General features: G+C 43.7%; 3 protein-coding genes across 4 annotated transcripts; 2 read left to right on the forward strand and 1 right to left on the reverse strand.

Moving 5' to 3' along the window:
- The first annotated feature begins 507 nt into the window (after positions 1-507).
- On the forward strand, positions 508-56,278 carry SH3BGRL (SH3 domain binding glutamate rich protein like). Its single transcript, XM_075007693.1, has 4 exons — positions 508-647; positions 37,181-37,366; positions 44,946-45,026; positions 51,203-56,278. Exons 1-4 carry the CDS (start codon positions 603-605, stop codon positions 51,233-51,235), a joined length of 345 nt encoding a protein of 114 aa, XP_074863794.1. The 5' UTR covers positions 508-602; the 3' UTR covers positions 51,236-56,278.
- A 12,542-nt stretch (positions 56,279-68,820) lies between these two features.
- On the reverse strand, positions 68,821-72,126 carry LOC142020197 (SH3 domain-binding glutamic acid-rich-like protein 3). The gene is made up of 3 exons (XM_075007865.1): positions 72,010-72,126; positions 70,695-70,862; positions 68,821-69,272 (listed from the first exon to the last, which is right to left on the reverse strand). The coding sequence occupies exons 1-3, from the start codon at positions 72,055-72,057 to the stop codon at positions 69,171-69,173; spliced, it is 318 nt and encodes a 105-aa protein (XP_074863966.1). The 5' UTR covers positions 72,058-72,126; the 3' UTR covers positions 68,821-69,170.
- Positions 71,975-89,091, forward strand: LOC142020196 (TLR adapter interacting with SLC15A4 on the lysosome-like). Of its 2 annotated transcripts, none has more exons than XM_075007864.1 (2): positions 71,975-72,104; positions 88,033-89,091. In XM_075007864.1, the coding sequence occupies exon 2, from the start codon at positions 88,079-88,081 to the stop codon at positions 89,003-89,005; it is 927 nt and encodes a 308-aa protein (XP_074863965.1). In that variant the 5' UTR covers positions 71,975-72,104; positions 88,033-88,078; the 3' UTR covers positions 89,006-89,091. The 2 variants fall into 2 exon arrangements, with proteins under 2 accessions (XP_074863965.1, XP_074863964.1); XM_075007863.1 differs by lacking the exon at positions 71,975-72,104 and adding an exon at positions 87,102-87,215.
- Positions 89,092-108,903: the final 19,812 nt, after the last annotated feature.

Here is a 108,903-nt window from a genome sequence, read left to right on the forward strand (position 1 = left end):
GCCCTCAGCCACGCTTGCGCCCGACACGCGGCCTCTGACGGGAACGTGTGAGCCATTTCGCCGGCTCGCCTGCCGCCGCCGCAGCAGGGTAGAGCGGAGCGAGGCGCTGGCCGACTAGCCGCCGTGAGCCCGGCCGCGTCGGAGCAGGCCCCCGACAGGGAAAATAAAACAGCCCTTCTGCCCCGCACCCATTATTGCCAACGCGGCAGGGGCCTATTCCGCTGGGTGCTGCGCTCACCAGACCCTTGTACCGGGGCTGCGCCCGCTGCCTCCACCTGTCAGCGCCCAGCCCCCCACCCATCCGCCCTCGGCTGTCCCGCGCTGAGACCTGCCCACCCCAACGAGTTCGAAGGAAGGGCAGAGTGAGGGCAGCTGCTTCAGCAGTTGTTACTGAGCATGCCCAGTTGAGCGAGCATGCTCAGTACACATTAAGTGGGGCGGGCGGACGGGGCTCGGTTGTAACGTCACGCCGGCAGGCGGAGCTAAGGGGCCCCGCCCCCTGCTGCCCGGAGGGGCGGGGTTAATTGCTCAGTGCCAGCTCAGGCTGCTCCTCCAGCGCATACCCAGCACGAGGCGCCTGCGTTGTTGCTGCTCCCCTCAGGATGGTGATCCGCGTGTACATCGCCTCCTCCTCCGGCTCCACGGCGGTAAGGGCTGCCAGCGCCTCGTCCCGTCCCCTCCCTCTCCGCCCTGTCCTGCCCGCTCGCTGGGGGCTTGGCCGGGGGGCGGCGGAGCCGGGGAGAAGTTGCCGGTGTTCCTCCAGCAATCCCCCCTCGCTCCCGGAGCAGGGGCGGCGGAGTGAAGGGACGGGGGGCGCTTTCGCAGCTGGGGGGGCCCGGGCGGTGCACCTGTCCCCAGGCGTGGGGAGGAGAGGGCTGTACCTCTGTCCGCGGGGGGATGGAGCTGCACATCTGTGCCATTGGGGGGAGTAGGAGCGGGGAGGGCTGCACATCTGCACGGGGTGGCTGGAACGAGGCGTACAGGGGCTGGGGTTGTCCCGAGAGCACTTGAACCAAACGGTAAAGCCTGTATGTTATGGAAACCGCTTCCAGCCAGGGGCAGGAGCGCCCCTGGTTCCGGCACTTACACACCTGCGTGCGGGCTGGAGGGGAGAAAGGGTGACATGAGCGCCTGCGGGCTGCACGGCAAGAGGAGAGGCTCACGTGTGGCTGCATAGAGGAGAGGAGGAGAAAGGGTTACACGAGTTTGCTGGCTGGCGGGGAGCGAGGGCTACTATCTGGTTGAGGGAAGGAGAAGATGATGACGTGTTCGCGGGCTGCATTTCTGGTTAGGGGAGGAAAGGAGATTCTGTCTGCAAGCTGGAGTTGGTGAGGAGACTTTATTTGAGACTGGGGCCAAACTGTGAGAAACTCAGAGCAAAACTCCTGTTGGCTTCAGAGGGAGTAGGGTTTCGCTTTTGTGGGCAGGGGATTTGCAGAACTTCTGCTGCTGGAGGTGGCTGTGTCTCTGCTACCTGAGTTGTTTTCTCTCTTGTTTGCTCTGAGCCGTTCCCTTTACAAGAGAAATCTGAAGACTTGCGGTCTATATGTGTGAGTGAAAGAGGAAACAATTGCACAGGTGGCTGGCTGGAGGGGGAGCTGTTTAAAGTGCTCTGGGTATTTTAATAGGTACTACCAGCTACTTCAAGCTGGTTATCTGGAAACATGATAAAGTGGGTGAAACCTGAATGATGGCTGTGATAAATGTGTGGTGTTGTTCTCACAGGCCTCAGGCAGTTTGGGGAAAACTAAGGTCTGATAAGAGTAAATATCTACTTCCCAGTTTCTTTGTACACTCCCAGTCATCCACCCATGTTTACTTCCTCACCTAACTGCGCATTTCCTTATGAGCCCCACACCCAGTGCCATGTTTTAAATGTTTTAAACCTGAAAAAAAGCTTACGAATGAGGTTGATATCTGTCTTCTGAAAGTGCTGCGACTTCCTAAACTTAAATCCTTTTCACCTAAAAGAGAGAGCTTTTTCTACCCCCCCCCCCCCGATTTGCTCTCCATAAATCTAAAGGATTAATGGTCTTTTACTTCTTCCTTAAAGAGAGAAAATTATGCACCTTTAACAATGTTTTCCCCTTTCCTTCTCTCATTCTCTCTAGAAAATCTAAATATTTGCTGCTTAGTTCAGCAGCAGTTTTGCATTGTTGAAATTCTTGTAATGTAATTGTAGCAGTACTTTTAATTCCTTTTATGTATTTATAATAAACTCTCATTGAGGGGAGAGATGGGAATCAGTCAGTTATTCTGGCCATAAAACATAATGTTTCTTTCCTCTTTTCTGCCACATTTCAAGTTCACCTCTTAGCACAAACCCAGTTACTTATAAGTAGGTAAACTGCGTGTAGGCAGATCTCCTTCCCAGCAAGAGTCGCCTCATTCCCTGCTATGGAATGCTTGATTGATTGAAGAAAAATTAGCAGATCAGTCCCATCACTAGTCATTATCCTAAATGGAAGGAGCAGCCTGTTCATGAAAGTGTCCTGTTTACTGGAGCTGGCTACAGAAAATAAAGCTTTATTGCCTTTGTGATGTAGGAATTTGCTTCATCACTTTAATCTGACCTTCCCTCACTGACTCCCAAATACTGTTCTTAAAGAATTTCAGTGGAATTGCACATTTTCACAGGCAGCCTACTGCTGCTGGAATGTTCAGACAAACCAGTGTTCATTCATAAAGCTACAGACAGTTGATTGTGTCAGTGTTCTGTTTCAATTACTTAATTTCTGTTATGCCAAGTCATTAGTAAAGATGTTGGAAATGTCCTAGCTGCTGATGTAGTGGTTAGAGTTTATTACTGTACTACTATGAAAACATTGAATTTCACACACTGAAACTTGTTTTATTTTTTGATCAATTGCAAAGAAAAATACTCTTTGTGCTTAGGGATGGGTCGTTCAAATCTTCATCAGGCTGGTAGTGACCTCTGCTTTGATTCTCTGTTAAAGATGGTCAGTCTCAGTCTAGAGCGTAGTGGACTTCAGAAAAATCACCAGCATACTTACACTATACCAGCAAAATGCTCCTACTGTGGATTTAGTTTATACAGTCAAACGTGTGCTTTTGCTGGTATGGCTTCTTCCAGCTCCCACCCATTCCCACCCAGCCAAGCAAAAGTACAAGATAAAAATGCACCTACATAAAGGGTCTAAGTGACTTTTGCAGTCCAATAATTGAGGCCAAAAGGCAAGGAGACTAAACTAATACATTTCTGTGTACAAGAACAGTGGTTCTCAACTTGGTACACAAGCCTTCTGGGGTGCATTAATTCATCTAGATACTTTTCAGTATATAGGATATGGAGCAGTATAAACAAATCATTGTCCATACAAAATTTTAGTTTGTACTGGCTTTGCTTCTCTTTTTTTAGCCTGTTGTAAAACTAGAAAGTAAGTACAATATTTATATTCTAGTTGATTTATTTTATAATTACATTGTACACGTGCAAAAATAAGCTTGATATTTTTCAGTGATAGTGTGCTGTGATACTTGTGTATTTTTGTCTGATTTGTAACCAAGTAGCTCTTAAGTGAGGTGAAACTTGGGGGTGCGCAAGCCAAATCGGACTCCTCAAAGGGATGCAGTGGCTGGGATGGTTGAGAACCATTGACCTAGTGTGCTTGACATTAAATGAGGCTATTGATACAACAGGCATCATGGAAACTGGCAATGAGAATGTTCAGTGGGACATAGTAATACCAGAGTGCAAAATAGATAGTGGGTCTGGACAAATTTACTGACCCTCTGAGTCCCACATAAAAATCTTCAGCAGTCTGAGAGCCAAGGTGCGCTTGCCAGGGATTGGGGCATCTGCCCTGAGGGAAGAACCCGGTGGCTGGGGGTTCTGCCCCCTTCTGCTAAAGCCCTGAACTGCAGGACACCATAGGCCTGAAGCCCTGAAAATCCTCTGCCTGTTGGGCACTCTCCACTGCAAGGCAGAGGGCTGGAGTCCCCTTCCTCCCCTAAAGTCAGGTAGGTGGATAATGGGAGAGGGCATGGGTATGGGTCTCTGTGAGCCTTACTTGAACTGTAAAAGAGTTGACTGGCTTCCAAGCCACAGTTTAGCCATTCCTGATGAGGAGAAATGACACAGTAGGGTGAGCTGGTTGGGGATTGGCACTGTTTGTTATCCAGCATAGATTCAAATAAGGTGAAAATCTTAAATGAATAAAACTGTTTTGTGTAGATGAAAATAGTGTTTGAATAAAGAGTACTGTCATAAGAGTATGCTATTGAACCCTCAAGTACTTAGAAATGGTAAAGGATGATTACTGAAATCATCTATTAGGGCATTTCTCTGTCTTCCTGTTGACTGGTGAATATAATCTCAAGGCATGCTACACAGATTAAAAAAAAATTCTAGATCCCATAAATCCCTGATTTTTTTGTAGTTCTGGAATGCACAGGGAAGAGGCAGTGCTTGAGCGGAACACAGGATCTGGTCCAAAAGGGACTTACAGTTGAAGCACTTGTTAATAGTGACAATAATGTAATGAAAGGTAGCATCTGTGCAAGGGGGAGGAAACTAAAAAATTCCATCACAGTATAATTTTAATTCAGAGATGAAAGTGGGTTGGTGCAGCACTCTGAAAAGAACCAGCCACCAGCCCAGCCTACAGATGGCTGACTTTTTGTTCCCAACATCCTTGTAAAATTTGTAAGTAAATGCTCATGTGGCGTATAGGAAAACACACAAACTCTGTCAAGTAAAATGTAACAGTATAATAAGGCAGGTCAGTAAAGAATTTGGGAAGCAACTTGCTAAAGGTGTGTGTAGGGGGGAATCAGCAGTAAAGTATCTTTAAGCACATCAGAAGCAAAGGAGCTTTCCAAACAGGTAGGTGAAATACCAGATGACAATGGTATTAAAGGAGCACTGTAGGCAGATAAGAGCATTCTGGAGAAGGTAAATAAATTAATTGGTCCTTATTAATAGTAGAGGGTGGAGAGGAGGCCCTGACTGTAGTAGGGGGTGACTGGAAGATACCCACAGTAGGTCTAGTCTTTTGATTGACACACATGAAGTACAGTCCTAAATTTGTGCTTCAGTAGAAGAGGTTTTAGTGCCAACTGATAGAGTTGTGAGTTACGAGGACTACGTGGTATTCATGCAGGAGTTCTGAAGGAATTAAAATATAAAATTGTAGACTTGCAAACTGTACCATGTAACCTATGACTAAAATTTGGCCTCTGTCCTTTCTGACTGGAAGGTAGAGATGTTAATGGTTAACCGGTAAGTCTCATCCTAATCAGATAAGTCTTCTGGTTAGGGTTCAGTGGTGCGGGGTGGTCCAGCATGCCTGGAGTAGCACCTGTCTGTGACAGCCTGTGGGGGAGAGGGCAGACTGCTGGAGTAGCCCCCTTGCCGCAGATGGGGGCAGCTCTGGCTTGGCTGGGGTTCTCCCGCCTGCCGTGTGCCTGGAGTGGTGGCAACTGAGGCAGCTCCAGCTGTGCTGAAGTGCCTTCCACTTGGAGCACTGTGGGCAGGAAGTTTCAGCTGGGCCAGAGCAGTCCGGGTGCCTGGCATGCTGCAGTCAAGGGCACTCCAGCCTAGCTAGAGCAGCCCCAGTCCTTAGTGAGCTGTGGGCAGTGGGGTGGAGCCGCCTCTCCCCTCCTTTAATTGGTTAACTCGAGTCGGCAACCTGCAGCTCTAGAGCCGCATGCAGCTCTTTAAGGAGCCACTTGGGGCGCCAGATGCTGCCTCTGCTGACTCCTCTTGTGGCTCCTTGCCCTGCCGCAGCTGAAATAATAGAACTAGATTTAATGGGTTTAATTCCCAGAAGGGAACTGGCTGTTAAATCAATTAAATTGAGTTCCCTTATTTTGGCATGGCAGGGCAGGGAGCCGCTTGTGCTGCAGGTGGGAGAAGTGAACAGGAGAGCTGAGAGGAGGGAGGTCAGACTCTGCCCTTGCTGGAGCTGTGCAGCTCCACTGAGAAGGTGTGGGAGAGAGGTGGCACTGCAGAGGAGCAACGACTGTGCACAGAGCTCACCATCTGAGGCAGATTAATCCTGGGTATAGGGGGAGGTGGTCTGGGGCTCAGAAGGGTTAAGCCAAGGGGGAAGTTTGGGACTGAGGTGGGTAAAGCCTTGGGATGAGCAGGACTTCATTTTCTAACTGGTACAAATAATTGTGTGTGCGCTGTTCTTAAAATAGGGGTGACAAAAAGTATGGTTTAACGTTATTTATTAAGGAATGTCTTGTATTCATATGCATTGTGGCTCTTGAAGTATTGGTTTTTGCAACTGAATTTGGAGGGGGAAAAAAAACTTCTCGCTATTTTGGTTGCAGAGCCCTGGGTTAACTGGTTAAACAGTAGGTTAGCCCACTGTTTGACCGGTTAATTAATGAAGTAGGAGCTCACATCCCTCCTGGCAGGCAGCTAATGTAATGCCAATTTTCAAAAAGTGCTCCAGAGGAGAGCCTGGCAATTACAGGTCAAACAACTTAACTTCAGAACTGGGCACTTTTCTAGAACAGAATTGTCAGACACCTAGATACGTGAGGAGTCAGCTCAGCTCAGTCTGTTAGCATGCTTTGAGGTAGTCAAGAACCATGTGCGTAAAGGTGAGTCAGTGCATATGGTGCATTTGGTGAATAATCAGAGAGGTAGCTGTATTAGTCTGTATCTTCACAAAACAAAAAAGTAGTCCTGTAGTACTTTAAAAACTAATAAAATAATTTGTTAGATGATGTGCTTTGGTGGGACAAACCGACGAAAGCTCATGACATAACAAATTATTGTCACTCTTGAACGTGCTAGAGGACTACTTTTTTGTTTTATAGTGCACTTGGATTTTCAGAAAGCCTTTTGACAAGGTACTTCACCTAAGAGTCTTGTAGAAACTAAGTATCTATGGGGTAAGTGGGAATGTCCTCTCAGTTCTAAATTGGCTATTAACTTAGGAAGTGTTACAAACTTCAAAAGATGGTACTGAACAAAGTACCATGCAAGAATGGACTTTTGGAACAGACAGCATCAAGCCATTTGCCTGGAGGCTCTCTAGGGACACTCCAAAGGCAACTAAATGTAAATTTCCCCTCACGCCTTTGTTATGCAAAAATCCAGCCTCTGTAACCACAGTATAACCTCTATGAAGTTTGAAGGACTGACTCTGGCCAGAGCCCTTGCTGGAAGTAGGAGGTGATTTCTGGTAAACTTAATCGAGTATTTATAGATTATTTTGTTGTTTTTCAACATGTTTTCTATGTAAGGCTTTCACCTTAAGAGTACGTGTGCTCGTTTAGGAAGAACTGTGATATGCTTTATAATTTCTGGCAGGCACGTTGCTCATAGACTTCAAAGAGAAAGCAAAGTACAGACCCTGGCCAAAGCTGTCTGGCTTGCTGAGAGCATACCAGTTTAGATAGGGAACTGGGTAGCCTGGAAAAACTTCAGTCAGGTATGAGAGAAACATGGTTTCTACTCGAGAGGTTATGGCAGAAGAATTGTGGGTCATGTACACGAGTGCCGTCTGACCATGTACGTGCCCCACTCCTGGTGTGAGGCGCCAGTGGCAGCTCTGGCGGGTGGAAGCGAGAGCCCCTCCAGCCATAGTAGCAGTAAGTCAAAATACTTACTTTTGGGGGGGGCGGGTGGGAAGGGGGATATTTTAGGATTTTTTGGGCCCCAGTTAAGTGGGACTTCAGGAGCAACTGGGGGAGGCAAGGCTGGCAGATGTTTGTCACTTACTTCAAGTTCCTGAAGTCTGCAAATCCAGGGTCCATAAAATCAAAGGTTTACTGTAATTGCACAGTTCCTGTTAACAAAACCTTTGTCTTCAGTACAGGCTGAATCGGAACACTCTCGTCAGGCAACATCCATAATCCAGCATAATTTTAATTAGCCAGATGACCACTTATTATGGCTGTGGCCAAGTTTTCTGCAATCCCATAAAGTTTGTTTACAGCCATCAGCCCAGGCTCTGTGTTCTGTCCCGTTACTGAGCTGTAATTTCCTCCTAAATGTCTTCTAAGAGCCCAGTAAGCAGTGGAAGTGTTGGTAATGGTGCTAGATCCAGTGTTTCTCAGTGCATGGTGCCGGGGGCTACGTGCTCTGGAGATGTATGCAGCTCTTTGAGCAATAAAATGCTCGGAGCCACGAGAGCACTGTGCACCACTCTGTGCATGTGTTGTTCCCTGGTGCTTTGAGGGAGAAGCTTGTAGCAACAGCGGCTCTGAGTCACTGGCGTTGGATTACACTGGAGTGGAGGGTGTGCCTGGCTCTGGATGAGGGGGAATTGGGTTAAAGTGGGGTGGGCTGGGGCTGCATTGGCTGTAGAGGAGGGAAAGGGGGATTAGGTTAAAGTAGGGAGTGGAGGTGCCTCACTCTGGAATATTACTCTTGTTGTTTGAAGTAAGTGACAAAATTGCTCTTGGTACAATTTTAGTTTTGTATTTATAATTACGCTTGAAAGAGTTTAAAATGGACCGATTCCTTGTGGAAACAAAGAATAAAACTGCAAATTTGGAAGAAGGCAGTACACAGGAAACCATATCAGAAACATTGATTTAATTGTGGCCCTCAGCAGTTTGAAACCAAGGTTTGAACATGTTATTTCATCCAAACATGGTCAAATTTTGCATTAAATTATTTTTCTGAAATTTCATTGATTACTGTTCATTCATGTTGGCATAAAAATATATACATCTGTACGAATAAACAATCGGACTTTATTTTATGTTCATCTAATTTTTTTTATTTATCCTCTTTACACAGTTATAAATATGAAGCCAAGTTTATTGCAGATAGGCGATTTCTTCCAACCAACCAGTTACAATTAAGTTGTTGAAACAAATGTGATGCAGTGGTAGAAAAAAGTTGTCTGAAAATTGTGGGTACTTGAGGGTACTTTATTTTTAAAAAAGGTTAAACACTGTGCTAGACAATATTGACCTCCCACAGTCCAGCAAATTCCGTCAATCTGCACGAGTCAGGTCCCAAGGGTGCGGATTAGAGATTCAGCCTATACTGAACTGCACTGTTGCAACTTGGATGTGAATGTCCGACTTGAGGTGAAAAGACTGGGGTGCATTGATAGTGCACTAAGTGCTCCCAGGACACTGCTTACTAGCACTGCAGGACATACGGATTCATTGCCTCTACCCTGCAATATCCAGCAGAGCTCCCCCCCAGGTCAGGCACTGTTTTGCAGCAGATGTGGATAAAAACTTATTGTCATCCTGGGCACCAAGTAGAGTTGCCAGCTTTCTAATTGCAGTAAACCAAGTACCCTGTCCCTGCTCCCACTCTTTCTCTGCCCTGCTGACGCCATCCCACTTCCTTCTATCTCTCACTCTCCTCCAGTTCTTGCCGCATCACTTGTTTTCCCCTGGTAGGGTTGAGGTGCAGGCTCTCGGTGTGGGCTTTAGCTTGGGACCAGAAATGAGGGGTGCAGCTGGGGGTGCCATGCTGGAGTGGGGGGGTTGGAATACTGGGTGGGGGGGACTCTGGGGTGCGGTTAGGGATGAGAAGTTTGGAGCATGGTAGGGACTCGGGGCTGAGGCATACAGTTAGGGGAGAGTGGGGTTCTGGGCTGGGATGCTCCTTCAGTATAGGGCCAGAAATGAGGGGGCCGTGGGTGAGGGATTCAGGGTACAGGTAAGGGCTATGTCTGGGCATGTGGGCTCGGGCTGGAGCCAGGCTGATGTGTCCAGGTAGCAGGACAGGGCTCTAGGCTGGGACAGGGGGTGGTGTTTGGGAGAAGGTATGGACTGTAGGGGGGGAGCCAGCACTGAGGGGTTCAGGGTGGGGCAGGGACTTGCGGGGTGAGAGGTGTGGGCTCTGAGCCGCACTTGTGTCAAGTGGCTCCTTGGAAGTGTCTGGCATGTCTCTTTGGTTCCTGGGGGAGGAGCCACCATGGGGGCTTTGCACACGGACCTCACCCGCAGACACTGACCTGACAGCTCCTATTGGCCCTGGTTCCCAGCCAATGGGAGCTGCAGAGCTGGCACTTGGAGTGGGGGCAGGGTGTGGAGATTAGGCACTGGAGGGACATGTCATTGTTTCCTGGGAGCTGGGTATGGAGTCTGCCAGTTTCTCTGTGCCGCCAACCAGATGTTTGATGGGCCTTCTGCTTGGAAAGCGGTAATGTAGCAACCCTAGCACCAGGAGCATATGGGCTCCCTGCACCCCACTTGCCGCAGGCACTTGGCCAGGCCAGAAATGGGTTGGGCCATGGTTTTAGCTGCCTGGAGAGTCTGGGCCATTATGTGAAGCCGTGAACCCTCTACCTGCCCTGGGCAGCATGCACCATTTGGTGGGGACATGGGCCGAGCTGCCCATATGTTAATCTGCCACTAGGTAGCACAGCTTTCCCCTTCTTCACGTTTTCTGTTTGTTCCGATGGATGCTTGGAATGGTTCTCTTGCAGGATGATGCACTTGTTATGGCCTTGTGCTTCCAGTGATGATTCCATCATAGAAAATGGCACACATTTGCCAGTGCCAGACGGATTCTGTGCTGGCATATCTGGCCATTAGGAAGAGCCCCATTGCCGTTTTGGGGATGGATCTCATGGAGGTGAGGACTTAGATTTAATTATTTTTCACTTACATATTCAGGCCTGTTTTGGTTTTATTTTGCTGCTCCTTTTGGTTTGTAGTGGAACTGACTGTTTCCTCCTTTCCCCTTAGGAACCAGTCCTGGTCTGGAGGGAGGACATCTCTAGTGAGTAACCCCATTTCTCTTCTCCCACATAATGAAGTGGAGTCCATAGGGGAATGTATAGCTTTTTGGTGATGGCTGGAGGAAGAGCACAGCAGCAGTTGAGTCACGGAGCATCACAGAGTGGCAAGTGGATTCCCTTTGGGACAAGGGGCACGAGACCTAAGGGTGGGTAGCTGTGCTGTGATTCCTGTAACCCATGATCCTGTTTTGTATTCTCTTTTCTGCATTTTAGGATTGTGGGCGAGACTGATGAGGTAGCCCCCAGACTGTTAGAGCAATCCCAGTAAAGTAAGCTCATTGGTGGAGTTAGTGTGACTGCCAAGTGACCATGATTATTGTGTTTTGTGTTTTGCAATAAACTTTTCGAGGACATCCTTCTGTTCGAGCCCATCCTCCAAAATTAGAAAATGTTAGCTTAAAAGAAATAAATAAAGTTTGGTTTTTTTGGTTGTCATTCTATTTGTGTGTTCTCCTGTATTCCTGGGAGGTCTCAGTGAAGATGAGTGTTTCTGTCTGTGCAGGAAATGGAGAGTGATACACCAGGCAGTGACATGGTGCTTAGCTGTGCTGAGCAAATTCAATTACAATGAGAAAATGACTTGTGCTCAGGAAGAAACATTTTTGTCTTTGGCTGTACTGTGTAGTGTTTGTTGGCATCCTTTGAGATGCAGTGGTGAATGCACCACCAGAATGCACTGATGTGGACAAAGCTGAATAGCATTCACTGACTCTTGTAATTCCAAAAGCCTTAAATAAATGAAACATCCTTATCGGAATAGTAACAGAGAGAGAAAGCTGTGCTAGTCTATATACTGTCAAAACAAAAAAAGCAGTAAAGTAGCACTTTAACAAAATAATTTATTAGGTGAGCTTTCCTGGGACAGACCCACTTCTTCAGACCAAGAAGTGGCTGTGGCTCGGGCTAGGTCTGCGCTGGCAACAGAAGGTTGAATGGTTAGATTTGATCTTTCAAGGCGCCGTGTTGCGGTCAGTCATCCCCAGAACTCCTTGTGAGCGGCAAGGATTAAGGAATGTCAGTGAGAGGATCACTCCTGTCAACATTCTGCAGTGAAGATAGGGACCAGTGTCAACAGCTGCAAGATTGATTTTTAGGTACGCAACTGGTGTTCCTAAAATTGCATAGCCTCCGTCGACATTCCCAGTAAGTGTAGATGTAACCTCAGGCTTATCTGAGTGACTCCAGAAAAATACCACATTCAAGCTGGATTCCAGCATCAGGTGGCATGATGACATGTCTCTGTAGGACCAACTGCAGTTTAGGTTTACAGGAAAAACAAAAGCGTTTACAGATCATTGTCATGAGCATCACGTCATTTAAGGTCCTTAATTACCACCTTTGGCTCTCACTGGAATATCTAGATTAATAAAACTGTTTTGCACTAAATATTTCTAATCTCGCATACAAGAATGTGCATAAAAATGGAATACACACACTTGGGAGGTGTCAGGCTCTTGAATGACAGGCTACTTTCATATTCACATTATGCATATTCATATTAAAAACCTATTTGTATAAAAACATTGGGACGTAGCTTCATGTAGGCATTGTACTATTCTTATGTAGAAATGTTTTACTAAATAAGTAATATATACACAGATGTGGGAAATCATATTCCAGAATGAAGATTGAAAAGGGTTTTCTGTTTAACAGTATTTGTATACTGTCTGTATAATAATAAGTACCTGCTTCATGGGGTGTGTTGCGATTATTTCATGTTTTCTAATGCAAGGAAATGAGTAGACTCCACTCACTTTGACTTTGGTTAAAAGTAGACACTCAGCTCTTTGCAAGCGCTGACCCATACACTGGCATGTAAATGCTAAATATTTACTACTTTTATTAATAAATATTTGAAGAGTGACGCAAAAACATTTTTCCATGAGGCATCTGAATTCTGATAGAAGTTAGTTGAGGTGCACATATGAATGAGGGTGCTGAAAACAGGGTTGCATACAAGATTAATCTAGCAATTTATTATAGTGCACGTTTCAGTTTCTTTTTTCTTTTAGGGGTGATCTAATGATTGAGACCAGCACTGTAAGGAAAACACAGTGTTAGCATAAATGTCTCCCTGTATTTTTGATGGGAGATTCCAGGCTGTGACTCTAATTATAGAAAGGATATTTATTGCTTTTAACACACTTTCTGAGTTTACTGCTCTTTTTCCAGGTGCAGGTAGTTTTTCCATAGATTCTGAAGCCAGAAGGGGCCATTGTGATCTTTTAGCCTGACCTTCTATAATAGCACAGTCAAGAGCTTCCTACAAATAATTAAAATGCAATTTTAAAATCAAGTTTGGAAGTGATGGAGAATCCAGCATAACCCTTGGTAAATTGTTCCAGTGGTAATTTCTCTCACTGTTTTTAAAAAAAAAAAAAAAAAAAAAATTCTTTTTTCCAGTCAGTATTTATGTAGCTTCAACTCTCAGCCAGTGTTGCTTTCCTAGTTGACTGTGCAAGCCAGTGAGCTGGAAAATTAAATTATCTTTAGAACCTACAGAACTAGTACGTTATTTAAAAATGCTGTTTCTTAAACATGAGGATGCATTCTCAAGAGCATTGATTGCAGCCCTGGATATAGTCCTGTTCGTGCTGTGCCCACTAATATTTTGGGCAAAGACTGGAACATCTAAAAGGAAAGTGTTAAAGGCTGTAGGATTCAGCTGAAAGTGTTCGAAGGACACCAACAATGAAGACAAAAATAAAATTGTTTGTATCAAGAAGTCTTTGGTTATACCTGTGATAGGTTACTCCCCACTCCATAATGCTGCCTGGTGTGTTGGAGTACCACTGAGTCCACCTGTTCAACCACTCAGAATTCCTTTCCATTGCTCTGCTGAGTCAACCGCTCAGCAGAAGGACAGAGACAGTAAGATCAAGTTTGCATGGGAAGAGCCAGCTAGGAACCTGTGTAGTCCTTGCGTGCATACCCTTTCTCGAACCCAAAGTTGTATTGTCTTGTGATGTGCAGAGAACTGTAGTGTACACATTGAAATTTGTCTCCTCCTTCAAGGTGGGGAAGAGAGAGACAGCTTCCCCTCTGCCCTTGCCTCCTGAGTTTTATGAATTCCCTGAAGTGGTTTAGAGAAAGTAATAAACTTAGGTTAACTACCAAAGGTGATACAGGCAGTACATCATACCCTTTCCAATGATGTCTCACGTGATCCCTCTTGCATGAAATGCTTATGCCATATTTATATAATAACGGTCCCTATGAAAAGTAGGGGGTGTCATGTCACAACACCAAAGGCACCTCAGCCCTGATGCAAGAAAGGTCCTAAGCGTGTGCATAATGCCATCCGTGTTCAGGACTGCTGCTTCAGAGCAGGCCTGGGCTCTTGGATTTTGGTTGCATCTCAGCGTGTTTCTTTTTGAATTAGATCTGCAGTGCTGGAAGAGTTAAAGGTCTGTCAGCATTACCATTAGAAACAGTTTTTTCTAGCATGTTAGGGCAACTGGTGAGGAAGAACATGAGATACTGGCACATAACATCCCCTTCTCCTGTGACTCCTTCCTGTGCCACCACCAGTAGTGATTATATTCTGGAATCATCTTTCTTCCCTATGTCGCAGATATGCAAGCAGTCTGGGGCCATAAATTCATATATAGTCTCTGTACTTGATTCTTTCTTCCTTGTCTCTGTTTCCTTTTATCTTGGTAGCTTATTGGGAGTTAGCAGACAGATGTCTGTGAACTACACACAGAGGACTGAGGTTTGTATGTGGACCTGCTGTGTGAAGATAAAAAAAAAAACTCTGTGAAGCCGTTGCAGTGTACTTTTCTTCTAGCAAGTCAAAGCTGTGTAAATGGAGAAGGGATTGTACTGGATGCATATTAAGGCATCCTGTATCAAAACAAATTATGTTCTTGGGTTGTCATTAGCAGCAAGTAAAGTCCTTAGATAGCCAGCAGTTGCTGCTAACGGTAGAGTCATGCAGCGCGGTGAGACTTGAGAACAGAGGAGAGAGGGGCAGGGCTTTCTTGGCTACTAGCTCATGACTGTAGCGCTTGCTTCTACAACATGGAAGTGTATCTGTACGTCACAAGAGCAAAACAGAGAACTCACTTATGTGGCATAGCTTATGCACATGAAGTCCATAATTTTTAAACTGTGGGAGTAATAAAATAAAATCAAATACTCAAATGGTGAAGAGCACAGTCTAAAAGTATGGAAGAGATGGAAAGGTAGCTTTAGAAGTGACCCTCAGGTTGCTGTACTGTATTGTTCTCAATCTTGTTTGTGGTTTGAGTCGTGGGATACCATGATGGCCCCACTCCAGAGCCCACAGCCCCTGTTGGAACTCTTATTCCTTCATTACCCCAACTGCTAGCCCCAGCTTGGGGCTCCTCCCACACAGAGTGCCCACATTTGGAGCCCTCATCCCACAGCTCTTGCCCCCACCAGTGAAAATGAGGGTGGGAAGAGTGAGCTACTGAGGAATGGGGAATGTAGAGGGTTCCTAAAGTCATGCTGTTTCATAATACTTTGTTTTCTACCTCACATGGTTCTAAAGAAAAGCTTGAAACGTGAGCTGAATGTAACCCATAGCTTCAACATCCAGAAAACAAATTAAAAAAATCCAGGATTTTTGAAAGCCCACGGCTCACTGTAATGGATTTGAAGTTTGATCCACACTGATTGTCCTGAATGACTTCTTTGTATTCATGGCTGTCTGTTCAAACCATTTACTGCTTACATCAAGCTAGTCCTGTATCTTCATTTTAAAAAAAAAAATAAAAAGTAGGGTTTTTTCCCTGGATATTTATGGAGAAAAATGGCTTAATATAGGTTCATGTTGGTGATTTTTCACTACTGAAGAGATTAAGTCCTATAAATTCTGAATGCTTTGAAGATGGAAAGTGACAGATCAGCAAGTTTGTGTTTCATGAGGCCCTTATAGGTTTAAATTATAATTTTCCTCAAAGGAGATTTAAAGATGAGTTAAATATAAATATGATCAGTAAAGCAAAAAATTAGTATGGTAAACTGCAGATCTTTCGGTCTTACTGGAACATTTATTCTGTGTGTTTACTGACTAAAAATATCCTTTCTTACAAACTGCAAGGGTTGTGTAAGAACCATGACTACATTTTTTTAACTTCCTTGTTAACCAGAGCAAAGTTTTTCTTTCGTCTCATTCCCCTTCCCCCACCAGATCAGTCCTAAGCCCTTTTTTTTCTGCTCTGTGCCTCTCTATCCAAAGCTCATCATCCCTGCAAAGTCACATACCCTAGCAAATATCACATGCTTTGCAGCTGTTTCCAATAAATAAATCTAAACTTTAGCCTTCTACTGAGCATCTGTTTATCGAGACTTCTGATTTAGGGTTGACTGCTCCAGCTGCTTTTCAGGGAAGTGATAGCCATCTCTGGGCAAGCTGTGGTAACTGAAATTTCAGTGGAGTGAATCTGACCCATGCCTTTGTTTTTACTGCATCTCCAACATTATGCCAGTTAGTCCTCTCCCAGATTTTCATCTGCTCCCAATTTTTTATAGGCTCAGGTTCCATTTAAGAGCCTACTTGGAGTCCCTTGCAGAATGTAAATGTATGGAAAGAGAGAATATCTTGGCTGTCACAGTTAGACTCCCTGAAAACCATGATTTTGAAACATACTTGACTGCTACAATCTGGTCCCAATTTCCAGAAGTTTGATTCCTACTCGGGCATACAAATAAAGTGGAGAAAGTAATTAACTTTTGCCCTGGCTGGATACCAAGTCACTAGATGAAAGCCAGTGTTAGAACTCACAACCTCCTGACCATCAGCATTTATCCCTCCAGGGTCATGACAGTTCCCTTGGAAGAATAATCAGAACTATTTTAATATTGAATTAAAGTGCGAAATGCTATAGAAGGGCTCGGAGCTGAGAAGTGTAGTGCAACTCCCTGATCCAGGTTTTAAGGTAGAGTAACAGATGGTGATGTCTGGTAACCAAAGAATGAAAACTGAGAAGAGGTTGTTGTAAGGGAAACTTTGTGCATCTGGCTACAGTGCTTTTGTGAGTTGCTTTACATCCTGTGCTAGCAGTTAAGACTGGCTAGGGTGTCCTTCCAGCTAGTAGCTGGAACTGAGCTCTCGGTGTTTGTGGCACAACTGTTTCCAGCCTGGGCCCCTGACTTGCGTGCTTGTTCTCCTTGGCAGTCTGGTAGCTTCAGGAGCGTGGCAGTCCTCGAAGTGTAATGACGTGTTTATTTCTTTTATTAAACGTATGTGGTGTTCCCAGCATTTGGATGGCTTCATGCCTTCTGACTCATAGCAAATGTTAGTTTTGCGCTACTTATTGCAGGGAGTTGGCATAATTTGTTCTTAATTTAACGTGATGTGGCAGGGGTGGCCACCCAGTTAAGGCCTAGCAGCTGTGCATAGAGTGGAAAGAGCCACGTATTATATATTTTCATCTATCTAGATATAATGTATATTGATAGATGAAAATAAATATGTAATACATGGCTGAATACCCTTCCCTCCTCCAGAGCCACCCCCAGCTCCCCACTATAACCCAGGCTCCTACCCCAGAGCCAGAGCTTCCCCCACTCCCTGGAACTCAATGCCCTTCCTCTGCCCCAGAGCCTGGCACCCCCAGCTACCTACTGTAACCCAATCCTCCACCCCTCCCCAAGAGCCAGGCACCCCCAGTCCCCCCACTCTAACTTGATGCCGAAGACTCACCAGAACCGCCGCCTCTGCCACACACTTCTCCCACCAAGTAGTGGGCCATATGTGCAAAGCTGCCCAGCATGCAGCTCTGAAGAAGAGCCGCATTTAACGGCTCAAAGAGACACAGGTTAGTCACCCTATTATATAATATTTAGGTGCAGTGATGAGGTGTGTTAAAAATAGTACATAAAATATGCCTAGCTAAAATGGAAGTAAGCGTAGGGGTTGTCACAGGAATAGCTGTAATTGTTCATATACTTCTACTGGCTGTGGGCGTAAACGGATAACTAAGATAAGAGCCTATAGTTGGTCAATGGGGATGTTGTCTCTGTGTTAGTTTTGGAGGCAGTTTATAGGCTTGTAAAAGTTATGCAGTCACTGGATTTATGAAAGTGCCAGGGGATAGGCTCTTTCATACTGTAAGGAAGTAATTTATGTTTATGACCATGACAAGTATGGGTGCTGGTCTGCTTTGGCAAAAAGCAGAACACACGCTGGAAGGCATGATTTGGCAATCTGACAGAATTTGAATTCTGGTCCTAAATGACATTGTCAGAGTTTTAGACCTGGAAGTTTGGTTATTAAAATGTAAGTATAGCTGTATAAAAACAAATAGGAATAGAACCCTTTTCTGTAATTGAAACACAAAGGGATGTTTTGTTTGTATTTTAGTATCCCCCCCTGCAGAGCTAACCCACAAGGCAGTGTGAGGAAAAGAACACAAATTGGAGAATTGACTCCATGTAGCAGAGGAAGAGTGACACTGTTTCTGTACAAAGCAATGCCAAATGCTCAAAATAAACAGTGGAAGGAGAAAGTAACTTTAATGTGTTGATTTCAGGAATTACTTTTAATAATAAAAGGGTAAACATATTCACACTGGAGTGTTCGTTTTTTTTTTTTTAAAGGTGAGCACCATCCCTTTAACACAAGCAGTACAGAAACGCAGTAGCATAACGACTTCACCAAAGCCTGTGGACCATTCCAAAGGTGATCTTCCCCTCTGACGAGGATTCCGTGTGCAAAGGGGGAGGAAATAAGCAGGGGTTAGCCGTTCTGCACTCTTAATCGCAGGACCAGTTAGATTTCATTACTTCATGTGGATATTTGCAGTTTGGAAACACTCGGGCTTCTCAAATAATCATCTTTGATTGGTACTGAGAGACAATAAGTTATACTGAGGTATAGAGTTCAGGGTAATCAAAAATACAAAGTGCAGGCTAACTAAACAAATGTCCTGCTGATATTGTTTGCGGGACTCGCAAAAAGAGGAGTGTGGAAGGAAGAGCTAATGCTGTCAGGCTCTGAGTATCCTCTTGTGATATGAGACTGATTCCTCACAATGATAAACACAGCACAGAATGCATAGCTTGTGTTTTTTTTTTTTTATGTAAAAAGTTTTTAGATGGGTGTACGTTGCACAGAAAGGCATCTCCAGCAGTTGGTTGTCCCTCTTTCTGTGCACTGCTTGGATTGTATACTGCTGAATTGAAATTATGATCTACTTAATTTGTGCAAACAACACTTTGAATTAATTCTGAAGTCATTCTCTCTGGCTAGGAAAAGGAAAAGCATTAGCTATATAACCCCAAAGGGAAGGTACAGTTAATCTGAAAGATATATTTTGTTCTTTAACAAGCAAAAATTGGAGTAAGGTCTGTGCAACTTAGTGAATTGTTTTACAGTACCCTGTCACTTTCACTCTTCAGCTTACCCTCCAACAAAATATGTGAGCTGAAGTCAGTAGACTTAAGGAGAATACCAAAGAGTGAAATTTGAGTCTTTTTAACATCCATGATCATGCGGTCTCTCATCCTCTACCCCACTGCCCATTACAACCTTTAAAAGATCACATCTGTTTAAATTATACTGCTAATGTGAAATATGTGTAATAAAATACTTGTCATGCACAGATCCTGACTTGAAAGACAGGGCAAATGTGAGTCCAGCAGCAATCAGCAGTCAAGAGGGTAGATGTCCCAATACACTGGAGGTTGAAGTGTTTAGTTGCATTTTTTTTGGTTTTGTCCTCAAACATATTTAGATTTTTGTGTGTGTGTGTGTGTGTGTGTGTGTGTGTGTGTGTATGCGTGCGCACACCCGTGCATGCAATAATAGTTACTGACAAGTCTGAGACAGTAGCCACATAAGTCTACATCTGCAAAACCAACAAGGTGCCACAGGACACCTTGAAGACTAATAGATGCATTTGACCACCAAAGCTTGTGCTCAAATAAATCTGTTAGTCTTTAAGGTGTCACAAGGCTCCTTGTGATATTTAGTATTATCTCTCGTAACACTGGTATTAACGTACCTTATGTTTGTATATTTAGGTCTTAGTTATGGCTTCTGATAGGGTTCTAACTTGTCAGTTTCTCACATTTGCATGGGTATGAGGTCAATGAGGGGTCAAATGTACAGTAAACTCTCGAAATGCATGATTTTGAGTTAAGCGCAACTCAGAATCTCACCACCCCCACACATGGTTCATGCTCACCACCCCTGTGCTCCAGCTCACCCCTCCCCCCACTCCTGGTTCAACCCCCCTGTGGCTTTGCTCACCACCCCCATGTGTGGCTCTGGCTCAAACCCCTGTCCCTGGTTCTACTCCCTCACATCTCTGGTTCAGCTCCATTTTCCCCCCCCGCCCCTCTCCCACAGCCCCAACCCCTATCAGGCTTAACAGTCCCCAGTGGTGCCCTCCCCCTCCCCACCCCAGGGCTTACCTTTCAAAAGGAGCTCCAGGTGCTCCTACTGCTTCCCCGGCTACAGAACATGCGTTTGACTGCGGAAAAAGCCGCCTCCCAACGTACGTGAAATTTCAGTTATGCGAGGGTGTGTGGGAACGCAACCCTCACATAACTCTAGGGACTACTGTATTGTGTGTTCTAAAATAAATGCATAGGAGGACTGGGTGAGCTACCACCCTGAGACCAAATTTCTGTGTCATAAACCAAAAATATTTTACAGAGGGTTTTTGGACTTAGGAGACAAATGGTACCCGACAATTATCTTAAGTCAAAATCTCATGACTTGGAATGGCAATTCACTCCATTGTGGGAGCAGGCTTCGTAAAGTCAGAACCAGTGTCATAAGTTGAGTTACGGTGTCAATTCAGAAACATTTTATGTGCTGTCCTCCTTAAGTCGAGCATTTCTCATATTTAAAAATAATATTTAAAGATCTGCATTTAGATCCCTGAAAAGAAATTTTGACATCTAGACCTAACTATAACAGTCGCATCAGGCACTGCTGTCTTCATGCGAATGACAAAAAGTTTCTCTTCTTGATACATGAAAGGAATATATGTTTAAAGCTGTGACTGATGAGCCCCAGGTGCACTGTCCATCAACTACTGCAGTAAAGTGTGCTGGCATATTGAAGTACCGGGAACATCAATGTGTAGAAATCCTAATTATTTAAAATTGGTGCACTTATGGTCTAAACCACACACCGGGAATATTTCTTCATATTCAAACAGTTCTGGGATTATTTGTTGCCTTGTAGTGATTACTATCTGCTGTTTCCCAACCTAGAGCCTGTAGGTTGGATTCCATTTAAAAACAGTTTAACATGGAAAAATGCAGGCTTTTCTGTCAATGAGGATTTGACACTGCAAGATTTTGAGTATTCCTGTGGAGTATGGAATATCCTCCTTGCAGGATTGACCCTTTTAGTTAAGAACCCTGGAAGCACACCTCGGAGAGCCCCATGGGGATCTTCACTGCTGATGTCTTTCCTTTTACAGTTGTTTCAATTCATTTGATTTTTTTGAGGCAGGACTCCCTCGTCCACGCCATGTACACCTATCACGTTACTCTTTCTGCAATGTCTGTTTTGGCTTCTAAAATTACTTTTACCCCAGCTAGCCTTGGGGGCTTGAGTCCTTGTGTGTTGAATGTTCATGAAGCTAGAAACTTGTCAGCTGGGAGTCTCAGCTGACATCTTTGCCTCCCTAAGAAAACTAGCTGCTCTTTTTTTTACCTTTCAGTTGGTCAGCAGAAAAGGAGCAGTGTTTTGGTCGGTGGTTGATAAACTAAATGGGGTGTCTACTCCTCCACCTCACCCCTCGGCTAGAAGAACAAATAATGCTTGAATGTTAAATAATTTGTTCATTATAATTAACAACTTTGTTGTGAAGGCCTCCTTGTTTAGTTTAGTAATGTTGAACAGTGTTCATAAGCGCAGAGCCAAGAATAGCTTGAATATAATGAACAGAGTGTTTATCCAGACCACCACCCACATTAATCTCTTCTTGGGCCTCAGGCTGTTGAGGAATTCGGCTCTTTCCTACAAAGTAATCTGACCATATTACCTCTCAGCCCTCGAGCACTGGAAGCATAGGGAAGCCATTCTTTTTTGTAGCCTGGGCTCTTGGAGAAATGTGTCTTGTAAAGATAGTGAGTCTTTTGCCTGTTTAGCTTATAAAACCCTGAAATAAAAGCAGCGCTTTTGTTGTCTTTAATTAATGTTATGGCACTTAGAGTTGCTACCAAGAGGAGGAGTGTGTAGTAATTAGAAAACACACTGAATAAACTTTACTAGTGTTTTGCTGTGTCAGACACAGAAGGAGAGCGAGATCCATCCAGAATGTTACATTATAAGTACAGGCTGTAGAAGTCTGGTTCTACACTCTTCTGTTGCCTCCTCAGATTTTGGCAGAGACTTGTTAATTTTTTTAGTTTGCAGATTTCTGTAGTGATGAAACAGGAGTTTACCTGAATAAATTCTCTCAGAAGAGAAGGCACCAGTGCTGTCATGCATAGCCTACAGCAGACAGCATCTAGTCTTGATGGCCATGGGTGTTGGTCTCATGGGTTTTGTGCACTAGCAGCCTAGGGAGTTTTGAGCAAATGGAGTGGAGAGTGGGAGTTGGCTCCAAGCTCCTGTAGGAGCGGCAGGCAAGGGGATGGGAAAAGGAGTAGATATGAACTTACTTCAGCAGGTGAAAAAGATTTCCCTCTTTTCCTGCAATTGGTGTAGGGCTGCAAGAGAGGGAGTAATTCAGACAGACAAACGTCTTCCCAAACTGGATTGTGTTGGGAAAGAACTTCCTGCTGTGTTGTGGTGGTGCATTTTTATGTTGTGTCAGAGTAACACCAGGAATTTACTGAACAGCTCCGTTGAATTGTCTGAAGCTCTGGTTATTGATGAAATATTTCTCCCTATGTTAAAAGCCCCATACCTGTGCAGTAGCCTTTTGAATGACTAATATCAAAGGACATATTATTCTCTCAGTTGAATTACTCCATCTCCCATTGACTTACTGGGGGTTTCCCACATGCATTTAAGGGTAAAATTTAGTCCAAGCTTTGTGTGTAAGGAACCTGAAAGAAGATGCTTTCATATTGAGTAGATTTAATGAAGATTAAAAATTAACTTAATTTTAATTATACAGGTGCTGCCACAATTAAAGTTCTGGTTTTGTACTTTAAGGGCCATGTAAATATTAGTACTGATCAGCCATAGTTACATACGAGTTTTCAGTTTGAAATTGTAAGAGTGGGAATATCTTTTTTTTTTTTTTTTAAATATGTAGCATAGGCATTATCTATGAATGCCTCCAAGAGGGTCTGTTTCTTTAGCCTTAAGGAAGTCCTGGGCGTCAATGGCAGCTACAGAACATTAGGCAGTGAGCCTTACTCCTGTGTATTCGTTAAGGGATACTCAAAGGAAGTAAGAGTAAATGCAGGTGAACATAATCAGAAATGAATTGTGCTGGAAAATGCTTCAAACGGGACAGAGGGAGACATGGAAACTTGTAGGGGTAAAGAGACTGTCCTAGATACAGATGACCCTGACCCACTGAAATCATTTTAGCTTATGTTCAAGTAATGGAATGGGTGGTAGGAGATTCAGTGGTGTGATGTGGTTTCAGTGTTGCATCTCTGTAAGGAGTTGGCGTGCCGCACAGGCATAAGCTGGAGCACGTTTGCTTCCATCTTAAATCCTGACCCAAACAAGTATGTGGCACTAGTACAGCATGGAGATGACAACGGTCACCATGGCAAGATCAACATCCAAAATATGTGATCCCGAAGAACATTGTCCTCTGCTAGTGAAGAAGCTGCTTTCAAAAGCAAGGTTCAACAAGGTTTTGTTAGTGCAATGTATGTGCAGGATACTCATCAGCATGTCTGAGAGTCCCAGAAGGGCCATAGAGGGAGAAAAGGGTGCAGGTGGTATCCGTCTGAACACTAGCTAACTTGCAAAAATAACAAATATATGCAGCTTCCACAGCTCTGTTGAGATGAGCTCTTCTCAGGGGTCAGCAACCAAAATAGCAAAAAAAGCTATTTTTTTTTCCGAATTTGGTAAAACCTCAGTCATTCAAGAGCTACAATGCATGTGAATATGAGTTGGTCTTTAATACATAATGTAAAGCCATACTTTTCGTGACCCACTATATTAAGAACAGTGTGCACACAATGATTTGTAATGAGATACTTGTTAACTGCAGGATGTTCACAAACCTTTTACATATTCTGGTGTGTGTGTGTGTGTGTGTGTACCACTGTCTTCCTGACCTTACCTCCTAAGCCTATTTTAATTATGCCAATTTCCCTTCATGTTTAAGTGTCTTAAAATGTGTTTTGCTCTTCACAGCAGGAATGCCACAAACACCCTTTTCCTTTTCAAAATCAAGACTTTTATTAGCAACATGATCAACACACACACTGTCTCATATCCCACAATACACTGCACATATTGAAGGGCGAGTTCCAATGTTTTGAGATGACATGTCATTTGTTATTTTAGATATTCACTGTTTATCAAAACTAATCAGGAGGGTTTTTTATACTTCACAATTAGAGCGTTGGGAGAAGTCCTTAAAGAGCCACAGGTTGCAGACCGCTGGCTTTTCTAATCTCCCCAGCACTTATTTTAGTTCACAAACTTTGTTTCGTGTTGACATAGCTGTGGTTGCCCAGAATGTTGTACCAAATAGCAGTGAAACCAAGCTTTAGAGGAGATAAGGGTGACATTGGTATGGGTGATCTTGTCTTAAAATAACCAGCCCAAAGAAGTAGTTGTAAGTCTTGTAATCATAATTGGCTAGTTCTAAAAATAGCTGTGTGTTCTATTAGACACTAAAATGAGATAGGGAGAATTACAGAATGTTGAGAGAGATTTCCAGGGGCCAGTTCTGCAAAGTTATGAGCTCCTGCTTGGGGACCAGTGAGTCGTGCTACTACACTGCTTTCAGTGAAATTTTTGAAGGGTGAGGGTGAACAGCATCTGCAAAACTGGGGTCCTCACTCTGGAGAGCTACATTGTGAGTATTTCCTGGTATAGGTCATAGATGTTGTATATACAAGTTGTTTCCTTGAGTATTATAGAAATCAAGTGGAGAAAATTCTAATGCAGGTGAGGAATGGATTCTGCTTACAAATATTCCTTCCCATGTGGGAGTCTTGGAGGTATGTTGTTAGTAGTGGTGGACAGACTTTATGGTGCCATAGGAATCCATGACATTTAATTCTTCTTTCAGCTGCCATGCTTCATAACTCTCACACTTGTGATGTACTTGGAGACAAAATTATAAACTTTCATAAGTCTTCTTCTCTGTAACTGATCTGCGAGTATTAGCTTCTGCTTTAGCAACCTGAATGATAGGCCTATCAGAAATAGGATGCAAAGTGCAAAAAAGCAGATTATTTTTCCTATCAAAATATGGGTTTGAGCAGTAACTTTAACTAATTAAAGCAGCATTAACTGTGCAGCAAAGGCAGCCAAATCTGACAAATTGTCACCAGTGCCACTAGAAAATCAGTATAAACTTTTTTGTAAGAATGTTTGGCTTTATGTCCATGCAGGTCAGCTACTTTGACTGCTCAGTGCTGCCCTTGTTTAGCACTGAAGTAGGACTGAAGCACAACAATTCTCAGCTGGAGAGTTTGCAGTTTGTATTATTGACTTGGATCTGTGAGTACATTTATAGTTTTCTTTGGAATGTTAGTCTAATACACAACACTGTTAAGACTTCAGACTGGCTGGATTCCCTGTGGCAGTTTAATTTGTCTTGGCACTGGTACAATATTTTTTGTCTCACCTTGTTCCTTGAAAAGGAAAATTATTTTTCAGTCTTATCTCAGTTGCAGTAATTGTAAGGGCAGTGCTGGAGTGCCCAGCATTTACTTGAAGATGTTTTCTTACAGCAATTTTCCATTCTGATACTTTGAAGTAAAAGGGCTCATTTATTTTATATTTAGAGATATAAAAATTTGAAGGATCAAGGGTTGTTCAGATCTGTTGAACTTTGTATAAATGTTAACTTCATCTGAGGATTTGGGGGCTTTCTTGAACTTGTGTAAAGCAGTTCTCATATTATTTAAAGCTTTAAAAAATGTTGTAAAATATTATCAAATCACACAGGCGTCATTCTTTCAAAATACGACACTGAGTGACATGTTTCAAATTACCAATGATGATGAAATTAAAATCAAATGTATTGCATTAAAGAGTCTTATATGTACTTATGGATGAACCTTTTTAAGATTTTGGAGTACACATGCTTCTGCAATTTTAGAAGCCTATTCAAGTCCCCGTGGTTCTGAAATCGGTCAAGAGAACGGTGTGAGTTCAGAGTAGTCTATCTAGTTCTGTATCCTCTGTTTCATGCTGCTGTCAGATGAGTAATGAAAGGTAGGATGCCCTAAAATGTATTGCAGAGAAGAAAAAGGAGATGTTCTAGGCCAGAATCTTACAACTTTGTAAATTCTTGGTTAGACACTGTATATTTGTGGACCGTTTTGGCAGATTCCATGTGGTTTCAAATTTGTTTGCAGAGTTCTACAGATCCTCATCTGGTGTGACCTGACAACGCGCCACTGGCTAATAATCTGGCACAGAAGTGGAAGGTTAATTTTCAGTGTTTTAATATAATTATATATATAATATGTAGTCTTTTTTTCTAATCAAATCCTCACACAAGGTGAGCCAGTTTTATCAATAGTTACAAATATGGTCTTGGCTCCCTTCACCATTCGATAATTCAGGAGCCACAATGCGTGTCAGTATGAGATGGTCCTTAATAAATAATGTCAAACAATACTTTTTGTAACCCTCTATTTTAAGAACGGTGCATATACAATGATTTACTTCAAGGCAGTCGCAAACATTTTACATATTTTATTTCCTTACACTTTGTGTGTGTTTGTACCACCGTCTTCCTGACTTTCACTCCTGAACCCACTTGAATTATGCCAATTTTACTTCATGTTTAAGTCCAGTTTTCTTTCTTAAAATGCATATTGCCCTTCACAGCAGGAATGTCGCAAGCTTCCTTTTCAAAATCAAGACTTTATTAGCAACATGATCAAAAGACAGATACAGTATAATATCCCACACTGCACTGCACATATTAAAGGGGGAGTTATCCAACGTTTCAAGATCATGTATTGTTTGCTATTTAGATGGGAGTTCATTATTGGGGTGTTAGACATTCATTGTTATTCGCTATTTAACTTGCCAATTATAGAGTTGGGGACCACAAAGAAGTCCTTAAATAGCCACATGTTGCAGACCCCTGCAAAGAGGAACATTATCATAAGTAGTCTCATTGAGTTATCCAAATCTGAGTTCAAAGGCACCAATCCATAAAATTACTGAAGATTTCATTGGTTTATGATTTGATTTCCAGAAAATGTACAGTGTGTGCTGTGAATTGCTTATAAACAGAGAAATAAGAGCACTTGGAAAAAAAGTGGAAATCTTATACAAAAAAGACTGTTCTTTCCATCATATTCTCTGGGTCTATAAAATCAAAGTCCTACTAGAGGTTACAGGAATCTTTCTGAAGCTCACTTCAATAAATGCTTTATTTCAGAAAGAGAAATAGAATATAAATCTTTTTTCTTGCAGCAGAATGGCCCTCCGTTCCAGAGAATGGAACTGGTTGTAGAATTTAATTCAGCATTTTTCAATTTGCTAAACAGAAATGTTCTGCAGAGTCATCCCTTTGCTATTCTGGGCCTCTGCTCCATCATAGTTATGGTTTTTCTGTGGCTTTGACAGCATCTGAACTGATGTAAAGCTGACCAGATGTAAACCATGTCAGACTGTAGTTGTTCCCCAGTTACTCACTGCTTCTCTCTACTGGCATATGCACCCCAGTTACATGGGTGTATCATAGGCTACATGAACCTCTTTTTAGGAGGCAAGTCTGCTGCTTTGTGCTTTTCCTTCAGAGGTGCTTCTCCAATGAACTGCAATACCTACTTCACTTGACAAATGGCTAATATGTAGATAAATATAGATGCAGAATTAAATTGCAAAATAAATTCATTTGCAAGATGGTCTTGTCACACTTTTTGCCTGCTGAAATCTAGGGTTCTCCTGCTTCAGTGAGATTGTCAGCTGTTGCAGAGTAAAACTCAATTATTAGGATAGGATCTTGCCAATAATCAAATGAGGGACTGGTATTTTCTTAATGAACAGTTCTAAAATGTAATGTTTCTGTGCATACGTTATGCTAGAAGTGTAATATCTCTTTGCTAGTTTTTAGCATGTATATAATTTTATTTGTGTGTATATTATTCATCATAAGAAGGAGATTATAGAAGCTTTATGGATTAGAGAACAGACTATTTAAACATCATCCTGGAACACAGTAATAAAGGGTCTTTGTGCTCCCAAAGCTCCCATTAACCTGAGTGAGGCTGAGTACACTGGCCCTTCCCTTTCGAAAGGGGCATGTTAATAAGGGAGTTCGGAAGATGCCAATGAGATGCTGACATGAATATGCAGTGCCTCATTAGCATAATGGCAACCATGTGCAATTAGAAAGTGCTGCTTTTGGAGAACACACCACCTGTGTAGACAGGGGCCTTTCAAAAGGACCCCCCCCCCCCCGACTTTGAAAGCCTCTTCTTCCTGAAACCAAGCAGGAAGAAATGGCTTTTGAAGTCAGAGGGTCCTTTCGAAAGGCCCCATCTACATGGGCAGCCTGTGTTCTGAAAGCAGCACTTTCAAATCGCACGCAGCCACCATTATGTTAGTGAGGTGCTACATATTCATGTCAGTGCCTCATTGGCATCTTCTGAACTCCCTCATTAACATACCCCTTTCGAAAGGGAGGGGCCAGTGTAGACACGAACTGTGTGTATGGACTAGGAATGGAGAATTGGGGCACTCTAGCTTGAAAGGTTCAATGCAGATTCTGTCTTTCAAAGGTTCTAGTTTCATGATATCAATAGTGTGCTTAACAGTGAACTATTTTTAAATAAGACCTAATGGAAGCATGGTGTCTTTATTAGGCTGGAGAATGAATGATTAGGTCAAACAGGGAAATAGAGTAATGTGGTTTAATTATTCCTTTCAACACTGTTTTAGGACCATGAGCAAGAGTAGGGTTTCCTCTAATATTTGTAATATTTTGCGGTACAAGTGACTCACTGAAAAGCAGAACCGGTGGTCTGTTTTCAGATGAGGGAACTATGTGTTTTAATGAGGAACAAAAATGAAATTCCTTAAATAGGAAATATTAAGGTGGGGGAATGGGCTTTTTGGAGAGCAATGTTTTCAGGAATCAAAAATTTTTGAGTATGGTTTAAAAGTAGAGACGAAAAAGCATAATCAGTTTTCACGCTGTTCTGCCTATTGACTATTAGGCAAAGATCTCTGCCTCCATTTTGTATGTGATCATTTTAATCTAACTATTAAATAAGCTTAAATGAGCACACCTAAATATAGGCCTTCCTCAAGGCTGTTCCTGATGAGGACTTCAAGTTACAAGAATTGTTCCTCTCTTCATCAGTCTTCTGTGTCATCCTGTCTACAGCATTCACTCTTCTCCACTTTTTCTTTTCCTTCCCTCCACCTTCGCATTCTCCTACTCTCCCCGTTATTGTGTCACAATCTTCTGTCCCTACCACCTTATATGTCACTTACCTTAACTATCTCCATGATCGCCTGTATACACTTCAGGCTCTGTGCTGACATTCACATTTATTTCTCCTCAGCGTCCCTCTCCTACTCAATGTTTTCACAACCACCCCATCCTCTTAGTACCTCTCTTCAGACTTTGTACTCTTTCATACATTTCTGGGTATCCTCTGGGCTGGGTGTGAACATCTCCTAGCACTTCTTGTAGACCAGGACAGTTGTGTGTAAAATCATTTGAGTAGGTTATGCTTAATCATTACATATATCATGATTTATAACATGGCAGATAAGGACTAGCCTAAACTTAACAATTTCAGAAGGGACTGGTGATTTTGGGTGCCTCAGTTTTTTGTGTGTCCAAGTTGAGACACGTGGAAAAAGATGATTTTCAGAGTTATGCAAGAACTGTGGTTGAAATGTTTGTTTTTAAGAACTGAGGAAAAAGGCGTTGACTGGTCTCATCAGACAGACTAAAATGAGCTGGGTCCTGAAGGTTTATTTTGTACACTAGCAACCCGCCAACCAGTCCAACTTTAAGCAGTGGGTTTTTTTGCTGGGACCTCTATGGTCAGCTGCCTTGGAAACAGAGCTGCTTCCCATCTCAAGAGGAACATAGATTGCTACCCTCTGACTTCATTCTCCACTACACCTGGCTTAGCCTCATAGACACACATGTACACCCTGCCCCCACCAGTAGTAATTTTTTAATCTTCATAGATACAGCATAAGAAATCAAGAGTACTTTTTTGTATTGCAATAACACCTGTAAGCCTCTGCCATGGACCAAGACGTGCTTGTGCTAGGTGCTGTACAAACACAGAATAAACAGATGGTCCTTGCACCAAAGAGTTTACAATCTAAGTACAAGACAATTGGGGATGAGGTGGTTACAGACAGACATAGGAGCACAGGGGAACACTGAGACAATAGACATGGAAGCAGACGTTTATCTCACAGGCACATAACATAAATAAAATCTTCCCCTTGTTTACTGGTAATGTCATCTTTAAGGGCTGGGCACTCATACCTCCCATTGACTTCAATGGCCAATTCATAGCTGGACTTTGAAGCCAGTGGAAGCTGCAGGCTTTCAGCACCTCTGCACGATGGTGCTGTCTGTGTGACTTATAGATCTGGTGGAGAGTACTGGATGCCTGGTACGTTATAAACAATGGCACTTCTGGACAGTTGGAGGGAATTTCATTATGTTGCATTTGCACCTTGCTGGCCCCAGGCAGGGATCAAGACCCCATTATGCTAGGTGCTATACAAAAGAGGTGAAGGCAGTTCCTACCCCACAGAGCTCAGTCTAGGACTGTGCTAGATACTAGCAGGGGTAAACAAAGTGGGAGGGTCTGTCGCAATCTTAAAAGCCTCCAGATGGCAGAGTTTTAGGGTCATTTGTGGCAGAAGTAGGTTTTAATAGAAGATTGGTAAGAGGGAAGGTGGTGGCTACGTGAGCTTTTATTGGGGGAGCGGGAACGATTAAGTTCTCTTCCTAGTTTGGGTCTATTGATATTTCTTGCTGAAGCTTAAGGAACTGAAGCTATTGGTAATTACTAGATCCGTTTTTGCAAATGGTTAATGGCTGAGTCTTTGTCGAATCTGGAGGAATCTGGTGGTTTTGGTTTTGTTAAAGTAAGGAAGTGCCCTTATCCATCCAGGCCAGTACCGCATGTGAGGTACTCTTCTCAGCATGCAGTTCGAAAACCCACTCTCCTGTTCCAGGCTGGCATTTGTCAGAGTTCTCTTTAGAACAGGGGTGGGCAAAATGCCACCTGTGGGCCGGATCTGAGCCATCAAACTCAAACTGTTGGATCTGGCCCATTGCCACCATCCTGTGGCCCAGCGGGAGCCTTGCACAGGTTGCTCCCTCTCTGCTGTACCATGTGTGCCACTCACAGTAGCCAGCTGTGAGGACCACATGCTCTGCATGCCAAGAGCCCTGAGGGCAGGCTTCACGTGCTGCCCCCACCCCCAGCATAATCTTGCAGTTCCCATTGGCCCTGACACTGGCCAATTGGAGTTGCCGGGGCCATGCTTGTGATGCTGGCAGCAGTCAGGCCCCTCTCCGCCTGGGTCTCATGGTGTGCAGTGCTCCCCTAGCCAGCCGCTGAGAGTGGCTTGTGGAGGTGTGGCAGGCAGTGAACCTGCAAAGAGGGTCCTGCTGGGCTATGGGCTGAAAGCCACCTAGATAAGTGCCTCCCAGACAGAGCCTACACCTGGCATCCCAGCCCCTCCCCCCAAAAGTCTGCTGCCCCTTCTGCCCTCCAGTCTCCCCTCCCCCAAAGTCAGAATCCTCGCCTTCACCCATCCTCATATCCCCTCCTGCCCCTTAGTCTCCTGCCACTGGTCACAACCCCCTCCTTCACCCAAACTGCTCTTACTCCACAACCCCTCCTGCACCTCAGTCGCCTGCCCTGAGCTCCGTTCTGCACCAGCCTGCATCCTAGACCTCACACATCCTCCATTAATATCACGGAAGAGTGAGTTCATTGATCACTTACCAAATTCTTGGAGTGGCTCCCCATCAAAAATTACTGCCCCCTCCTACATTAGCATATTTGTGGAGAGAATGGACCACTTAAAACCTTTTGGGGGGACTTTTGTAACTTAGCAGAGACAAAGCTCATCCCTGCTTAATTTTTTCCCTTTCTATTGCAAGCCTTGATAGTAGGAACAGTCCAAGAAGTCTCCTAGAGGCAAATATGAGCCTGTTGAAAAATGCTTTTGTATTTATTCTATAATGTGAACTGCTTCCGCTCAGTGGTATTAACTTGTCCATTTTATTTATTTTTAGCAGTGTCTTTTTTTGAGTAATGCACAGCACAGCAGCACTCTCCTTTTAATCTTCTCTATAAACTACTCCTCTGACTCAGTGTTCTGAGCCATAATTATTGCTTTGGATCTTGCAGTTTCCAGGCAAGCAGCTGTCCTGAGGAAGGCAAGGTGACAGTCTTACATTCTTTGGGACTACAGCAGTGGGCACCCTAGCACTAAGCCCTCCGATGATATTAAAGTACGTTTTGGTGGTATCTAGCTAACCATGGAAAAGCATCATATAAGATGGCTTGACATACCAGCAATTTTAATGGCTAGAAAGGAACCACTAAAATCTGAGTAAATAGATCAGTGGTTCACCAACTTTTCAGCGTTACACCTGCTTTTGCTTTCTGAGACCCTCATGGCCCCCCCACCTCTTCTTTACCATCCTCCAACCCCTCCCTTTAACAAAAGATTCAATTTGTAATTTAAAATAAACACAAAAACTTGATATAAAAATGTTATTTAAAATTAAAAACAAGCACAAAGTTTTTTCTTGGCCCAAAAATTTAATAAAATTGTAATTTAACATCAGAAACAGCAGAAACAAAATGAATTGAATGTGAAGGATGAGGCTGCGTTTTCTCCACAAATTGGGAAATCCTAGGTTTGAAAGATGAAAGTGTACAATGCAAATCATTTTTGACATCCAGTCGATTTCTTTCATTTTTAATGTGACTGAACTTGAAGAGCTTTTTTCAGATGTATGAAAGAATAATAGAGTGCTTTGATCCACTTTCAAGTACATTGGGAAATACTTGATCCAAAATTCCTCCAGGCTTGAGTTTTCAAAATTTATCTTTTGCGCATGAATCAAATTTTATTTCGAGCGCTTGTTCTTGCAATACTTCTGGCAATGTATCGACATCAGCACTGAATGGATTGTATGCTAATCGTTGAATGGGGTTGCCAGACAAGTTGTCTGGAAAATAGCAGAGAGCAGATTCAGTGGAGCTGTGCCACCACACCCCAAGCCACGTGCCAACCACAGAAGCCTTAGTGCCCTGCAGCCTTGGGGCCCCCTTACCTCCTGCTGGATCTTGACCACCACCTGCTGGGCCGACACCAGCCTAGCCATTGACTGCAAAAGCTGGTTTGTGGCACTGGCCCCATGAGCGCCAGCTCCGCCCTGAATGGGCTGCCGGCATGGCCCCAGAGCTGCAGAGACCAGCTGCAGCCCTGGCCGGGGTAGCAGACACTGTGCTGGCCCTGTCCCAGCCTGTAGGCTGACTACGGACTGGCCAGGCTAAGGGCCCAGCCCCCATCTTGTGGGTGCCTGGTGCAGCCCCAGCTGTCTGAGCCCCAAGCCAGCCGCCAGAGCTTCCCACACCATCCACCCACCCGTCTGAGCCCTTCACTGCCAGAGCTACCCTTCCAACCCCCAGACACCAGGGCCAGCTTCCTGAGTTGCCCACCCAAGCTGCGGGTCAGCCCCCTGAGCCCTGCAGTGCCAGGGTCAGCCACCCGAGCCCCTACCCTCCCCCAAAGCCAGACAACAGTGGCCCCCTGCTCTTATCCCCTCCCTTTCCTCTGAGCCAGGCTCCCCCAGGCCCCCATCTAACCCCATCATCCTTCTCCTCTCCCTCCCACAACCCACACTCCTTTGCAGGAGACAGCTAGCTCCACTTGGGCCTTTGCCATTGGTCTGCTTTTTGTAGCAGCTGCGCTACGTTGCCGTTGTGAAATGGCAGGGGCTGAGAGCTGGAAGCAAAGGCCGACTCTTTCTTGGAATGGGGGGGACAACTGGTGCTGGGTTGCCTCGTGCACCCCTGAAATTTCTTCCCCCCTCCCACCTAGGGGGGCATGCCCCTCAGTTTGGGAAACCATAAATAGGTGCTTTAGAATTGTCTAAGTGTGAATCTACACAGCTGAGTCCAGTGATGTGTATTATGTTTAGGTTTCTGTATGTTTTTTGTGGTAGCTATTTTCCCTTTAAATACATCAGAAACTCTCACACACCCCTACCAGGCTGAAAAGGTCCAACTTTTATTCTCCAAAACAAACTTTAAAATATACAAACTTTGCTCTAAAGTAAATGGTGTAATGGGCATTATGGTCTGATCTGAGATCTTACAGTGTGTGGCTGTTGCTTTGTTTTTAAACATCCTCTTGCAAGTAGTGGAGCTCAGCTACCATATTTGGACCTCATATGTCTGTCCACTGACCTCGTATCTGCTTGTTTGAGGGTTTGTGTGTTTTTTACTTGCCCATATATGGGAAGGCTGCTCAGGGCGTCTGGTATCTGACCCAAATTAAAAGTCAACGCATGTATGGGGCAGCTTTTGTCAGGATGAGTTAATTAAGCTAAATCTAAGACTTGAGCTTCCTTTTTGTGGGAAGGAGGCAGTATGAAGCAGATAAATGTGCTGTTAAATATTCTTTTTTTTAATTGTAACCATACCTATCCTTGCAAATGATCCCCTTCATCCTGATATAGTCATAAAGAAGCAAACCAGAGCATAAGTAGCAAGCCTCTCTCTCAGAAAACTAATATTTCCTGAATGACACTTCGGAGACCCAGCCTTTCCAGCTGCCGGAGTGTGGTGGGCAGGATCTCCCTGATCCTTCTGGGAAGATAGCACCTTCCCTTTCCCATGGAAGTCATATGAGGAGTCAAACTCAACTCTTGTTACAACAGGCAAGAGGCTTAGTCAGTCTTGCTGGGAAGCAACTGTTCACTGTGGGCAAAGATTGTTAGTGCAGAGTGATATATGTGATCGTTTTGTCTATATCTTGCCTCTCCAACTTTTGAATCATAGGGGGGGAAAAAAGTGGGGGGGTTATAATTTTCTGACCTTGTGGCCCTTTAAGAGTCTTGTTTGATTTACATTTTAGGACTCCTCCATGTCAGCTCAAGCATAGGATGTGTGTTGAATACAATAACAATATCCAGCATCCGGATTCAGCTCATTGGGAAATATTGGATTTTTCTGAGGGATTGTTCTGATTCCTGTCTGTAATCCCCTGAGTGTTTGTGACCCATTGCTTCTATGTCGAAGGGTTCGATTTATTTTCAAGAGAATTACAGGGAAATTCAAATACTCTACCTGGTTCTGAAGGATGGGGTTCTGACATACCTCTGCCTACAGATATAGCAGCATACTGCACATGTGCATCATTTACTTCTGAGGGAATTCTGCACCTAAATAAATGCACAGACTACTTTAAAATTGTGAAAAATGCTACAAATTTTATTTATCAACAAATACATGTGGCTTCAGCATGGCACTGGGGCTCATAGGCCACTGGTTGCATTCAGGGAAATCACACTGAAGCTACCTCCCCGGTATAGGACTCTGCAGTGAGACTGTGCAGGACCCTGATGAAGTGAAAGGACCTGGACCAGGTGTACCAGAAATGGCTGGGCAGGGTCTGGCCAGTGGAATCTGAGTGGGAGGGGGATGCAGGTGTGGGGTGAGACATTTCTCTGTGGGGCAGTCAATGCGGGCGACGGTGGGAGAGCTGGATAAATAATGGTTTGTTGCAGGGTTCTGGCTGCAGGGCCAATGGGACTTGGCAGGGGATCCAGGTGAAGTGATTGGAGCTCAGCAGCGAGATCTGGGTGTGGAGATATGGGACTTGGTGGAGTGGGTGTAGGTGTGGAGGGGTCAATGGGGAGGGTCCAGATGTTGGGGCAGTGAGGGTTGATGCAGCTGATAATCCAGGTGTAACTTGTTGGGGCTTAGTGGGGTGAGGGTCTGGATGTGGTGAGCTCATTGGGGGGCGGGGTCCATGTATATGAGAGTGAGAGTTCCATGGTCCTGCTTAACACCCAAAGGGGTGCTGCATTCCAGGCTCTCGCATCCCAATGTGATTCTCTTATCCCCCTTTCTCCCCCACCCACTCTTATGTCTCATCATCCCCCCCATCACTCCCTCATTCCCTTTCCCCTGCCCTATTCTACACACCTTTCCTTCCCCATTCCCTCTCGCCCTGCCGTGGGCACTCACCATTGCACAGGAGGTGAGAGAGCTCCCAGCACGCAGAAGGGGAGCCTGACTGGTGCTAGGACCAGGAGGCAGCGTTCAGCTGCAGAGTCCTTGGAGCCCAGAAGCAGCCCCCTTCAGCAGAGGAACTCTGCACTTAGACATGTAAGCCTAACCCATGTGCTCCCTCCCACTTTGCCTCTGTTCGGAGGGCAGTCTGACCCCTAGAATTCTCCCGCTGGTTGTGCCCACCCACAAATCCTGCAGGGATAGGGATGTAAAATCTTGTTCAGCTGGTTAACCAGTCAAATGCTCAGTTTAACCAGTTAACCAATTAAATGGGGGAAGGGCTGGCTCTCCAGGCTGCCTGGGCTGGAGCAGCCTGCCACAGACAGAGGCTACTCCGGCCACGTGGGAGCACACCTGCCCCTCGGCATGCTCAGGGCCGCCATGGACCGGGGCTGGTTTGGCCAAGCCAGAGCAGCCCTTCCTGCAGTGCTGCTGGGCCAGGCACGCAATGGATGAGGGCTGCTTCAGCCCCCGCTAGCTAACTGTAACCGGTAAGCCTCATCCATTTAGGGTGAGGCTTTTACTGGTTCCCAGGTTACATGTTAACATCCCTAGTGGGGGGAGCATGTTTCCCAATAATCTTTTCCATCCATATGCAGCATAAATTTTGTATGTGCTCTAAGGCCTGTGTGAATGTGTGCCACCCACAGAAACTAAAATCTGATTGTGGGTGCTCTGTTGATCAGATGGGTGGCAGCTGAATTTCTCATGATCATATTTGGTACATTTGCAGGCAGCCTCATCAAAGGAATTGTAGATTCAGTGGATCTGGAGACTAAACTTCTCTGCCTGCGCTAGCAGTAGCCCCTGTAATGCTGAGCACTAGGGAATGTTCGAGTAGCAGTTGCCCCATTTGTCTCTTCTGCTCAAGCTCTGGTGTCCACGGTTGTCATTGTGGCATTCTGCATTAATGCAGCCTAAAAAGAATGCTGGGGGGAGTGAGATGTGTACAGTGGAATATTTCTCTCAAAGGCAGTAGTCATGCCTAGAAAAATATTTTGTAGGAGCGCTGAGTGATCTGAACCTTTGGACTTGCACAGATTGTTCTGCCTTTGAGCTCCTGTTTGGTCACTGGCTGGTTTGATTGCTTCTCTCCACTTCTTCCCCTTTTATTTTAGATCAAAAAACAGCAGCAAGATGTGCTAGGCTTTTTGGAAGCCAACAAGATTGAATTTGAGGAAAAAGATATTGCAGCCAATGAGGAGAACCGGAAATGGATGAGAGAGAATGTCCCTGAAGAAAGCCGTCCAGCAAGTGGAAACCCATTGCCCCCTCGACTCTTCAATGATAGTCGATATCTTGGGGTAAGGAACCATTTTTAGCTTCTGTTCAGCCTCCTCATTCTGACTTTGCTAGACCTTATCTTGCTGCTAACCACAGTAGTGCTCTTATTGTTGCATATGCCAGATGTGGCAGAAAGGGCATACATCATAAATCATGTGATGAACAACACGAGAGGTGGCTTTTTGTCTGCAACGAGAATGGGAGTTTGCTTGTAACCAAGTCAAAATTTGAGTCAAAAGCTGAGCCAAAATTAAAACTTCAGTCCAGTACTTAAGCTTGCATATTAAACTGTTGTACCGCATGGCTCTCAAACATAACATGAAAAGCTTTCTACACTGTTGCATGGAATGATTAATAATTGAGCGACTGATGGCTGAAAAAGACGTGAAGAGTTTTACATGTCACGTATATGTGGATAATTGTGGTGTTGTAGAGCTCTCCTCTAACAGCGTTCATGTACGTTCAGTATCACCTTGTTTTCCAGAACTCATTCGTATACCTGCAGAGTCTCTATACAGAAGTCGTTTACCAGGGAAATACAAAGCCTGTACGTTACAGTGCAGTCAAATGAAGCATGGCAATGTTACACAGTGGTTTAGCACAGGGAGCGAAGAACGCCGTGTGCAGCTGTACTGATGGTGGATGCCTCTCTGCTATACATATTTCTAGGGCACCTAGGAGGATCACAGTTCCATAAACAGAATGAGTGTTGGCACAGAATGACAGAGTACAGGTTGGACCATTCTCATCCAGCATCATTTTAGATAGCTGGATGACTGCTTGTCACAGGTGTGGCCAAATTTTCCATAGTCTGAAGGAAATTTGCTTACAGCCACCAGTTCTGTTCTCTTATTTAGTTGTAATTTACCCTAAAGATCTTCTAAGACCCCAGTAAGCAGTGGAAGTGATGTTAATGCTGCTAGACAATATTGACCGCTTGTGGTCCGACAAATATCTTGTTTGGCACCAGTCATGTCCCAAGGGCGCTGGACTAGAGAGATTCAGCCTGTAGTTGGTAATAGACAGTTCTTTGCTTCACCCTAGTTTAGTTGGATTTGTTGGATACCGAGCATAGGTTTTTTTCAGGACAGCGAATCAGTCCTCAGCAAAAGACCAGCTGAGTATTCACTTCACTTTCCGGTAAACTGCCCATAGTTGGTTTGGATATACTACAGGTGTCTTTAGCTGCCAGAGCCTTGGATAGCAGGGCTTAAGGAAAGTGTAATGTGTAGCATGCAGAGAGCAAGAGCAATCCTGAAACAGGCTTTCAAGGTATTAAATGTAGCAGATCAAGAAGGAAGTTTGTGTGTTATCCAGAGAGACATTGCTGCATTTCTCAGAGCCTGTCAAACCTGTTTTTAGGGACAAAGGCAATGCTCTCTCTAATTTTTCCATCTGCGTACAGAATAAATTTTATGTGCACCAAGTGATGTGGAGATGTGCACCACCAGTAGAAACATATAATGCCTGTTGTGGGCACTCTGCGAACCAGATGGGCAGCATTTGATTCTCTCCTGAGCGACCATCCAAGTGCTCAGGTTACAGGGGACGCTGGACATAGGTCTGGCAGGGACCACCTGGGTCATTAAATCCAGTTCATTTCCTGTCGCAGGCAACACAGTCATATAAACACCTTCACAAATACAATGAGCTCCTTCTTAAAAGAAGGTTTGTTCTTTATCCCCACTATTCCCTTTGGAAGGCTGTTTCAGAACCTCACTACTTTGATGGCTACAAACCTTCTAATGTCCAGCCTAATCATAGAATCATAGAAGAGTAGGACTGGAAGGGACCTCGAGAGGCCGTTGAGTCCAGCCCCCTGCCCTCATGGCAGGACCAAGCACTTTCTAGACCATCCCTGAAAGCCATCTATCTAACCTCTTCTTAAATATCTCCAGTGATGGAGATTCTACCACCTCCCTTGGCAATTCATTCCAGTGTTTGATCACCCTGACAGTTAGGAACTTTTTCCTAATGTCCAACTTGAACCTCCCCTGCTGCAATTTCAGTCCATTGCCTCTTGCTCTATCCTCAGAGGCAAGGAAGAACAAGTTGCCTCCCTCTGCCTTATGACACCCTTTTAGATACCTGAAAACTGCTATCATGTCCCCCCTCAATCTTCTCTTTTCCGAACTAAACAAGACCAATTCTTTCAGCCTTTCTTCGTAGGTCATGTTCTCTAGACCTTTGATCATTCTCGTTGCTCTCCTCTGGACCCTCTCCAATTTCTCCACATCCTTCCTGAACTGCGGTGCCCAGAACTGGACACAATGCTCCAGCTGAGGCCTAACCAGCGCAGAGTAGAGCGGGAGGATGACTTCTCGTGTCTTGTTCACAACACACCTGTTAATGCATCCTAGAATCATGTTTGCTTTTTTCGTAACAGCATCACACTGTTGACTCATATTTAGCTTGTGGTCCACTATAACCCCCAGATCCCTTTCTGCTGTACTCATTCCTAGGCAGTCCTTTCCCATTCTGTATGTGTGACACTGATTGTTCCTTCCTAAGTGGAGCACTTTGCATTTGTCCTTATTAAACTTCATCCTGTTTACCTCAGCCCATTTCTCCAGTTTATCCAGATCCTTTTGAAATATGACCCTATCCTCCAAAGAAGTTGCAACCCCTCCCAGCTTGGTATCATCTGCAAACTTAGTAAGTGTACTTTCTATGTCAATATCTAAATCGTTAATGAAGATATTGAACAGAACCGGTCCTAAAACAGACCCCTGCGGAACCCCACTAGTTATACTTTTCCAGCAGGATTGAAAACCATTAATAACTACTCTTTGGGTACGGTTATCCAGCCAGTTGTTCACCCACCTTATAGTAGCCCCATCGAAGTTGTATTTGCGTAGTTTATTGATAAGTATGTTATGTGAGACCGTGTCAAATGCTTTACTGAAGTCTAGGTATACCACATCCACTGCTTCTCCCTTATCCACAAGACTCGTTATTCTATCAAGAAAGCTATTAGATTGGTTTGACATGATCTGTTTTTAACAAAACCATGCTGGCTGTTACCTAGCACCTTACCACCTTCCAATTGCTTGCAGATGATTTCTTTAATTACCTTCTCCATTATCTTTCCTGGCACTGAAGTTAGGCTGACTGGCCTGTAGTTTCCTGGGTTATCCTTGTTCCCCTTTTTATAAATGGGTACTATATTTGCCCTTTTCCAGTCTTCTGGAATCTCTCCCGTCTCCCACAATTTACCAAAAATGATTGCTAAAGGCTCAGATACCTCTTCTGTCAGCTCCTTGAGGATTCTAGGATGCATTTCATCAGGCCCTGGTGATTTGCAGACATCTAATTTCTCTTAGTAAATTTTAATTTGTTCTATTCTTCTTTCAACTTCTAAACCTACCCCTTTTTCACTAGCATTCTCTGGCAGGCATTCCTTCAGATTTCTCAGTGAAGACCGAAACAAAGAAATCATTAAACATCTCTGCCATTTCCAAATTCCCTGTTACTGTTCCTTCCTCCTCACTGACCAACGGCCCTACCCTCTCCTTCGTCTTCCTCTTGTTACCGATGCATTTGTAAAAAGCCTTCGTTTCCCTTTATGCTTGTAGCTAGTTTGAGCTCATTTTGTGCCTTGGCCTTTCTAATCTTGCTCCTGCATGCTCGTGTTGTTTGCCTATATTCATCCTTTGTAATTTGTCCTAGTTTCCATTTCTTATACGATTCCTTTTTTATTTTGAGATCATGCAAGATTTCCTGGTTAAGCCAAGGCAGTCTTTTGCCATGTTTTCTATCTTTCCTGATTGATTAATGGCTAGTTTATGCTTGTTTGTTCTCCTGCCAGTGTTGTCCTTTAGCCTAAATAAGCTCTTCTTCCCTAGTGTGTTAACCCCTCACCTCAGTGTATTTATAGGGATCCCTTGTTTCGCTCTCGGCCTTAATTTTGTTGGATCAAACAAGCCACGTTCTGTGTAGCCTCCTCTCGTAAGAGGCTTTCCGTTCTCCTTACTGTACTAGCAGCATTCTTTGCTCCTGTTCAGTTTTGAATTCATCTTTCTTGAACATGGGTGACCAGAACTGTAGATTGTTTTCTAGATGAGAGTTGTCAGTGACCTGTGCAGTGGCACTGATACTTCCCATTCACTACTAAAAACGGCTTGCCTGTAATATTCTAGGGCTACATCACATTGGTTATTTGTAGTCATCCTGCAGTCAGCAAATATACCCAGATCTTTCTCCTCCTCTGTTGTTTCCAACTGAAGAGCGCCCAGCTTATATTAGAAGTTATTAGACCCCCAGTGCATGGCCTTGCACTTTGTACTATCAGTTTTTATCCCATTGCTATTACTGTAGTGCTCAAAGTCCTCCAGGTCTAGGGGCTCTTTTTGCAAACTTGGCTTAATGTAATCATTGATTCCTCTCCCCCCCGCCCCGCCCCGCCCCGCCCCTGTACTCTCTGATTTGCTCACCTTGATCATTTTTTTTTCCGATTTGTCAACCTTGATTACTATTTTTGGTTTTCTGTGCCTTAAGTCTGTTCTGGTGTGGCTATGGTCTGAAGAAGTGGGTCTGTCCCACGAAAGCTCATCTAATAAATTATTTTGTTAGTCTTTAAAGTGCTGTTTTACTGATTTTTGTTTTGATAGGTCTTCATGAAGTGTTCTGATCCTTCTTTTTGTTGACAGCCCAACCCATCCAACTTTCTGTCATTCGCAAATTTCATTAGAAAGCTCTTTGTGCCATGATCATTACTCAGAATATTAAGTCCCAGGATTGACCCTTGAGGAGCTCCAGTAGTACTTTCTCCAACCCAATAGTTGTATCTTTAACAGAACCCATTTTTGTTTCCCATTTACTCAATTATTTAATCACTTTACAATCCTTGTACTAATCCCTAGCTTTTCTGGTTTAATTAATGATTTCCCACCTGGTACCATGTTCACTGAAGTTCAGCTAAGTAAGATCTGCTGCATTTCTCTTATCTCAGTGATTTAATAGATCAAGTGGCATGGGGCAGATTTTTCCTACCCATCATACTGGAGATTTCTGGTACTCTAATCTCCTGGTCTAGTGTATCATTCTGCTAGATTCTAATCCTACCTGGTGATGAGATCCCCGACTTCCACTGAAGTTAATCGGAGATGAAGGTGCTTGCTCAGGCCTGAATAGGCTGAGGTAGCTGTTTTGTTTCTTTTTATATGTAAATAGTCATTGGCTGGAGAGGGCATGCCGAGAGAGAAGCACACTGTTGCCGCAAAAATTCTCAGTTATTAAAAAAGATGCCATCAGTTTGGATAGCTGGATCCGGATCACAGGAATTCAGATTGCAGGAGTTTGAAATTATATGTGCACCCCTACTTTTCTGTTTCTCAGTTCCACTCTAAACATAAATTAGTATTTGGTACCTGCATATTTTACCTGGTGGTGTGATTATAAATTCTTCGCGTCAGTAAGTTGCTGTGTAAGGGTCACCCTTTTCTATAGCTGAAAGGATGGCTTTCTTAGTCATTGTGCTAGGAGTCTGGTTATTAACCTGTGCACAAGCAGGACAAACAAAACACGTCTTGTTGTTAGATAGCTCCAGCATGAATCAGGCACGGTAAGTCTAGGGGCTTGAAGGAATATTTAACCAATCTGTACATCTTATTTAACAAACTGAAACCTGAAAGGCAAATATTCAGATTTAACAACCCTTGAATGTCTCTGGTTTATGCAAACTCGCAGTTCATTGTTCTGTCCTCTCTTCCCTCCTGCCCCCAGCGTTCCCCTGCAGTCATTCTCCTTCAGCTCACTTCTGGTGCTTCTGCCTGTAGATGGCGGAACACGTGAAGCAGCCTGCCCTCAATGGCAGCTCCCTCACTGACTTCAACGCACTACTCACCATTCTCTGCATTACTGGCATGCCACAGCTAGATGGCTCATCCGGATTTTTGTATCCAAAGAATCCTCACTGGAAGCAGAGGAAGCCAGTATTACAGCTTCAGTGAAAACGCAGAAAAAAGCCTACGTTAGTCAGTAATGTGCCTTTGGAAATCAGAGCTTGGAGGGTGTGTGGTAATTGAAATGACGGCTGGCTTATGCAATTCTCCTCAGCATCGATTAGCCAGTGTTTAGCAACTGTGATTGCCAGAACTGGTTTCATTGTGTAGCTCTTTCCACAGTTCTCAAGCTGATGAGCATAGTCTCTGTGCCTCTGGCAGACTTCCATTCTTTGTGTCAGGGGAAAAAAGGAGTGGGCGGTGGTGCGTTTTTTCCCTCATTCTCCACCTCCCCTTATTTCCCTAGAAATGGCGGTGATGCAGTTCTCTAACTTTAATTGAACACCAAACATTGAGGCAGAGGCATCCAGGCCAGGTCTATGCAAGAGATAAAATCAATTTTAAATACACAAATCCAGCTACAAGAATTGCATAGCTGGAGTCAGCCTACCTAAAATTGATTTTTTGCTGCAATGCCCACAGTGGGAGGTCAATGGGAGAGACTCTCCCGTCGACTTGCCTTACTCCTTACAAGTGCAAGGAGTACTGGGGTCCATAGTGGCACTATGATAGTTCACTTTAGTGCAGCCCCACTAGGTGCGCTAAACTGAACCCTGCCGGCATGTCAGTCTTTGTCCAAGTGTAGATCTACCCAGAGTGTTTACTTGGGCTAGTGCATTAATTGAGCTTACCTCAAAGCAAGTTTAACTAACACACCTGCAGTATGTAAATACGGATCTTGGCCTGTCAAGTGCAGAGAACTATTTGCTTTTGTGCATTCACATACACAAAATGATTAATTTAAAACAATTCCAGTGTAACGGCAAGGCTGTGAGTTGAGGATTGATAACATAAAGGTGTGTAGTTTTGCATTTTCATACAAAAGGTTTGAATCTGTCTCAGACTACAGGTTGAACCTCTATCATCTGGCACCCTCAGGACCTGACCAATCCTGAATGACAGAATTTGCTGGACTATAGGAGGCTAATGTTGTCTAGCACATTACCAACACTTCCACTACTTACTGGGCTCTTAAGAGACATTTAGGGTTAAATTACAGCTCAATAACAGCAGAGAACACTGAGAGCCAGGACTGGTGTCTAAACAAACTTCATGGGGCCATGGGAAACCTGGCCACACCCATGGTAAGTGGTCATCAGGTTAACTAAAATCACGCTGGGGATTACAGATGTTGCTGGCTGAGGGAGTTCCGGATTAGAGAGGTTCAATCTGTAACAGCAAGACTTTGATATTTCCACTGCTGATACAGGAGACAGGGCTCAGCTTTGTGGAGGGGTGTCCATGTCCTAACATTTGCTGCCTGCATCTTGTGCAGTCGTCTGCAGTAACAGCAGACACAGCCAGGATTGAATTGCTAGGGATGCTGTGCTTCCCAGCTAGGGTTGAGGCACACTGGGGAAGCTTTCACTGCTGCTTCATTGAGTTTCCCTGTTGCTATCCTGGCATTTTTTTCAAGAACTAACTTGTAAATTTACAGATCTCAGAATTAATGCTCGAAATGTGAACTGACCCTCTGAATTGTGCTATAGAGCTGGAAAGGTTTGGTTTGTTCATTGTAAGCTTGGGAAAGCTGTATCAAACTAGTATTATCATATTTTGGATGGCTCAAAATCTTTTTTCTTTATTCCCCTTGAAGGATTATGAAGCTTTCTTCGAAGCGAGGGAGAATAATGCAGTGTATGCTTTCTTAGGCTTGACTGCTCCTCCTGGTTCAAAGGTGCGTAGTATACTATATTGTTTCAGACTAATGTATGACACTTCTGTTTACACTCTTGTAACAAGGTGGTTTGCTATTTACAGGCTGGAGGCCCTAGTTACTAAGTAGTCACACTTCAGGAGGCATGAGGTGATTCCCCTGCAGCAGCAGGAAGCTGCAGGCTGTGAGGATTGTTTGCTCTTGGGGGGGAAAAAAAGTTTGGGCCTGGAAGTCAGCAGGCGAGGAAGAGCAGATTGTAGAGAAGCATAGGAAGTTGCACCCAGCAATGAAGGGATGGGAGTGGCTTGCTGTAGCAGGGAAGTTCCCGAGACACCTGTGGAGGAGTGCTGTCCCAAAGCTCCCCAAGAGGGTCTGTATTCACCTTAAGACTCAGGGTAGACTTTTTGTGCGCTTATTTTTGAATCTTGCGCCCATAAAACCAGACCCCAAGGTGGGGTATTTTGGAACAGAGAGAATCCTTTCATGCATTAGTGTACAGGGGCCTGCAGGCCAAAGTGTGGGGCAAAGCCTGATCACAGCTCTCTTGTCCTTGTCCACTCACAATAAGTAATCCACGTTTTAGCTGTTAATGTGTCATAGTTGCTGTGTGTCCCTATTCCGGTGGATCACATCTTCACTATTCAAATACTTTTGCTTTGAACCTGGGCATTACTGCATGTACATGGGTATTATGGGTCCATTTATTTGGAGGATGCTGCATTCACCAAGAAGCTTGCCTTGCCCCTCCTCCCCCCTTAATGGTCCGTTAATCCACAGATGATATAATAGTTGACACTGGTTTTGTAACTTCATAATTGCCCCAATCCTGATCCCATGTAATAGATTGGCAACCTCCTGTTGGCTGAAATAGGCACTAGATCAGACCCTGTATAGTATTTGATGCCTCTTGACTCTGGACAATATCTCCTATACAAATAAATAGGCAGACCTGTTCCCTGCTCAAAGGAACTTCCATGCTAGTAAAATTCACTAGAAATCCTGGGGGAAAGAAATTGAAACAAAGGCAAAAAAATGAAATTCAAATAAACAAGCCGCTAAGATTTGCAATGGAACATGTCTTAAATATGGTGCTCCTTTTTTGCAACAGATTTGCCATAGGTAGGCCAATCTGAGAATATTCTTTTCTTCCACACCATACGTTATCCATACCTGTGCCTTTACCATTTACAAGGAGTTTGCTGTAATGCAGCAAACTGAATTCCTCCCTTGATTTTGATGTGATATGATATGAATATTTTATGCATTTTTCTGGATGGCATTAGGATCCCTGAATCGGTCAGTTTTCAACACCAGCCCTTTTCTTCACATGAATAAACTTTGTCTAAGAATTAGGAGGTGACTTGAAGGGCTCCATTCTGCATATATCATACAGTCACCTGAGATAAGATCATTTGGGAGAGGTGCAGTTTTAGGTAAGGCTGAGGTTCTAAATTCTGGGGACCAGATTCATCTCCGAAGTAACTCGGCTGATGCCAGTAGAGTTATGCTAGTGATGAATATAGCTCATTGTTTCTTTGTCTCAGATCTACAAAGTTCCAGATTAACAAAACACAGTGGTACATGCCCAGCTTAATATTTAATGGGTTTAAAAGCCCAATTGCACACAAGGCAATACTTATTTAAATTCCTTAGGGATGTTTTAAATGCACTCATGTCAGGGTTTGGGAACATCTGCAGAATATTGAGCACGCTCTGTACAAACTGGACAAATGCACAGAACTAGCCCCCATCACTCATATGCATTCATTGCCCATGCAAAAAAAATCTTTGGGGGCAAATCCCAATCCCAGCCCTCCAGGCATTGAGGTCCTTGCCTGCAGCACAACTGGTGCATTTCTGCTGTGTAAGAGTGCCTGGTTTGTAGAGCAGAGGTTTTTGGCTCTGTGAGCAATATCATTCCTAGAGCATTTGGGAGCAGGCCAGACCGGATAGATCCACCTGCCACTGTAGGAGTTTCTGCAATGTCAGGGCTGCAGGAGCAGCTGTGGAATAGCTCCATAACCTTAGAAAGAGAATTCCAGTGCGCCCTCATACACACCATGTGCTCTGAATTCTCTCCGCACCCAGCCTACCTACTGGGAATTTGCACTGGAGGCACCCCCGAAAAAGGTCAGTCCAGCTGAAAGACAAAACCACACTGGGCTACATTCTCTTCTGTTACAGCCATGCAGCTCCCCTGACGCCAGCGATTTGTATATGTATCAGTAGAAGAAGATTGCTCAATCTGAGCCTGATCCTAGAGGATGCTGAGCACTCTTCCTTCCCACTGAAATCATTGGGGTTCAATGGGATTTGTGGGCACTTAGCCCCTTTACATTATCCATCCTGCTGTCTCTGAAGTGCCTTATAGAAACATTACATCTGACATAGCCCACTTGGTTGAGTCTTTGACCGCAATAGCTGCAGAAGTAAAACACACGTCTCGTTGGCGGAGTTGTTTGTCAGCCTGGTATAGGTCTAGGATGACTGGAAGGAAACGGTCATTTTGAAAAAGGGAAATGAGTGAAACAGCAGTATTTATTTAATCTTTGTATTGTCTGCTAAGTTTTAGGGGATCATTTAGTAAATGGAGATAACCCAGTACTAAATGACTTAGTATGCACAGGGTTGCTATTACTTTTGCTGTGGGCCTGAATTTTGGCAAGTATGATGCCACTAAATGCTATAGCAGATCAGACTGATATGACTGTTGGTTGAAACAAGAAATTTACCCTACAGCTGGAGGAACCATGCGTGGCTACGTTATATAACAGCTATCCTCATATTCTTTTGAGCAGTGTTATATAACAGGTGAAAAGAGGTATTAGAGCAGCTGCATACCACGCATCTGGGAGAGATGAGCTTTGACAGCACACCTACTGCGTTCCATGAGAGATTCAGAGAATTTGCCAGCAGTACAGGGATGTTATGGAAAATGACGAACATTAGGACCAAGCCTCAGCAACATTATTAGAAGTACAAATAGCTGTTTATTGAATGTCAGTGATTTGTTCAGTGCTCTGCATGCTCAGGGAAATACGTGATCCTACAGATATTACATGAGATAGGGACAGCTTGGTACAGTAATTTGTCCAGCTGTCAGAGGATGCAAGTCTTGTGCATGCATGCCTGGCTTGGGGAATTGAAGCTTACAACTCCTTGTGAAGGACTGTGCTCATTGAACTGCATCATGGGACAAGTTAGCCTTCAAGAAAAATTTGAAAGGGAAGAGCTGGCAAACAGGGGATCTGCCCCTCAATCTCTGAGCCGTGTCTAAATATCTTATAGGATTGGGTTTGAGACAGGAGAGAATGTTGATTGACCTTTGAGAGAAACAGGGCTTTTGGGTGCACTCTGTGATGGAAGGGGTGTTCTGAGTTCCTCACCTCCAAAGGCCTGGTCTGTGGTGCCTTTCTGTCTGGTGGGGAGGACCGGACTCCATTCCTCAGGGGCTTGCATCCAGACAAAGGGAGCTGCTAGAAACTGACAAGCAGTACTACCCTTTCCTGTGTTCCATGCGAGATACGCTACCCTCTGGGGAACACGGAACATCTTTTTCCTTTTCTGTCCTATTGGCCTTCTTTTCCCTCTGCTCCTTTCCCATCCTGCTTTGCTGCCACCTTGCCACTCAATAAACTTTGTACGGATGCCTCCCATACCCTGGTGCCCTGCCCCCTCTGCCTATAACATGTGGCCAACAAAGCAAAGCACAAATATTAGAGGGAGTATCAGTGGGCTAGTGTCCCCCACCCACCCACAATCTCTCTCTTCTGCTTCACATGAGGAATTTTGTAAAATTTGTGCATAGATTTTCTTTTTCTGAATATTTGTGTTTTACATATTTTTAAAACGGACACCGCTGTTCCTGATGCAGTGTAAGTTTCAAAAGACCCTTGCTCCTATTTTCTCTGAATCAGAGGGCCAGATTTTCAGAAGAGCTCAGTGCATTTTATGATGGTCTTTTTTTGAAAACTCAGCCATAAGTGTCACAGTGGATGATCTTGAGGGTTGAACTCTTGGAAATTTGAATCTGTGTGAAGCAATTTGTAGTGTTCTGGTTGGCATTAAAATCTAATTAAATTGAATCTTCATTTTTATTAAGAAATGAAGAGGACAATGGCAAAAATGCTTTTGAGGAAAGTGACAGTCGCCTTTTGTGTTCCCTCTGTTTGTCATTTTATTCCCATTCCACTGAAGACCAGAAGATGGGTATTTTTTTAAATGTTTCTTTTAAAAATTCTCCTTACTAAGCAGTTCTAGAGCTTAGCTGATGTCTGTCACATGTTTCTTTGACACTGTTAACTAGCCACTTCTCACTCCATCATAGTATTAATTCTGATGTTAGATTAAATCTCTCCAAAACCCATTTTCTGTAATTAAATTGTTTCTATACAATGCTTTCTGTACAAAATTATTTTCCTCTAAACTTCTCACCTAGCAGTCATGCTTGAAAAAGTTTGCCATCCTCTAGATTTTTAACAATGGTTTTATCTTTTTTGCTGCCTAACATGAACAATGGAAGAAAATGTTAAATCTGATCTTTTTCTTTTAATACGCTCTTTGGATAGCAAGCATGACCTATAGCGGTCTGGAAAATGTGTAGTAGGTAGAGCGAACATGAATCCTTTGATTATACCATGTGGGCCCTCAAGGTATGTCTAAACTACAAAATTAGGTCGATTTTATTTAATGCTACTCCAAGCAACCGATTTAACAGATGTGATTTTGCAAGTTCCCACTGAGTTGATAAAGCGCATCCTCACTGCCAGGGGTTGCATTGACTCAAGGAGTGATGCACTGTGAGTAGCTATCCCACAGTCTCTGCAACAGATTGGAGTTCTGGGCTCGGATCCCAGTGCCTCATGGGATGAAAACATTGTGGTTGGTATTGGGTGCCTTTTGTCACTCTGCCATTTTTATGGCTCACAACCATAGCAGTTGTTCACTAGCCTTGTCCTGTGATGGTCTTGTCTAAGATCCTTTATTGTCACATGGCATTACTATGTGTCCCTGGTGTAGCTCTTATCTACCAGGCTGTGTGCGATGTGGGCATAAATATTGCCATTTCTTTTGCTTGTTCAGAACTTTTCCTGCATTGACTCTTCCCCCTCCCACCAGAATTCAGGTACAACATTCTGGAGTGAGTTCTACCTCCCGTCATGCGTGCTCAGTTGTGCTGGTAATTCTCCAAGCTGCTCCAACAGGGAATAGCCTTTCAAAAGTTCCCCAAGGGCTTTTCCTGCTCACCTGGCTGAAGAGCAGTGGAGTTTAAAATGCTGACCAGACATCACATTAGAGCACATGGGTTGCATCTGCCAAAGCAGGTCTTCACCTACAAAAGCTTATGCTCCAAAATATCAGTTAGTCTGTAAGGTGCCACAGGTGGTCTTGTTGTTTCTGTGGATAGACTAACCTCCTCCTCCCCCCGCCCCCGATAATTGGAGCACTTGGTCATCACTTGGAAGCCAGTAACTTGGAATTACAATACACAGTGTTTATACTGTTCTAAATTTGAGGTGCAAATGTTGACTATGGTTTTATTCCACTCGTTCGGGTGGAGTACAGGGGCTGATTTTTACAAAGCCCTTTAGGTCCATGGGAGGGACTCAGTAGTGTAAATACGCTCATTACAAATTGGACTGAATGCTGAATGTTAACCTAAGCTTATAGTGCAGACCAGCCCTTAGACCAGGTCTACACTAGACATTAAAGTCAATTGTAGATATGCAATTATAGCTATGGCAGTTGTGTAGTCAAAATTGACTTGTCCACAGCTGACTTCCTTGGCCATCCTCACAGAGGGAGGTTGATGGGAGAAACTCTCCCGTTAACCATCCTCACTCCTTGCAATACAGATGAGTATAGAGGTCAACTTCTGACCATAGATAATTCCATTTTGTGTGTCCCTACTACACGCATGAAATCAAACCACAGAAGATCGACCCTGACTCGGTTAGTCATCTGCATAGTGAAGACACACCCTCACCAATGAGTGGCAGGACCTTGCCCCGGGGAAGTAAATGGGAGGTCTTAATTTGACTTAAAAGGTCAGGGCTGCTTGCTTTTGGCCATGTATCACTGGATTTTTTTTTTTTTTTTTAAATTATTACGTACTATGGAAGTCCTCTCATAATAAATATAAGTACAGATTGCTATCTTTGATAAAATATTTACTGATCCTCATTTTATTATTTCAGGAAGCTGAAGCACTGGCAAAACAGCAAGCATGAATTTCAACTGCCTTAAATGTTCTGCAAAGGGAACTTCCACGGCTTTTTGTAAAATAGTAAAATTGTCTCTGCTTCAAGAAAAATAGATTTAATTTCTAATATTTTGATTGGTACTTGCAGCATCCACGATAAATGAATATAAATTTGAGCACAATGAACATGGAAACATTAGGGTAGAGAGCATGGAGATGCTTTGGCAAAGTTGGAATCATAGGAAACCAAATCAGAAGTGATTTGATTTAAAATGGCTTAAACTATGTCTGGGCAATTGCATCGATTTTTGTAAACTTAAAGAAACATATTTTAGTACTAATTATGCAGATAAACTTACACATCAAGATCCAGCTATTTAAACATAGGAGACGACAAGCAACAACATAAAACCTTATCAGATAACTCTAGTGCCTGAATTGCCTCAAATGTTATTGTACAATACAAAAAAATACAGTAATTTCTTAATTTTTTTAAAAATTATGGTATAAAAAGAAATTGTACGTGTTGTGTTGTGTGGTATAGTAACTGTTGTAATTGCCTGTGGAAATTGACATTTGTTCTTTGGTAGAAAGAAAATTTGAGATTGTATTGTAACACATTGTACAGATCTTAAAAATGTTGCCATGTACTCCTCATTTAAGTGACCAGTGTGGGCCCTTTCCACACACAGAGTGGATAGCATTTCCATTGGTACATTCACCAGAGAGCTGCCTAACCCATGACTTGATTGCATGTTTGTGTTGAAGATTTACTGTACTTCAGTGAAATAGGCACACATGTAGATGGAGTGTCACAAATAAGCCAAAATGGTCAGACATGTTATTTCCTTGCATGTCTAAGAGCTAAAGCTTTTTATATAATATTCTTATGCTACAGGTTCACATAGTTCGTAGTTTCCAACATTTGGCTACATGTTCTAATCATCAGTTGCAAATAGGAGTGTTTCATATGGGGAACAAAAAGTAAATGTTTGGCTTGTAAGACATATTTGAGGAAGGAGAGAGGTTTCTTTCCAGTTTTAAAAGTAGGTTTGTATTGTCGTGGATTAGTGAATCCTGCTCAAGAACAGCATCCTGAATTGGTGAATTCACCAAGTGCAATATTAACCCATTCCATGCCTTAAGTTAAACATTTGGCAAAGGGGCATTCCCATAGTTTTGCATGTTGTGGCTATCCATTGGAAAAATCATGGAGACCTATTTAAAGCTAACTGTAGGTGCACCTGAAGGTGGTAAGTAGTAGTTCTAAAATTTACATGTGATTTTTTTAAAATGTATCTTGCATGGTATAAACCACTCTGACTTCCCAAAATCATCAGCGTCATAAAACAGTGTTACACAGCCTCCACTGTAGTTGAAAGGGCATTCAAAAAGCACAGCAAACATATATCTTCATCCGCTTTATAATGACATAATAACCAGCGTTATGGTACAGATCAGCAAAGGAGTTATAAAGTTTTTATGCCACTTGCATACTGAAGCGTAGCATATCATGACAACACCTTTACGTATATTGATGCAATAAAAGTTACGTAGTGCTTTAAAATGCTTCCCAACACATTTATAATTCTAAGATCCAAAATTAGTACCAGAATAGAAATAGAGTGAATTATATGTAAAACAGATCTTTAAATATTTTACTATTGTCAACATGTATTTTAGGCTCTGCGTTTCCCAAGTTACAAGAAGTGTCTTCATCAACACCTAGCTTAAGTAGTAGAGAAATGTGTTGTTGAGAATAGTCTGACTCCCACAAAAGTCAATGGCAAAATTTTCATAGATTACAGCATGATCAGGACTGGGCCTGTAATAGTATTGGGAACCTGATTACAGGTTCTGCCTCTCAACTCTGGTACGCTCTCATCCAGTTGCTGGACCCAGAGAGTACTGGGCTGTGGCTGGCTGGTGCAGGAGCCTTTGCCTGCCTCACAACAGTGGGGCCAGGAGCTGGAGTTCTCCTCTGCCCCATGGCAACACCAGGGAGCCTGGGCTGGGGCCACAGCAGCCTCTAAAGTGCAGGGCTGTCTGGGACCAGAAGGTCCCAAATATTCCAGACAAGGGAGGTGCAACCTGTAGTTATATTAGCATTTGGTCTGTCTCTCTAATTGTGAGCCTCAGAATAGACATTTTGTCATTTCTGCTTACATATCCTGACTCTTGTCCCTGTTTATATGAAGCTAGGATGATTAAGTGGTGCCTAATCTTCAGGATGAACTCACAGCACATTTTGTGGCTTCTCTCTAACAGGCTTACTATTAATTGCTGGTGGAGGTAGGGGAATGGGAGAGACAAGAAAACTATTGTTGAGTTTATTTTTGTTATTTTAAATCAAGTGTCTATCTTTAATGATTCAGCATTACTCAAGTTTTTTTTTTCCTAAATAAGATCTCTGGTATTATTGGCAGTATCTCTTGTATGCCTAGACCTATTAAGCAAGGAAATGAATAAGAATATTGAAAGGAGTTTTGTGAAGAAAATGGAATCTGGCACACAAGTTGCTATACTCCTGTTAAGTCACTGATTCCTGTGTACATGTGGCATTCCTTTTTGTGGCTTGCACTCATTATTTGAAGGAGCCAAATTTTGTCAGCTCACCGATGCAAAACTTGTTTCAGAATGGTCATCTCTATTTCTGATCTTTGAGGAAGTTGCCAGGTTTTAAGAAAGCAGTGTCAGTTCCCCCTTCCAGTCCGTCCTCTTTACCATATGGCAACGCTCAAGCCACCTCTGCATTCCCGAGGGAGCACTGTTAAAACAGGGAGGGCTTATTTCTTCTGGGGAACAAAGCATAAACATAAACTGAAAACTATCTAAGAGGTCTGTTTTTGTTTTGGCCTATATTAATATACATTTCATTAATGTGGTTTAGGGGTGACGGGGTTGAGAGAATATACCTGTATGGTGTTCTGAACACATGGGTTCTGCAGTTCACATTACTGCATTTTTAGATCAGTTATGGATGTTGTAGCTTAGGAAGAACTTGTTCATTTCTTCCAGTTGCTCTTTCCCCCCCACCCTCCCATATAGAATGCGAGAGAGCAAGACATCAAACTCTTTTATTCTGACTAATTATGTATCATTCCAATAAAGTTGTTTGGTGTTTTCTCATTATATTAGGGTTTTTTGTTCTGGTTTTTTTGGCTTGGTATTTTAACTGATGGAAAGAATCAGCTCCTGTTCATTCGCCAAGCAAATCTGAGAGTTTTCAACCAAAAGTACAGCTTTAAAATTTCAGTATCTGGAACAGCTGCAAAACTAATAGATACCCTGTCCTCGCATTATTATTAATTCATATTAACAGTTTTTTGTGCCTTGTTGCTTTAAGATTTATTCGCCTTTTTGATGTATCCACAACACTCAAATGATCTGTGTTAGAAAATGGGTGTCAAATACAGATCATATCCCATGTTCACATTTCCTCCCCCAAACTAACAGTGAACCCAGTTGATCTAGATTCGTAGTTCTCAACCAGGCTTACTTGTACCCCTTATGGTACACAGAGGTTTTCCGGGGGGTACATCAATTCGTGTAGCTATTTGTCTAGTTTCGGAACAAGCCATGTAAAAATCACTAGTGAAGGCAGTAATCACTAACATTTCATATGACATGTTTATACAGCTCTGTGTACTGTACCCCGAAGAATAAGTACAATACTTATATTCCAGTTGATTTTATATGGTAAAAATGAGAAAATAAGGAATTTTCAAGAATAGTGTGCTGTGAGGGTTTTTGTATTTTTAGATTTGATTTTGTAAGCATGCAGTTTTTAATTGTGGTGATAAATCCGACTCCTGAAAAGGGCACAGTAGCCTGGAAAGGTTTGGAACCACAGATCTAGAATATATGGATAGATGAACCAGCTTCAGCCTTTTGTAGTGAAGCTTGTTATACAACCTAGCCTGCTTTGCCACAGTGGATATTGAACAAGGTTGAACCTGTCTAAAAGTGGGACGAGTGTGTTCAAGCTGGTGACAGGAAGGATAGTGGGTCACATGATTGACATAACATTAAATTAAAACATAGTTCATTTTTATAATGCAGGGATTGCTGTAGGGCTACTAAGTAGCTGGGACAGAAATCTAATGTTTGCTTTTATTTAAAAATTCTTTATATCCTCTCCTCAAGATAGTTAAAAAAATCATTCACCTTGGGACCTGATCCTGCTACCCCTGTGCATGGGAAAGTCATGCTGAGCTCCATGGCAGTTTTTAGCCTGAGTCTGTGACAAGATCAGAATATATAGATGCAGCCGTGGAATAAAGTTCCCTGGTAAATAACTCTTTTTCAGCAGATCAGGAAGCAGCATATTAAGGGCCTGGTCCTGCCATCCTTACTTATGTGATGGAGAGTAATCCTGACTCATAGAAAACTGCGAGCAGGAGTGAGAATTTCCAGAATTGGGCCCTAATTCAACTGCAGTAGTGATATTTGATCTGGCTGGTAGATTCAGTAGCCAAATGATAGTCCTTGGAGGGTCTATATGCTTTAGACATTTAGTTATTAAATCAGCTAGAAGTCCTCTACTTGATGCTATGGAAGCACTCCACTGAATTCCCAACCATAAGCTGTACTGCACAGGGAGTCACAGAATTCCAAATTATATTCATGTGTTCTCAGTTAAACTATCATTTGTATGTGTGTGTGTTTAGGCTTTTTGAAAGCATTTTTGAATGAGGAAAGGCATATTTACTTACCCACTTATAGGATGACCTTTTTTCTTGTGTCAAAACTGAATAAAGCAGAATTGGGAGCAGTTATTACAGTTACTGTCATATTTTTGAAAAGTGTCTTAGATCTGGTGCGTCTTCCACTCCCATTTGCCATTATTTGATGTTTTAATAAGTGGTCCATAATGTCATTTAGGAAAAGTGTCTTTTGATGTGGTGTCTCATTACAAGGAATTCTACTTGTTTATCCCTTTTATTGTTTCACTTGTATAACATGTTTATTTCATGTTTCCATTACTGTTTTTTAAAAGGTTAGTCTTAAAAGCAATGAATATTGGTACTCAGAAATGTAAAGCTCTTCAATAAAAAATGAATTCCAAAAATCTGTAGTAGAAAACTGCATGTCTTTATTTAATGTTTACTGAACTTGCCATTTCAGGTTACAGTGGTATGCATGATAAGAATAAACCTTTATGTACACAAAGGTGGTTTACAATTTTTTTTTTGTATTCTGAACCTGTATATTTTGTTGTTTGTTGAAGCATTTCAGCATTGGCCACTCATTACTCAATGGTATTTGGAACTATAGTGGGAACAGGAATACCTCTGCGATATGTGTTGCTAATTCAGTCTGGCTACATCTACACTTGGGCAAAACTTCAAAATGGCCATGCTAATGTCCAAATAGGAGAATACTAATGAGGTGCTGAAATGAATATTCTGTGCCTCATTAGCATGCTGCTGGCCACAGCACTTTGAAAGTGCCACATTTCGCTCATGCGCAGCTCATCCTTTTCTAAACAAACATTGAAATCTCCTTATTTCTATTCTCATGCTAATGAGGCAATGAATATTCATTTCAGCACTTAATTGGTATTCTCCAATTTGGCCATTAGCATGGCCATTTGAGTTTTGCACAAGTGTAGACACGGCTTCTTTGTTTATCTTGTGTGTAGAGGAGTCATAGTTAGCGCTTTTTAGAGGTTAATGAACTTTGTGGCTATGTTTTCACTGCTGAGTTAGTTTACATTGAGTGAAAGTGGCCATTCTGCAAAATAGCAGTTGAGCTATTGTTTCTACCCTGGCACTGTAGTCTCTCGAGTGAAGCGCTAAGACTTTTGGGAAATATCCCAGAGTTCTCTGCACTGCTGGAAATTGAACTGCTCTGTGAATACTTCCCCAGTGAAGCACAAGAGAACTTGCTTGTGATTTCAAAATACACTTTGGGAACTGTGGGAAAGCATTGGAGGACTAGTGCCACTCTTTTGGAACCAGTTTGCATCCACACTGCACAGGTGGCTGTGTTAGCAGCTGAGCTGTGCTTAAACTTTAGACTACAGTCCCTGTCAGGCCAGTTCACTTGAGTTCAAAGCAGCACTATCATTAGGAGGTTTTGTATGTGGACAGCATTTATCTTGGGGGCAAAAGTTGTTACAATTCTAATTAACTTTGCAGTGAAGAGCCCAGAGTTCTTAAATCCAATAGCTAACTTAGCGTAAAATCTTAGTAAAGACAAACTAGTGTGAAATTTCCACACAAATTAGCAGATCACATTAAAGACTAGATTTCCCAGTAGGCATTAAGTTGACCTCCTAACCTGTAAAAATTAGCTAATTTCCTTCAGTTTACACTGAAATGATTGGAGTGCACGTTAGCAGTATATGTATGTGCGGTCATTGGAAGATTTTCCTTATTGGTACCCATTGGGTCAGCTGTGGTGCCCCCTAGAATGGTGCCTCCATTGCGTAGTATATAATTCCCTGATGACCTGTCTTCTGCTGAGTTCCTTTCCGGTGACACTTGTTGGAGCTTTGGAAGTTGTTCATCTCTTGTGTATATAGTTGCTCTTCCAAGAGTGAGCAGTTAAGTAGGGTTCCCCCAGCTTTTTCTACTTAACCTTTCCCTCCTTTTGAGGTGCACAGCAGCTCCAGTTTTTCAAACAGGACAATATATGTGGGAAACACATGCAGAGGAGATCTGCAAAGAGCTTAAGTTGTGGACTAAGCAAGAAAGGGACCAGCTCTGGAGTCCAGACTCCAGCCACAGGTACAGGACACAGTACAAACTCCCATGGTGTGTAACACACTGGCTTTAGAGTGGGAAGTTTCATCACTGCATAGAAATGAGCAGAAGGAGCATCCTTAGTGCTTCCCTCTACAAAAGATGGGTTTTCTCAGCATAGCACTGGTCTCACTCCCAGGTGCTGCAGAAGAAGAACGACTGGGGCTGTTTTCCTAGCAAGAGAGTCAGCAAGACCTGGAGGTCGTGCAGCTCATATCAGGCCCCCACAGACTGAGCCCCTTGGGTAGGAAAGGTCAAGTCCAGTCTTAATGGATTCTGTGGTGTGCCAGGTGTTGAAGGATGACCTGGAACCTTTCCTCCACACCTGATATATTTGAGCTGGCTACAGACCTCGTAGGGCTAACAGCACTGGCCTTGTCTGTGGTGCCATCCACAGTGCTTCTCTCAGCCCTCACAGCACCATACACGACACCAACCTGGGCATCACGTCATGCCCTCAGCACTGCCACCCGTAGCACTGCGTGCTGAGCCCATGTACCTTTGCCCAACACACCACTCTTGCCGCTGGCACCTCATGCAGCACAAGTCATACCTTCCCCAAGTGCTCTGGCATTAGGGCTAGTTTCGGCACCAAGTACAATGTCTGACTCCATTGCAGTTGTTCCCCTCGTTACCGATCTCCAGTGTTGTCTAGGTCTGCTCCTCCATGGGTAGGCTTGGAATACACTTCTGACTTGGACATCAAGTTTTGTGTCTTGCAGCTTGCTGTACACGTCCTGCTCTTGGCACTGCTCTTGGGATTGCCAGGCTGATGCACCGATGGCACCTGTAATGTCCTGGCTTCCTCAATGGCAGGCCTCAATGCAGTGGGCCTTTTGCACAACGGGTCTACCACCAGAGTCAGAGCCCAAGGCCCACTTCTGGGGCAGCCTCTGTGGCCTCCTCAACCTAGGCACTTCCCTTGGTGACCTCAGTAGATCTGGCACTTCTCCTGTTCCTAAAGACCCAACTAGTGCCCATGAGAGCTCAGGTGAGTAGCCAGTCACTGCATTCCCATCTTCATCTGCCCCTCCTAGCTAGCTTCCAGAGGAGGGCTCTGCCAGGGCATCTGAGGGCCAGAAAAACCCTGTCCCACCCATGACATTTTCCTCCTCTTCACCAGATGAGATGGTCCCCTTGTCCCCTCCATTCACTGACTCAAAGACTATCAGGATGTGCTGAGGTATATGGCTCAGAGCCTCAACATGCCCTCTGAGGAGATCATCAAAAAATCTAATTCAAGGGTGGCACTTTGGTCTCTGAGGGCCCTTATCTCTTAACATCCAGGCCACTACTAAGGTGCTGTGACAGACCCCGGTTTTGATTGCACCTACAGTCATGGTGGTTGTCAGGCATTACTTTGTCCCTCAAAAGATATGCAAAGAACTGTTCATTCACTCACACCCAGAGACACTGGTAGTCAGTGTGGTGAACCATAAGGAGCGCCAAGGCCAGCCAGAGTCAATCCTCAAAATAAGGAGGGGAGGATGCTGGACCTCTTCGGTCACAAGGTCGTCTCAACTGGGGGTCTCCAGCTCTGCATTTTGAACCAGCAGGTGGCACTAAGTTGCTATGCATTTTAACTCCTGGAACATACTGGCTATGTCTACACTAAGAGAAATCTTTGAAATAGCTATGCTAATAGCCATTTTGAAGAATACTAATGAGGCACTGAGATGCATATTCACTGCCTCATTAGCATGCCACCGGCTGCAGCACTTTGAAATTGCTGCTTTTCGCTCCCTTGTGGCTCGTCCAGACGGGGTCCTTTTCAAAAGGAAAGGACCCCACCAACTTTGAAATCCCCTTATTCCTATCAAAAGAATGCATATGCATTCCTGTCAGCTGAAATGAATATTCAGCGCCTCATTAGCATGCTGCCAGCCACAGCACTTCGAAATTGCAGCTTTTTGCTCCCCCACTGCTTGTCTAGACTGAGGTCTATTTTGAAAGGACCTCACCAACTTCAAAATCCCTTTCTTCCTGATAGTAAAGCTGATTAGGAATAAGGGGATTTCAAAGTTGGTGGGGTCCTTTTGAAAAGGACCCATATCTGGATGAGCCATGGGAGCAAAAACTGGCAATTTCGAAGTGCCATGGGTGGTGGTATGCTAATGAGGTGCTGAATATGCATTTCAGTGCCTCATTAGTATTCTTCAAAAGGGTCATTAGCATGGCTATTTTGAAGATTTCTCTTAGTGTGGATACAGCCCCTGTTGAAGTTCCAGGAGCTCCTCCAATTGGAAGTCGGGCAGAAATTTGCCACCATACTGTAAGAAGACTGAACTGTTGCCAGAGCCTCTCTGCAGGTGTCTTTAGACTGGGACATCTTGGCAGCATGGACAATGGTCACAGCCATTATCATGTGGTACAGCTTTTGGCTGCATGTGTCTGACCTGCCAGCAGAGGCCCCAACATATCCTCTAGGGTCTCCCCGTCAGTTGGTGCAGGCCTGTTCAATGAGAAGGCTGATTCTCTCCCGCGTAGCCTGAAGGACTCCAAGGCCATGCTAAATCCTTGGGGATCCATACTCTAGCCCTCTATCAGAAGCCATTCAAGCCCCAGATGCCTTCACAGTTCTGTGCCACTCTGCCCAGGCAGGACTACATCCATCACAGGGGCAGGTGGAATAAATGGAGGGGCCTTCTTTGGGCCTCCACGTGATGAGGCTCTCTAAGCAGCCATTGAGCTCCAGCCTCCACTTTTGAAGATGCACCTGGGGATGGAGCACCAGTTCACATCCCTGATCTTTCTCCACCTTTTGTGAAACATCTATCCCTCTTCTACCATGTCTGGGCCTACATCACCTTACATTGTCGGTTGTTGAGCATGTTAGGAGTGGGATATTCTATTCAGTTGTGCACCTTCCCACTCCCCTTCCCTGTCTCCTTTTAGGGATGTTTCTCACAAGCAACTCTTTTTCAGGAGGTATATTTGCTTCTCACTCTAGGGACAATAGAGGAGATTCTTCTGGGGTTTCTTATGCTCAAGGTGGAGAGGGGCGTATGCCCTATCCTAGACCTATGAAACTTCAGTGCATTCATAAAGAAGTTCAGGTTCTGGATGGTCTCCTTGGCTACCGTCATTCCTTCCCTGGATCCAGGGGACTTGTACACTGCCCTCAACGCATGCTTTCACATATCTATCATTCCATCACACAGACAATTCCTGAGATTTGTATTAGCAGGTTAACACTCTCAGTTCACCTTGCTTCCATTTGGTCTTGCCACTGCACCTTGCATCTCTACAAAATGCAGGGTGGTTGCAGCCTTCATGTGCAAAAACGGGCTGCAGATCTCCCTACTTGGACAACTGACTCATCCAGGGCAAGTCCTGAACCGCATGGTATTTGTCCACATTCACACACCTTGGCCTCATTCTAAAAATGACCAAGTCCATGTTGATCACTCCACAGCAACTCTGTGGACTGGCTAGTGACCCTTCCTCCAACAACTCTGAAATCCCTCAACTGGTCACTTCAACCATAGGTGGTGTGTGCAGGGGTGCCCTTCACCAAACCTCAGTCAACCATCTCTCCAACTACAGACATCTCTGACGTAGTTGGGCGTGCACTGGCGAATCCTCTGGACTCAGGGTTTATGGTCTCTGCTAGAAAATCACTGCACATCATCAGGGAGCTCAGGGCAGTTTGCCTGGTTTGTCAGACGTTCCTGTCTGCAAATGCAAGGCAAGTGCACCTTTGTGCTGACAGACAACTCTGCAGTGATAACCTATATAAATTAACAGACTCTCACTCTTCTCTCCAATGCGAAGAAGCTCTCCGATTATGGAGCTTCTGGATAGCTTACTACATCCAGCTGCAGCCAGCATATATGCCAGGGACACCCAATGACCTAGCAGATTGCCTCAGCTGCACTTTCAGGGATCACAAGTGGTCCATTAGAAAAGATGTAGCCCTCTTCATTTTCCAGAGGTAGGGCCATCCTTGGGTCTACCTGCTCATGACTCAGTAGAGGGTCCTCCTCAAGATTCATCAGGACAAGGTGGTAGTCATCCTCGTAGTACTACTATGGCCTAGGCAGCACTGGTTCTCTATGCTGCTGACCCTATCAATGGACAGGCTAATGTCTTTTCCTCTGCTCTCAGACCTCAGAACGCAAGATGATGGCCAGCTATGGCACCCAAACCTGGAGTCGGTCCACCTCATGGCATGGAAACTGCACTGTTGAAATGCAGCGCTCTGAATCAGTCAGGGAGGTCTTACTGGGAAGCCATAAGCTCTCCACCCATGCTACCTCCCTGATAAAGTGGAAATGCTTTTCACTTTGGTTCCTTCAATGGGGTATGTCCCCATAGCAAGCCACTATCCCCTTCCTATGTGACTATCTCCTATACTTGAAGCACCAATGGCTGTACCATTAATTAAGGTTCACCTTGTGCTATCTCTGTGTTCTATCTGAGCTTGGATGGCTGACCCTCTTTGGTAAACCAATGATTTGGTGCATTCTTAAAGGTTTGGACAGATTGTACCACCAAGCAGGACAGCCAGTACCACAGTGGGACCTCAGTCTGGTCCTTTTCTGGCTTGCAGGACTGCTGTTTTAGCCAATGGCTACCTGCCCCCTCTCCTACCTGTACCTCAAGTTGGCCACCTTAGTGACTATAACATTGGCCAGACAGGTGTTGGAGCTGTGGGTACTCACCTCTGAGCCCCTAAACATCATCATTTCTAAAGACAAGGTGCAGCCGCATCCACACCCTGCATTCCTACCAAAGGCAGCATAGCCTTTCCAGGTAAATTAGGACATCTTTCTGATGGTGTTCTTCCTAAAACCCCATCCTACCAACAGGAGGAGATGGTTCCATTCCCTGGAGGTGAGACGTGTCTTGGCTTTTTACACTGAGTGCACCAAACAATTTCACAAATTGCCACAGGTCTTTGTGGCTATAGCTGAGAGAATGAAGGGATTCTTGATTACATCCAAAAGTCTCTCATGCTGGATCACATCATGCACTAAAATCTTCTCTGACTTGGCCAAACCCCCAGCCCCACCATTGACTGCTCACTCCACCAGAGTGCAAGCATGGGTGGTATTCCTGTTACAGGTTTTTATCCAGGACATCTGCAGAGCAGCAAAGTGATCATCCATACTTTATTGTACATTATGCTATCACTTAACAGGCATGGGGTAATGTGGCATTTGGTAGGGCAGTTCTGCAAACAGCAGCTGTTCAGGGTCCTAACCCTCCTCCATACTATTTGCTTCTCAGTCAGATATTGGAGTGTGCTTGAGCAATCATTTGGAGAATTTTAAAAAAAAACAAGTTACGTACCTTGTGTAACTGTTCTTCAAGATGTGTTACATATGGGAATGGACATGAGCAACACATCTTGAAGAAGCATGGGGGCAGTGAAAGATATTTACAATGGTATGTTATCACAAGCTTGCAAATGATCAACTTGAGCTTATTAGAAGCAGGAAGCCTGCTAAAAAAGCAGTGGGGCCCTTGGACAATAACGATATAAAAGGAGCGATCAAGGAAGACAGTGCCATTGCGGAGCGATTAAATGATTTCTTTGCTTCAGTCTTCACGGCTGAGGATGTTACAGAGGTTCCTAAATCTGAGCCAGCCTTTTTAGGTGACAAATCTGAGGAACTCAGTCAGATTGAAGTGACATTAGAGGAGGTTTTGGAGTTAATTGATAAGCTGAACAGTAACAAGTCTCCAGGACCAGACGGCATTCACCCAAGGGTTCTGAAAGAACTCAAATGTGAAATTGCGGAGTTATTAACAGTGGTTTGTAACCTATCCTTTAAATCCACTTTGGTACCAAATGACTGGAAGACGGCCAATATAACGCCAATATTTAAAAAAGGCTCTAGAGGAGACCCTGGCAATTATAGACCGATAAGTTTAACATCAGTACCAGGCAAATTAGTAGAAACACTAGTAAAGAATAAAATTGCAAGGCACGTAGAAGAGCACGAATTGTTAGGCAAAAGTCAGCATGGTTTCTGCAGAGGGAAGTCGTGTCTAACTAATTTATTAGAATTCTTTGAAGGGGTTAATAAACATGCGGACAAGGGGCACCCAGTGGACATAATATACCTAGATTTCCAGAAAGCCTTTGACACGGTCCCACACCAAAGGCTTTTATGTAAATTAGGTGGTCATGGGATAGGAGGAAAGATCCTTTCATGGATCGGGAATTGGTTAAAAGACAGAAAACAAAGGGTGGGAATAAATGGTAAATTTTCACAATGGAGGAGGGTAACTAGTGGTGTTCCCCAGGGGTCAGTCCTGGGACCGATCCTGTTCAACTTGTTCATCAGTGATCTAGAAAATGAGGTAAGCAGTGAGGTGGCAAAGTTTGCAGAGGACACCAAGTTGTTCAGGACAGTCAAAACCAAAAGGGATTGTGAAGAACTACAAAAAGATCTCAGCAAACTGAGTGATTGGGCAGCAAAATGGCAAATGAAATTTAATGTGGGTAAGTGTAAGGTAATGCATGTTGGAAAAAATAACCCAAATTACACATACTACATGATGGGGTCAAATTTAGCTACGACAGATCAGGAAAGGGATCTTGGAGTTATAGTGGATAGTTCTCTGAAGACATCCACGCAGTGTGCAGCGGCAGTTAGTAAGGCAAATAGGATGTTAGGAATTATTAAAAAAGGGATCGATAATAAGACAAAAGATATCATACTTCCCCTATATAAAACTATGGTACGCCCACATCTTGAGTACTGCGTGCAGATGTGGTCTCCTCACCTCAAAAAAGATATATTGGCATTAGAAAAGGTTCAGAAAAGGGCGACTAAGATGATTAGGGGCTTGGAACGGGTCCCATATGGGGAGAGGCTAGAGAGACTGGGACTTTTCAGTTTGGAAAAGAGGCGATTGAGGGGCGATATGATAGAGGTATATAAAATCATGAATGGTGTGGAGAAAGTGAATATAGAAAAATTATTTACCTTTTCCCATAATACAAGAACTAGTGGACACCAAATGAAATTGATGGGTAGTAGGTTCAAAACTAATAAAAGGAAATTTTTCTTCACACAGCGCACAGTCAACCTGTGGAACTCCTTGCCCGAGGAGGCTGTGAAGGCCAGGACTCTATTAGGGTTTAAAAAAGAGCTTGATAAATTTTTGCAGGTTAGGTCCATAAATGGCTATTAGCCAGGGATAAAGTATGGTGCCCTAGCCTTCAGAACAAGGGCAGGAGATGGATGGCAGGAGATAAATCACTTGATCATTGTCTTCTGTTCTCCTTCTCTGGGGCACCTGGCATTGGCCACCGTCGGCAGATGGGATGCTGGGCTGGATGGACCTTTGGTCTGACCCAGTATGGCCATTCTTATGTTCTTATATCTCATTTATGAGCCTCCTTTAAGGTAAGAATTACAGCTTTTCTTTGCTATAGCTGCACGTATGGACTCCCAGTTACATCCCAGGGTCAATCAATGAAACTGTGAGCTGGACTATCAGGCTGGGAACAAGCTGACCATAGAACTATTGGTCTGGAAGGGACTCCCAAGAAGTCAAGCCTAGGTCTTATCATTGAGAACCAACTAAACCTAATTCATCCTTGACAGTTTTGTTTCTTCAATCTGTTCTCACCGACCTCCAATGACAGTCTATTCCAGAGCTTAACTACTCTTAGTTAGAATGTTTTTCTTAATAGCTTGCATAAATCTTCCTAGCTGCAGATTGTTAATTATTTCTTAGGTGAACATGGAGAACAATTGATCACCATCCTCTTTATAACAGAAGGATGTTAACAAATTCCCCATTTTTCTTTGCTCAAGACTTTGAGATGCCCATTTTTTTAAAACTTTTGTCATAGAACAGGAAGTCTCAAACATTTTTGTTGTTCTGCTCTGGTCTCTAATTTGTTCACATATTTCCCAAAGTCTGCCATCCAGAAGTGGGCACAGTACCCCCACCCATACCAATCTGACAATAACATTACTTCCTGTCTTCCATACAGTTTGTCTGTAGTTCATCATATTGACTCAATTTGTAATCCACTCTAAGCTCCAGGTCCTTTTTAGCAGTATTATCACTTAACCAGCTCTCAAATTTGTAATTATGAATTGATTTTTCCTTTGCTTCACTTACAATGTGCATTTGTCTTTATTGAATTTGGTCTTTGTTGATTTCAGCTCAATTCTCCAGTTTGTCAAGAACGTTTTACTTAGTTCTCTCATCTGAAGTGTTTACTACTACTTCTAGCTTGGTGTCATCAGATTTTATAAGCATCCTATCCAAGATATTAATGGAAGCATTGAACACCATTGGACCCAGGAATGGTGTTCCCTTTTAGGCTGTGCGCTTTGGCAGCTATCCAGCAGAAATTAAAATGCCACCCCGCTGATTTACAGGCACCCACCGATGGCAGCATGTGTTTCTATTGTTGGTGCACATCCACACATGCCTCAGAGCATGTAACAAAATTTATTCTGAACAAGGATGTCAAAAATAGAGGGAAAATTGCTCAGGATTGACTCCCATGGGCCTCCAGTAGATGTGTCCTCTTGGTTTGACAGCAGTGTACAACTTTTAACCAGTACCATATAGTAATGTAATCTATACAACATTTCCCTAGTTTGAGAATGTCATGATTCTAAAATCAAGATCCATCTCATCTACTGCTTTTTTGTTTTAACATGAAGCACTTTGTGGACATATGGACAACTTTGACATTTGACAGAAACACTAAAGAAGGGAAGTCTGACTGAGAGGGGAATTCATATTATTTGTTAAACCCATCATGGAAAGGCTCTCCATAAGGATTCAACATCATTAAACATTTAGGTTCACTACCGCTGACTGTGCATTTTGGTATCAGGGAATCTATCCCTCAGGCCCACATCCCAGTCAAGCACTGGCTAAACATGGTTGGTTCTGCTGTGACCCACTAGACTCCTGCTGGCTCTTAAATGCCATGGATTACCTATCTCATAGAACTGGAAGGGACTTTCAGAGGTCATCAAGTCCAGTCTCCTGCCCTCACAGCAGGACCATGCCTGACCTTTGTTTACAAAAAAAATCTTTTTTGCCCAATTACTAAATGGGGCCCCCTCAGGAACTGAACTCACAAGCCTGGGTTTAGCAGGCCACAGCTCAAACCACTGAGCTGTTAAAATAAAGCAGCAGAAATGTAGCACTTTGAAGACTAACAAAATGATTTAATCTGTGATGAGCTTTTGTGGGATAGACCTGCTTCTTCAGATCAATTTCTTTTCCAATACAGACTGACATAAGTACAAAGGACCAAAAAGAAAAAAAAAATTCCAATGAAAACTGCCAAATAGGATAGAAGGGAGGGGGCGGGGGGATGTTAATGGTCCTATTTGAGATAATTAAGAGCATCAAAAGAAAGGAATCACTCCTTGTAATGCATGAGGTAGTCGATGTCTCTGTTCATACCACGTTACTGATTCCCTTCCTTTGGTGCTTGTAATTATCTCAGGCAGGACCATTAACATCCCCCCACCCCAACCCCCTTCCTTCCATCCTACTCAATTTGTCAGGTTTTTATTGCATTTTTTTTCTTCCTTTTTGGTCCTCTGTACTTATGCCAGTCTGTATTGGAAATTACATTGATCTGAAGAAGTGAGTCTATCCCATGAAAGTTCATCACTGAATAAATCATTTTGTTAGTCCTTAAAGTGCTACACTTCTGTTTTGTTTTGTTGGAGTACAGCTACCTACCTCTCTGTTACTATTCCACTGACCTATTGGTCTCTTTAGGGGCTAATGGTTGTCCCACTGTGCATAAATAAATGCTTAGTCCCTGGTCCAAAGTGAGTGGGAAAGGAGAAAACGACTGGTTAGGGCACACAGGTAGGAGGCAGTGACAGAGACATAGCCATGTTAGTCTGTATTCTGTCAAAACAAAAAAGCAGTCAAGTAGCACTTTAAAGACTAACAAATAACTTATTAGGTGATGAGCTTTTGTGGGACAGACCCACTTCTTCAGATCATAGCCTTACCAGAACAGACTCAAAATATAAAGCACAAAAGTCCAAAAATTGTTATCAAGGTTGACATCAGAAAAGTTGTCATCAAGGCTGGTAAATCAGAAGAGCAAAGGGGCAGCAGGAGTGGAGTGTGGGGTGGGGAAGTTAAGAGTTAGATAAGGTATGTCAAAAAGTCCTTATAATGGAGACTCCAGCTTCACTGCTCCAGTCACTCATCTATTCACAGTGGAACAGCTTCAACAAGTGAGACTACAGGTTTCTCCCTCCCAAAATGGAGATCACAGCTGTTACGGGATCAGAAAGCCCTTGGGTCTGGGGATGGTCCGGCTCCAGTGGCCCAGGGCTGTAGCCATGCCAACAGCCCAGCTGGGGCTGAAGCTGGTGCCCCAAGGCCAGTGCCATGGCTGGGAGCCTGGTCAGGGCTTCAACTAGCCTCTACAGGGCCAGCTGCTGGGGCTATGGCCAGAAGCAAAGCTGCATCTGGAATTGGGGCCACACCTGGCCAGGCTGAAGGTAAGGAGGCAGCAGGGGCTTGAGGTGACAGGAGCAGATGCAGGGGGGCTAGTGGGGTGCAGCACTGTCAACAGAGAGAGGTCGCAGGCTGGGTGCAGGGAGGATCTCTCTTTGTCCAGCAAATTCCCTTGTTTGGCACCAGACAGGTCCTGAAGGGGCCAGATGAGGGAGGTTCTTGTTTTCCAAGAACAGGAATGTATAGAATATGAAAGTACTTCTGTGTCATAACAATAAAATGCACTATTATACCATGGTGGAAGACATGCTATGAGATAATACTACCTCTAGAAAAGAAACATAGTTAAACCAAAAAATTAATTATATACAATTTGCCTTTTATTGAATGCCCCACAAAAATAACTGTTCAATAAATATAACAATATAATCTCTCACTGTATTGTGAAATAATTGCTTCGTGCTAATGGTCAAAAGAATGTGTATGGATTACTTTGTTTAATAAAAGACCTCTGCGAGCAGTGGAAAACAATGTCAGCTGCTGTCATAACAGAAGAAGTTTAGAACCTTTCAAGAGATTTGCTCTTCTTGCTATTAGTTTGGTTGAAAAACTGCTTTTGAATGTTAGTGTGTGGTCTACTACAGATGACGTTCATCTGCTTTACTGTAGCACTCATACAAATATACATATATATTTAATAACTTGAATAATTAAAACAATTAGAGAATAAATATATTTAGTGTATTTGGTTTCTGGACCACTGTTGGACTTCAGATCAGAATACATCTATTAAACAGTAACTTCCTCTCTTGCAGGCTTGTCTATTGATGCCATCTTCAGAAACTTCCAAACTTCTTCATTTTCAGTTGCTTCATATAACATCTTAAAATCCTTAAAGAAGTGCAAATACATGTGTTAATAGCATTATAACCCAACTCTGTTTTTGGAAAATGTTGCGTGTGTCCTGGGGCAGGGTCAAGCCAGAGTGCTGCAGAGTGGGAGAAACGCAGCTCAAAACGGGAAAAGAGCTTTTAAACAGAAGCAGAGGGCAGCAGGGCAATTAGAAGCAGCTGGGAAGGCATTCAGGCAAATTGGGATCAGCTGACTACACTGCTGACCTCATGAAGCTTTTAAAAACCTCCACAGTTGAAAGGCAGGGGAGAGAGGGGGAAGATAGGAGAAGAGGTGTAGGAGAGACAGAGGAAGACAGCAAAAGTTTGAGAACAAGGCAGATCAGTTCCAGGAGCAGTGGTAGGGTTCCCTGCCCTAGGGACCTGTTGCAAACCCCAACCCCAACTCCAGGGCAAAAGAGATGAGAAACAAGCAAAGGGCTGGGTAAGAAGGAAGCTTGCTACAGCACTTTCACAGCACAAACTACCCTCTGGCAGGACCCTTTGGCTTTCACAAACATTCTACCAGATTCCAATTCGTACCTGTGATATGAAAATTTTAAAAAAAGTAATCTAAATTTATTGCATACACAAGTACCTTATACTAAATCCCTGGTGAATAAATTCTAGACATTTCATTCTTCACAATAAACTACAAGATAACTTGAAATAAATTGAACTGTTGGACTGACTACCAGCAGTGGCCTGATCATGTTAAAAACCTGGTGCATAAAAACATACTACAGTTTGTTTTGTATAGAATCTTTTCCTACTGCAGTATCACAAAGTACTTCAGGCCAAGTCTGTCCTGTGTTAGTTGTTTAGCTTCTATGGCTAATTGTTGTCTATGACTGCACAAGAAAGGAAAAAACATGCAGTCACTACGTCCTTTTCTAGTGATAAGAATCATTAGCACAAACCTCTAGTGAGATTTGCACTGGCGAGAATTTACAGTGGTTTGAACCTAGGTAAAATGTATCTGCAGAAATAATCTACATTAGTTGTTTGTGTCACTGCAGTTTAAACACTGTTGCCTAAATCCACTACAGACCAGACACAACACAAGCACAAACAACCTTATTATTTGATGTAGCTGGTCAGAAAGTTCAATTAGCATTGTATGGCATAGACTATGGCATAGTGGATTTAGTTTGCTGAAAAATGATGTGGCTCACAATTCCTGCAGAACTCATTGTGAGCAGGGGTGCTCTGAGTAGTAATCTGTGCTACCCTCCCCTGTGCAGACTGGTAAGAGGCAGTGTTCAGTCCATAATATGCCTTGATATAAATGTTTTTAAACAAACAAACAAACAAACAAACAAAGCCCAATTTCTGTTTGTCTGATAGCTGAAAGAGTAAGCATCCAAAATTCATTCAAGACATTCAAACATGCTAAAAACAAAATCTAGATTTTTTTTCTTACTCCACAGTAGTCATCCCCATTGAATATCTGAGGAGGTACTGCATTAGGATTACCAGCCTTCACTCTCATTTCTTGAAGCAGATGCTCACTGATGGATACATCTATCAACTCATAGTTTGTTTTGTTAATGTCTAAAATTCGAGTAACTTCTGCCTGTCTCTGCTTCACCTAGATTTGAAACAAACAAAAAATTAAAAAACAGGCTTCTATTCCTATTGGCAGCTGCATTGTAACTAACCCTCCACACTAAAATATGTTTCTACCTAAATAGCCAATCAAAAATAAATTAAGAAATCTCATCTACAGTACATACCAGTGACTTTTAACCATTTTTACAAGTACTCGTTGAAAAAATAAGTACTCCCAGTACCTATGGTTTTCAGGCACATTTTTTCTCCCATTGCAACATAGTTGTTTAAACAACTTAATCATAACTGGTGGCTTGGAAAAAAAATTGCCTTTCAGCAACACACTTGCCATCACACTTATGGTTGTGCAAAAAGTATTAAAATAGATGAACATAAAATAAGTAATTTTTTTATTAATCAAAAAAGATGGAGAAACAGTGAGTTAATGTATGCCCTCTGGAAGAGCTCTGTGTACCCCCAGGGGTACCCATACTCCTGGTTGAGAATCACTGGTATGTACCGCTCAAATTTCCTCTTTTTCACCTGGTTTTGTTCAGACTGGAACTCGGCCTACTTGCTTTCAGTTTGAGACAGGAATTGGTTCCGAATATTTTTAAACAAATGCGTGGAATGTTTGCAGGTTTCAACAACCATTTAAAAACCTATGAGGGCCCGAGATCCCATCTCGTGTTGGACGGTTGATGCAGGTTGCCAGACTCACACAGCATGTGCAGTTGGTGGGTGGGGGTGCAGCCTGTGCAGGAGCAGACCTGGTGGGGGAGGGGGGCGGGATTTTGTTAGGCTCTCGCTGCTGATGGAGGACATGTGCAGCGCCCCCAGGGGATACAGCTCCAAGCTGGGCCGTTGGATGGTGATGGGTGACAGAGCAGCAGCCTCTAGGAGACAGTGCGGGGGGGAGGGGTGGGCCAGTGGGGGTGATGAAGGAAACCCCGTCAGATTCCGCCCCAGGGTGCTGGGAGTGGGGCTGCGCTTCTGGTGCGCGTGGGGTGCAGCCCCGTGGAATAGGGGCCTGGCTCACGGGTGCTGATGCGCGTGCGCGCGCAGCCCCTTGAGCGTGGCGCCGTGACTGGAGGATGCAGCGCCGCGGGGAGGGACTGAATGTAGCGGGAGGGTGAGGGGGAAGCGTCAAACTGCTGCCTGGCACTAGCGGGCCTTGCCCCGCTCACCTCCCTGGATCCGGTGACGCTGGTGTAATAGACCCTAATGGTGGCCATGGTGCGCGCGGGCTCGCCCCTCCTTCGCCACTCAGGCGGTTACTAAGGTAACGAACCGCTATCGTCCCAGAAGGGCCGAGCTTGTTTCTTGCTCCGGATTGGCCGATCCAGACTGTCAATGAGACTTAGGCCCGCCCGGCCGCCCTCCCGCTCCTGGCCAGCTCGTCTGCGCAGGGGGCGGGAGCTCCCGTATTTCCATGCGCGGGCACGCGGGAAAGAGCGGAAGAACGTGTCGAGGGCGGCTGTGTTTTACCAGGCCTCGTTCAGGCGGATGGGGCGGTAGTTATCGCCCGCCCGGCTTTAGGAGGCTCCACGCCCGCGCGGCGCGGCCCACGCCCGCTTCCCTGTGGAAAACAGGGGCTGCCCGTGCCCAGCCCCGCCATTTGTGCGACCCCAGTTCCACTGCCCGGTCCGTCGCCCCCCGGTTCTTATGCGCCCGGCCTCCCCCACCGCCAGGCCAGAGCGGTTATCCCAGACGTGACCGCGCGCAGCTCTCAGGGCTCCTCATCCAGACGGGGTTGGGGTCAGCGCCCCCTGCCGGCCCGGCAGATAACAGCAGTGAACGGTAGCACCGTGACACCCCACGCTCAGTGCCCCGGCTGCGGGCCAGTGTTGCGGCCCTACTGGGGTGGGATCGGTTTGCGAGGACCACGTGGCAGAAGAGGCCAGGTGCGCAGGAGCGCTGGGCTCCTCTTCCAGCTGTTCTGTGTACTTGGAGGTAAACTGCCTGCTGAGGTGACTAACCCCAGTGGCTGCTCTTGCTTCAGGTCTGCCTGAGTTTGGGCAATTGGTGTGAGTGACTTTTCCCGCCACGCTTCTAAAACGGAGTAACAGTAACAGCGACCCCCTTACAGGAGTATTGTAAAGTTCAAGTTGTTCATTTGTTTTCAATCTCAAAAGGAAAAGGGCTGTTAGAATACAAAATGCCACTTCTCTACTGCCACTTGGTAAACTCAAAGGAGCTTGTGCTTGCTATGTCTTTCTCGCATACTACAGTTCACAAAACAAGGATGAGACGAGTTGGTTTTGAAGAAGGAAAACAGTAAAAGCACTAAAGAAATGTCCTTTTAACCAGTGAAAATGCAACTGGGTCCCAAAGTTAATGATCAGTTGAAAACAGTTTCAGTAGGTGGTGCAAATGTGACATGATGCTAAAGCACAACTAAAAATCTCGCAAGGAAAGTGTTATATTTACGCTAACTGGAGCAATAGAGGGTATCTGCCTAGGTTGTTTTATGTAACTGACCATTGTTTATAGTAGTCATATTATTACTATCCTTGCAGAAATAGTGGATGCCATTTCTCTTTTCAAGCACTGCTCAGTATTTGAGGCCATGCCTGGGCATATAGCCTCCACTGGAACTCCTGGAACAATTGTGCCTCAGTGAGGTGTGATGCCTCCAAGACAACAGAATACATTTTACTAAAGCAGAGCTGTTCATGTTCTGCAAGTGGCCAGCTCAAGGTGCTTGTGTGAAGAGAGCTGGGGTGCTGAGCTGGCTGTGTGGTAGCCGCCTCTCATATTTGGTTGGGCTTGTGAAACAAAGAAAAACTCTCATGAGGAGCCAGTCTCAGCAACCAAAAAACAAGTCACAGGCAAGAGGAGCGTCAAGGGTCAGGTGAGACAGAAGTTGCTGCAAGGAACTGAGGTGTATTTGAGGAGCTATAAGAGGTAAGGGTTGCAAAAAATGCTGTTATGGGAGCAGGTTAAAGAGGGAGATGGAACTATACCAGATAAGTTTAAACAATCAAGCAGGTAATCAATTTCTGTTTCTTATTGGTAAGTGTGTAAAAGATATAGTCTGAGCTGAAATATGGGGTTATATCTTGTCTTGTTTGAAAAAGACTATGTTAAATCTCACCTTTAGCTGCTACTGATTATAATTTATTTTTAAGTTAGCACCATTGGTGTGCATGGCACTTTACAAATAAAAAAGAGAGGTCTCAGCCTCAAGTAGTTTACAGTCTGAAAAGTCTTAACACTGCGCGAGATGACAATAAACAAAATGTATGAAGACAGTGTTATGAGCCCCAATAGAGGAAAGTTATAAGGTAGGTCTGTTTTCACCTGTTCATTGTCTTGGTATGGGACTAGGAGGAAGCTTCATTCTGTGTTTACATTTTTCTTAGATGAATTTTGTAGTCATATTGTAAAAAGTCTCTTTCCTTATAAATTCTGATTAAAATTTTAGTGTTGTAATTCCAAGGCCTACACAAACTCATGTATGACTTTCTCTGTTTGCATTTACATCTGTAGTCTTCATTTACCTTCTCAGTACTGTGGGTGTCTCCCTTACTATATTTTGTTGAGGCTGACATGCTCCAGTGGAAAGATTCCCCCCGCCTTTTTGCTGCTGACTGCTTGGCACACTTTAATAGAAAATTTAATTATTATTCCCCAAATTTTTATTTTACCTAATCTGTGTGATATTACTGCAATTGCCACTAATTTGGTAGTCTCAGTAGAGGACCCGAGGAGGGAGTTGTATGGAATTTGAAGTACCCCTTCCGCTCTCAAAGTTGATTCTTCCAGGTCAGGGTTGATGAAGATGGAGAAATACTTAATTATTATTAGCACTGAATCTGTAGTGGAAATAGTCATTTTAAATAACTTTTAAATATTAGGTTATGTTATGAGTTCAGTTGGACTCAGCTCTCTAAGTTTATTTCTTGCATTCACTTAGAACACAGTATGGTTGTATAAGAGAATAAATAGGGCATCAGAAAGTATGTATTTCTGCTAGTTTGGGGCAAAGCATTGAAGGAGTTACACAGTGTGAATCTTTGTGAAAGCAGTGCACATGAGAAAGGTAGTTAAACTCTTTAAAGGAGTTTAGAAAAAGGAAATGGACAATCAGTGACAAAAGAACGTAGCTTATTATTGGTGTCTGAAAATACAAGGTCACATAGTCAAAACAGGACTATGTCTGTTTCTCCCTAGGAGTAGCTGGTAGTGGGCAGATATACAAGGAAGCCAGAAATTCTGAAACATTCACTTGAACTTAGAATTCTTACTGTAGCTGTTCTGTTTTGAAGATCATTTCTTCAAAATAATTTATTTAGGATAAGCACCCTATGAGATTCTTTAGTTGCCGTATAATTTGGAGGATTAATTTGGATTTGAATATTTGTAACGCACAATCTCATCTGTGTTAAAAATCCGTTTAGGATAATCCAGTTTCTCATGTAACCAGCCTTACTTTGCGCATGAGGAGAGCTTGAATGTGTTGTATGCAGGGACCTGATTAGCTATCTTTGATTTCATTTGAATGAATATTTACATACAAGCATATTATTATTTTGTGATCCCTTCAAGGTGTGGTAGTTCCTTTATACACAAAAAGACAGTTCTTTCCTAAAGGCACTCACATAAAGGCTGAAAACTCTGCTGACAAGGGAACTGCAGTCATTCTAGTGTGATAAGATTGGACAAAGTTACACATGACCTTGCTTTTATTTTATTTTAATTTATAGTTAGAATAAATTGTGTGTAGTAGTTTATTGCTGAGGAATCAATACATAGGTTGTTATTTAAATGTAAAAAGAGGATACCGCATTCACAGTGTCCAGTGTATTACATAGCATTTGTGTCAGAGGGGTAGCCATGGTAGTTTGTAGCTTCACATAAAAGAAGCAGTCCTGTAGCACCTTAAGACATTTGTTAGGCTACATCTATGCTTACCGGGAATGTCGACAGCTGCTACACAATTTTAGGGACGCCAGTTGCGTGCCTAAAATCGATTTTGCAGCCATTGACATTGGTCCCTGTCCTCACGGCAGAATGTTGACGGGAGCGCTCCTCCCACTGACATTCCTCAATCCTTGTGTCTTGCAAGGAGTTAAGGGGTCAACTTTGACCCCAGAATGCGCTGTTTTGTGCATGCACGAAACAGTGCCTCAGGAGATTGAACCTAAACATTCAATTTTCCCTGATAAGTATAGATGTAGCCTTAGTCTTTAAGGTGCTACAGGTCTACTTTTTTTTTGAGAGGGGACTGGGGGAAGAAATAGCATTTGTGTGTTTCACTTGTATATTTTCCCTCCATCATCATATAGTTAGGAGGTTTTTTCCTAGTGCTTGCAAGACCATTAAATTATTATTTTCTGCCAAAGAGATGGAAACTTAACAAGGGAACCAACCAAAAATTCGTTCAGTGCCTGAGAGCTTGAGAGTATTGTACAATATTTAAAAAAAGTTTTCCTGCTTGGAAATCCACATGACTTGTCAGTCATATCAGTTGGTCACTGACTGATATGAAAACCAAAACCACATTTGCCTTCTGCAGTTAACGAGTTCTTGTTTGTCTTGTGACTTGGGACTTATGGTACTTTATGTATTCTGTAGTATTTCATAAAAATGATCTTTTGTTAGCTTTTTTTGCACTGACCTGATTCAGCAAATCTCTCAATACGCTTGACCCTCCTTAACCTGGATGTCTGTAACCCGGAAGGAGGCCTGGTTCAGATCCCCACATGGCTGGAGCACCACAATGATGATAAAATAAGTGTAAATACAGTGCAACAAAACAAAAAAATACACCTTAGTGTCTAGCACAAATATAACTTCTAAGCAGGAGAAAAAGCAGAACACAGTACTGAACACTTAGTGGTTTTCTGTTTAATTGCACACATGAGATAATAAAAACAAAATAACAGTTTAAATACTGTGCATTAAGGATTTATTTTATAACATGTTATGTATGTAAAGTCCTCAATATTTGTTTATACATTCAAAACCTTTAGAAATAGACTTCGTCTACCCTTCTTTATGGTGAACACCCATGGTCCAGAAAATTCCATAATTCGGCATATTTTTTTCCAAGCTTGCTGGCTTAAAGAGGTTCAAGTGTATAATAGTTCTGCAAATAAAGTACCAGTGTGTTCTTGTAAAACAGGTCTAAGAAGGGGAAGTAACTAAGATAGTGAAACACAGATATTTCCCAATTTGCTGTCTTATTTTTCTAATTCTGGAGACTCCCTGTAATTTGTGTTAAAATTAAAAATATGAGGAGTTGGCCACCGGTGAGTTTATTATATTTTAATTTAGAGAGTTTGCTATCCTAGTTACACCAAATGAATTTGTTGTGCACTGTAAGATACACAATATACCCACACAGTCCATTCAATGAGAGGGCACTTGTCTGAAACTGAACTAGCTTCACATGTCCAATAATCCAGTTACAAATGGAAATGCTTTAGGAAGAACCTTTTATTTTCCACAGTAGGAACCTGATTTCCAAGAAAACTTGAAGTTATCAATTTAATACTTGGATATTCACTTTCATACAGCAAATTACAATCTGTCCCTGATTAATCAAACCTAATGGAGAACTGTAAATGAACACCGCCCCCCCCACTCCCGATTTTATATACTTACATCCTATCTTGGATGGACCTTAGTCCCTTTGCTTCAACATTCCCACTGGTGTGAGTCCACAGTTCAGAGGCTGGAGCAGCAAAGACATGAAATACTGGAATATAGGAAAATATAGGAATTCCCAGGATCTTTTGTATCATTTACATCTTCTCCAAGGCATAAAATAGTGAAAAACAATATTGTTTGCCTTGTCTACATATAATGTATTGTAGTGTAATCCTGTAGGCTTCTCAGGACCACGTATCTCACTGAGGTGTCTGGGTGTCTTGACTGTGGTCTAGAGTTGGATAACTTGACTTGCATTCACTTTTTAGTACAGTGCTCAACAGTTCCAATGGCACTCGATACTCATTGGTTAAGAGTTTCAGAACCATTGAGAAATGGGCATTCTTACTATTAGAATATATTAGTTGTATTATGGTAGCACATTAGAATCCCAGTCATGAAGTGAGACTCCCTGTACAAAGGCAGAGCAAAAAAGAAATTTTCTTCTCTAAAGAATTTGTAGCCAGAATAGATTTTAAGGATTTGGGAAAGATTAAGTGTATTTAACTGGGGGGCAGGGGGCGAGACTGAGGGGTGTCGGTGGTGGGCATGTGGTTTGGGGGCGTGTGGTATGGCTGTGTGGATGGTGGCACCCACGGAGGCTGGTGGTGGTGCAGCCGGCTCAGATGCCTGGGCTTTCAGGCCCAGTCCTGCGATCCCTTCACGCGCGGCCCGCAGCAGCTCTGTGGGGCTCTGGGGGCAGCCGCAGCCAGAAGAAGAGTTGGAAGCTTTGGCGGGGACCCAGGGCGTGGCTGAGCCGCAAGATCGGCACCTTCGTGGAGGACGTGGGGCTGCTGCAGCGCGTGGCCGGGTGCAGAGAGCCCGGGGGAGGGGGTACCTGGAGGCGATGAGAGCTGATGGGGGGCAGTGCGGTGAGGTGGGGTGACGTGAGTGGATAGGGGGCAAGGGGGCAGGGAGGGGGGATCTGGGGGTGTTGGTAGGTGATGGGAGGCAGAGGGGTGGGGAGGAGGGTCCTGGGGAGGTGAGGAGGTTGTCAGGCCACGGGGAGCTATGGGGACACGTGGTGCCAGGGAGTTGCACGAGGTAGTGGGATTGTTACCCACATTTTCCATGCCCCACTGCCTTGTGGGTTATCCTGGGAAGGAGCAAGGCTAAGGGAGTAAACCCTGACAGAAAATCCAGAGGGGAGTCCGAAGGCAGTTCTGTGCCAACTTCTGGCATTGACCCGGCAACTCCTGCAGCTGAGCTTGTACCAGACATAGAGGTTATCCTCTCCTTTGGACTATATCAGTAAAGCCAAGAGGGGAACACTGGTGTCTGGGCAGCCCAGGGTCTCAAAAAAAATTGCCCAGGCTCGCGCCTGGAGAGGTACTCCAGCATCGCTTAACAGCATTGAACCAACATGGGAGGTAACAGATACCAGTTATAAGCTCTTGCTCTATTAGCGTAGAGAACGAGTTCCAGGGTTGCCTTTGACGGTGGGAGAGATCGTCGCATCTCACTGGACAGTCACTGCCTGCCTCAAGCTGGGCAGCCCCCAGCCAGAAGGGTACTGTCCCACCATAGTTCACCTGCCTCACTGGGTGCGTGAGGCTTAAGGTTCCCAAACCTGACAAGTGACTGAAATTTGAGCACGAGGCAAACCAATAAGAAAATCAACAAGAAAAGGAAACCATCAAAGTTTTAAGCTTGCTTGCTGGAATGTGCGGACCATGCTGACCGGTTTGACTGATGATCTTCAGGACATCAGCGACACCCGAAAGACCGCTGTCATCAATGAGGAACTGAAGAGGCTCCAAGTTGACATCGCTGCTCTGCAGGAGACGTGACTTGCAGATTCGGGATCTCTAAAGGAACAGGACTACACCTTTTTCTGGCAGGGTAAAGCCCAAGAAGAATCCAGGAAGCATGGTGTTGGCTTTGCCATCAGAAACACCCTTCTACAAATGGTGGAATTAGTCATGGGCAAATCAGAAAGACTCCTTCAGGTCATACTTCAAACTTGCGTCGGTCCTGTCCACCTGATCAGCGCTTACACTCCAACCCTGTACGCCACACCAGAAGTAAAAGACAGGTTCTATGACGTGCTTAGTGCTGCCATAGCGCAAATACCTGCTCATGAACAACTGTACATTTTGGGTGACTTCAGTGCAAGAGTTGGAGCCGATCGTGATTCATGGCCCTCCTGCTTAAGCTACTTTGGTGTGGGAAAAATGAATGAAAACAGACAGCGTCTTCTCGAACTTTGCATGTGCCACAGTCTGTGCATCACAAACACGTTTTTCCAAACCAAGCCACAGCACAGAATGTCGTGGAGACACCCACGCTCGAAAAACTGGGGTCAACTAGACGTGGTCATCGCTAGACGTGATAACCTCAAAAACGTCCTTCTGACACGCAGCTATCATAGTGCCGACTGCGATACAGATCACTTGCTAGTTTGCTCCAAACTCAGGGTGAGACTCAAGAAGCTGTACCACTCTAAACCAACTGGAAGGCCCTGCATTGTTGCCAGAAAGGCAGCAAACTCAGAGAGAGCCGAAAAGTTCAGAGAGACCCTCGAGAAGAATCTGCGCAGCAGCCCTGGGGGTGCCATTGTGACATCCAAATGGCAGCATCTGAGGGATACAATTTACAACACGGCCTTGTCAGTGTTTGGAAGAAGAGCTAGAAACACAAATGACTGGTTCGAAGCTAATTCCGATGAGATGATTCCAGCCATCGAAAAGAAGTGAGCTGCACTCCTGGAGTACAAACGCTCGCCGAGCCAGAGTACCCTGCAAGCACTCAGAGCATCCAGAAGAACAGTACAGCAGACAGCCAGGCGCTGTGCCAACAACTACTGGCTCGAGCTATGCAGCAGCATCCAGACCAGTGCTGACTCTGGTAATCTCAGGGGAATGTACGAGGGCATCAAGAAGGCATTAGGACCCACCCGAACAAGATGGCACCTCTGAAATCCAAATCTGGTGACGTCATCACTGACAAAGCCAAATAGGTGGAGCGCTGGGTCGAGCACTACTCCAAGCTGTACTCACATGAGAACATTGTGGTTGATAACTGCCCTCAATGCCGTCGAGCTCCTACCAGTAATGGACAAACTGGATCAGGAACCAACTGAGGACGAACTGAAGAAAGCCGTCAACAGCATTGCAGTAGGAAAGGCCCCAGGCCAGGATGGTATACCACCAGAGGTAATCAAGTGTGCCACGGGCACCCTCCTGGAACCCCTACATGAGCTGCTGTGCCTGTGCTGGAGAGAGGGAGAGGTTCCACAGGATATGTGCAACGCTAACATTGTAACCTTGTATAAGAACAAAGGAGACAGAAGTGACTGCAACAGTTACCGTGGAATCTCCCTCCTAGATGTAGGGAATGTGGCAGAAGGAATGCAGTACTGCTGAAGACTGGGAGGAATGAGTCTCCCAGAGGTCATCTGCATAAGAATGCAAAAGGTGTGCAAGTGTGATACCTTTTCAGGCAAAGCCTAATGGGTAGCAAGTAAGCCATGAGATTTGGTCTATTGTAAACATGTAGTTGTAAAATCACAATTTAAGCTGACACTTAAGGTGGGAGTTGTGAGATCTCACCAATGCTCTGGGTTGTTGTGGGGGACAGGGCAGTCGCCTTAGCTGTGTAACACATTGATTACACAGGGCTCCCTGGTTTAAAGCATTGTGAGAGAGCAAGGGGAGGGTATGGGTTGAGCCAGCTTGCTGAGTGCCTTGGCCCTGCCTATGCCTTGGCCATATAGCTATAAGCCTGGCTTGACTAACCCTCCCCACCTGTTAAAAGATAGAGCTGGATACTAGGGTGTTTGTGAAACCCCCCACTAGAGATACCAAGAGCTGAAATCACAGAGTGGCAGCTGAGGCCACACAGAGCTGAAATCACTGGGTTCTGCCTTAGGGCAGTCCCAAGCAGTGGGGTTAGGACTGGCGGACAACAGCAGGACCAGAGGGCGGCCGGTAGAAGCGGCGGCGGCAGACGACGGCGACCGGTAGGCGGCCGGTAGGAGCGGCGGCGGCGGTAAACGACGGCGACCAGCGGGCGGCTGGTGACAGCAAGGGAAGGCTACAGACAAGTGAACAGCTAGTATTGCCCTGGTAATGTATCTGTGGGCTTTAAGTTTGGGACTGTACCGCAGAGGGTACACCCTGTAACTGTGTGTGTGTGGAAAAGGGCCAAGAGCCCCAGCAAGAGACTGGGCTCTACTGCATATGGGGATGGTATCTGGGTAAAAGGGGTTTTGTCTCTTCTGTGCTGAGATACACTGCATCTGTCGCTGTAACCTTGGGGTAGGTTACGGTCATTAAACAAGCCATTTCTATCTCAGACTCTGTGCTTGCGAGTGGGGGGAGAACCGCCTTACAGGCACCCGGCACGGGGGTGAAATTGTCCCAGGCCACTAGGTGGGGGCTCAAGCCGGTTAATTGTATCCTTGATAGGAAAACCCCACAAAAGTTGAACCCGGCCCTTCTGGCAGGCATCTGGCGTTAACAGAAGGGTTACATAAGCATCTTTGGTAAACTGTTCGCTCGCGTCATCCTCGGCAGACTCCAGAAGATTGCTGAGAGGATGTATCCTGAATCACAGTGCGGATTCCGCACAGAGAGATCTACCATTGACATGGTTTTCTCTCTGAGGCAGCTGCAGGAGAAATGCAGGGAGGAGAGGAAGCCACTCTATATTGCCTTCATCAACCTGACCAAGGCCTTCGACTTGGTCAGCAGGGATGGACTGTTCAAACTGCTCCACAAGATAGGCTGTCCACCACAGTTACTCAAAATGATCCAGTCTTCCCACAAAGACATGAGAGGAACCATCCAATATGATGGCACATTATCGGATGTTTTCAGCATCAGGAGTGGCATCAAACAAGGATACGTCCTTGCTCTGACATTGTTCGGGATCTTCTTTGCACTCCTCCTGAAGCACGCCTTTGGATCTTCAACAGCGGGCATCTTTTTGCACACAAGATCTGATGGGAAACTGTTTAATCTCACAAGGCTGAAAGCTAAGTCTAAGGTGCGGGAAGTCCTCATCAGAGAGATGCTGTTTGTGGATGCTGCTGCTGTAGTGTCACACACAAAAGACCAGCTTCAGAAACTGCTGGATCAGTTCTCCAAAGCATGCAAGGACTTTGGGCTTTCCATCAGCCTAAAGAAGACAAACCTACTTGGTCAGGACATTGCTGAACCTCCATCAATCAGCATTGACAACTATTTGTTAGAGGTCGTCCATGAGTTTGTTTACCTCGGGTCCACCATCACTGACACCCTGTCAGTGGAGACTGAGCTAAATAGGAGGATCGGAAAAGCAGCCACAACTCTGTCCAGACTCAGAAAGAGAGTGTGGAATAACATCAAGTTGTACACCCACACCAAAATGCAAGTCTACAGAGCCTGCACCCTCTTTATGGCAGTGAGTCTTGGACCCTGTACACCTGCCAGGAAAAGAGGCTGAACGTCTTCCACTTGCGCTGCCTCAGGCACATCCTTGGAATACTGTGGAAGGACAGAGTGCCCAACACTACCGTCCTTGAGCAAACTGGAATCCCAACCATGCACACCCTCCTCAGGCAGCGGCGGCTCTGCTGGGTTGGCCACATCCACAGGATGAATGATGGAAGGATCCCAAAAGACATCCTGTATGGTGAGCTAGCTTCTGGCAAAAGACCTCCCGGATGCCCCCAGTTGTGCTACAAAGACGTTTGCAAGAGGGACCTCAGGGAGGTAGACATCGAGCCGAACAGCTGGGAGGAGCAGGCAGACAATCGCAGCAGATGGAGGCAGGAACTACCCAAGAGCCTTCAGAAGGGTGAGATGAGGATCAGGCAGCTAGCAGAGGAGAAGCAAGCCCACAGAAAGCACAGTAAGGACCTGCCAGACACCCACTACACATGCAACAGATGTAGCAAGGACTGTCACTCTTGTGTGGACCTTCACAGTCACAGTCGATGCTGCAAATGATGATCCCAAATGGAACTACAAAGGACGCGATCCATAGTCTGTGTAGACTGAAGGATGCCTACTACTATTTACACAACTGAAGATGCAGATACGTAGAGGCCTGCAAATCCACAGATATCCACTTTATGAAATTGGGTATCTGCATCCATGAATGTGGTTATAGTTTTCTGCAGTTAATTTTTGTCTATATGGATATAGATTCAAATTTGGACTCTTGAACCATGGAAATATGTGGATATCTGCTTTTTATCAGTGCAGATACATCAGATCAGTTTTGCAGATGTGGATAAGGGTACCAATTTTATGTCCATGCAGGGCTCTACAGATGAGTGCCTACTGCTATGGTTCCCAACCTTTTCACTAGTGAGGACCCCCAGTCACTCCCCACAAACTGTTCATGGATCCCATCACAGTCAATTCTAGCTGCTATGTACACTTAATTAAATAAAAAAGGAAACTACAACATAGCTTTTCAGACAGTAATTAATAACATTATTGGAAGATACTTAAAAATAATAACTGATTGTAACTTTGCAATTAACTTATTTTCGATTATCATTTTTATTTATTTTATTTTTTTCACAGACCCTCACAGGAGAAGCGGCAGCAGCTGTTGCCGCTGCCTGGAGCCCCGGGGGAAGTGGCAGCAGCTAGTGCTGCTCAGGGCCGGGAGGGAAGTGGTGGGTGCTCGCGCTCCTGTCCCAAGCCCCAGGGAAATTGGCAGCTCCTGGCCCTCTATGCTTTGGGCCCTGGGGGAAGTGACAGCAGCTAGTGCTGCTGCCCAGGGCCACGGGCGAAGTGGCAGCTGCCGGCGCTTCTGCTGCAAGCCCTGGGGGAAGCGGTGGCTGCCAGTTCTCCCTGCTTGGGGTCCTGGGGGAAGCGGCGGGTGCTGGCCCTCCTGCCTGGAAGCCCAGGGGAAGCAGTGGCTGCCAGCGCTCAGTGCCCTGGCGCCCCTGGGAAGCGGCTGTTTGTGACTAATTGAATTCGCAAACCTAAGGTTCAAGAATATTGAGACCCTACTGCATTTAACTGTGTCTTTAGTTTTATTCATTTGGAGATGGGGCAAGAGAGTTAATAATTAGGGTCTTATTTTACATTCTGAAGAACCCAAAAGTGAAGTTAAAAACACAGATGTTTTAAACATTACTTGTGCAAAGAATATTCTACTTAGTGTATTCCAATTGTATTCAATTTGATGAATTTAATATGCAAGCAGTCATGGTTATATGATTGTCTGTTTGACAGGTCTGATATCCTTCGGTCCTGTGCATATAAAAGGAATTACGAGGGACTGACTTTCAGTAATGTTGAACAGCCTCTGCTTGAATTGAAGTCATAAGGGATTGCGGGATCTCAGCACCTCTGACAATCCCTCCCTGCAGCAATATGTGTTTGCCATCCACAAGTGCAGGCAACTATCTTAAAGTGCTCAACGTTGCTGTTGTTTACTGTAAATTCTTGTGCATGGATTAGGCCTTCCATTATCATAGAATTTTATTTTTGTTAATGACAATACTGTTTCTCTGTTTTAAAAACTGTAAAGGGTCAGTTCCTCTGGCTGCCGCCATGTGACATATGCAGTCTTGAAGGTCTCCAATCACTACTAAGAAACCCTCCTTTAGTGGGAAAACCTTGCTGGGGCTCTCTTACTGGTTGAGAAGGTTCTAGTCTGACCCTGCTGCATGTCTTAGTGTAAGGTTCAACAGGCTCCATTTAAATCAGTCTCACATGTCTTGTCACTTTCCAGATTTTTTCTAAGCTTTATGTGACACTCATTTTTGATGACAGACCACCAGATTCCTTCTCAGCGTTCCTGACTAACGACAGGCTTATATAGCCCTACCCTTCCTGATGTCAAACCCTACTCCCAAACAATTATAGCTTGCCTCACCTGAATACCTTCTCCAAGAGATTTTGGCAACCCTTTTCAGCTGCAGCTTTTCAACCCTTTTCAGCTTTTTGCCTTAGAAAACCAACCACCAGTATCACAAGAGGGCTCCGAAGAAACACCTGGCATAGAGTTTGAAGGCAGACACTAAAAAGACATGGTCAGAACTGGAAACAACTGCCCAAGACAGGAGATGTTGGCTAATGATCATCAATGGCCTAAGCACCAAGATATAGGAGTGGAGCTGCAGCTTCCCCTGCCTGAGCCCCGCTCTTGTCAGTTCTGCTTCTTTAGCTTCAGATAGGGCTGTTAAATAGACCCTCTCTTGTTGTAGTTTCCTCTTTATTTAATGTATTTTTAACATTTTCCTCGCTGACTAGTAGTTCCATTTGAATTATTCAAAGTATTCAGATGGGATAGATCAGCCATACTGAAGGAGCTACCTAGTCCCAGGTCCTGAAGCAACTATGTAGTCTCAGGTCCTGTTCTCTCTTAAAGAGACACATCTTGACACAAAAATCCTTCTACTTAAGGATAGAGTATAATGAGTAAGAAGGGAAGGCCCACTTCAGAAACGTCTGCAGTAGTGAAATTAAAAAGGCAAAATATCTTATCCTCTCTTAGATATTCTTTTAGGACCAAAATCCTCAGATAGTATAAATTGGTGTAATTTGACTGGTGTTTGGCTCTTGAACTCTGATAGACAAAGACAAATTTTTAAACAGTCTTCAACCCACTCATAGTATCATCCCAGAGGAATGATACTATTTAGATATTTACCCATATGATTGTAGTACAAGTCACATAATTAGATGTGTAAGTGCTATGTCATTGCAATTCATTGGGAATGCAGAATTAGTCTGTAAATCTAGAGGCAAGTTTTGAAATTCAGCCTCTGAGCTGCTGTTGCTCACCTATGAAGCTCACAGTTACTGCTTCCCCCTGTCTTGGAGGGAATTAAAATGAGAAGGTGAGAGTTTGGTTTAATTTAAAAAAAAAAGTTTCTAACCTTTTTCCTTGCAAGAAAACCTTAGCAAACTAATTACAAGTTTTGAAAACGTCACACTTTTTTTCCCCTAAAGAATGCGTGTTATCCATAGGGTGTTTGCTACCAGTCACCCACGGTTGGCTGTAGGGTCTGCAGAAGCCATAACTTTGGGTTGTTTGATTACTGCAAAGATCTCAGATCATGTCACAGATGAGATAGTCACTGTCTGGGTTACAGTACGTAGTACTAGGACACTGCAGGCTGTCAGCATCTAGTTGATTGTGTGCTCTCTGGCGTTAAAGAGGGAAACAGCAGTGAGATTTACTGCCTCTGTTTTGAGCATTCCATTTTTTAAAAGCAATCTTTATATTTTTTACTTCACTTATACCTGTTCTGTACCTGCAAATCAAGAAGCTTGTACATACAAACATTTGTCTGTGCAAATGAGAGAGGCATCTAATTTAATTACTAAATTTGTTTGTCTGTAGATCGAAGTGCTCAACAGAATATTTGATTGCACTCTTGCATTTTTAAAAGTATTATGAGCATGGCTAAGGTAGCCAACAGAAGTCTACTAGCCACACTAAGCCTTTCATAATCTTAGTTATTTTTAGTTGACCGATTGCAAAATTAAAAAGCGGTCATGCTAGTTGTGAACACACAGTAATCAGTCTTAACCACCCACATTTTTTGCATCCTCTTTTTGGATTTGTTGTCACTGCTTTTTTATGGACCACACAGTTTTCCACTAGTGACGACACTTCTGTTTTAAAAGTAGAAAAAGAGGAACAAAATTTTGTGTGCTCCAGTTATTGCACACACAGTGTTTGCTGTGAATAAAGAGAGAGAACTTAGAACCTTGCTGCAGTTGAAATATTGTAATGTTAGTTTATGTGACTATCCACAGCGTATACTGATTCTGAAAGGGTAAGTCTGGTTTTCTTTAGTTTGTCTCAGCTTATCTTTTGTTCCAAAATGTAGAGGCCCGCTTATTTTGCTTAAATAACTTGAAGTATCTGTATTTCTAAAGTATGCTTGCTAAAGGTTCCACATAGGACATACTGCTCAAAGACTTGGAACAGTTACCGAACATTAGAGGCAAAATTTTCATAAGTGACTGAGGCCCAGATCCTCAAAACTGTTTGGGCACCTAACTCCAATTGATTTCAATAGGTGTTAGATGCCTAAATATCTTCGCAGATCTGGGCTTAACTCCCATTTTAACAAGTGAGTTAGGCACATAGGTACCTAAGTTCCATTTACTTTCAGTGAGATTTAGGCTCATAAGGTCTTGTGTCTCTTCTGCTTAACATCATCAGTCAGAACTTTAGCTGTTGAAATTGGGTGTTGTGCTGTTGTTTTCAGTAGAATTGTACCAGTTTTCTACCAGCTGAGGTTCTGGCAGTCACTGGATGAAATGACTTTATTGATTAAGTCTTATCGAGAACAAGTCATGTGCATAATACAGCACAGTTATCACAGTTCAAAAGAAGAGTCCAAGACCGAGCTGATACAGAAAAGGAAGGATCAAATTATTGGCTTCGATTTGATTTTTGTTGGCATGATGGCTTGCTTTACTTTGATTATAAAAATGGAATTGATGAAAAAGCAATTTAATTACTGTTTTGTTAAAAAAACAAACAAACAAAACACACATTGTAGTCTGCATGAAACACTTTAAACTCTTTTTTTTATTATTACACTTGTTTTGCATTACCCTAACATGGCCTCTTTGTATTTGCAGGAATTAGTGAGCTCTGCTGGTTACTGAGTCTCTACCACTGATCAACATGTTGGCAGAAGGTATCCTAACTAGAATCATATACAAAGAAAGAAAACCGAGCACAGCTAAATCTCACAAATGTCACATAAACAGAATAGATGAAAGGGAAACCTGGAAAGGTAACCTTATAGATACACCAACAATTAAAGATTTTGCTTCAGAAACGAAGGCAAACGTGACCATTGCAAAAGGTAGCAAAACTGAACATAATAAACAGCTTCAGTGGAAACCTAAAGAAGAGCTACCTGCAAAAGAACAAAAAGCAAGTGTTAAAGGAACCATATCTTCAGCTTTGCATATACCAGGAAGAGAACAAAATCATGAAAGCCAGCTAGATTTGTATAGATCCTGGTCATGCCACAGTATTTATCAAAATTATCCTGACTTACATATTGGAGGTGACCATGTAGGAGACTATATGAATGATTCAGGTTGCATTATGGACCATGTAAGTGATGAACTTGTGGATGGCCCTGTTTTACTGTCGGCAGATATTCCATTAGGGCATTCCCCTCTAAATGAGTCTCTTGAAATAATGGCTACTAAGTCCTTGAATACTGATGAAGGTGGGGAAAGGAGTATGACACTCCACAAGCAGCCTCTTTCAAATTCTGTGCTGAACAACTACATGGATACAAAGGTGGAAGAGCTCTATAAACAGTTTTTTGAAGAGAACCTGACCAGGTGTGGTTCTGTAACAAATCTCCTGACATCCAGTTTGATCATGAATAACCTAAATCAGATAAGCCTTCAGATCTCCCAAGAACAAACCAAAGAAGCAACTAAAGCTAGAGAAGCACTCTTACATTCTCTAGCTTTGTTTAGTTTCCGCAATGCTGCAAGTGGACACAGCTCTGAATTTAGCACTCCAAATTTACAGTTTTCACAGTCGCCAAGCAAGAGAAAGAACTCCAGGATACAGTTTAAATCATGACTGAACTGTTTGCAGTCTCCTTTTTCAGGATTAGTCTGTGAAATGTACCTAATTGAGACACTACTGACAATAAATTTTGACATTTAAACCACACTTTATGGTGCCACTTCATTACTTGTGCCAGGGCTCAGATTAAGGTCATTTGACCTTGTGATGTTGAATGTAATCCAGATGACTTTTTTTTTTTTTTTTTTTACAAAATCTTATTGAACCACATTTTAAATGGCCGAAGAGCCCAGCCTTGCTGACACCTAGTATGCCAGTAATTACAGTAAACTCTTTCATATCCAGCAGCCCCAGGACTGGGAGGTTGCTGGATATTCAAATATTCTGGATAATAAAGAGGAATACCTGGCAATGCATAACACTGAAAAAAACCAAGATTAGATATAAGAAACAAAAATATATGCAGAGTACTTTATTTACCCACAACAGTAGTATTGTACCCGGTAAGCCTACACTGTATTGGTTGTATTTATTTGTATTTACTTTCACTATACTATCTGCAAGAGATGCAGCAAGGACTGTCACTCTCGTGTGGGTCTTCATAGTCACAATAGATGCTGTAAATGAAGTCCTCAATTGAAACTTTAAAGGGCGCGATCCATAGTCTATACAGACTGAAGGATGCCTACTACTATACTATACTTATGGTAAACATAACTAAAATTTACTTATGGTTAAAATGCCAGTTACTTGAGAGTTCTGGATAATAGAATGCTGGATATGAAAGAGCTTACTGTATATCATAAGATTAGTACTTACTAATCCAAAGTAAGTCACGTGTATTGATGTTGGGTATAGGACTGTGCCCTAGGAAATTAATCCAGAGCCCAGTGAAGATGGTGGCGAGACTCACATAAATTTCAGTGGTCTTTGGATCAGCTCATAAATTTGAAGTCATAATTTTGTGCATTAAAATTTAGAGGGTTCTATTGTAGATTTCACCCATTATATCAGAGAAAATGGCCTTCTGTTCTGAAAATCCTGTTTAGTAATTCAGTTTATTCAGCATAGCATTTCACTTACATATAAAATGTTTATCACAGAGGAAAACTTATGAGAATACTCCGTAGAAGTTTAATATGTGCATTTCTATGAGGGTAATACATGTTTTGTATTATATAGAGTACATTATAATGGAAAACTACAGACAGCATCTAAAAAACCTAAAGTGAAACTGTTTGTTTTACTGAAAAATCTGAAAAAAAAATCCATTTTGAATCAACCCAAAACTGTTTTCTAACAAAATTGGTTCAGTCAATATTTTCCAGTTCTAGATGGTGCAGTCAGAAGAGAATACACCAGTTCTTTTATAGGAGCCAGTTCCAAATAATTTGCTAAGTACATCTGGTCAAATAGGGGGAGGAAACGCATGAATATTTCATAGACTTTGAGACTAGAGGGGATTATTTGGTCATCTAGTCTGAGTTTCTGCATATCACAGGCCACAGAGCCTTGCCCATCCATTTCTGTAGGATGACCAAAACTTTTACCTGAAGTCCTCAAATCTTGATTGAAGACTTCAAGTTACAGCAATTCCACCTTTTATCCTAATTCAAACCAGCAAGTGACTTGTGTCCCATGCAGCAGAGAGGTGACAGTTCCCCAGGGTCTTTGCCAGGCTGACTAGTTGGGAAATTCCTTCCTGACCCCCAGTATGGTGACAAGTTACGCTGACTATGTGGGCAAGACCAATCAGCCAGACACTTAGGAAAGAATCCTCTGTAGTATCTCTGGGCTCTTTATTTCCCCATCTGGCTGCTAAGACATACATGCTAATATACCAGTCATGGATGGGCCATATGCCATTGTCGGCAATCATGCCATTGACTCCATAAAATTTATCAAACTCAGGACTAGTCTGTACTATGAACCTTTCAGGGTTGATTTTCCAGAGTTCGATTTATTGTGTCTGGTAGAGATGCACAAAATTGAACTATCTGGGGATGACAGTCGACCCCTATACCCCTTGCTAGCGTGAGGAGTAAGAGAGGGCAACGGGAGAAACTGTCCCATCAACCTCCCTCTGTGTGGCTGGCCAGGTAAGTTGATTGTAGATAAGATGATTCTAGCTATGCAATTGCCATAGCTAGAGTTGCGTATCTGTAGTCAACTTACCTGCCTAGTTTAGACAAAGCCTCATTCTTGAAACAAGCTATGTCTTTTGCCCTTGCTAATGCCCTTTGAAGACTGTTCCAGAACTTTGCTCTCCTGATGGTTAGAAGCCTTCATCTAACTTCAAGCCTAAACATATCGATGGCCAGTTTATGTGAATTTATTCGTGTGCTAGCTGTGGCTCTTAGCTCAAAGAACTCACTGCCACCCCCAACCACCATCCCCCTCTGATGTGTTTATAAAGAGTTTCTACAAGTCATCAAAATGAGTCTAGATGACCCAGCTGAATTCAAGTGTTTGATAGCTAATGCTTGTTTTCAGTTGCATATACATGCATTTGACATCCAATATGTACATTCAAACTACCCTCTTTGATCACTTTTCGCACCTAAAACACTGAATACACCAGTAGCTGTGTAAGTAGTGCAGAGATATTATTTATTCATTTAACAGGTTCTCAAATTATGGGAATGATCATAAAGGCTTTGTGAAGAGAGACGAAAAAATCAAAGCTATAATTTTGTGTTTAGCAACTATTTCTCCAGCTATAATGTCAGATGGGACCAGAGCAGGTAAGACTGAAGAGGTAGGTAAAAATAAACAGCCACATTATTAAATTGTTAACGATGTATATGGTGAGATTATTTGAAACAATTAGGGTTGTAATTTCCTCCCTGCTCAGTGTTTGAGAATCTTAGGATAAGGGCCAAATTAACGTAGTCTAGTTTAGCCTGGCCGTTTGAAGAGTGAACTGTTTTGTAAAATGACTGTTTTTATGGGTATTTGTATTGCAGACTGGCTTTGTTTGGCTGCTCTTTTTTGGCTTTATTTTATATTTGATGATGTTTTGGTACACTTTCTCCGAAGATGTTAAACTTTCTGGCTGAGAACCTCAACTGATATAAGTCAGCATATTGCCCAAATCACTGGATTTGAAATAAAAGGAACCAAGCTAATTTACATCAGCTGAAGGTTTGGCCCATTCATCTTTGCCACTCAGTTTACTCAAATTAGGGGTTCTCTTTTTTAACATATTAATCATACCGATTTTTTTTTTTTTTAAAACTGAAGCTTTACAACATAGGGACAAATTTTCACATGATCTTATTCAAGCCTAATGAATTGTCATCATAATTTTATGAATGTTAAAAAAAGTTATCTGTTTTATACTGTCACCTATCACTAGTATCTGAGCACCTTTCATGTGTAATTAGTAGCATTATTGAATTTCGTGGTGGACTTCTTGGAGAAGTAAGAGAGCTGAGAAGTTTGATAGTCTGATGCAGTCAGGTATTCAGGCATCTGCTTTTTATTATTTGTGTTTGTAAGTGAATGGACCTAAAACTTCCGGTGCAAAACAGCAGGTGCCATCATAGAAGCTGTTTTTAAAATATTGACCCAAATATTTATAGTCTAAAGTAGAACTGAGGTTTCACTTAAAATGTGGTAACAGGGGCCTGATACTTTTTAGTTAATTACAAATTGATCAATTTGTTGCCTTGTTACAAAACTAAATAATGACTTTATTGCTCTATATCCTCCTAAGTAATACCCTGTTAAGTTTTTCACCTTATCAAATTTATCTTTAAAAAATGCATGATTATTCTAGGAAATATTAACCTATCAGCTTTCCCTAATAAATAATTCCTCGTGTAGTAGTGCTGCTGTTTTTGTCAAACGTCCCACCTACCTCTTTTCTATTTACAATTGAAAGAAATCATCTGATTTTGACAAAATTGCTGCTGGGTTCTCTGTTATTTCCCAAAAAGGAACTTAACCACACTCCTGAATATAAATGAATTTGGAGAAATTAAAATGTGCAAATATTTATCCATTCCCCTCATGGAATCTTTTCTCTGTCTTAATGAATATTCTTTCATAGTATAGGAAGGACGTCAGAAGCCAGGGTTACAATGGTACCTGAAGGATAGCAACATGTCAGCAGTGATGTTTTGAAAGTGATCGGGTCTCCAGCTGGCATCTGAGTGTCTAGACATCTTGAGCACTATGTTCTGTGAGCATATTGTGAAAGAACACGCCATAATCTGCTTTGACAGTTCCCTTGATGAGTACCCACAACTTGCTGGCAAAAGCAATGTAGAGCACCCAACGGAGGCACTTTTAAATTGTCCCTGAAGGGTACTTGGCCAAGATCACCCATGAAGCCTGTACCTTCAGCCAGAAATAGCATTCTGGTCTTTGGTTTCTAGTACTGTGCTTTAACCACAAGATTATTCTCCTCTTCCATATCATCTTAGTACAAATACAGTCCAATAATAGAGAAGCATATCGCCAGTTAGCCATTTCTGTTCTAATTAAGCCTTTCCATATATCAATATTGCCCTAGTCCACCATCTAGTTTCTGAACTGGTCAGTTAGTTTCTCATTCACTGTACATGTACAGAAAAGGCTTGGCAAGTCTACAATCAGTTATTTTACCTTTAAAAATATACAAGTTGAAGATGAAAAGACCTATATCCCTCTAGATACATAACAATGTGTATATTTAGTTTCCAGCATGCTGTGATCATATATATACATTTCTAAATGAAAATAGTATTTCTTGTACAATCCACAATTCTAATTGTACTGTTCAAGGGAGGTCTAATGGAAGAGACATATTTTCAGCACACTCACTGACATCAACAGAGTTTTAGTGATTTACGCAGCTGAATGTCTGTGAAAACACACCAGGAAAAATATTTCTTTGGCGGGGAAGAATGGGTGGGTAGCAGCAGATCAAGTGTTTCACAAAGAATTTGCATGGTGAATAGTCACAGAAAGGTGATTCTCACACAAAGAATTTGTAAAACATATTTTAAGTGTTTCTGGCTCGTTGCCGAGTTTCTCCTATCTAATGATACATGGCCTTGATGCCCATGAGTTTTAGCTGGATCTCATTGTGGTCTGTACCTTGAGAAGGTTCTCGATATCTTGCAGCATTGAACCATTATAGATTATGGCCACAGCAACTCCTGTATTTAAGGGTGCCCAACATTTTTCATTATGTATCTCTCTCTTCAATTTTGGTACAGACTGACAGAACTGGAAGGGACCTTGAGAGATCATCACGTCCAGTCTCTTGCGCTCTTGATGGAACTAATCACCATGTAGATCAGGAGTCAACAACCCCTGGCCCAAGAGTGGCATGTGAGCTGATTTTCATCGATTCCCTATCCAGGTTATTAATAAAGATGTTGAACAATACCAGCCCATGAACCAGTGTTTGAGACTTTCCACTTGAAACCAACTGCCAATCAGACATTCAGCTGTTGATCACTACCTGTTGGGTCCAACCATCTAGCCAGCTTTATATCCACCTTACAGTCCATTTATCCAATCCATACTTCCTTAACTTGTGGGCAACAATATTGTGGGAGACTCTGTCAAAAGCTTTGCTAAAGTCAAGGCGTATCACATCTATTGACTTCCCCATGTCCACAGATCAAGTTACCTCATCATAAAAACTAATCAGATTGCTCAGACTTGACTTGCCCTTGGTGAATCCATATTGACTATTCCTGATCACTTTCCCTTTTCCAGTGCTTCCAAATGTATTTCTTGAGGATCCTCCTGCATGGTTTTTCCAGGGACTGAGGTAAGGCAGACTGGTCTGTAGTTCCTTGGATTGTCCTCCTTTTCCTTTTTTAAGATAGGCACTATATTTGCCCTTTTCCACTCATCCGGGACCTCTCCTGATCCCCATGAGTTTTCAAAGCTAATGGCCAAAGGCTCTGCAATGACATTTGCTAATTCCCTCAGTACCCTTGGATGCATTAAATCTGGACCCATGGATTTGTGCATGTCTAGCTTTCCTATTTAGCTTTTAACCTGTTCTTTCCCCACTGAGGGCTGCCCATACTGCATTGCCTAGTGTAGAAGTCTGGGAGCTGACCTAGTCCATGAAGACAGAGGCAAAAAAATCATGGAGTACCTCAGCTTTTCCCACATCGTTTGTCTCTAGGTTACCTCCCTCATCCAGTAACAGCCTCACACCCTCTCTGATTAACCTGTTAATGTTAATGTGCCTGTAGAAACCCTTCTTGTTATCCTTCACATTCCTTGCTAGTTGCAGTTCCAGTTGTGCTTTTGCCTTCCTGATTATTCCCCTGCATCTTCAAGCAATCTATTTATACTCCTCCATAGTCATCTGTCCAAGTTTTCACTACTTATATGCATCCTTTTTGAGTTTAAGCTCACCAAGGATTTCCCTCGTAAGCCAAGCTGATTGCCTACCATATTTGCTTCTTACTGTGCATTGAGATGGTTTGATCCTGTGCCTTCAGTAAGGCTTTAAAATACTGCCAGCTCTCCTGGACCCTTTCCCCTTCATGTTAGCTTCCCAGAGGAGCCCGCCCATCAGTTCTCTGATGGAGTCAAAGTCTGCTCTTCTGAAATCCAGGGTGTGTATTTTACTACTCAAATTTTCAGTAAGTTTTTGGAGAATATTGGGGATAACTTCCTGATACAAATGCTGAAGGGAGCAACCAGGGGCCATGGGCAGCTTGACCTGCTGCTCACAAACAGGGAGGAACTAGTAGGAGAAGTAGAAGGGAAAGCATGACTCTTAATGGAAAGCATGACTCTTGTGTATTGATTCGCCCTTCACAGCTTAGCTTTGCTGTCTAGATAATGAGGAAATAATGCGAACGATTCATATTGAAGTCATAAATGAGAGGAATTCGAAATGAAATCAATATAAAGGCAATTCTGAGGAGGAAGAAAATTATAATAGAAGGAAACTGAAGGAGCAATATTATTTATTTCTGTTCCAAATTATTTTTTAAAATTACATTGATTTAATATTACAATAAAATAATTAACATTTTTTCTGTAGCAAATTTCAGTTGAGTTTCAAATTGTTTTACAGCATCAAATAATCACACCATCCATTCCATTCTCCTTGGGGTGCAAGATCCTTACAATGAAAGTTACCTGCCTGTACAGTGTAAAAACGTGAGTAAAATTTAGGTGCCCCAATTCTTTTCTAAACTGGAGACAAATCAGAAGAGTTCAGCTGTGCCTTTAGTACTTGTATTTGCAAATGCGATACACATTTTTTCATAAAAAAACACACCAGTTGTCATGTAGCACTTTAAAGACCAACAAAATAATTGTATTAGTGTTTAAAGTGCTACATGACTGCTGGTGTGTTTTGTTAGAATACGGACTAACACAGCCACCTCTCTGTTGACGTTTTTTCATGTTGGTCATATTCTATATGGAGGTTCCCAAATTGTGTGTGTGTGAATGTTTTAATTGATCTGTGACATTTTCTTTCCTATAAGGACCTTGTCACTGACATTCCTATCTTTGGCCTCATGGAATTAGGGGACAACAATGAGACCTACTTGGGAATACCCTTAAGTCTGTTCTGGAGCTACATCTAGTGCAAAATGCAGCAGTCCACTTGGTAAACAGAACATCCTTGCTAACAAATTCACACACTGCTTCATAATGTTCACTGACTAACAGCAAGTTTCTAGTTGGATTTAATGGTGTTGGCGTTGACCTACAAATTCCTAGCTGTCCAGAAATCTTCCTTCACCTGGGGCCATCTCTCTTCCCCTGCACCATGCTCCAATTAATGCCTGTGGATATATTTGACTGGGACCCATTCAGAGGGGCTGGCTGGAGTCTCCATGAGAGCCCCATTCCTATAGAAAACTCTCCTCCTTTCATCCAAAATAACCTGGTTCTGTTGACCTTGGGTGTGTTGCCAGGCTCATCTTTCAAAGAAGGCAGCCAAGGTGGCTGAAATCAGGTGAAGGAGGATGGAGGAAGAGCGGAACGCAGTGCCTAGGACAAGTGGGGAATCTGTTATTGTACTACCTGGCAGTTCAGTTAGGGTGCTACCTTATGGGGCTGCTATTTGCACATGAGCTGCATCCTTGGGGCACTACTGGTATTGTAGATCCTAGGTGAGAATCTAGTTGACTGGAGTGTGTGTTGAAACAGTTTCAAATGTGGTGTCGCGTGTGCAGCCCTGAGGGTCTGTCGTGCAGCTGGGAACAAATCCTCCATGGTAATGCACTGCAGTGCGCACAACCAAGCAGCAAATCCACCCACCTTGGCGCAGGTGCAGCACGCTGCCCCCTTGGCCAGGGCCTGGTTCCCAGCCCCCCTGCACAGTCCCCTTTCAGACCCTGATTCAGGAAGGGTGTTTTGACTTCAGATTGATGAGCCTTAGCCTGAAATCAGTGGTGCTTGAAAATTGTGTTGCTCAGCTGCTTTCCCAAGCAAGGTATTAGGCAGCTGTTGTCCACCGAGGTGCTGGCAAGGAGTCGTTGCTGTGCTCCCCATGGAATCCTGGGCATCCCTGCACAGAGGGAAAACTTGCATCCTCTCCCCACTTTGCCAATGTGCAGAGTCTGGCCAGACTCGGGGATTGTTCCGTGCTGGAGTACACCATGCCTCCAGGGTGCCACTAGTGCTCCCTATATGCTGCAATGCAGAAGTAAGCGTAGTCGTCTTTCAGCAGCTAGGCCTTATAGGCATTAGCTCTGGTGGGCCCCAAGAGTTGCTAAGGCACATGGCTAAGCGAACAGGTATTTGACTGAGGCTGACAGGAAAGCAAAGGGTTGCAGATGGTCCAGGTACAGAGGTGTAAACAGTTGCAGTTCACAGTGAGCAACGGGTAAATGTTTGCCTCCCTGGGGCAGTGCAGAGGAGCGTCCTGGCTCTTCAGGTATCCTCTGCTATGCAGTTGCTTTGCAAAAAAATACGAGCTTGCAGGTTTCCAAGCCACGCTCAGTGTCCCTCTGCACAGGCTTCCTGCATGGCTGCTACTGCTCCCCTGTATGCCCCATCCATGCCTAAACCCAGCTGTGATGGTTGGCAGCAGTGTTCCCTCTAATTTTTACAACCATGGGCAGAATAAATTTCACTGTGTGTGCCAAGGCATGTGTGGATGTGTACCATCGGTAGAAACACTGCTTGCTGTGTGTGGCTGTGGGCATTCTGGTAATCAGTTGGGCAGTGCCTGAATCTGTCCTGGGAGGCTGCCCAAGTGCTCAGGTGACAGGATATGGTAGTTGGCAGTGGCAGCCCATTCCATATATGCAGTTCCATATACAGTTCGTGGAGGTTTCTCCTGACACTCAGCTAATCTGCAGTCCCTGGCTCACCATTCAGCCATTCCTTCCTACAGACCACAGCTGCTTTCTGATGCAGGACCATTCCCTCTCCCCTGTCAGGAGAAAGAGAAGTTCAGCGGGGGTGGGCCGAGAGGAATTATGTAATCCTTCTGCCAGGTAGAGCCCGCAGCAGCTGCCAGGGCTGGGTTTGATATCTAGGGGTTCCTCTCCATCCATTCCAACAGGGAACTGGCTTGAGCCCCCACCTGGTAACCTGGGAAATTCACACACCAGCCCTCAGTGCCTCTGAGAGGCAATGCTTCTTCACATGCAAGCACAGAATCTGAGCATAGAAAAGAACTTTTTAATAAAAAAATGGAGGGAACTCACTTGGTATTAATTTGGGAAAATGCCACAAACAGTGTTCATAAACATAAACCACGAGTACAAGTCCCACCCCAAGTAGTTTGGGCGGTGTCCTTTTTCTCTCAGGTTCTTAGCACTCTGAATGTCTCCTTGGCTTGCCGTACCCTTCTCTGCACACACCCCACTCAGTTGCTGCCATTGGGCAGAGCAGACTCAGAGGTAAATCCACAGACCTCATCTCCCATCCTGAATGGGGGAGGTAAAGAGGCATCTTATTCTGCTAGTCACTTGCCATCCACCTGCTCGTGGCTCTCTGCCACCACCCTGTTGGCCACTCATTACACCTCTCCATTGCTGCCCTGCTGGCTATTCACTATGACGCTTCTGCTCTGTGGGCTGCTCCTCACCTCTCTCCATTGGACACCCTGCTGGACATGCACTCTCTGCTCCCACTGGCTCATGGTAGATTTGGCTTTGGGCATAACCTAGTGTTTTCAGCTCATTGATTTCAGCTTTTGGCCCAATGCACAGTCTACCCACAAGAAATTTCAGCATCCACTGAAGTGGATGCCTCTTTATATAGTCTACTTTAGCTCTACTGTTGAGACAGGGAGGAGTAGGATTGCCAGATATCCTGCAATCTTCAGGGCAGTCCTGGATTTCAATCAGCCATCCTATGTCCTGCATATATACCAAAGTGTCCTGCAGGGCTGTCAGTTGAAACCTGGGGCTCTCTGCCTGGGGATCTGGTGGCTGGTGCTGCTAGCAGGCTCCGTGCCCCAGCTGGCTTCCAGCTGTGGGGTCCACCCTGCCCGCCAGCCAGGGTCTCCTGGCTGGTGCTGCTTGCAGGACTCTGCGCCCCAGCCATGGGGCTTCTGGGTCTCACCACACCCTCCGGCTGAGGTCCTGTGGCTGGTGCTGCTGGCACGGCTCTGTGTCCCAGCTGGCTCCCAGCTGCAGTGCTGCAGGTTGCCTCCCACCTCCTGGCCAGGATCCCACAGCAGGCACTGCCAGCAGGGCTGCACGCCCCAGCTGGCTTCCAGCTGCAGGGCTGCCAGGGTCCCCGCTCCCCTGCCCCAGGTTTTGGAAATCTTATGCAGGACAGACAGCCCAGGCTGGGGATCCCGAGGGTAGGACTGCCTGTCCCACATCATTTTTCCAAAAATCTGGCTGCCCTAGGAAGAGAAACAGGTTGAACTAGTCTTACAGACAATGCCTGGAAGAGATGTAGCCGGCCGATTGGCAGTCCTCCTCTCCCAGACACAACTCTGGCAATGGATCCCTTGTCCATCTGAGGGTCTTTAAACTGACAGCAGGCAGACAGGCTAATTAGGGAGTCAGGAAGCTGGGGGAGGGGAGGTCCTATCTTCCCTGTGTGATGGATTTTCCTGGGTCAGACAGAGTGGAGCTGAGCTAAGGAGAGAGCAGGGGCTTGAGCTGAGCTGAGCTGGAACTGCAGTTGGCAACCAAAATAGCAAGAAGAGCCATTTTTTCAAATTTGGTAAAAAAAATAATTCAAGAACTGCAGTGCATGTGAACACGAGATGGTCTTTAATAAATAATGTCAAACTATGATTTTTTTAACTCCTATTTTAAGAACAGCGCGCACACAACGATTTGTAATGTGATACATCCATACTACAGGATGTTCACAAACTTTTACGTACTAAATTTCCTCACACTTTACCTGTGTGTATTGTATCACTATCTTCCTGACTTTCGCTCCTGAAACATCTCTCTCTGGAAGGAGCTAGATGTCAACTGCTTCTGCCTGTCTAATACAATAAGCATATACAGACAACAATTATGTAGTTTCAAACAAATACATTGTTAATGTGAATTTATATAGATGAAATCGGACTTTTAATTATTTTTAACATCTTAAGTATACTCATAAGAAGTTTTCAACTAAAAGAAATTTCCAAAAATACGCACTTCTAATGTGAGTTCATATCAATGAAATGGGACATTTAAGAATTTCCACATCCTGAACATACTGCTAAAGTTTTCAGCTTATCAGTAGTTAAGTGCAATTTCTGCTGCTGAGTTTCTTTGGAGAGTCATTCAATGTCTGGAGAGTAGGCTGCTTTTTTCATTTTCAAACAAGACTGTAGACTTTCATTGTTCAGTTAGCTTCTCAGTTAGCTTTTTGTGAAATCCATGTTTGAAAACACCTGCTCACACAGGTAAGTAGATTCAAAGATGGACAGGATACCAAATGCATATCTCTTCATGTTACTATAGGCAGCTGGTAAAGAATTCCACACTTCAAATACTGTTTGTTCTTGTTTTTAAGATCAAGCAGTTAGCCCATCTGTGTAAGGATAGATTTCTACCTTTTTAGATCTTCAAGTTCAATCATCAAGCCTCTGAATTTAGACGTCCACATGTCCTTGTTTTGCAAATCAGCCAATTCCAGTTCTGGTTCTGCTTGGTCCACTCCTGTAAAAAATTGAAGAGTTGAGTAAAGAGGTATCAGCTTCAAGGGGTTTCAGCACAAATGGCAGAGTTGCCTTTTCCTTTCTAAATTTCTGGGATTGTCCCACAAAGTCTTCTTGTATTTTCAGTATCACGTATTTAGGTACGCAATGTTAAGCTTGTACTTTGTTGCCTCTTTGAATTACTTCACTGGTGGGAAATAAACCAGCAAATCTGTCTGTGTCTCTTGCAAACAATGTTAGTTTTCACTCAAATTATAGCACCTCTTCTAAGAGCAAGAGAGCTGTGTGTTCCATTTCCTTGTAGCTTTCTGTTAAGGGCATTTAAATGCAAGATGATGTCCACCAGGAAGTGAAATTTCTGTAGCCACATAGGACATGTCAACTCTGCATATTCACGGCCCTCTTCCTGCATGAACACCTTCACGTCTTCCAGACAGGCTGCAAAATGCACAAGCCCATTTCTCCTGGAAAGCCACCATACATTGTTGTGCTGGAGAAGGTTGGAATATTGTCCATTGACCTCTTTAAGGAGCGCGCAAAGCTGCTAGTGGTTCAAGCCTTTTGCCATTATTTTGTTGATGATCTGCATCACTATGGTCATCGCTTTTGTGATCTCAGGTGGAAATGTTTGTGCACAGAGTGCTTCTTGATGCAGTGAAACAATGTCACATTATGATCCAGCGTTTACTGCAACAAACACTCAGTGTTCCCCTTTCATACTTGGTGCCCCATCAGTCATGACTGAGGTGATGTGGTTGGTGCTTATTTCTTTCCTTTATAGGCAGTCGACAACAGCTGAAAAAAAAATCTTCTCCCCGTGTTTGGCCTTTGAGCGACAGTAACTTAATAAGCTCCTCTTGGAATCCTTCAGAATTCACATACCTCCTGAGAAGGGCAACTTGCACAATGTTAGTGACACCACTGAACATCGCAAGCAAGACAAAAGCCCACGACTTTGTTAATGTCCTTAATCTGCTGGCTGGTAATATCTGTGGCCAATTTTAGGGTTCGATCCCCCACCATCTTTGCAGACAAAGGCAGAGCTATAATTTTCTGAACAATTTTGTTTTTGCATTTGCATTCACTGTACAGCTGCTCCGATACTTTGATTAAATGCTTTTTTATATACTCACCACCTGTGAACGGTTTTCCTTGTTTCATGATTCCTTGAGTAGCCACAATGATGCTACACCACCCATTTAGTGAACATGTTCTTTCTTCGCTCTGCTTTTTGTGTAGCAGCTCCTCCACTGCTTTTTTGGTGGCATCTCCAGCTGTCAGCTCTACATATCCCCTGTCTGTTTCCTGCATGCACACCTTCACTCCTTCCAGACAGGCTGCAAAACACATAAGCATGTTTCCCCTGGAAAATCAGCCTACCTTGTTGTACTTGAAAAGTTTAGAATATTAAGTTGACCTCTTCAAGAAGTACACACGAGCGTATTGCCATTCACAGCAGGAATGCCGCAAGCTTTCTTTTCCTTTTCAAAATCAAGACTTTATTAGCAACACGATCGAAAGACAGACACAGTATCGTATCCCACAATGCACTGCATATATTAAAGGGGGAATTATCCAAGATTTTGAGATCACATAGAGTTTACTATTTAGGTGTTCTTTGTTGGCTTTCAGACATTCACCATTTATCAAAAATAATGAGGTTTTTGAGCTTTTTTTTTTTTAACTTTGCAATTATAACACTGGGAGCCACAAAGAAATCTTTAAAGAGCTGTGTGCAGCTCCAGAGCTGAATTTTGCAGACCTGTGACCCGGGGAGCACAGCCATGACAGCCAGAGAGAGCCAGAGATCCAGTGCAGAGGGCAGATCCATGCTGGAAGGAGGGCTGCAGACACAGAGCCAGCAGCTGCCAGGGAAGCAGCCCAGGAGCTGGAGGCGCTGCAGCATGGAATGTAGCTGGAGTCAGAGTAGTTTGGAACTGGGTGCGGTGAGCTGCTGCGGAGAGCAATGGGAGGGAGGGGGAAGGGCTCTGCACAGAGGGTCAGCTCAAGGAGATGCCACCAGCCAAGAGGCCTTGCAGGCCAGACTTGGAGGGGGATCCTAGTCGCCATTGCAGTGGGGAGTAGTGGGGCTGACACTGGGGAGAAGGGTCCTACCACCTGGAGCCTGAAGGTGTGTGGCCATCCCCAGAGCAAGTGTCTGACCTGCAACATCCCTTCTGTACAGTCAGTGCCTGAGAAGCAGGCTTGGGACCTACCTGGAACAGACTGAACGGTCCGTACATTCTAGAGGTGCTGTTTATGATGCCCCTGGCCCAGGGCGGGGTGATGTGTTTTCCTTTATCCCTTCCCATTTTTCCTAATTCTTTTAAAACATTCATTGCTGCTTAATAAATTGTATTTGCTTTGGACTCTATGAAAGGATCAGTGGGCAGGGAAGCTTCCAGTGAGAAGAGAGCACCTGGAGTGGGGACATTTTAGCCCCTGTTCTAGGTGACCACAGCAAAGTTGGATGTTTAGCCTCCCAAGAATCCTGGGCCCAGACTGCTTGGGGTTAGGAGGTTTCTGCCACACAGGAGAGTGGAAGGGGAGCCCTCAAGATCAGGGAGGCCTCTGGGTAAATGAACTGGGAGTGAGGACTCAGATCTGTTCGCTGGCCCATGTCACAAAAGTAGTACAGAAGCCAGAAAAGTTCCCTACAGTAGTGAAACCGTTTCCCCCAACTTACACATTTATTTGGGCGTGCAATATCATGCTGCAGTTCCTGTGCCTTTGCCAACGGAGGATTAGAAAGACTACACACGAATGGGATGAAAGAAAGCAAACAGCCACCCCACAGGGTAACACCCTCACTGAACATAGTGAAAGGGCCAGTGTGGAACGGCAACACTAAACATTCTCTTCAGGCCTCTAAGGCTCCAGTCTCTAAGGGCTTTAGTAGAAGGTTATTTGTAAAACGTTTCATGCATGTTATGGTGTTGCCTTGCACCGCTTTCAGCCTCATAAAATCTCATGTTTAAACAGGGGTTTCCTTGCATGGGCTTTTTGATGGCATTAGCATTTCACCTCTGCTGTGCGTTTGCTAGCAGGGGATGGATTCTCCAGGACTCACGTGGCTTGCTGTAAAAGTAGCATGAAGGGATAATTAGGTCTTACCCCGTGGGCAGAGGGTGGATTTGTGGACTAATCTGCGGCAAGTTCACGAAAGATGGAACTAGTGAACTTCCCAAGATACGACATGGAGAGACAGAGGTCTGGGCTCCTCCCCGTGAAGGGCCCATATGTCTAGAATTCATTTTCCTTTGGACAATGATCTGGAGCTTTTCTTCGCAGAGGAATTTAGGGCTGTAGTTAATCTCTGTTTCTGGGAAATGGTCAGGCATGTAGTCAGCTTTCTTGCAGCTTTGTTTATTGCTGTTTTCTTTAGGTGTTGAGAGGCCTTCAGCCAGGGGCCTGGGGAATTTCCACTGATGAATATTCTTATTAGCTGTCCAATGCACTAAGAGGGCTCAGGGCAGAGCTATGGGAAGTCAGAGCTACTTTCTGTTTCTTTCCAGCTGGCTGCGGAAGGGACAGAAATCTGCAGGAATCAGGCTCAGGCCCTCGTTAAAGTTCCCCCTTTGGGAGGGAAGGGGGAAGAAAACAAGGGCACCTCTCCCAAATGCCTCCCCACTATGTAAAATAAAATGTGTCATTCTCAATTCTTACTGACACCCTGTGCAAGTCCACTTGGGACCAATGGGGGTAAGGCAGCACAAGCTGGCTCAGCTTCCATTAGACAGATATCACTGTGCAGCTTAGCCTCAAAGGGATCAACAGCAGAGGTGAAAGTAAGAGCATGAGCTGGCTGAGCTGTAGCAAAAGTCACCAAGTAGCTAGTTAAAGAGCTGGCTAGGACCCCGGTTGCAATAGGACAGTACCTGAAAGACATTTTATGTTATGTTCAGCCCGGATTAGTCAAACAGTGTGATAAACTTTTATTTTCCTTTATTTTTGGGCTCCCTCTCAGACTGAGCATCTCCAAATTACCAACAGAAAATCAGTTTGAAGCCTATGAAAATCGTAATTGTAAAATAAAAATAAACCTGCTCATTGAAGCTGAAGATCTTACTGTTATATGGATCATTATAGATTGTTAATTAGCTACAGTGAACTTCCATACTTTTGTATTAGTGTTTTCTACAATATCTTTGGGGTCTCTTGTTTCCATAATGTTACAAGCTCTGAACAGATTTCATAAGCTTCAAGTTTCTGTATGCAATTGGAATTTCCTGTATGGTATTTATTCAGTACTTTATTTTACCTATTGTATCTGCTTATAATTATTATATTGATCTCTGGAGAGCTGTTAACAAACTAGTTGGAGTTTGAGTGCTTTGGAAATACAGTAGTTCAATGTTCTCAGCAAATGTATGGTGAGGTCCTTACACTGATTACACAAATATGGCAATTCTTTCTTGCTTGTTCTCTTGCATTAGATTAGGGGATTTACCAGTGTTTCCTCTGGAATGTGGAAGTTCACTCATTATGTAAAGCTGTTACTAATGCAAGCAGGGCTAATGCAATCATTGACTTTCTCTGCAAAGAACCTTGAAATCCTTTGAATATTTTATTTTGTGCAACAGTATGATTACCTAATATCCTGTGCTAGTGTGGTCTAATGGTTAGAGCAAAGGAACAGAATCTGGCATTTCTGCTTTCCATTGCCGGCAGATTTGCAAATGACATTCTGTAACCCAGCAAAAAACAGCAGGGAGTTTTTTGGCGCCTTACAGACTAAAAAATATATCAGGGCATTTGCTTTTGTGGGTAAAACCCACTTCATTAGATGAGGTGGAGTGGAAATGACAGATGCAGGGGTATATGTAAGAAGAAGAAGAAGAAGAAGAAAAGGAGCACTTTTCATGTGTAGAACCATTGTTAATGAGTCTGTCACTGATCCTACATTTAACCACCCTGACAGTTAGGAAATTTTTTCTAATGTACAGCTTGAACCCCCTTTGCTGCAATATAAGCCCATTGCTTATTGTCCTGTGATCAGAAGCTAAGGAGAATAATTTTTTCTCTCTCTTCCTTTTAATACCCTTTTAATTAATTTGTCTGTTGCTGATCTCATAGGGTAGGTCTGTACATCAGCCTTATTTCAAAATAAACTGCTCCCAAAGAGCTCTTCCAAAACAGCTTATTTCAAAATAACACTGCTGCACACAAAAATGCATTTGAAAACGCACAGTTCTAGTGCCTCAGTGTGCAAGAGGAGTCGGGGGAGCAGACGTGGGGCTTACAGGTTGCCCAGCTCTGCTCTAGAGTTTAATTATTCATCTTGGACAACGTGCATTGCAACTGGTTGCATAATGAACCCTGTTAGTTCACCAGTGTTTTCTGTTCGGCTGTCCATTATACCTTTAAGGAACTTTGGTGGGTGGGTGCATCCAAAAAGGTAACCCGCCCCCTCTAGCTCTGAACCCAGTTAAGTGCCATAATCAATGGCACAAGCAATCAAACATGGAAAGTAATGTGCTTGAGGGAGAGTGTCATGCTTTGGACTAGCATTGTCAGCGGGGCAGTCAATAAGTATTGCTGGTGGTGATGTCTGGGTCACTGTTGTGGAAACAGGGCTCAAATCAGTGAGACATGCAAGTGCCATAACGCAGTTTGAGAACATAACACTGATCCTGCCTGGAACTGCTGGCTAATGTGCTGACTCCTATCTTGGAATAGCTCTTCGGGAATAGTTTATTTTGAAATAAGGCTGGTGTGTAGACTTACCCTGTGAGATCAGCAGCAGACAAATTAATTTAGTTCAGCTGCAGTGTGGAAGTAGAGTTCATGGGCAGTGATCAGCAGAAAAGCACTGAGAGCTTCTGTGGGCTGGGAGGACATTTCACTCTTGGAAGATGAGAATGACTGGGACTGGGACTATAGAGTCCTCATCAGATATCACAAGCCAGCAGGAATGCTGTAGGTCCTTGGATGGCCCAAATAGGATTCACTTTGGAGATGTGTGCAACATGTGAACATCCAATACAAGTTTGGGCACAATAGTGCCTGGGTTTCAAAGACCAGCAAGACACACACAAGGCACAATCTTTCACTTGGGAAAGAATTGTTAAATGATAATGTTTTGTAAAGCTTCAACAGCAACGTGTTAGCAACAGAATCGTTTGTTCAGAGCTCTGTAGTTGGGATTGCATGGGCTTCTGTTATCTCTTATGTTTTTGTGTTGCTGTTAGTAAGTAAAAATCATGTTTAAAAATCCACACTCTGAAGGTCAGTAATACATAAGAGGGATTTTATTTTTGCAAAACACACATTCTTAATAAGAAATGTGGGCAAAGCGTAAGGAGGTTTTGTTAAGATGCTTTACACTACCACTTCTGGCTTGAGAGGCAGATGGAGCATTTCCCAGTTAATATGCATTCTGGGCCCAATATAACAGAAAGAAGGAATGTAAGTGAAACTAGAAACCATATATTTTATTTCTGTTGGCTACTGTAACTATAGCTATTTAAATGGAGGATAGCATTTCTCTCCCTGAGAAGTAAGGTCCTGATCCAACAGAGCATAGAAGCATGTGCCTGACTATAAGCATGTGAGTAATTCCACTGATTTCAGTGACACTGTTCATGTGCTTAATTTTAAGCACATGCTTTAGTGCCTGGCTGGATCACACCTTGGAAAGACCTTCTGGGAGCACAAGGTAAAAGGCACATTATTGATGACTCATTTCCACGTATAATGTATCTGCTTTACTCAGAATTATATAACACGTGGATTTAAAGAACAGCAGAAAAAAGAGCCTGAAAGGATAAAATCTTCAGTCTCCCCCTATTCATTTCTTTACTGTAAAACTAAGGATCAACAACAAGAAGAAGTTGGCACTAATGAAAGCTTAATGAATAATATATACAACTTGTTAAAATGAGTGACTTAATTAAATAATTTAATCACATGAGCCCAGATTCTGAAATACTTTATTCTTATTAAAAGTCCTTTACTTCTTCTGGTAATGACCTTTAATTTCAGTGGGGCTGCCTGTGGAGCACGATACTAGTTACGATAAGTAAGAGGATTAGAACCTGGCCCTTGACCCTATGGCTATGTCTACACTGGAGTGATCTGTCAACAGAACTTATAGTCAGAGGAGATCTTCTGATGAGACTTCTGTTATCAGAGCATGTCCACACAGCCAAGTGGATCGCTCTGCCGACAGAGAGCAGCCAGCTGTCCCGACTGCTTTCTTGATAGAATGGACCCTGGAACCCCATGAGACGGGTACTTACTGGAGGGTCCTGTGAAGAGGTCTAAGGATGCCCTGGAGGTGACTTGGCTTGAAGGGCTCAAGTTCAGGGCAATCACCAATGTGCCCTTGCTGGGCTCAGACCCTGTGTCTGGCTCTGGCTCCAGCTCTGTCTGGGTCCCGGGCTTCTGCTCCTCCTCTGTTTCCAGCGGCATTGCGGGGGCCTCCTCAGCCATGTCCATGGGAGCTGTTGGGCAGGAGCTGTCTTTGCTCCTCAGGAGTAGGGCAAGTTGTGGACTCTGCCCCTGACCTCTGGTCACTGTTCCAGACCTGGGTGTACCCCTGCCAGAGCTCTTTACCTTCCCCTGCACCTGCTCCATGGTGCAGGCGGGGCGGCCCTGGCCCATGAGGCTGGTGAGCAGCCTGGTGTATGCCAGGGCATCGCGTCTCTTTGTGGAGGGGTCCAGCAAAATGTCCTCCTCAGCCCAGAGATGGAGGAGCTTCTGCATTTCTGGTTCAGTCCAAGAGGGGGCCTTGCATGTTGTACCCTGTAGGGTGCTCCTGGGACACTTCCTGAAGGGCCCTGGGGGAGTACGGGGGGGCTGGCTCAATACCATGTAGCTTGCCTTGGGCAAACGGAGAGGCTGTGGCACGTGGGGACAGACGTGCTCTCAGCTTCCAGCCACAAGGTTTCAGGGG

This window comes from Carettochelys insculpta, chromosome 13, assembly GCF_033958435.1.
Source record: "Carettochelys insculpta isolate YL-2023 chromosome 13, ASM3395843v1, whole genome shotgun sequence".
Taxonomy (NCBI): Eukaryota; Metazoa; Chordata; order Testudines; family Carettochelyidae; genus Carettochelys; species Carettochelys insculpta.

Coding starts and splice junctions, on each gene's coding strand:
- SH3BGRL (XM_075007693.1), top strand. CDS start 603: ATGGTGATCCGCGTGTACATCGCCTCCTCCTCCGGCTCCACGGCG. Junction 648..37,180: donor CCTCCTCCGGCTCCACGGCG/GTAAGGGCTGCC, acceptor CTTTTATTTTAG/ATCAAAAAACAGCAGCAAGA. Junction 45,027..51,202: donor CTGCTCCTCCTGGTTCAAAG/GTGCGTAGTATA, acceptor TTATTATTTCAG/GAAGCTGAAGCACTGGCAAA.
- LOC142020197 (XM_075007865.1), bottom strand. CDS start 72,057: ATGGCCACCATTAGGGTCTATTACACCAGCGTCACCGGATCCAGGGAG. Junction 70,863..72,009: donor GCGTCACCGGATCCAGGGAG/GTGAGCGGGGCA, acceptor TTTCAAATCTAG/GTGAAGCAGAGACAGGCAGA. Junction 69,273..70,694: donor ATGGGGATGACTACTGTGGA/GTAAGAAAAAAA, acceptor CACTTCTTTAAG/GATTTTAAGATGTTATATGA.
- LOC142020196 (XM_075007864.1), top strand. CDS start 88,079: ATGTTGGCAGAAGGTATCCTAACTAGAATCATATACAAAGAAAGAAAA.